This window comes from Neopsephotus bourkii, unplaced genomic scaffold (genome assembly GCF_033783945.1).
Source record: "Neopsephotus bourkii isolate Nb327-2 ecotype Australia unplaced genomic scaffold, CSIRO-AGI_Nbou_v1 NB_114, whole genome shotgun sequence".
In the NCBI taxonomy this organism is placed as follows: domain Eukaryota; kingdom Metazoa; phylum Chordata; class Aves; order Psittaciformes; family Psittacidae; genus Neopsephotus; species Neopsephotus bourkii.
In genome coordinates, this window is record NW_026900631.1 from 9,709 (window position 1) to 116,171 (window position 106,463).

A 106,463-nucleotide genomic window follows, 5' to 3' on the forward strand; every position below is an offset into this window, starting at 1 on the left:
TTGCCTTTCTTCCAGCCTCTCTTATTTATGTAGACTGAGCTTTCTTTGCAAAGGCCAGTGTTGTGTCACGCTGTGGGAATATGCAATACTTAGTAGGGTGGTACCCCAATGTACCATCGTAAATCAAATCAAATGCTGGACGCATAGGCACTTCAGATATTAACAGCAGAAGTAAAATTTAATATAGCTTGCCAGCATGTGGAAAGAATTTAAGGTCCAATTCAATGAAGTCAGTGTGATTTTGGCCTGAATCACCCATCTGCTCCCTATATTAAGTAGTATAACATTCTCTATATAAATAAAATAAATTCAATTTTGATGATGTTTGACATTTCTTACAGTGCTAAACTTTTTTGTCATTTGTCAACCTATATTTTTAGAGCTCTCTTGGACTGACTGCCAGGGCTCCATCTGGCAAAATTAGAAGTGTTCCTAACCCAAAGCATTTAAAAGGATTTCTCCTACATTAGTTAAAAAAAGAAAAATCGAATTAAAATGATTGCAGGTGATTGGAAAAAAAGATGGATTTTCATTTTCTTGTAACACACAATGAAACAGTAACTTAAAAAAACCTTTTTGCATTTACTATACCAGCTACCTACCCAGCCACCAATACCTTGTATGAGGTACCTGCATTCGGAGTGATTATATATTGAGCTTAATGCAGTATTTTAAAAGACTCTGTAAATTATTGTACTTTTTTTTGTTAAACTAATCACTGTATTACCCACACTATGTGATTGGAATCTGAAAAACACAACTTCTAAGGACAATACAGACAGCCAAGGTATCTAATACGTTAAATATAACTTTTTTTCCCTGCGTGAGGTGAATTTGAAGGAGTTGGTTTCAGATGCAAGTCCCACTCCCAGAAGATTCTGGTTTGTATACTGTATTCCTGAAGAAAACATACTAGCAACTTCAGAGCCACAAACAGATCTCTGTCTTCCTATATAAAGTCTTTCTTTCCTTGGATAATCAAAGCCGTGTCACCTCAAAGGCTCACTTCACATACAAGTCACAGTAAAGTCTTCCCTAGACCTTGAAAAGGCAGAAAGCTTGTCTGTCATGTGCCAAGCTACAGGTTATCACTGCCAGAACAGTTACCAAACACCCTTACCCAATGTGGTAAATAACCCAGCATGGGTTATCCATAAAGCTCTGCATCTTCTAAAGCCAGGACCATATCACTTCATGAAGGAAGCACTAGCCAGCACCTGTGGTAGGAACCTTACCCCAAGTGGGCAGCCTACAAGGGAACCACTACACTTAGCACTAGAGAAGAAACGCACACACCCAGATTCACTATGTGAGCCCAATGCAAGGGAGGACCTCAATGACAGCAAATCAGTTAATGGAAATTAGAGTATTCTAGACTCATCAGTTTCCCTTGGGACTTGGCAATCATCGGCAAGTCTTGGAGAGGTGTCTCAGTAGGATCTAATGATCCTTGTTAAAACTTCCTGGAATGGAACAGGATCCCAGCTCTCCACACTTCCTTCTAGCATTAAATTGTTTTGGTTTTTTTTCCTCTCATGAGTTTTCTGGGGATAGAGTAATGCATAGCCTTACCAACCTCCAACTGTCACTGGAACCAGCTCCTCTCTTCCACTCTCCAGGAGCTGTACTGGTTTGGATTAGAGAACCTCTGCATGAGTTGACATAGATGTGGCACACACTCAGTGCTAGATACTAGGTATTAACTATTTCAATAATGGCTCCTTGTCCAGCTAAGTGATTTGGAAAGAATAAAGCAGTTAGCAGGCAAACAATGGCAAAGTCACAAAGAGCAAATACACCAATGGTACTGTTCACTAGCCAAGTATGCTAGCCAAGTACTAGCTCATCTTAATCTTTTCTAGGAGTACAATCACAACTCCTTAATCTTTTCTAGGAGTATGTCACAACTCCTTATCTGCCCCATTTTTTTCCACTGTATCAACCTTTAAGTACATATCATAATGAAAATACAATAGTAATCTCTATCACTTACCTCAGCATTATAAAATCAGTTATTAATTTAAGCAGTCAAAAGGGGCTTCCTTATACAAAATGTAGTTATGGAAAACTGGCTTAGAAAAAAACCTCACTTTTGAGCTCATCAGCTCAAAATGTCCTGTGTTCCATAAACGTGTTGGCTGGGGACCTCCCCTAAGGCCCATGTCTCAAAGGCACAGCTGTGAATGACAGCTGATGTGCCAGGCACTACGTAAGCATTACATATTGCTTTAGCAAGGTCTGACTGCAGGTCAATTAAACTACCATAACATCTGCTTTTATTTCAGGAGGATTTATTGCTTAGCATGCTACACACATCCCTCACAGAAACTGTGCTGAAGCAGGTGCAGTGGTCAGGAAGAAAGTCGGACAACAGCAACAGCCCGGTTTATTTCTTATGCCTTTTAATTTCTTTGGATTGCCAGCACTGCAAGTCTTAGCTCTTTATAATTAATGGCCTCTATGGTGTTGAAAGTAAAACCTTGAATCATTTACAAACATTTAGAGAGAAACTGGCTCTGAGTTATGAGTCTTAAAAGAACTTAGTGAGTTTTATTTTGTGTTTAAGAAAGAATGCTACTCTTCTTAAGCTATGTAAAACTATTTTAGTCTTTTATATGGATTTCAACTTCTTACTCTATTCCAGTCACTGAGATATATAAGCACTAACATCACTGCTTCCAGGGAAACCAGAATGGTTTGCTGTACGATACTAATCTATGTCCCTTCAACATGGACATTACAACAGAAAAAGGCAGGCTGTTTCTCCAGTGATTCATAGCACACTGAGAACATGATACCACATCAGTCCATAAAATCTATCTTCTGTTATCTGTGTATTGTAAATCAACATAATCAGCATAACTAAAGGATTATATGAAGAGATATTTGTCATTAGGGTGCATAGCAATTATGCCATGCTACATAATTCCAGCTCTCAAATCCACTCTCCCTGAATGATGAGACCAGCAAGGGTTCCCACGACCAAACCATAGCTGTCATTTGACTAAACCCTGCAGTTACACAAACACGATGTCAGAAATCCAATGTCTTGGTTACGTGGTTTAGTTCAGGATTTTAACTACATCTTGGAACTTCCATGGGCAAGAAAACTCAGAGCACAATATTTTATGTATTTGAGGCTTTGAATTGACTTAATCTGGTACTACTGACAGTAACTCTAGAACATGTTTAACTATGCCTTTCTCCACAGCAGATTTACTTCTAATTTCCATACTTTGTGGGGGTAAAGTTCTGTGCTGCAAGGCCCAATTTTGTAACTCCTGATTTTATATGCATACATGTGTCATATACATGAATTACACTTCATGTCATCACTGAGAAGTAAATAATGTTAACTTACTATGTTTCCACCTATATTCTCTGGTATTTAACGGTAAAGACTATACAGGACCTGGCAGAAAGGGCAGTTTAAAATGTTTTACTGCACTATATACACAGATATTCAAAAATTACCCTTGACATCCAAAAGCTTTTCGTTAGATTTTGTTAGGCTAAATATTTGAAAGCAATTCCCCAAACATGCTACTGTGCAGAGCTGGTCTTTCAGACAATCAGGATTGTCTGAACACAGTCACAGTCCTGATGCTGGTTCAAGGCGCGCACAAGCCTGCCAGGACAGCAGTTAAATAAAGGTAAGTAATGTACTCTGAAAATGTGACAGTCTCAGCCAACCCCAAACATTATCAACCTCACAAGCCCTGGGGAAAAAGAAACTCTTCCTTTTCTGGGAGAGTTTCTTTGTCATGCTTTGTTTCTTGAGATGGTTTATAAGGAGAACTCAAACTCTAAGGCCCTGGGACAAAAACTAAATTAAGTAGAATTCATCTTATGTGTTACAAGCAAAATAAAACATTCAGGACAACATGAGGTTTTGCTACACGTAATGGCTTTATGAAATGTATAAATGTTACTGTTCTGTAAAATACATGTTTCATTCCAAAATGCAACTTGTAATTCATATTTATTCAGGATTTGCCTTTTTGGTGTTTTAAACTTCCTTTTCAAAAGAAAAACACAAGAGTCCCAAATTAAAGATTTATTATAGTGTTTTTATTAACAAACTTTCATTGGAAAGTTCTGGGCGCATTAACATAGGAGGCACATTGGCTTCGATGTTTGGCATTTGACAGTCAACAGAATTGCACTTCACTGTGATAGCCTTGCTACAGCAGTGGGGATTTTCACGGCAACCCTCATAGCGAGCCTCTCTCACTGACCTATTCAGCAGATGGTTTTTATCACTTTGGTCAGCCTTCAAAACCCGGTCATTCTGCAAAGAACACTGATCTATCTTGCTCTCAGCTTTCTTTTTTTGCTTTGACAGAGAGGCTTTCTTGCTTTCAACCCCGTTTGCTTCTGTACCACCCTTTTCATCACACTTGTCTGCCTGCTGACAGAATCCCTTTTGGTTATTTAATACACTGTTCTCACATTCAGAGCAACGCACTATCAGAGGTCCTGCTTTGTGGCAGACAAACTGTGAGGAGCTCATCACCTTTGGAACAATTCTAAGGTTCTCCTCTGGGTTTGGATGAGCTTGTGACTCTGTCCTATTTATTCTTTGATGTGCCTGAAACTGTTGCATGGACTGGAGGAAAAAGTTTTTAGGCAGAGAGCTCTGCGTCATCGTTCTTTTGAGCCTTCCTTGAAGGCAACTGCAGTGGAGGACATGCTGGACTGGATGCACATAACCTTCGGCAGCCTGCTGTAAAGCATTTATAGGAGCTATGGAGCTTTGTATCTGTACAGTTCCCTGTGACGGGGAACACTGGTAACAGAAGGCATCGCTTAACTGTTGGCATGAGTGTGGACTCCACTTCACTGCCACTTGCTTATATGCATCGGGACAGCTACACTGCCTGTTTTGAGAGAAAATTGGGCATATGGTGTGTTGGTCAATAGATGTCTGTAGCACAGCTGAACTAGCAACATTTTTTATGCTTTTGCTCACTTCACTATTATAGGTTGAATGCACAGGGATACATGAGTTTTGGGGCCTGCTGCTGAAGAGCTCAGAGCAGATATGAGTTTCTTCATAGGCCACTTTCTCTGCAGGGTTACAAATACCAGTTTGTGATGCCAGAGGCTCAAGCTCATAGTGCTCATGCTCCATTTCTGGCTTTTGACTTCTGGAGTCCAGCTGATACTTGCTAATGGGATGTGATTTATTTTGCCCTCTGCCTCCTTGGCCTCCCGAAAAGGTCTGAGAGAAGGCATTACACCGCAGTTTTTTTGGTAGTGGGATCTGGCCACAAGTGCCCTGGGGTCCAAGGCATCGGCACATGCACTGGAAGAAGAATGTTGCAAAAGCCCAACTAATGCACATTATAAGCATCATGAAAGTGCCAAGTTGCGTGTACGCCAGCACTGTAGAGGGCATCATCATTGCTCCAGCTACAAACGTAGTCAATGCAGCCATTGCAATAGCAGAACCCATACGGCTTAAAGAAAATATTACTTTTCCCTCTCGGTCAGGGTCAGGGGCTAAGCGATAAGCCACTCCATAATGAACAGCAAAGTCTACAGACAAGCCGACAGCCACTGAAATAGTGACAGATTCTAACACATTTAGCTCCCATCCAAGAAGAACCAGAGAACCTACAGTGACAAAAATAGTTCCAGCTATTGAAACTATTGCATAAAGGCTTATAATTACGTTCCAAGTTGTAAGAAGCATTACACTAAATGCAACAGCAACTGAAAGACCCATGGCAATCAGAGTACCATCAGAAAGACTGTCCTGAAGATCATAAAATTCGAGGTTACTCACAAACCAACCATTGCTAAGACCTTCTGGAGCAGAACTAAGCTCACTTGAAATCCACGAGTCCACCTCCTTGTAGAACTGATGCATTTTCTCATATGCCAGGGTGAAGAGGTAGGTGCTTTGGAACTCCAACACCACTGCCCTGATGGTGTCATTTAGGTCGAAACGAGGCCCTGGTGTTTTACTATCTAAGTGGTACCCTGTGCTTCTTTCTAGCTCCATTATAGCTCTCTTGATACATAATTCAAAAACTTCTTGTTTGTATGGAAAGCTCCAGTGGCTGCAGCACGGGTAAAGAGATGGCTCATCGCAGTCTTGATTTTCCATCCACTGCTTAAATGTTTCGATGAAGCAGCTTGTGAAGTCTTGTTCTTCAGTCTGATAGTAAAACGTTTGATTTCGTAACTTCTGACAGAAACGCAAAATCCAAACCTGTGAAGCTGGGCTAGCAATATTAAAACTGCTATCTAGTTGCAGCTTTCCTTTACTTTTAGGGTTTAAAGGGTCACCATTATCCTCAGGGGTGACACCCCAGATCACTGTTATTGGCATGTGAAGCTCTTCTCCATGGTGGACACGTTCAAACATAAAAAGCTTTTTGTATTCTGCATCGTATCGTTCAAATGGGTGAGAAGACCTAAAAACCTGAAACTCTGAGAGCTCCAGTGATGGCAATTTCATCTTTGGATTTACACACACGATATACGCTCCACCAATTGTTAAGGCAAGGAACCAGAAAAGCCAAATATATCGAAATCTGATGACAATGCATGGCAAAACTTTCTCAAAAAATATCCTAGATGCTTCTGAAACTGAAAAAATAATCTTGTGGAACATTTGGCACAACACTGTCCAGCAGTTTTTGTTGTTGTATACCCTCTGCTGAGGTTTCTTAAAGCAACTGAAAATATTGAGAAGGTATCGTTCATGTAATACAACTACAGCAGGTAGCCATGTAACCATCAGAACATAATTCACCAAAATAGCAGTGCCAGCATAAACACCAAAACACCTGATTGCTGTGATATTGCTGACATAATTAGCATAGAAGGCAGCAGCGGTAGTAAAACTTGTGACAAACATGGAAAGAGCAGCATGCTGCAATGTGATGCTCACTGTCTCAGAGGTTCCAGCATGAGGTTTATCAAATTTTGTGTAGTTCCAAACGTCACATAAGACAAAAGCATCATCTGCTCCAATCCCAACGAGAATAATCAATGCTGTGAGATTCATGAATGGGAAAAACTCAAAATTAAATACTACCCGATAGAGAAAGTAAGAAATAATCAAAGAACTAATTATTGCAAACATAGTCATCAGCGTAATAAACATGGACTTCGTGTATACACACATAACTAATAAAACAATTACAATGGCTATAGCAGGATACACAGTATCCATCAACAGGTAATCTTGAAACAACCTATGTTTTATTCCAAACTCAATCCCTGTGACGGTTGTTACACCATCGGAAGCGTTCCAGTTCTCAAAGTTATCTAGGTAAATGCTCATCATGCTTTCCCCTTTCTCAGTTGGAGAGAAGAGCATGCTGTATTTTAAAGCTGGTAAGACATAGTCAGCTGTCTTTGGGCTTAGAAAATCCTTGTCCACTAGGTAGTGAAGGATCTGGTAAACAGCGTTGTACTTGGTACATTTGCGAGGCACGTTTGTACACTTGAGTTGGTCCTTCCTTTTGGCATTCATATCCCAGCAGTCCGGCCCCAGGGTTCCGTTGTAGTAGTATTTGGCACATGTGCGAAGCAGCTTTAGGGTGTGAGAGACATCACGTTCTACTATTTTTTGACATGATGACCTGTTATTTAGAATAGCAATATAGTTGCCCAGTGTCCAGCTGGGACAGCACGAAGCAGCAGTGGCTCTCTGGCAGAGATCACCAAACTGGGAATGGGATCTGATCTGTATAAAGACAGGCAGGGCAAAAAAATCCAGTTTAAAGTAATAGTCTGAATTATTAGAAACATTCACCCGCCAAGCAAATAAAACATTCCAAAGTGATGAAAATTCACCTTATGGTCCTTTTGTGTTAACATTTCACATTCTTATCTCCACACACATTGGTTTTGATCAGTATCCTCTTACATGCAGCAGACTAAAGCAGCAGTAACTCAGTACACTTACTTGTCACAGCAGTGTAACATCGGCAGAAGCGTTAGGAATATTGTAATTCTTTTGTTTGAAGATGCACTGAGGTCTTGGGATTTTCCCCAAGATTGAAGACTATTAATTCTCCTTTATTATCTCATGTTATAAGACTGAAAATAAACAGCAATGAAGCTTCATTCTGCTTGGAATCATAGACTGAACTTCCTACGAGAGTCAGGACTTACTATCCGGAAAGACAAGATCTGACAACTTTATAACAACTTCCTCATCTGACTTCAGGCACCCCAAAATAATCCCTGCTGCACCAAGACAACACTCATGCCTTTGAATGCTGCATCCACCATGGGACAAAGTCCCATGAGTTGACTCCGGAGCAAAGTGGAGGAAGATGCAGCAGCAGCAAGGCCAGAGAAGTCTCAGGGACAAGTGCATGCAGGGAACAGAGCTGGGCCATGGGGGGACAACTGCTTGTTGTCAGCTCAGGGGACTGCCCAAAGCTCCTAGGAACCTGAGCCTTACAGAAATGACAGCAATTTTAACACTGTGGTTAAGGACTCTTCTTAGCTAAATGAGTGTTAATCCCTTATGTGGATAGTCTTATTTCACAGATCCAGTTGAAGCCAGCTTCAGCTGAATACTCCTGATTCAGCTGAAGCCAGCAGAGCATGACTTAAATAATCATAAGGCAAAACAGAAAGTATCTATAAAATCAAACTAAAACACTTAAGTAATAAGGTTAGGTCAAGAAAGTTTTCCCAAGCTGTGAAAACTCAATCTTGATAGGGCACAGGGAATAGAAGTCTTAAAAGCCAGAACTTTTGGCTTTTTATACATGACAAATTAGAATTAATCCTTCAAGTAGACGTGTGTAAAACTTCAGCCTTAATCAAGTTACATAGAATGAATACATATTAATACACTCACATTAATAAAGCCATGTGCTTAAGAGCTTACAGGAGTGGGCCCTGAAACCATTATCTATGCGTGTTTTAAATTTAGCTGGTTTAAAATATACCACTTTGGGGTTTTTTTTGTTTGCTTGGGATTGGTTTTTTGTTAGCAAAAGTGCAAATCCTTCATAATGCAGACAAAAAACCTGCATTTGGGGATTCTCATGGCCGTTCTAAAAGCTTTAATATGGACTTGAATTTTGTCACCTGGTTTCTGAACAATAACAAACTGGCATTCCAAAAACACAGGATAATTCACATTTGATTGTTTCCAGATAAAAACACTAACACATGCAAACTCAGGAAAAACTGAACAGCCTACTAAATAAAAGGAAGCACTGGAATAGCATATCTCTATTTTTCATGGCACATCTCCAGGTTAATCCTAGGAGGATATAATAGGCAAATTGGGAGGAAAGGGCTGTATCGTCTTTTCTATGTATTCAAGTTCAAGATGGGACAATGAGGTTTATATGCTGTTCTCCAAGACTTGCTGCAGGCCATAAACATTCACATTCATCAGTAAAGTAGCTGCTGCCAAAGATAAAGTAACATGAGCTGGCAGCTGGAAATTAGAAATTAAAATACAAAATTTAGCTCTGGATAGCTCATTAAAACACTATGTAAAATGCTAATATATTGTAGCACTGGGCTTTGTTGGTGATCCAAAGGAACTGAAAAGGCCATTTTGCTTTTGCCAGACTTGGCCTGCCACTGGCAACGTTTTCATTTATTTTGGATCCAGTAAGGAGACTAAGCTCTGCAACCTGTGCACATGCTGTATCTGTGGGCAGCTCTGCCCAAATGGATCCACACAGTGTGAATCACAAACAACACCAGTTTGGGGAAGCAGTCAGAGATCATTTACAGTCTTTGAAGTTTATAAAATAACTGTTTACAGTTTATAGGGAAAACATTCTACAATTAACAGGTGGGGAAAAAAAGGGCTCTTCTTATCCAAGTAGTAAAAAATTAGAACACTTCCTATAGCTATTTGGTATATAAAGTTTCCATGAAGATTATAGGACTACCATATGCTGAGCAGCTGCAGGATGGAGCCCCTAAATGTCAGTAAAACATACAGTTAAAGTAGTTACAAGCAGATGGGAATACAATTAACACACGTGGGATATACTGTTAGCTCATACTAAAGCAAATACTAGTCGGTGCTGAAATCCTGTTTATCATCAGAAAAATGCTAGAATTCTATAGTTTACATTTCCAGGAAATAGCTTCTGATCTTCCTGGCTTGGAATACAGAAAGCTTTGCCACTTACTTCAACAGAACAGGGTTCCTACACAGGCATGAATTTAACAACAAACATAACCACAGCCAGAAGAGACTGGAGTGTCACCCAAGTCATCAGCTTCTTCTGATAGCTGCAGTGCAAGTCAGCATTCTCTCTAGGACTGGCTTCAAAAGAGGGGCATATCACAGCACTTCAGAGTCATATGATCAATTCATGAGCTTAAAAAGAGTTAGAGGTGCTTAGGAATTGTTAGAAAGTGTGACAATTGTTTAAACATGGCACTGGTAAGTAACAACCATTTAAAAAACAAACTAATGAAAGACAATTCAGCCCTTTTCTATCCCTGAGTATCTAATTTTTATTATAAATTTACATACACAGAACTACAAGTGCAAAACTTAACCATATCCATTTACTTCGTCTACTAGCTAAAAATCAACACTGCTATCATGATGCACTGTCATTCCGCTCAGCTGAGATGTTCAATTACTACATTCTTAAGTCAATGACAGGAAAGATCCACAGAAACATTACGTGCAACAATCCCCTCTACAAATACGCACATAACTGTGGGTGTAGCTGAAGTAGCCAACACTTAATTTTCTGAAGTGTTCTTATTTCAAGGTAAGAGCTATTTTTACAGCTACAAGAAGCATGGGGCTTGGTTGGGTGTTTTTTCTGAAGTAGAATCATAGAATAGTCAGGGTTGGAAAGAACCTTAAGGTCACCTAGTTCCAACCTCTTGCCATGGGCAGGGACACCTCACACTAAACCATATCACCCAAGGCCTCGTCCAACCTGGCCTTGAACGCTGCCTGGGATGGAGCATTCACAACCTCCCTGGGCAACCTATTCCAGTGCCTCACCACCCTAACAGGAAAGGATTTCCTCCTTATATCCAATCTAAACTTTCCCTGTTTAAGTTTTAACCCATTACCCCTTGTCCTATCACTACAGTCCCTAATGAAGAGTCCCTCCCCAGCATCCCTATTCTTCCTCAGAAAATAATGTATTTCAAATGTACTTGAAAAAATACATCATTATCAAACTGGGCAAACAGGGAGGAAACCCCCCAGAATTCCTCAGGAGTAATGCATCCATTAAAAAGATGATTATTCAGAGGTAATTAACTATTATGTTATAGACAAGTATTTTAGTATTCATTGCTTTGCAGCAGTCTACAGAACCTGGGATTTACCTGCACCATCTATGTGACTAAACTTCTATGGTCAAATGCAGACATAACTCAATTTTTACCTTTGTAAAAGGTTATTCCCCACTGTATCTCCTGATTGAAGTGCCAATATGATTACCCCTAGTCCAGTTCATTCAAACTGAGCTGGGTTAGTTTAAATACTGTACTTTGCTCACCTGGCTCATTCTGACTGAAAGACATAAAGGATAAGCACATGAGCCATCCTTCCAGTGCAATAATCTCTGATGGGGAAATAAGGAACATTTCCTGAGCCTATGAGGACAAAAACCACTTACAGCAACAGGGGATCACAAAATGCCTGTGAGCAGACTGCCAAGGGAAATCTGTTACAGAATGTTTCACTATAGCTCAACATTTTAAGCAAGCAAATGCCAGCTGTTAGGGAAAACAGTTTGGGAATTCGCTATATTAATACAGTTGTCTAAAAGGGCAACAATGAACAAAACTAACAATGAAAACATTCAACATGAAATAAATGTGGTATAATATGAAGCTGTTTCTTTTTGTTTGGGAGGAGAAAGAAAAGCTGGAAATAATCAGATCATTATTAATAGAAGAAAATGACATTGCTTTATCTCCATGCAAAGTCACCAGTTCACACAAATTTATGGTTACTCAGCAACTCAAAGAAATTTATTCCAGCAAGTGATAAGCTTATATTTTATAAATACACCATCTGAATGCTTATTTTATTTTAACCTTTGCAGTTAACTTCCATCAGTTGAAACCAGACACTGATTTCAGTCAGAGTACTCAATTATCTTCTAACACATGTAAAAGAAGCTACGTCAGCTCAGAAGCTGGCTATTACAATAGTTATTTTGACTACACAAGGTACTGAGTACAAGGAAAGCCAAGAAAAATAATAACAGAGCCAGACAGACAAGGCCAAAATGTCTCCTTTAATTTTCTCAGCTTTAAAGAGAAAATTAATATTACCCTGAAAGTATCACTATCAACACATGATTAGCTGGGCTGCATTTCTAGCTACTATATCCATGTTCCTCTGATGTTCACCTTATAATCTATTCTCTTTCAACCTAAAGAAAAAGAAAATGCTTAGTGACCAGCTGGGTGTCAGAGAAAACCACATGTGCTATGAGGATGCAGCAAGAAAAGATGAATTATTTGCTGGGAAACAAGAACAAAATCCCATAGAGTAATACTCTAAGAGGGAACACACAGCAAAAGATAAGGCAGTTCTTCCTGCAACGCTCTTCCACCTATTCTGGTTGGAATGAGTAGCAAAAACAAATTCCCTTGTACAATTTGTTTTACAATTGAAAGTTGTTTAACTTTGTCTGCATGCTGACCGACCATTCAAAAAGGATGTGAACATTGTGAAGTCCTCTCATATGCTACCAGATGGCAACAGGCAGCGACACAAAGTTTCAAATATGTGATTCATATCTGCAAGTCAAACAAATGAAATGCCATCTTCACTTACCCTCAAGTTATCTACATTGCACATTGACTTAATTGCATTCAGATTCCATAAATTCTCTCCTTCTGTTGATGTAAACACCACTCGTGAATAGCGATCACCTGCAATTAACAGGATGGGGGGGTTACAGACTGTTTGGGTGTGCCTGGCATCAAAGACTGAGGCAAAATCCCACCATTCAAATGTCACAGACAAAAATCTTCATCAGGTCATGGGAATCCACCTCCTTTTCAAGACGAGCTATTTATCTGCAAGACTCAGTCCACATTAAAGTTTCAGTTTCGTTAACATGCTTATAGTAAATATTGCATCTTCAATTCTTTATATCACTTAGGAGCTCTATTCAAGCCAACCATCTTCTGAAATATGACAGACAAATAAAAATCAAATGATCTAATCAGCGAACTATGAAATTCTTGGCACAGCATAATGGCAGCACACAGATAATAGTAATCAAAGGCTGATTTAGTAAGTCATTTAGGAATATAAATAATAATTATAAAGCTGTTTCTACAAGAATGTTTTTGCTTTAGAAGCAAATGACTGCAGTGGAAGTTGTGATATCCTTGAGGCGATTTTAAAGAATTCTACAGTTTAGATACATACAGCTTAAATTACAAATTAAATCACATTTATTGGAAGACAGCTTTTAGGAAAGGAAATAATTACTTAGTGGCTCTGAAATCTTTATGAATAGCTAACAGGGGAAACATATATACAAACACAACTATGCAGTACTATGTAACACAATATGGTATTTTGAGTTAAGAAATATTATCATATTAATTACAATGTGCCCCAAAATACAAAAGGCTGATATTTTCCTACTGCTGTGAATGTGCAGAATTTTTGTCTTTCACAAGACTGTAATGAAGACCCAAGGGAAGCGCTTTATGATCTCTGGCCATGCTTTAGAATCAAGGAAACAGAAATCTATAGATCCTGGAGCAGGCAAAGACAGATACCAAGAAGGATAAAAATGGGTCAAGAGCAAATCAACTATTTTCCTTACATAAAGGACTGGCAAACTTTCCCATAGAACCACAACTCCTTCATGACTGCCACAACTGACACTATGCAGAAACTGTAGTGGAAAGAATGAGAGTGAGACTACACAGAAACAGTGGGCAGGAGAAAGAGGAGTTAATTCTGCGGCAGGTTGCAGTTAATGCTCAGTAAGAGTTTCAAGTACATTTCCTCTTCCTCACGTAAGATATGCTCAGCCTAATTTGGTTCTGCTCACAGGAGCAGAAATTAGGACCTTGCTCACATCCTCTCACTTAGATTTAAGACTATACTGTAATGGGAAAAAAAAAAGAAAACCAACACCACCATAAATCTGTTTTCCACCCTGGTTTTTACTGGTCCTTGCTCATTCAGATCAAGTAATATAAACAAGTAATTCCACAATTATGCTTTTGTGCTGTTATCAGTCCTCACATATTGGAACAGGAGCAAAAGAGCCCAGGTCATTATATGAATAAAGGCAAGATCTCCATCTGTTAATGCATGCTCTCTGCCAGAACAGGACTTATCAAAGTTTTGCAGCATGCCTTGGAAAAAGGCAATAATGACTTCTTTTTTTGTCCTCTAGTTTAACTTAGACAGCTTCATAAGCCCTCACCTAGTTTAAGGTGGTTTACTTTGTATTTATTTTTGGTTGTTTAAGGGTGTATTTTATTTGGGGGTTTTGTGCATTTTTAGGGCTTTGTTTGCTCTTTTTTTCCTAAACAAAATTCTGTGCAAGACATGACCTGGGGATGTCTTCTTATGTCTTTCCATATACAGAAAAAGTATTCTGATTTAGGTTTTTTATAAGTAAGTTAATAGCACAGATTTAACATGACTTCTTCCCTGGTGTGAATTAAGTGCTACCTCTGTAGTTGTATACAAACACCCCTTTTACAACGATCACATTACCAGTAACTAATAAATGAATCTTTATAGGAAATGGAACCACTTAAAGGAAGCATTTTCAGTTGTTTCCTAGGAAGAGCCAATAGAACACTGCATTTCAACCCCATTTTGCACTCAGAAAGAAGGTACTTGTGAATATGCTAAACATAAAATATTTTCCTAATAACATATACAACATACAGAAGAGTGCAGAAATCATTCAACTGATAGAAGTTTTTAGCCTGCCTTACATCCCTACTCCACTTACTGGGAATATCACAAAAAAATGTATCCTTGTGGAAGTTCCAGTCTGCTTGCCTCTTCTCTCTTTCATAGTGATCATCTGACCATCTGTCATCTTGATGACTGAGAAAAGAACAAATACTTTATTTACCTTACCTTAGCAAACGGATTATTAATAGAAAGAGAATGCAAACAAGTCAAACATCTCAATAGTTTTTATGTATGAGAAAATGTATTTTTACCAACATGTCTTTGGTATAAAACAACTGGAACATTCACTGCATTTTCTGTTTAAATTAGAGACTTCAAAGGAAGTACGATTGAGCTCAGTAGTGAAAATACCCATAATTCAAAGAGAAAACTAAATAATGCATTTTTTAAAGGGCTCACAATAGCACATATCTATTTCCATGTGAAAGGCTTTAAGAATTGTGGATTATCAGATTCAGTATTTATTGAAATCAGTGGCAGTATATATACTAATGTCAGAGGGTTCTTGAGCAAGTACTAAGTACACACCAAAACCCCCCAATAAAATAAAATACATTTTTAATACAAATTCTTACCTCTTAGCTTGTTCATCTGCATACTTAAAAGGATAGTTTGCAAGTGTTGCTTTGTATCCCGTGTTTTTCACCATATTGTTCCATGTGACCAATCTCTGTCCTATGGCCGTCCCTCTTGGCTCAAAACCCTATGAGAAGAGCATCACAAAATTCCATTAATACTTTTCATGCTTTAGCTCAAATGAGAAAGTGGAAACATAATCAAAGTGATGGATAGTTTTCATTATGAAGCATAGTTACTCCAGATGTCTACTTTTAAAGGTAAAATGCTTTCTGACAGGTCAGGAAAAATAATGACCAATCGTACAGTGACCAGGGATTAAGAATTCTTGCACGTACTGCTACTCTCCTTGAGAAGTAATGATGATTTACTCTATCAAATGTTCAACACTTAGCTTTCAGAGCAAGGGCATTCTGCAGAGTCCTTTTCTGTATCTCAATTAACAACCTTTAATGATTAAATATGATTAAAAGCACTCAAGTATGTCTTCTCTATTTCTCTAAGAATAAGACAAATCTTGAAGTAATTTTGAAAGTGACTGAAACAGTTTTAATAACTCTGCTGTTTTCAAGAAATATCCATTACATATGGATATGTACAGATATACCCCACTATAATGTAAGTAACAGTAACTTATAGGGACAGTGTATTTTGATTTGAGGATAATAATTAAATGCAGTATTTTCAATAAAAGTCCCAAAACCTACTCATGTAAGACAGCTTGTGAAAAGGAAGAAATGAGCACAGTATTTAATAGAATCTGATAAAAGTCACTTTGAGTCTTTTAATATGGATATCATTTCATCCTCATAAGGTACTCTGAATCCCCCTTTCCATAACAGATCCTGCCCCTCACTTTTTGAAACCTGATTTAAAATGTATTGTACTGTGTTGTGTTGTACATCAAAAACTGGGATGAATTCAGATTACTTAATTACAGCAGCTCTGTTGAAGGACATATGACCTCTCAGTAGCAAAATGCAGAAGGAATTTTAAACAGTGGATAACATCCCCCTGATGGCAACTGCATCTTCATATCACAGTGAGCTGTTCCAATGTCACGATTTAATACTTATTTTTTCAATTAGAAGAATTACAAGGCTCTTTAACAACTCATTTCTTTCATGGGTTCATTAGGCAGAACTTGCTTCTGCAAGCTTGCTACCAGTTGAATGTCTCCGGAAATTGATTCCCAAACAGATTCACAGTACAGGGAATCTTTTCAGGTGTATTAATGCCTAGTTACTTTCCTCAGTTTAAGAGCACTGTACTAATTGCTGTACTTGCATCTACTGCTTACTGCTAACATTGAAGAAATAGCAAACCAGAAAATACTTATTTGACAGTATAATTCATTAATATTTACCTACCAGCAATGGATCAGAGAAATCTGGAAGATCTGGAACTAATATTCCAACCAGTGCACACACCACTATTAACACAGTACACATGCCCAGGACCACCACGGGCCAGTCTGCTATCAGTGCAGCATAGCTACATGGAGAGGAACAGAGAAAGAGATGTTACACAACTAAAAGTTATACACAAGATTAATCCATGCCTGTCTAAAGAACCATGTTGAAATGTTGACCTGTTTTCTTTCCTATACTTCCAGGAAATTAAGCTAGTTATCATAAATGGATGGAAAGCATTTGGAAATAATTTGTTTCTACCCCTTTATTTTACTTAAGTAAGAAAACAAAAGAACACTCCAACACTTTCTATCAAGTCTCCCTAATGAAACTTTCTTTTGTTGTATAGGAAATCTTCTCATATCAGACTGGTCTTTTTCCCCACAGGAATTCTGGCCAAACATGTAGGCTTTATCCTAGATTTAGTTTCTGCTGCTACAGAGATGATTAGCTATGAGCTACTGAAACAGCTATTTCTGTTGTTTAGTGCATGTTCAGCATTTAAGACTGTCATAGCAATGACTTACATAAAATGCTTTTACATTAAAAAATGGAAAAAAAGGGCACATATGTGGAGTGAAAAATGTTTAAGACTAAACATACTTTTTTGTATGAATACTTTTTCCTTAACTTTATACTTAGCTTTTAGGATGGATATTATCCATGGTTGTGGATCACTAATTAAGTGTCTCTGTACACACTAAATATTGAGCAAAAAGATCTATACTCTTATTTCCTCCTCAACTCACATGCAGTGTAACATGACAGTTTATAGCAGAATGCTCCTTCACTTATTTCTACTGTCTCACAAGATTATGGTTATTTTCAGTTCAGAGCAACTCATCTACACACAGCTGAACTATTGGCTGTACAGCCATTTTCTGTCCCATTGCTAAGAAGGGAGGTAATGCCCAGATCCTCACTCTAGCAGCAGCTTCCCAGTTTTCCAACTGTAAAACAACGGCAGTGAGCCAGCTTGTTGCTGACTTGCCCTTGCATGTGGAAACAGGTATGTCTAGGGGTCCAAGAACAGCTTTAAGGAGCAAGGAAATGCAAAGAGCTGGGTGCACCTCAATTTCCCGTTAGGGTAAATGTGGAATAATTCTTATGTTCTCACACAAGAGGTTAATTAGCAAAAGCTTGAAAAGCAATCTGAAGTGTAAGTTTTTATTAAACTGAATCACAAAGGGGCAGCTTGCCAAATGAGCAATTGTACAAAGTAAAAGTGAAGGGAAGTAAATGACCTAATAGAACTTTCCTATTTATAGGACTAAATGTTTTCCTAAACACCAAGCTCGATGGACTAGCTATTACAGACATTTGCTCTGAAGTCATAAAAATTACACCCAAAATATTTATTTTCCTATTCATCACTTGTGCCAGATTTATCACTTTGACATGTTGCCTGCACACTTCCATTTTCAGCTAGGCAGACCTTACACTGGTTAAATTCTTCCCTCACTATGCCCTAGGTGAGGTGTTTAACGCGTTAACAAAACACAGACAGAAAACAGTTAAGTGCTTGTTTACACCTGCACATTTGTCCTATTTCTTGTACCACATACTGCAAAGCTGACCTGGGCTAGATCACCAAAAATGAGTAAATGTGGCACATTTTAATGTTACTTGTCTGAGCATCATTTGGTGCTGCTGAGGGGTCTGGCTCAAACCAAGTTGCCTACAGCCAGCCTCGATCCCAACCCACCATAAGTGGCAAAACAGATGGCAATGATTTTATTTTTCACCCATTAAAAAGCTATAAAATGAGTTTAGTTACTTTTTATTTTCTGTGCAAAGTAAGCCACTGCCCTGACTTGGGTTCTGTGTAAATGACCACTTGCCTGAAAATGTCTGAGTCCAAAGAAAAATGCTTAAATCACTTCCTCAGACAAGGAATCACATTCAAAAAGGGCATCCTTAGTGCTAAGCACTTTCCTAAATCAGGATAACACCTCCTGCTTTTTGATGCCTAATTAAAACTACAGTTGGGTAATAAACTGGACATACAGCTACACGAACACATTATTTTCCCTTTTTCCTTCAAACTGAATAATGAATTCTCAGTAACTATGACACTGACTGAAATCTTTTATTCCGTTTCATTGCTTTTAATCCAGTTGTTATAATATTACAGTAACACTATTTCAAGCTGCCTTGTACCATTAAAATGCACATAGTTTTCATTCGTTTCTTTCCTCCTGGTGTTTTTCACACACCTAGGAAAGGTTTGGTTTGGGTTTTTTTCTTTTTTCATGTTTTAAATAATTAAAAATGCTTAGGAGATACAGTAAGTAATTCAATCTATGGTTATCTCACCCATTTAACACCACTAAAAGACTAGTTTCAAGCAATTTGCCCCAGGGTGATCTAAGACCTCAGATACCATCTTCAAAAGGAGAAAGTAAAAAAAAGATAGTGTTTGCTTTCCCTCCCAGGAAGGAACAGCATAACACGTGGATAGTGTTAAACTTTTCAATTCAGTACTTACATGCAGAAATACCCAGGTTAAACCACTACCCAGTGTCATATAAAGAGACAGAAACATACTTTATATTGTGAAGTGATTGTTATGATCTACAGCTATTTGTATGACTGAATTCATATTAACAGACAGATTTATGTAACTCAAAACAGGTATTTAGCAAACAGGCCTGTTCCTTACTGAAAGCAAATCCTAGAGGTGGATTATGTTTCTAATGTATTTTCACTTGAAATGGTTTCCTAGTGGCACTAACAGCTTCAGCTAAGTTTCTATGACTCTGCCATTCTTCAGAGCATATACAGTCCGAGTTATTGCTCACGATTGCATGGGTTTCTGGCTTTAGGAAAGAGGAAACATCATTACACTGAAATCTTCTGACCTTTTCTGTCAGGTTGGTTTATCATTACTAATGACACAGCCAAGCTGCTTCTCAGAATAACCCCTAATCAGAAAGGTACTGAGTCACAGCGCTTTTATGCTTGTGCAGAAAGTGTACATGCACACAGAGAACAGTAGATTGTGATTAAAAATGTCATAAACTATTTGAAAACAAGGAACACTGAAATCAGCAGAGATTTTTAAAATCCTGTCACAGTATGGACAGGATTTTATGGAGACATGTAGTCTCTTTGGCGACCTCCTATGGTCCTATCCCTTCCTGCTCCCCCAGGAGTCACAAATGTGTGCTTAAGGGATGTTAAAAGCGCTTGTCGTCCCTGGCCCCCTCTTTCAGTGTTTATTTAGGGACCCCACTGCAGATCAAGTCTTCTAAATGTTGTTTGAACTTGCTGATGCTATCTGCCTCCACCATCTCCTGTGGCAGTCTCAGAAATACACTACCCACTGCATAAGGAAATACATTCTTCTTTTTAAAACTGGTTTATTCTGATTGTGTACTATTTTCCTTGAACATTCCTTATTCTTGCACTGTGTGTGGAGTAACAGCTTTGCTGTCAGCTCATTTATTGCCTTTATAATTCCAACCCCCCCACATGTGACAGTATTAGACCTCACCTTTTTGGTAACTTGAATGGTCTGGCTGGCCTGGAAAGAGGAAAAAAAGAGAGTAATTGAAAATGCATGAAATATACATGCACATGCCAAGTTAATTCTTCCCATACATGTATAAGCAAATAGATTATAAAAAACAGATACTTTAAGATGTGAATTATTTTAAATGGCATACACTCAGATTCAATTTAGCCTTTGTCCTCAAAAAGCTGGGAAGACAGTTGTTGGGAAGGGCTAACGTGATCAATAAAGCTGTGGGGACAATGCAGGTGCCTTCTCAATGTATCTTCTATGTGACAAAACAAATCTTCTCAGCACAATGTAAAACCTAGTTTACATAGAACTATCTAAAGTTAACTTCGACTAATCTGGATTACCCAAAAGGGGTAAAAATACCAAACACAACCATTCCCCATCCTCCCCTTTTTCCCATCAAACCCAAACTGCATTTCCCTCTGCTTCCTCCACCTGCAAAATATATTCAGTGCTGACCAAATGATGATGATTAAGTTCTTCAAAGTTCGGGAGGGTTAAAGGTCACACCTGCTATCAAACTGTTTTGTTTCGCAAAGCATGCATTAAAAAACCCTGTGTACACCCGGCTGAATTCCAGCAGTGTAACCAATCCCTTGCAGCTGTTGTGATGACTCTATTATACTGGTCAATAGGAAAAAGTTATCCCTGACAACTATACCTCCCCCCCCCCAAATTCTTTAGTTATGCTCTAAAATACAGAAATGCATGGCAAAACCGGATCTTTCCCACTTAATTAATGCTGCTGTATCTAATTTTTGAAGTATTACACTTTCTTTTAGCCAGTTTGAATAGCATCACTCCAAAAAAGTCTAGACAAGAACTAAAAACCATCCTCATCAGTTTTCATGAGAAAGAAATGGTGAATTCCATTATTTTGCTGGGACAAAAGCCAAGTTGATCCGTGTATTAAATTACCTCCATGCTTCATTCTCACAAGTTTGATAGCGGAAAGTGACAATCACAGTTGTTTGTGACAGGACTAGCACAACCAAGTTATTACATAAATTACAGTCACTGATTAAAATCTAATCTATGCTCCAAGGGGGGAGAAGGGAAGGGGGAAGGACAGGCTTTATTCTCCCACCATTTACTGCAAGTCTCAGCACCTATTTAACAGATTCTTTGCTTCATCCTGTCCTTCCGTAACAGAGTTTAGACTGAGCGTTGTACAATTAGGAACTACATAAAGAAAATGAAACAGATTGGTCAAAAAAACCGACGTTTCTCTACACGTACCTGGTTGTCCAGCATCTTTCTATGCAACATGGTGGAAAGTGGTGCTTTTACAAAGTGTTGTTATAACACCTGAAAGCTTACTGTAGGAAATAAGAATACCAGGAGGATGGACCAGGGCACTGGTTTGGACTGGACTACAACAGCTCTAATACTCACCACTCCAGCCTAAATAAGCACTTACAACCTCAGCATTTCTACCAGTATTTTGAACAACGAGGTAACAGAAAACATTTGTGCCTTTGTGTAAACACCAACTTGAATAGAGGCAGTTCACACATATAAAAAATTCCTATTGCTTTACATATTTTTCAGCCTCAGAAAGATGATGTGCTCTGGCTTCCTGAGGGAACACGCTGTGACCGTTCGGCCACATCCTGCCTTTAGGTTCTCAATGAAGCCAAAGTTTCCTTTCAGTTGCAGCACTGAAGGAGTTTTCTCATGAGAGTTGATAGATTGGCATGGGTGTAACAGGGGAGTTGAAAGCAAGTTTTACAACCTTCACATCACCTGGACATTAACATGGCACGAAGCCACGTTTCACTAACGTGTTCCTCAGCATGGGATCATTCCAAATGAATTTAACAGTTAATGATAAAAATTGTGGATGGCTTACTGCTTTTGCAGTGTATTTGTTTCATTAACCTAATGCATTTCAGGGGAATACAAAGCTGAATGTGTCAGAGAACAATACGACTTATCTAGATATTCCAAGACACTCTTTTGCAGTCTTCTTCACAAACGTTATTTGTGAGAAAGGTTAAGTATCCCTCTTCACCTTGCATTGCAAGGAATAAATGCTAGCTGCTTCCTCAGCAGGTGCAAGAAACCCTACAGAAGGTAGCCATGAAACAGGAAATTAGGAGAACAGGACATGTTTTGGAGCATATTTTGAAGATTTCTCTACCTGTGTTAGCAGCTACAAATAACGTGGAAGGTTGAAAGAGATACCAATATGATTTTGAATAGGAATATTCCTGCCTACACCAGCACTAACTTCTCTTTTAAGTCTGTTAAAAATATACTCCAAAACATTTGTACTAAGTTATCCAAAGAATACCTTCCTAAAACATTAGACATTCCTATTGTAACTCCTTATATTGCCCTGGCTAAATGTTTGATTTCTCATTTATTTCATTCTGCTTATGCAGATGTAGAGCCTGGAGCTCAGATGTAGAAGTACACTTCCTTTCATTTTCCCTGGAGGAACAACAAACCTGTTGAACTTTGGACTAAAATTACAGCCTCTGGGGTTACTGCCCTGATACAGGGCAGCATAGAGGCACTGCCTGGGACTGTTGTGCCCTGTTCTAAGGTGTAAGGAAATAACTAACAGCACCACAGAGAAATCTGACACTGCCATTGCAGGTGCTTCTCCTGAAAGGTGCCATCTGCCAGCTGGCACCAGCACTCGTTGAGGAAGTGCTGCTCTTTCTCATACCGTTGGTGTCACCAAGCAGTTTATTATGAACCTCCAGCTGACTGCACCACAGGCATCTCAAAAAGACGTGCACAACCCTTTGCAACCATGTTTCCTACTTTGTTGCAGGAACTGCTCTCAGATGAAAACATAATGCTGATAAACACCATCCCTTTGCAAATCCAGTTGAAATCCAGGCTCACTGACATTAGAACATGAACAGTGGAACCAGCTAGAACTGCGGGGCTCAAACCCAGGTGCGAGTGTAGCATGAAAAAGGTGACAGAAACTTGACGGAGTAGGAAAAACCCAATTTCCAAACAACCAGTCAGAGAAAACTAACTGGTAGGGTGGCGGGTCTCCTGCATTCGGCACTGAGCTGCACAAAATCTGAAAATCAGTGTATTTCTCACAGCTATTTATCACAAAGTAGTTGTCACGGGGCTGTAAAGCAATCACTAACAGTACTGCAGATAAAGCAGCAGCAGAAGCAATCATGGCAACTGCTCCAGCAAAACTGGGGACGGAGGAAATGCGAACTGCAGACATTGCAGACATTGCAGTAGACCTGTAACACCTTCAGTTTCTGGCAGCATGGACACTAGACAGTTGTGTATAATCTTAACTCTACTTTCCTCATGCAGATATTCATGAGAGGGGCGTATTATTTCTCTTGATACCGGTAACATTACATCCATAAAAAAAACAGAGCCTGTTTGTGAAATAGTTTACTTTTTAGGACATAGATGGTATCTTCTTTTTGAAGCACCGTGGATACCACAGGTGTCTAAACATACTGATAAAAAATAATATAGCAGAAAACCTTATTTTGCACTCTTCACTTACTCACTGGAGTAAAAAATGTTAAGTTACAATAAATACCTGTACTTACTGGAGAAGGGGGGAAATCAATATAAAGACTCCCCTGTCGAAGGATTATGAGGTGGTTAACCTCAATGCTTTACTTTGCCAGAGGGAAACTATTCCCTTTGTTGGTGGATCTGGTTACAAGAAGCGATAAAACATAGCTTTTTGTCATTATAACGCTCAAGGGTAAGCTATATCCCTGCAGCGTAGAATGGGATACGCATCATACTGTACGTCTTCCATTAGAACATACAATACAAACTAAATCCCTGTAGGAGGGAAATTCTCATGTTTTCAGAATGTCACCGACCCATAAGAACAGTTTGAATTGCTCTCAAATATCAAGCTAGCTTTTGCTGCTATATCAGATATAACACCTATGTACTTTATCGTTTTAACAATCACTGCAATCACTCAGACAAATCCAACAGATTAAGTTGCCAAAAAACCTTTTACAAGCCTCCCAATTTCTTTTTTTTGCTATGTGTAGTTTTCCTTGATTCTGATCATAAGCTCTCTAGATGTTTTTGAACATAGTGTTTATTCTAGTTGTCTGCACTCCCCTTTACTTATTTACATCTTTAAAGAACCAGACAACCTACAGCAGAAGGATGTTGTAAAGATGACAGAGAATTCAATTTCATAAGTTGCCTTTTTAAAGGTTTTATTGAAAGCAAGAAAAATGCAAAGAATTTTCTTGTCCTCTCCCACTTAAAATGTTAGGGAACAATCCAAAAGGAATTTTTTATCTCTAAATTATCAGGGTGATATAAACTGGGACTAACTGCTATTTCAACCCATTGCAAAGTGTGAAATCTCAATGTTGCAGCTTTGCTTAATGCTACATTTAGGAATTATTTCTGCTAAGACTATTCTTTGGCATAAAATTAAGCAAAATGAAAGTCTCTGTAGTAGAAAGATCAAAAATTCTAAATTGATATATATATTATAGATGTCAGTGCACATTTTTATAGTTGAGATATCAAGCTTTAGAAAGGTTCTTGTCTGCTTTTCTTGTGTTCTTACCTACCTCTTCAGTTCCACCTGAGGATCTGCTCTATATTCACAGCAAGTATGAGAAAATAACATTGCCTTTCTGCAAGGAAAACAATTATAAGGGAGTTGTTAACAATAAGAAAATCATTGTCCACGTGATTCTTGCTCTATCTGATTTAAATTTAGCATGAAAGTATATACTTTACTGACCTACAGCATGCACACTGGGTAAAACCAGAGTCCTTGAGCACCAGTGGCAAACTATATACTTAACTAAGCCAAGGTCTTGCTCACTTACTTTCTGCTCTGAAATCAATATTAAAAGAGATAGTCTTCAAATCTGCCAGTGACAGACTTCTGGCTTGTGCCAGCATACAACAGGATAATATGTTTCCATCAAGTCAACAGAAAAGGTGAATGCAATCGTATTGACATCCTATACACAGCTATTTTCATTTGGAAGTTATATCGATAAATTTAGTATCAGGGCTGGAAGGAAAGTCCATGAAAAGCAGCTAAGGATTTTGGGCTTGTCTAGTTTTGTACAGTCACAGAATGGTTTGGGTTGGAAGGGACCTTAAAGATCACATAGTTCCAACCCCCCAGTTTAGTTTGGAGACTGTGATTTCACTACAGCTCAGGAGCGTAAGTGGAAAGGAAGGTGCTGAGCTCCCTCCCTAGTATCCAGTGACAGAACACATAGGAATGGTTTAAAGCTGTGCCATGGGAGGTTTAGACTGGACATTAGTAAGCATTGCTTTTCTGAGAGAGTGGTCAAACACTGGAACAGGCTTCTTAGAAATCAAGTTGATGCCCTAAACCTATCAGTGTTCAAGAGGTAACTGGACAACACCCTTAACATACTTCAGCTTGGTCAACCCCAGATTGATAAGGCAGTTTGATTAGACAATAGGTCCCTTCCAACTGAACTAGTATTTTCTCTTCTATCCCAATATAATTCACTATATGCTAAAATTAAAACTTCTGTAAATTCATAATATACGAATGATGAAATGGAAATGCTCCTACAAACATCTTCAGAATTTGTTGGGTTTTTTCCCCACCTCTTCTTTTCCTCACTGCACCATATGGATGATTTACATGCAGGAGCCCAGGATTTACTTGCCAAGTCTTCAGTTTAAGGTACCCTAGAAAACAATTTTCCCAATACTGACTCCTAATGCCTTCTCTTTCACCATCAACAACTGCCTAAATATTATTAACTATGAGGAAAGCTCTTTTTCTCAAGAGCACCTACTTGGTTCACTTGTCTTGAAGGGGAAGTAAATAGTCTTCTTGGTGGGAAGTTTTGACAGCGTTATGTAGAAGCCAAGTAACATACACCCTACTTTTCTTGCATTCTTCTTTCCCTAAATATTTCTCCAATGAGTGTAGCCACTTTTAACACAGTTGTCAAATAAGAAAACTGCCATCACACACATTCAAATTGGATTGTCCCAGCTTTAAATGACAAAGTTTATACATAATATAAAGTGTATTCTTCTTCAAAAGGCTTAATTGAAGCAAAATATATATATATATACACCTTTAAGTTCTGAAGTACTAAGGGCAGGACTACTTATAGCACTGCTTGGCAAGTTGAACAAAAGTTCTGAACTACTCAAGACAATAAAAGAGGGTTAGTAAAATAACACCATGAATCATGATTTGAAAACAAGCCAACAGCTAATTTGGAGCAGACTAATATTATTTCAAGATCCTTTACAAGTCTAAAACTATCAGGCTTTTTTCTTTTCTTGGTAACTACAGTGAAATTAATAAATATGTTCTGGGATTTAAATGATGACTAGAGAAGTTCTCAGCATTTTTATTAGCAGAAAGTTCTTTCCTTAGAAACATTTTATTTCAAAGCTGTTTTATTACACTTCCCAGTTGAATGGAGCAACACAAGGTCATGGTCACATCTTGTATTTCTCTGACAGATAGGAAATTAACATGACCCAAGAAATCACAACATACACACCAGGAAACTTCCATCCCATGATACCAAAGAAAACGAAAGAGATGTACGAAAGTGCCTATTTCTATCAAGGTGTTTCTCCACAGAGGCTGAAATCCATGCTTTTATAGGCATTAATGATTGACATTGAGCACATGTAAGTTTTACTCTAGACTAGGGAGACTTCAGACTGTCATATATCACAATTCAAGTGGTACATGCTTCAGTCTTCCTTCCTGTGCAGATGTAAGAATTTGTGAATGTAAGTCACCAGGGGGTTCATTTTTGCTCCCAGAAAACCTCCTTTAACTCAAGGCCTTCTCTTGAAGCTAGAGTACAAGCCCTTCCAATTGCTCCGGATTATTTTACTATGTGGACAAACACTATTTTTTATCTTTTTTTACATATTTAAACTCTTAGAGCAAATGAAAATACAGTTACTTAAGCAATTTTGGTCTAAATTCAGCAGAGTGTTTCACTTCAAACATATCTTTTGGTGCTGAGCTGCTGTTCCAATGTCTGTGCATGCAGTCATTTAGAATGCCGTAATTTTTTAAATTATATAAACCAAGTGTATATTCAACACAATTAGAAGATTTAAAAGGATTTAGTCAGCAGCTGTACAAAGAAGGTTCTCTAGTTTATGCTGACACCGATGAAAAACTACATATATAATGCAACATCACCCTCTATACCTCAGATTGAATTTGTTGTGTTTGCTCAGTAAGCAAGCAAAAAAGGGAATATTTACTGAACATTTCAAGCTTTTCAGTGTTGTAGCTGAGGCGCTGAACAGGCACTGTAAGATTAAACAGACCATTAAACAGATGTAATAAAATCAAAACCATTAACTAAAGTTCATCCATTTGACTGAATGAACTAAACACCCTAAAAACTGCAAATGTAATGCAAGAATTTTGTGGAAAGGTATCCCATTAATATCACTGAAAGTACTGGAAAAGCCGAAGCAGTGATGCATGAGAGCTTTTCTAGTCCAGTACATTCAGCTCTTCATCATTTTATTAAAAATCAAAACCTAAGTTCCAAATAGACAGACCAAGCCTTCTGAAATATGACCAGGATTTGTACCTGTAACTTCCCTCACCTGTACTGTTAGTGGTACCATCTCATTTCTATTTCCATTGATAGTCAAGTCTTTAAGAGACTTCTTTACTCAGCAGATATCCAGGGCAGAAATCTCACAGCAACCTTAGTGCAGCAAAATTAATGCCAAATTGCTCAGGCACCCTCTCTGTATTTCCCTCTTGCACTGTATTTAGGGTTTGTTTTGGTTTGCACATCAATTATTGCTTACTAGGAGATGAAAACAACATTGAAATATCAGAAAGGAAGGATGAGTGATTTTGGAAGGAGCTAGAGACAGAGGTAACGACAGTAACTTACAAAGAGCCTTCCAAAGTTTACATCCCTCACTCTGCACTTTTCCCCCATCAAAAGGAAGACTGGAAACTTTTCATATTTCAAACCCCATCTAAGAGTGCTGAAACAGGTCACTGGCAACATTTAGTTCAGACATTTGATCTTTCTTCTCTAGTGTTGTCTTGTTTCACATTTGAACCTTATCACAACCTACTATTAAAAATGCAAGAGAACAACTACTCATAGGCAAAACACTCAAGCTGCCATCCTTTTGGCTGTTTTTGTATGAGAGGGGTTTTTAATAAATACATGTATATAAATGCTCAGTTTTAAGTAATCCCAAACCTCACACGGATCAGACCTTTTCAAGAAGGAACACAGTCCATGCTGGTTTTCCAGTCAATTTAAGTACAAAAGAAAGGAGGATGTTTCACCACTTCCTTCACATTATCAGCTTTAGCCCTTCTGAAGACTGTACTTCAAAGGCCCGGCAGATTGGTAGTTAAGTACTAGCTCTTCTGTTGTTCAAGAAAGGTGAGGGATGCAGGGCATGGGAAATCCATCTTCAAGCACACACAGTACCTGGACTTTGTAAGTGGCAGAGACTAAAGGTCAAAAGAGGGCCAGGCTGGTACTCAGCCACACTCAGACCAGAGTAGGAACCTTCCTTTTTTCATACTGCAAAACTGCTTGCTTCAAAGCAATCTGAAGTCTAGACAACTATTAATGCTTAATGGGAACAATTAAAAGCCTGCAAAGATCCCCTGGACTGCCTAGTGACTGAGGCTGGGTTTAAGTGCACTTAATATTTTGCTAGGCACATTATTTTTAATTTGGTCAGCCACTGAATTATAAATAGCATTTTTTATTTGTATTCTGGTCTCTGCACATCAGCCCTTTACTGTCAGCTCTGTGCAGGACTAATGGAAAGTGCAGTGTGGTGTTTGCACAGCAAACAATGCACAGTAATTACCATGGGAAGAGCAAATGATTTAATAAAACCAGGAGAAAATGCTAAAGGTATCACACTCAGGGATAACACACAAGACTAAAAGTAAAATGTAAGCAAGATGACTAAAAGTGAGAAAGCAGAGCTCTCATTACTGACTGCCATGAAGAATTATTTCCAGGAAACAAAAAGAACCAGTTCATTTGTTTGGTCACGGGGAGAGCTCTTCCTCCCCATCTGCACAACAGAGAATCCCACATTTGGGCTCAGATTGAGAAAGATGCACGAGAATGTTACACATTCCCTTTCCTTTTCTTAACTACATCAAAATCCCCAAGTATGACACCAGGCTGTTAATGCTGTGACACAAAAGGCACCATCCTGATTGTGATTACTTTGTGCCTCCAGCCCTGCTATTTTGGGAAGCTATTGGCTAAAGAATTCCTATTTTAGCAAGGAACATATAGCTTAAATGAGAATAGAGCCAGAATTTGTATTGTTTCCATACAAATCATCAACACGCAGGAACTCCTGATCTACAGCACGAACCAAGATACCTGCAATATTCTGAACACTGAATCATGGAACATCAAGTTGGAAGGGACGCCCGGGATCATCTGAACCAGCCTTGAAACCATAGTAACAGCTCTTGCCTTCTAGTGGCTCAAGGCTGATACCACGTTTCAGAAACAACCTTCAAAAATCTGACCTAAGCAGTTTGGGTTTTAAAGATACCTATTTTTAATCTTCCTAGAGGAAGGAGCAAGTCTCTTACTCATTTATAGCACAGTATATGCATGTGTTTCGTACAAAGGACATCAGCATACATTTCATATAAAACCCAAAGTATCTTTTAATGCATCAAATATAAAAGAAGCTAACAACTTTCAAAAGAAAATATGGAGACAGGTGGGAACGGCTTTGTTTAAAAAACTCTGCATAGTTCTTGTGGAGCTAATGTTGCTGAAATGAGAATATCTGAAAATATTACATACACGTGTATATGTATAATCAGCTCTGCAAGCCATGCAGAATGTACTAGATAACAGTTATCCTTTTCCTGGAATCAAGCAGGGAGCTGTTTCATAACAAAGTCTTGTTATTAGGATTGGTATTTGGCAAACATTCCCTTGCTTTTTGAAAAAAACAAGAGCTTTTTCTTTCTTACCGGTTCTAATCTTTATGCCAAGTAACTAGAAGGAAAATATAAAGAGACATCTATAATGTAAGAGGCAGCAATAACACTGCCTTCACAGCTTTTAATTTCTGAAGATCTCCTTTTTAAAGTATTAATTAAAGTGTAAGCATTCAAGACTATCTGCAATGCTGTTCAAACAGTGTGCGGCACAGAACTCTCTCTGAGATACAGCAGAACCCAGAATCCTAGAACTAGCAGATAAATCTGAAATGCCAAAACAGTTCAAAAGAAGGCTTAAATCTAACTGAAAGGAAGATGCGCAGTAAGTCTGGACATATTAATGCTTTACCAGACTCTACAGCACTAGGGGTTTTGCCTTGCTTAGAACAGAAATTGGTCTAGCAAGCAAAAACTTTGAATTCAGGAATTCAAACTATCAAAGCTTTAGGACATAAAACTTCCAAACGAGGCTGGTGGGGGATGAGGAACAATTCACATATATCCTGAAACCTTAAATTTTAGTCAAGCTAATAGTTTTGTGAGGCTTTAAACTGATTGTATTTCTGTGTTCTAGTTTGAGACGACTACATGATCATAGTGAGATTATTCTATCCCACATGTCCTTTTGTTCTGTCCTTTTTACCAAAGATCATTCCAGTGCTTTTCAGAACAGTTGTTTTTACTTATCTGCTTCAGCTAAAAGCATTAACAGCACAGTCTTGAAATGTAAATAATGGTAGGTGATACAGAGCAGGTCTCCTCTGAGCAAAGAGTATTTGTATGAATTTACCGGTTTGATATTGCAGCAGCACAAGCACCACAGGCGCTGGCAGTTCAGAGCAGCTTCCTTTTCAGCAGCAGCATCCACCAGTTCTTTCGCAGCTCCCTGACCTCTTTCTCCCCTATCTTTTGTTTCCCAGTCCATCGGTCTAAATTGTATCACCAAAGAGAGATCCCAAAAGAGCTGGCACCAAGATTAGTAAGGATACAAGTAGCTTTTAACTGGTGTTTTCCAATTTCACATACAAGTCTGAGAGAAGCAATGCAATTTGGTACCAGAGACAATAGCTATGCACAGCCCTGCTACCCCATGCTTCCCACAACCCTGAGATGACTTACTAAAAAGCTCTGCACATTCTTCCTCTTCTGAATGCACTTACATTATTATGCACAATGCACCATTTACATGCACACATGCCTATATAAAGAACAGATTTTGAAAAATGCCAGGAATGATTTTAAGAGTTTTCCGGTTTTACATTTCTTTACTGCAGTATTCAGTTCTGCTAAAATATGCAGCCCTTCATTACTTGTTTTATCCTCCTTTCATCCCACTAAACGTGCTGGTGAGCTGTGCAGTTTCACTCTTCCCTAGTGACTCCTAGCTTGGTGTTTCCAGTTGTCAAGCATCAGTCTTCATTCTTCTTGCACTTCTTCAGACTAACAGTCTTACTTGGTTCTCCTTTCTCATTTCTGATGTCTAACTGGTGAAGGTTGCTGATGAATATAGAAGCAGCGGGCAGCAAAGCAGGGGCAATAACTACCCACCTTTCAGTGCCTCTAAGCCCCACAGTTTTCTAGACATACATAAGTGCATTCAGACAAAAAGGGTTACTTCAGCATGAGTCCTCCAAAGGGACAGGGTGGAAAAATAATCTTCCAATAGTACCTGAAAAGAAGAACTAATCATGCCATGCTCCAAACAGGTAAGTTTAGAAACTGTTGTAAGAGAGCAAATCAAGTCCCTGGACAATTACATTCTGATATGGGGAGACAGCTGGAATTTCTCAAGAAGTATTTGTGTGGTTAAGATATTATGCCCACTAAAAAAAGAGGTATGAATATGCCTGAATGAACCATATCATTAATACGTGCACAAAGCAATAGAGAGAACTTTGCTCAAGATCTTCCAGCCTTACAAAATCATCTACAGATGAATCTACATCAGAATCATTACAACCAACAGCTGAGGTATTTTACCTACTTTTACAATAGAATTTCTTGCCACAATCACTTTGTAAACCACCGACCATTACAAATATTTTCTTTTGTGCTACAAAGCCCTTTTCACCAATCTAAAAAAGGTACCAGTTGCCCAGACGTCCAAGTTATGGTGTGGAGATGACAGTTGCATGTAATTTAGTTTAAACTTCAAAGCTGAACACATTGCAAAATTCCAGATCCAGCCAGCTTTAAGAGGACAGGACAAGTGTGGCATTATTTCAATCTGTCTTCTTTATATACTCCAATCTGCAATGATATACCAGAGCCACATTCCTTTAATATTAGGTCACTGAAAAACGTTAAGCCTTGGGCTTCAAAACCTGACAAAACCTGTCGTGCTGAAACAATTGGTTACCTGCCCAGAGCTGTAAGCATTAGCAATACAGTTTGCAGAAAGCATTCATCCTCCCCTCTATCTAATCACATCTCCCTCCCCCTTAAACTTACAACAACATTTGAATGCATTTTTTAAAAACAAAGAACCAAAATGAAAGCTAGTTTCACTACACATTGAACTTAATGTATCGTATGAGAACCTGCATTTTAAATAACCCTGTTAAAACATGCACATGCTAGAAAACTGGACGATTTCCAATTAGCCTCATAAGAAAAGTATCTGGAGAAGAAGCTGTTGTGCAGATTATAGGCTCAAAATGTAATAAAACTAGAGTGCGGAACAAAGATGATGTAAAAATATCACACCCTGAAGCGTTACTCTTCTGTCTATAGAAAGTTACCTGAGCATGCAAAGAATTAATACATATTTATCACCTACTTTCTTCAGCACTGCAAAGTACCAATGAGACAGTTTGCTTCTTCCTAAGCATGTATTAATCTACCTGCAAGGCTACATCCACTCACTCCCTGTTTTTATAATCTACCAACATGTCTCATTGACAGTGGCACCTCAGCATGACAAACTAGATTCACAATGCAATAGGACACCATTACATTAGAAATGCCTTGTATACTATCCAGAGAAAAAAAAGATGCCTTTGGTTCCATGCTGATTACATAAGTGATACAGTCAGATGCATGCATTGTCCCTTAGTGCAGCCATGGCCAGTTTAAGGAGTTGAAAGTCCAGCTTCCCCAACATGACATGGGACCCGAATCCTATTTAATACATATTTAGAGCTAAAAGAACAAGTAATGGCTACCAGAAGGTGGGTGGCTTTTAGAAGATGGACTCGTTTGATTTGCTGACCTATGAGCCATATTGCAAGTATCGTCTGACTGAGAAAATTCATGGCCTTATCTAGAAGCAAGTCCAGATATTAAACAGTAACCACTTGATAGGAATATGTACAGTATCCTAATGCCTACAGTTGAGTAACTAAGTACAGACGCTTTAAAGGTGAGACTGTATCCTCATTTTGACTGCTAACAGTAAGATGAACATTTATCATAAATCATTACTTAATTTCTGAACATTTATGTACAAATGCACACCGTGGTAAGGAATTGCAAGATGAAAAAAGGCGTCTTGGCTTAAGATCCCAATCACAGCAGTTCAAAGTCTTTGTATTCATGAAGTGCTATGGAAAACATTATTTTACCGTATCTGTTCTTTTTTTCTAGAGTAAGCACAGAAATCCAGATTCTGGATCATATTTGTTCCGTCCCTTAAGACTGCGGAATCCAGATGAAGTTTAACAGTCCTGCTGCACAGGGAATAAAACAGTGAAATCAGCGCGCCCATTCTGACAGTCTGAAAAGTATGACTGATTCTGTAATGGCTCAACATCCTGCATACTTTTGCATGCAAAATTATATGAGAGTTTTCATCTTTACTTAACATTTAAACAAGTATGGGGTGGAAAAAACATGTCTGATCATAAGCAGTTCCAGCAACTGCGAAGATTTTTTCCATTTTCTGGCAGAGGGAAGCTGATTTGCACATTGTATCATTATCCTTATTTTCATCTGCTTTCACCTCAAGGAAAAAGCTTTATTCACTTTGACTTTTTCCACATTACATATCTGTCCCAGACTGATACTCTCAGAAGTTTAAAATTAGTTCATACGTTTCATCAAGATAAAATGATTAGAACTGACTAAGATATACTCAGAGCTCCAAGGTTTCAGGCAAGGATGCAGATGTCGGCTGACAGGGAGAAGGGTAGATTTTATTACCCCCATGAAAATTCATCCAGTTTGGCCCAACAGCAACTCAGGAAAAAATAACCCTGCATAAAAGCTTAGAAGTGTCTTACTGCAACAGGGAATTTGGATTTTAAACATTGCCTCTTGAACTGGCCGCTTTTGCACAGGATCTGCTGGCTGTAGATTATGACTGTTGCTCCTTATAGCTAGGACTACAGTCACTGGAATGCCAAAGGCAGCAAACAGATAAAGAGTTCATATGAAGTGGATGATAGAAAGGATTTAAACCTGGAACAATCCCGAATTTCTCAATCTTAGCACAACTTTGAAGCTCAGCAGATACATACACTGAGAAGACGTGGAGACAACTCACTGAACCAGCTGACCTAACAAAGAAAAACCACCCTCATAAATAGAATTATTGGAAGTGTTTTTCAACACATCTTTCTGAGGAAGTATAAGGTTTGATTAGACTATGCAGAAATAGCAGTTGCACCAGAGTTTTCTTAGTTATCTCCGTATTGGTTTGTTTTAGACAATTATAGATGTACACTATGTCTTGTAGAAGAGTCACTGAGCTTCCACACTACCCCCAAGAAGAAAAAACATCCTCCCCCCGCCCCCCAAAAGAGCTGATACACTTCAGGACTATTCATGAGATCCAGCAAAACTGGTTCCCCAACCTGGTTTCTCCAGAAAAGAAAAAAGTTGGTAATATAGCACAGATTAACTTGAGAAAACACTGAGGAAGAAATTTGGTTCATCTTCTGTGTGTGTAAGAAAATGAAATAGTTCTGGAAAAGCTTACCCACACTGAGAACTAACAAATAAAACAGTCTGCTTACCTTATCCTGGCTACATGTTGCTGCACAGGCTGATGCTGAAAATGGTCAGGCCACTGATGGTGAAGGCAGAAGGATGGGGAGGGCTGAAGACAGCAGGCAGGCTGATATATGGGGGTGTGTTTTTGGCAAATAGATGCTGAATACTCAGTATGTGGCTGCATGCAGCATGAAGTCATAGGAGATGGTGCTGAGCTGCCAACCACCGAATGACATTCTTGCTTGTTATTATGGGTACTTAAAGAGTGATGGTATGGACAAGGGTGGCAGCACTGCGACAACATCTGCTGAGTTCTTTGGTTGTCTAAAGGCAGAAAAGATGGCTTGATTGTACCATTAAGTTGGAGGCAGCCATTTGGACTCGCTTTTGCTCTTGGTGTTTCCTTGGGTGGGAAATGTTGGGCCGTGACATCTCCATCAGAAGCTGCAACAATACCTGGGCCAGTAGTGTTTGACAAGATGCTGCCATTACTCAGAACCACTGAGTCACTGACGTTGCTCATAGCCATGCTCCCAGTTCTCAGTGGATACGCAGTGTTCCTGAGGAAACAAATAAAGCAAAGTTTACAGAGCTGTGGTGTTTTCAGATGCTTAGAAATAACTTCAGATTAAAGTGAGTAAAGCTGCTCTCTCATCTTCATCTTTCACAAGACAAGGAAATAGAAAGGAGTCATTCACACACTGCCAGGAATGTTTTGAAGGACTTTCATTTGTTTAACAAAGAGTTAAGAGTGAAGTTGCATAAATGCTCAGTGAATAAACCAAGGCATAAGTCAAACAGACACTTGACAGTCCCTGGGTCACAGCTAACAAGTAGTGACTGAGATGCTCGGGAGCAAGAGTAACAGCCTCTAGTTATGAAAACAGATTTTGGTATAACCTGTGTAACCATCCATACCTTGCACTGCAATTTGCCTGTGTGCTTTGAAAGCCAGCAGGAGACAGAACCACACAGTAGAGGTTTTTTAATAATCATTAATGTGCTCGTTTCAGTAAGCTCCCTTCCCATCTCAAATTTCTACTGAAAATGAGCCATATTTGTATTTTGGAAGGAATTACTTTATTTAAATAACTCAAGCCACTCCAGCAGACATGCCAGAATTTCAGGAGGGCGGACTACAGTTTCAGCAGAAGCTCAAAATGCATTGTTACAAACACTAAACACAGCCATGTTCTTCCCAAGCTTCAAAATAAGTAAACTCAGGATTCAACTAAGGCTGACTGAGAAACTCATGCTTCTGACTGACACCTATTCCAAAGGCAGTTAAGAAATGCACTGTGCTGTAAATAAAGGATATTAAAGATTTTCTTCCAAAGTCTTGTCTTTTTCAAGCAGAATGTAAATAAGTGAAAAACCAGTAACACTGGAAGGGTGACTGAGGAGCCTGGCTCAAAATCAGAACTCATCTGAAGGGCTTGCAGCAGGCAATTTCCCCCCTGTTAATTGGAATCATGTTTTAATAAATAAGTTGGAGATTATTATTTTGATAAATAACACGAAAGGTCAAACATCACGCTCAGATAGGAATTTACTTCCCAAGTTACATCGCAGGGAGAGGGAAGAGGAGAACGAACACTAATTATGTGCTATTTAGAAGAATAAATTAACTCTTGCTTTAAAAAGTCAGTTAATTACAACTGCTTTGGCTAACTTAATGTTACCTTTTTATCACTGAATTTAAGCAATTTAATTGCTTACTGAATTTAATCATCCCAAGCCCAAATTGCAAGGCTTGCATTGCAGACACCGAACTTCACAGAAAGACACAACATACAGATTAAAACAGGTAAGCGAGGAAGCTTCTAACTCATTTTCTTCCCTGATACCTTTGCTGAGTGCTCAGAGAGCTAAGCCTGCCCAGCTAGCTGAGCTATTTAATTACCTGAAGGCCAGTTCTGAGCAGAAAGTGCTTTGCAGAGTGGAATGCTGCCCCCAGCAGCCCCCACCTCTGAGCAGCATCTCTCCTAGACAAAGCTAAATCCTTCACTTCTAAAGTGAAGATTAATCCTCTGCTGTTTGTTCTAGATCATGTGCAGAGCCAGATGCCCTGGGAAATCACTTGCATTTAGATAACTGCTCAGAACAGGAGAATATGCTGCTCAACGACTGTATTCTTTCCAGCCTTCAATTCCACACATTCCTGCTGGGTACCCCCTACCCTGGCCCAAGCAAGTCAAGCCCATGGAGGACTCTCTGCTGAGTACAGAGAGTGAATTCAAGTGGCTGGCTAAACTTCACTTCGGTCTGAAGAGACACATTAGTTGTGTGAAATACCACTGTGTTTGAACAGGCTGTTCCCCTCTCACACTGTAGGCAGCTTCAAAGCCTGCTGGAGTGGACAGAGCAAGAGCTGGACATCGAGGCAGAGAAAGCTCCTCTTGAGGAATCTGGCAGCATTTTGGGAATTTCTGGCTGCTTGTTTCTGTATTTGGGATAGACTGCACAGTGATGCTGTTACATTCTGGTTTCTAAGTTAGTCTGACACATCTGTATCACTTGAAAATACTATACACTCAAAGTTACTGTCCCGCAGACTACTATTGTAACTGAAAACTAGGTAGGGAAATACTCCAAATACCTCACCCGCTTCAAGAAAGCAGATGCATCATCCTTTTGCTTTAAGCCCAGGACATCTGCAGCGTGCAGCCGTTGAGATAACAGGACATAATTTTTAGTAGCTGTTTCAAATCGGTTTATAAAGGAAACGACACATTTACATGCAAAGCACACATGTGCCAAACAGAGATGTAAGCACACAGAAGCTTGGCAATCCCAGCATAGACACAGAGGCTTGGGACCTTCAGTGCATCTGTGGCCCTCATGAACACCAAGACGGGAATTAGAACTTTTGTTCCAGCCAGCCTCCGTTTAATATGATCAAAGATAAAATGCAGTATTCCCAACAAATGCAATGTCTACCTACATGCCTTTTCAGTTTATTCAATGGAGTGTTCAGAAAGGTTCATCAGAAACTAGTAAATTAAAAGAAAAGCCAAGGATCATCATCATCCCTACCACAACATATAATTCTGCCTTTGCTCTCCTGTTGAACAAGGCTATTCATGAACAATTTCAAGCTACAAAAATATTAACAGATCAAGCTGATTCTTTCTTCCAAATCCTTGAGAAACTATTGAGTGCTGTCCATTTTCATGGAGTCTTTGAGCAAGGCAATGGAAGCACATGCTTATCTTGAAGTTCTTTCAATGCCATATTAAAGACAGACAAACTACTCCGCATACTTAAGGTAGCCATCCAATTCAGTATTTCATTCAGCCACCACTAAGAACTGGGATTCAAGCTAACTCTTTAGAATGAGTTGGGATGTACATTTGCGTTTGGTTTGGTAGCTTTCCTTTAAACAGATGCTAGATAGTTGACGTCACTTGACAAGTCTAATGTCATCTGAGTTTTGTTTCACTCACATTTGAGGGTGTTAAAAATTGAGTACTTGTGTCTCTCTACAACCAACTGCAATTCCATTGACAGCAAAACTTCACCTGTAGCTGTTACACCAAAATATGTTCTTAGGTTATAGCCTTACCTCTCTATTGTATTGTCTCCTCTGGCATAACTGTAGCCACTGGGAACTTACTAAGAGATGTACTAATGGCCCAAGGCAAGAGTTAACTGAGAATCCCTCCTCTAGAGGATGCACAAATAAGCTGGTTAAAATGCAACAAGTAAAAGCACAGATTTTAATAACACATGGATGTGGGGAATCAAAGAATTTGCTCCTCATGAAAAAACATGATGAAAAACATCTAAAAATAAGAATCTTTGAAAACACAGCCTTTGAGAATTCTGAATTCTTTCAGTGTTGACATTTATTTTTGCTGCATTCCTCAGACTGCGTTAGTATTTGCTGTTCTCCAACTGGGAACAGCAAACTCCCAATTGAGTGAGAGTTTTCAGGCTTATACCAATTTCTACCTGAAGGCTTTGAAGCAGTGGACAGGTATTCTGAATAATGAGGCTGTAAATAATACAGGGTTTAATATAGGCAGCCCTACTTAACAGAAGTTTAAAAACAATGAGAGTACTCACCTACATGTTTAATACATCACACTTAAGTAGCCACGTCTCTAGCTAGACACAAGGCATTTCAAACATTAACATCTATTTAGAAATGATGCCCGCTGGACTGCTAAGGAAACCAGAATCATCTTTAGTTACTTCATGCTTGTCAAGCGTAACTGCTAAGAATGCACTTTAGCCACACGGTTCAAAACAGCAGCTTGGAGAAGTGTAATATCTGGAAATTACCTTGGTCTGCAGAGGCAATGGTTTCATGGAGTAATCCCCCTATTGTTTGTAGGGCCAACAATGAACACGGCTTACCCAGCAGACATCTGCCATCCACTTCAGCAAATTAAGTAATGCTGTGCCACACTGAAACTATGTAGGATTTGGTGTTCCCCAACTAGCCTGTTCTTCTTAGACTTGGATTAAGTTCACCTGGTCCTCTCGCTGCAACTGAAAGATTAAAACCCCATTGGTTCAACAAATTCCATCTGGACTCATAAGGCCTGCAACTGCAACTCATTGAAGTGTGAATTCAAGAGGGAATGATGTAGTGGAAATTTAGTATAAACTAGCGTATTAGTACAGATAATCTATAGATCTTTGAAGATGACAGAGAACAGCTAACCGCTGAGGGGTCTGTTTACGATATAAGAAAGCAAACAAACAAAAATCTATACCTTGCACTAAACCAAACCTCAGCTGGTTATCAGACTTTACATTTACCATTTAATAGAGGACAAAACTCACATTTCATTTAAAATGCTATCCTAAAGCATCATGCCACTCAGCCAGCTGAACCAGCTCTCCAGACCTGTCATGGTTCTGAGATGAACATGATGTCTGAAGTAACAAAAGTCTTTTCATGTCAAAAGTTCATCTAAACCAGCTGGATTCTAAAAGTAGTGCATTCTTGAAATAAGCAACACTTAACAATCCCAGTGCTACCTATTAAGTCTCCTTCCAGATGAAATATTATAATGGCCTTGTAGTCCCTTAAGACGCTGAAGCTTTTCATTGTGGCAAATGGTCTCAGTGTGTAAACTCGGTTAAATCCTCTCTGGGCTGTTTGCTGTGCCAACCAGTGCACAGCCACTCTTAAGGAGGGTTTTCTCCTCCTTCACATCACCGAAATTCTTTGCATCTTTGCTATTTCTCAGTGCTCGCAGGAGTAGCAGGTGGTGCCTGGTGGTTGATACTGGGTTTTATGGGAGACGTCTAGTTATCTATCACTGCAATGGTCAAACAGCTTTTTCATGTTTTATGGTTGTTGAGCTCCATTTTGGCTCTCAGCTAGGCATTTTTCAAATTCTCTAGCTCTTACCCCTATGTGTTCATATGCGGTGCTTGGTTTCTCTCAATAGCCGGGTTCTTGCTTTTCCATCTCAGCTCTTAACAACTGGGTCTTCCCTGAAAAGCTTTCACTACACAAAATACAGTCACCTACCAGAACAAGCCTCCCCTGCCCTTTCCATTTCTTTTTCAGGTATTACAGTGTGTTTTAAATATGTGTATTTCACCTCCAGGAAGATTCTAGAATTCTTACTTCATCAGCACACAAGTTTACCTGATATTAATTATTATTAATGCAGCCATTTTGCTTTGAGGACTGCTGAAATGTAGCTTCTGTTTTTGAGAAATGCCACTAAGGTCAGTTTATTTTCTGCACAGTCCATAAATACTCATTTTCCCAACTGATGTCACCCTATTAACTAGCAGATTTTCAGCAGTCTAAGTACTTGCACCACACACTAGTAGTTAGGAGACAATTAAGAAGCAGAAGAGGTTTGCAGAAGAGGAATTTCCCCCCCTCCTTCATTTTGTACCAAGAGTTTCAAGAGGTGTTGCAGCCCCTCTATCCTTCTGAGCAGCCTCAGAACTTGAGCAGCTGCCCCATCCTGCACCCCAGACAACATGAGTTCATTTCCTGTGTCGCAGGCTTGCTGGGGAATTGCAGTTCCTGTGAGAGGGAGTTTCCACATGTCACCATGCCAGGACCACAGCTCACGCTGCAGACGGGCACCAGCGCTGCCAAAAACTGGCACATGAACTGACCTACCAGCAGCAGCTGTGAGGTGAGGGAGCCGGGAAAGACTGAGAAGGGTGGGGAAAACAGAACGTCAGAAATAGATTTTGCTTTGCTTTTAAGCTAAAGTTGCTTCTGGCACAACCAGTAAAACAACAGCAGACCATTTGCAGGGCTTTGACTAAAGAAATCAATAGCAGTGCTTTAACTACAAAGTCTTTTCAAAGTCAGAATTGCCAGTAAGTAATTAAACTATAGATAGAAGCAACAACAAGGAGCCCTGAAAATCCTCTTCCGGAAGTTTTGTACCAGCCTAAAATACTATGAAAAGGCATCTCTATACGTGGGCAAAATGGAAAGGAAAAAAAAGAACAAAAAGAGCATCAAATACTCTGAATGAGATACAGCTACAGCAGAAATGATTGGAACAAAACATACTACAAGAAATAACATGCATGTCTCTTTGGAGCAGGTATATCTCGGCACAGTTTAAGAGCATGGAAAGCTGTTAAAAAACACCCCAAACATTTCTTACAACTGTGACTGTCATCACACTAAATCTTATTTACACAACTTGCTGCCTTTCCATTACCATATGAAAGGCATTTAAGTCTCTGTAATTGCAAATATTCGGGTCCAAAATAGCCCTAATCCTGCTCACACGGGGGGGGGGGGGGGGGGGGGACACGACACCAAAATATGTCTCTTACTGGATGTAAAAGGAGTTATTCGTATTAAAAGTTCCACAGACCTTGACTTCATCACGCTGCGGGATTAACATCTGAAGTATTACAGTTGTAGAGGGACACACAAGCACTTCTTGAGGACACAGCTCCAGCTATACCCACTATCATCCTGGCCATATCAGCCTTATCAAAGAGGTTAAGAAACCTCTGGACCATCTGTTTAGAATCAGATTTCTGTTTTCTGTCCAAATCCAAACGCTACATTTGAACCTCTTTAAAGAACCTGTTACTGATAATTGCACTTTTTTCTTCGCATTTTAATAGAGCCATAACCATTTTGCAACTACTGTATCTTAAACAAGCAAAGCTCTTGGTGGGAACGCGGGCGCACATCAGGCAGCTCACACCTAGCTGGTAAGCAGAGCGTTCTTCACCTTGAGCTACAGAAGACACAGCAGAGCAGTTTACACGAGCAGCCCAACAATCATTTTCTTCGAAAGCTAAACATGCCATAACTGATTTTTTTTCCCTCCCGCTTCATGTCCCATGTAGGTTTTACGTCTCCCGTCTGCTGAGCCAAAAGATAAACTTAATACACCACTTGAATAATAGCACATCTGTTGAAATAGCTGGCTTGGCACCCCGGGGGGTGTTTTTCTTTCTCACCAGGCTCTTCAGCGCTAGGAGGGTCCTGCGCTAAGCTCTCCGGCATTTCTACCCAGCTGCAGTCTTTTACAAGCCCAGGACCCTCCTTGCATTACAAAGTAACATTTCAGTGTACATAAATCGAAGGTACACAACAGTGTTAAACCTCCGCGCTAACGCTCGCTGAAAGCCCGAGCTGCTGCAGCTGTAACCTAAAGCACAGCACGGGAGCGCACGGCCAGATTTGAGATGATCCAACACAACGAACCTAGCTCTCCACGCTTACCAGAGATGATCAGCTCGAGGGAGAAAGCAGCCCCCTCCTCATCCAGGTATCCCCACTCACTGACGGGGGGGGAGCTGCCCGCTCTTCCCGCAGCCACCGGCAGCCGCGCTCGCTTCGCCGCTTGCCCAACTCCGGCGCCGAGCGGGGAGCGCTGAGCTGAGCCCAGCCGAGCCGAGCCGAGCCGAAACAAGCCGAGCCCGCCTCTCCCCGCGGCAGGTCAGGGAGCTGGCAGCGCCCCGCCGACTCCTCCCCACTGATGCGGGAGCCCCGGGGCGCTCCCCGCCCTCGGTTCCAGCCCTCTTTGATCCGCTCGGGTTGAGGCTGATGTGGAGATGAGCGCCGCGCTCTGCCCGCGCCCCCTGCCACTCACCATGCCCCTGCTTCACCGCGCATCCTTGGGCGGAAAGCGCAAGCAAGCGGCAGCACCTCGCCACCAGCGCTTGTGAAATACAAAGGGCTGAGGAAGGCGGGACACTGAAAACAGCACCAAGTGTCATTTAGAGCGTTCAAACTCACCTCGGGCCTCATTAGTTCCTGGCAACGTCTTGTCCCCCAGCCCCAACCTCTTACTTCATCCTTTGGTTATCAGGCATTTCTTACAGAATGCCTCTGATACTCCAACAGCAACACAGAAAATTAGTTGACACAAATAGGCTTTTCCCCCACCAGGTTTTCAGATATTTGTACCTTACATGCCTTTTATTGAGCTTCCTTCACACTCAAGCACTTGAGAACCTGGTAGTCCCAAAGTAAACATATCCATACACTCCTCAGATGCATCTTCCTAAAGGCTTTATACACACAAACTGAATTACTACACGCAAAAAGCTGAAAACTGCCTGGTCACTTACAAGGCAAAATGAAACAAGAGATTGCTGAAGTCTGGGGATATGTGAACCCTCAATAATAGGACCCCAGAAATAAAGCGACAGGTTGAGTTTTGGAAGAGCTCAGTGTTAAGGTGGAGAACGCTGTCCTCACTCTGCTCACAAAGCTGTATTATGAGGAACTTATAAAACTATTAGCAGGGGAAATGCTACAAGCTGCTTTCAGCCTGCCTCTGCCAGGGTATGCTCAAAGGAACTGCTAAAGGAACACGCTCACAAGCTTCGTGCTCTGGGAGCCGACTCCTGTTTTCTTCCTCAGCTCTGCGTATGCAAACCTCAGAACTGGCATCTTCCTGGGGCACATCTTATAAACCAGATCTGAAGCAGCTCATAACCCACCTGGGACTAGCTTTTCAGAAGAGCTCTCTTTCCCCTCTGCTAAAACACACAGCTCTGATTTCAGGGTCAGGATGAACTTGTAGCAAAAGGAATCTCTCATCTACATGCATCCTTACTCCTTGTAAAGCAAAAAAAGTCTTACCAAAGGGAACTCTGTTTCCCTTGGCGTGACCTTAGAATTATTCATCCTGACTCTGGTCTAAGTTTTTACACACAGCAGCTCTTCCTGCTTACTGGATCTGGTCTCTAACAGGTGGTGAAGGACTGTGCTGCTTCTCCACATCTAAGGGGAAACATTATTATACCACTGTTCCCTGCCTTTCCCACTTAGCTTCAACTGGAAAATGTCACTTTTCCAGGCATCAGCTGCCCTGTCTCCACCTCCCACATACCATCGGCATCCTCCCTAGAACAACATTTTTCTAACACTGATAGGCTCTCTAACAGAAACCTTGCTTTCCATCCCACAGTTCTTACACAAGAAACTCACATACATTCACTGAACAAACAGCAATACTACAAAGCAGATAACGTTCAACCATAACTCAAAATGGAAGCAGGACTACATTTTGATACTCGCTTTCCGAACAGCTGAAACACAGAATAAGCCCCGAAGTGTCACAACAATAATCTCAAAGCTACTTTTCCAAAGACACAAACTCTACATATATCTGAAAAACCTATCTACTAATAAAAGTACTTGTTAAATCTGTAAATGTGCCTGTGTAACAGGTACTGCATCACTTCTATTTACTGACCACCTCAAAGAGGTGACAAGAGGCATATATCTCACTGCTTTGATCCCTAGGAGGAAAAGGGCTAGCAAAATCTAAAGGATTAGAGTCTATTAAAGATCTCAGGTTATATGCACTGCCCAAAATAGTATTTCTCTATTTTAGCACATTAACTTACTGGATAATAGTAAAATGAATGTATGATATAAAATCATAGGTTATGCTTAATAAAATGACTCCTGTGCAAATTTTATAATGTATCATGTATTTGCATTATAGATTTGTGTGAATTATTGCCTTTCAGTATCTAAGGGACAGTCTCAGCACTGCGAGTGCTGAGAAACCACTTCCCCATGCTAGCGTCTGTCCTCTCAGTCCAGTGTCCCCCTGGCACACTCCCGGTTTGGACACCCCCTTCATTCAACTTTGAATGTTGCTACTTATCCCACTGTTTATCTCCAGCAATATCAGTCAAATACTGACTTCTTTATTTGTAACTGATCAGGAAATAGGACTGAGCACTGCAGCACATGGAGCACAGGTACAGGAACAAGGGGAAGGTGGAAACAAATGGAAGAATTTAGGCTGATTCAAGGCAGATCAGGACGTCAAATCATCTGTAGAAGCCTCAAAAAGATAGTTAACACTCTGCTCTGTCTACCACCTGGAAATGCACATGTGCAGAGAATCTGCACAACAGCTGCGTTACTAATTCAGCCTTGGCTTAAGTCAATACAATCCCTGATCCACCAAAAAGTTCCACCTACCTTGGGATCTAGCAATGCATTTTCCAAGAGACAGTATTTCTATCATAAAGAAAACAAACTCTCAAAGCTTCACTAGGCATTAAAGAGGAAATGAGCAGAATAAAATTTGACCACTGTGAAGATTAATTATTACTTTTAGGTTTCAGTGATTACTTAAAAGTTTGTGATTTGAACTTCAAAGCCTTGAAGAGAGACATGCTACTCTGGGCAAAAGTACTCTGCATGCTCTGATCAAAGAGGAATCCTTTGAACTTAGAGAAACGGGCAAAGCATCTTTTATCAACTTCTGACAATAAGCAGCTTTTTAACTGAGATTTTAAAATATTTTTCATAGTATACTTAATAAAACCAAGTAGTAGTAAAAATACTAATATAGCTCACAGAATTCTATAACACAATCCTTAGGGGGGAACCCAAAACACCTGTTATAGAATCATAGAGTACAATAACTAAGTCAGATATCCAAGTAAATCAGTTTGTGTAATATTGTCATGGTTTAAGAAGATGAGACCAAAAAACTGAAGCTTATATTCATATTTACAAAGCACAGCTGACATACTCTGTTGTAGTGTATGAAGTCTGACTATTCTCTTTCTTTAAGCAAGGTATCAAGAAATGCAGTTCTTGGCCATGATCCATTCATTAGCCTTTCCTAAACTGGAGTTACCCCAAGCCATGCTATCAAGAGCCAACCACTTCTGCAAACTTTGGCTGCCCATCTTCAAGAGCTGCTCCCAAGCTACCACCCTTCCAATTACATCAGCGTAATGTTCTCTGAGCCGTTTCTTGGCTCGGACTCTTGGAGCTTAACATGATGTTAATCACAGATTCTTCTTGTCACAGCAGTGTCTTTTAAGAAGAAAGAGAGATTTAGAAGAAGCTGAAGGACTCTGACAGTGTTGGACACTAATAGGAGAGCTGGTGACAGGTTTGGGTGCTCTAGGACATTGATGCTGAAGTACTATTCAAGTGCTCAGGGGAAAAGCGCAGAGGCTTTTGAAACCCTTGAAGGCCAGTCAGGGTACCAGAGGTGCTGCAGAAGTTCTGCTGAACTGTAATGCAATGGGGAGCATGAGGGAATATGGACTATAAGTAAAGAGCTAATGAGAGGTTAAAATGACAGAATGAGTTCTGTACATGGCACGTTTTATAGCTACATTGAATTTTTATTACAATTCCTATCCACCTACAGAATTTCCTGACTGGTGGTTTTTCCTTGGATGCAATATTCTCTACTGCATCTTAGCTGCTAGAGTGCCATACTCACAGTAGGAAATTTACCAAATGACATGTAAAACAAATAATGCAGTAGGAGAAACATGGTAAGGACCAACCACTTATTTACTGCTTTTTGCACTACAGTGTACTTTTGTGCTGCACTTCAGGTAATACTGAGATAGTGGCAGCTACTTTAATTATTCAGGGGCACACAGGGCCCATAGTGGGATCCTCCAGATTCTAGCAGTACATGGGACATGCCAGGAGCACAGTATTGAGGAAGCTCATTAGACTGACTCAGTTTGATCCATCAGAGATTGCTAAGTCTAGACCACCACTGACTGTGTCACACCTGATAATTCTTCAAGAGATAGCCAAGTGCCTCTATGGTGCTCTTGGGTCCAGAAATACTTGTTTCTACTCATACAGACTTTATCACAAAATCTTTCCTAGCGGATAGCCTCAAGAAATGCTGAGAGTTAAGTCTGCAGTGAGGCTGAAAAAAGCTTTAAGCCTTACAGAGCAGTCTCCTCCAGCACTAGTAAGAGGGGAAATGTTAAGACACAATTGCTGATCATGCTCTATTTGGAGTTTTTTAGATAAACAGAGGACTCCTGGCATGCAATTGGGAAATTTTAACTCTCCATGCTACATTCAATAAAACAGATACCAACATATTCTTTTAATATTCTGGAAACTGGATGTTTAAGGTCATGTCATCTTAAATATCACTGAAAGTCAAAGCACAGAAATCAATTTTGGAGGGCAAAGAGGGTCTTTTATTGTCCATGAAGTGCCTAGAACAATGGCCTCTCAGTCCCAAGTGCAATTAAAGAGCAAGTTCACTATGATATTGCAAACAACTACATCAGGATTCTAAACTTCTTCCTTTATTGATTGTTTAAAAAGCTCTAAGTACAATAGTGATATTTTCCAGTCTTCTCCCCCAACTGAAGAGACACACTCCAGCAGTATTTGTCTAAGTTTTTTCACTGAGGTTTAAACCAGGTCATGTGAGGGTTGAGTTGTATGAAATATAAGACCATCTTGGTTTACCTACTTACACAACAGAAATACTAACATCAATTTAATGATTTCTTTTCAGTGAAGATCTGACAGAGTCAACTTTTATTTTCCACGTTTCCAAAGCACATGTATTCTGAATTGAAATACGTATCTTGAGGCTCCATAGTAACTCAAGTCCCATATAAGACTCAAAAAGCTATTAAGTTTAATAAAAATCTCCCACATTGGAAGCAATTATTTACATTGCTAAAATAAAAAGTTACGTATTCATCATGAAAACCAGAGAAAATCCAGATGTGATACTCTGCTAAATAATATGGAAAGTTAAGATGGTTTTATTAGCATCTAAACCAGTTTTCAGATATTAATATGAAGAAAACTTGTTAAAAGTAAAAATAAACGTGGAAGCAGAATTGAAGATCTCTACTTCTGATTTAGCCACAGCTCACGATGTTCTGAAGGAACATTTAATAGCTTGTCTTCAGTTGTAGCAGTTTTATTCTTCTCCAAACCCAGCGCTCCAATAAGTTACATTAAAATGCAGCTGCATAAACATGTTTACACACAGTTACATTTTCTCATTCACATTCCTTTCTCACAGGTGTACCTTTTCCACTATGAATTAACTACACTTAAGTATATCTTATGTAAGCGCACACATGTATAATGTCACTTGTAAAATAGTCCAGACTGACCAGAGGGAAAAACTAACAGAATGCTTTATCTGAGCGTAAAATAAACAAGTGACATAAAAACCAGTAATTCCATCACTTGCACAACACCAGCACTTAAATTACAACCACCATCCTGACGTTACAGTGAACACAACTATTGCAGTCTATTTTTCTTCCAAGTAAAGGAGAAATGCACATTGACATAGGAACAACTATATTAACTTGTCTGTAATCAAACAGTAAAGAATGGCATTACTCCCATCATCTGGAGGAGTTCATATAGCAACAGTCCAGAAAACACGACTACCACTGTTTATTTCAAACAGAGAAGCAAAGAAAAAGTCAGTTTTTCAGATTCATATTCACAGCTCAAGAACAAAGTCTTGAAATGTAAGAGATTCTTTGAAAACACTAAGTTATCAATAACTTTTAAGGTAGGGACCATTGTTTTGCACCTCATTTCAGGGAAATTAATAATGTAACATCAATGTTTATTGCAACTGTGTAAATATTGCCATATAGTATGTTTGCAATATAAACAGTTATGTGCAAAATAAACATTTATGTTGCACGCATCAGGAAACCATTCATTTTGTTGTTCATTTCATTCATGTTCACAGCGAAGAAAGCAGAAGGCTTTTGCTAGTCTTTTAAGAGCAAATTAAGCAATAACTGTAGTTCTGAGGCATTTGTTCTACCTATTGCAAGTTCAGCCTTCAACCTAGTGCGATTCCTTTGGCTTAGTAAAAGTAACAGGAGAAAGCCCCCTAGCAGCTGCTTCATTATTCATTTTCCTAAAGGATTTTCAAAATTAACTGCTTTAAACCTTCAAATAATGCATTAAAGAGCTTCCCCCCTTTTGTGCACAACTCATACCACACCTTCACATTTCCTCGTTAGGAAAGTGAAATAAGCACCAAAGCTAATCTTTTTTTTTCTTCAGAAAAAGAAAGATCTAAGTGTTTGGAGTAAACAAGCAATGCTAGAGCCCACAGAAGAGCTCTTATTTGGTGTGAGCTTTCCTGACACTCTAAGGAGGGCCTGACGGACAAGGCAAGAGAAAATGCTATTTGAGCCCAAACTCAATGTTTGCTCACTAGGCTGCCTGCCTGCCAGAGGGTTACCCAAACACAGCTCCTGCAATGGGAAGTCAATCTTTTCTAGCTGTCTCTTAGCAAACAGATGCGAGCTTGGGAATTTCTCATACATTCAGATAAACCGAGAACCAGACCTTTCAGAGCACCAACCTCCATGGCCTTAGAAGACAGCAGATTTCTCTGGACCTTCTGATTTCACACTGTTTAGACTAAACTACAGTTATTGCCTCTCATAAGCAAGTCACATCATTTCCAAAGTTCTTTGCTAAAGTAAGCTTGATAAGTGTCTGGTTTATGTGCTAGTCTAAGTCAAAAACCTTGAGACAAGTCTAAGCTATTAAACACCTACGCAGCATTCCCATCATGTTTGGTTTTGGTGTTTAACACTATCACTACCCTTTTTGTATTATGCCTACAGATACTGAAGTGTATTTTCTCAAAAACCTGATTTGGCATTTTCTGCCACACACTTCTGAGCTATATTCTCGTTAGTACCAAACTGCAGCTCTATACCTTCCTGATCAGTTCTCAAATTAAAACAACCTTTGGAAAAGCAGATACAGAAACTGCATTACAGTTGTATTACAAACCTAGATATAGTATTTCTCTGCATGACGTCCATTTAACAAACCAAAGTTTTATATTGAAGATGTCCAGTATTGACCAAATGTCTAAGACTGTGTACTTGAAGGCGCTTCAAATGCGATGGTACCACTTGAGATTTACATTCAGTAAGTACAGTTGGATAGCTACTTAAAGATCAAATTCAAGACCAGACCTCAATCAGATTACTTCTGTTATAGTCTGTAATGTATGTAGCAAATTCAGTCAGACAATAATTTTTTTTTCCTATCACTACAGCCTACCTATTTTGTATGTCCCATACATGCTGTTTCTAGGAGATTTGTTGGAACATGACTTCGTTCTCTACTGGTCACGTGAACTGTAGTATCAGGTAACCCTCTTCACATAAAATTAAGGAATCTGAAGAGGCTCATGTGCTTGTAATGTATTTAGGAGTACAGTTTCTTTCCATACACAGGATTTGTGGATCACGAAGCATTCCAGGACTCTGAAGCAGCAGGACTGATACCAGTCTGCACAGGAAACCAGGCTATGGGAACTGAGAGAACACTAGTCACTTTAGGTCATTACAGAGTAAAACCATGAAGATACTTTTTCATATCCTGGCAAAATGAGTGCCTGGGTAGATGCCAGCAGCACCCCAGCTGCAGAGTTAGCACCAGTAAACCACCTCTGTATCAGGGACAGGCATAAAGCAGCTGCAGAAGGCTTCTGGCAGCCCTGAGGCTGCAGCAGCTGCACAGCCATTCCATGGCTGGGAGAAAGGTTTGGTCCCTTTGCAATTCCCTCCCTTCCAGCTCACTTAATTGGGCCATGTACCTGTTCCAGGGCATGGGCGCTGCTAATTTCAATAAAGCTAAGAAATCGCTTTACTACCAGGCCATTGAACCTTTATGGCAGTGTTCAGATATTAAAAGCTGAATATTCTTTTTACTATTTTAAATCTTATTTAACAGAACAGCCTTGTTTAGTCTACAGTATTTAACAGTCACCAGCCAAATACTACTTTAATGAGCAATGCACACATAAGATACTGACCTTCCCAGCAAGAACTTGCAGCCCAATCTGCTATTGAAAGCAAAAAGCATCCACAGATAGATTGTTCTGTTTGTCAGAAGATATTCATCCTTGCATATGCCATTTCCAAAACAACTTTGATGTAAATCTACCAGCAAAAAAATCTTCCCCAAAGAGTTTGCTGTAGAGACAAAGATAAGGCAAAAATAAGCTAACCTTGAGGAAAGCATCCCAATCAATTTTGGATGACTGGCTCTTCATGCTTGCATGATGTATCTGCTACACTTTTTTCCTCACAGTGAACAAAAAAGTATACCATGGATCTGGTGACAATACTCAAAGCCAAATGCATACAAGGTTATTGCTAGGCACTAGAAAAGACTAATATCCACCACTGCTCTTCCTGCCTTTCCCGTACAACTGAGTGAGAGATGTGGGGCAGGAGCAGCAATAGCAGTATTTGTGCATGGTGTGTGGAAACTGGTGACCCTCAGCTCCTTGGTTACTAGCATATTACAAGCCAGAAGTGAGAGCAAGCTGCGCATTTCAAGGGGAAGGGGGCAGGGAAGAAGGAAGAGAAAGGAACCTGGAATGCTTGGCCGAGGTCAGAGGACAAGGAATTTCAAAGCTAGGCGATAATTTTAAGAGGCAAGTGTGTTGTCACGCGAACATGTGCTAAAACGCTCACCCACACACTTCCTCCTCATACATTAGTTTTAATCCCAATAAAATTTCCCAACTTCAGCTCACCACATACCTGCACAAGCTTGTTTGCTGGCTGAAGGATGGCCACCATAACAGGCAAGAATAACCAGCAGGCATGTGGAGATGTGCTTCCTTTAGAGGCACTGATGACTTCACCCTGTTTAGGAGAGTGTATGTGCATAATGTGTATATTATAACATACTGTAAAAGCAATAGGCTTTAGAGTTGATGCTAGCACAAAGTAGAAAGTTATTAAAAATGTGCTTAAGAAAAAAACATACTACACAGAATGTAACTAAAAATGTAAACTGCAAATCAAAGGGATAAGCATGATGCATAATCTCTTGGTGCAAGTTTACTATAAAAGAAGTTATTGCTGAGCTAGTTTAGAATTCTCACGAAATACCCAAAGCAGAAACAAAGGGCTGTGTTTGAAATGCTTACAAACTGAAATGCCAGTCCCCTACATACAGGAACTTCTTTCATTAGGACAAGATGGAGAAGAACTCGGTGATTAGCATTCTAATTCAATACTAAAACATAGCGGGGTACAATTGGTAAAGCCATTGAAGGCACTTTCCCAGGTTTCTTGCTTTGTTGGTGAATGACTGCACTTCTTTCAGAGCTAAACAAGTCAATACTTCCACAATGCCATTATCTTTTATGACTTTCTTCACAAGTACTGCATTACTAACCTACTTGCACGGCTACTGGAAAGACTGAGCAGAGCCATCAATACTGTTCAGTCAGAGCATGACTGGAACAGCGATGCTCCTTGTGCACAGAGCACATCTAAAACATACAGCCACCATGGGCTAGCTTGCAAGGTGCGGGTAAACACATGAGCAACAGCAAACAAAGCTGTACTCCATTCAAATGACATGGGAGAAATGTGGCTGCCTTCAGATGGAGGGAAAGCAAGGAAAACCGTGCTGTGTAATACCGCATTCTGCACAGTACTTAGCAAAGCCTCCTGACTTCAAATATAAAAGAACAGCCAGGTCCTGTTAAATTTACTACTCACCCCCCCTTGCATTTAAAGATGGAAAGAAATACTTCCCTCAGGAAAGGGGGGCCCAGCTCATAATTTCTGGATTAAACCCATTACTGTTAGCTACAGAATGAAATTATTAGTGACAGGTTCACTGAATTACCCCTTTACAGAGGTCACTAGAGCTTCCTAGAAACCTAAAACTGCCATTGTAAATTTAGCTAATAATAAGTGAGTTTTTTAAACCATCACAATTAGAGGTAAACACAATAAAGAACCTGGTTTAATACCCTAAATTTAGTCAGGCACTAAAGTACAATTCATTTGCATTTTCTTCACTTCAAAGTTATAAACTGAGCAGCACACGACTGCTGGCATGCATCACTATTGCATCAACCTTTTATATGCACAGATGTGGATGGAGAATTTCTATTGACTTTCAATATGCTCATTTCTCTTAAAACTGTAACACAAACCAAGAATTATTTCTGGCAAGTACATAAACCCTAGCTGGATGAGCGCATTTAAACTAAGATCAACCAGAGGCTTAAAATACGATTAAATAGAAGCTTTCACCATGCAAAATTCTGATATGAAATTAACCAATTTCACGAATATCAAGGATCTGGGGAAAAGAAAAACAAACCAAACCACCACCAAACAAGAAACTACATGCACAAAAATCTTACTTTCGTTCCACGCTTATTACTGTCATTTTAAAGCTTCACTCAATTATTTACAAAGAACCTTAGACAGAAATTGCTTAAGCCACTACTTTATAGGCTATGTTTAGTTCTGTTTAAGCTTCCAAAACTGCTAATAAACTCTTGTACTGTTTAATGTAAAATACACAGTCCTCGAAGTACAGCCTGTGTTTCCCCCCTCCCAGGTAAGTGACCTCATCACTGCATTACAAAGTCCTGTTTCTCTTGCTTGTGCTTTCCCTCACTCTGGTCCTGTAAAGTTTGTGTTCCTAGTTGTACAACAGATGCCCTTGATCCCAATACAGTGAACAGTTGAGCAGTTAAGAGACCACTGCTTGGTGAAAAACCTGAGCTTGAAATCCTTCAGACGGATTTCAGCATAAAATCCAAGTCTTCCTTTCTTCAGAGTTATCAACTGTCCAGCAATTACATGAAAGTATTGCAAGGCATTTGTAGATGCTTCTTCACTGCTATTGCAGAGGCACTAGGACACTGGGACATGCAAAACCTGTGCTGGGCATAGCCTCTGCTCTGTAACACCCAGTACACCTTGCTGCTTGGACTGGAGCAAGGAGCTTTGGCCAGGCTTTCTCCACTCCTCCCCATGCATCCAGGGCCTTCATGCCTGTTATCCCTCCTTAAGCTCTGATCTACTTTGTCAGATGTTACTTTGAGAACTTGTCAGATGCTGCTTTAAGAACTTGTCAGATGCTACTTTAAGAACTTCTACAAGTAATGACTCTCTACCCTAGCTAAAAACATTTTGAAATCTCTATTTTTAAACAGGGTAAAATAAACACCTTTAATTCTGCTGGTTCATAAGGAACAGACTGGTAAAATGGTGCTATTGCCAAATTACTGGGGGAGAAATGGAACATCCCACAAAATGGTCTTGATGAATCTTCCATGGGTGGCACTGGTCAAAACTGAGCCATGTTCAGTAGTACTGTACCGTACTGTACTGTAGTACTGTACCTACCAAAGTTCTCATAGTCCCACAAGCCTTAAATAGATTTAAGCTGTGCTCTGTTATGATTTATTTTACCAGTAACAGACAATGATGTAAAACGCTGTAAAAAAAGTGCTTGATTTATCAACTGCGAGATTCAGTATCACCTTTTGTGCTGGGCACATCTGCTTCAGAACAATGCTGGCAAACACCTCTTCTCTGCTGTGCCAGCTCCCGTATCACTGTGCTACAGAGTAAGACTGCATTGTTCAGTTACCTCTGAACTGGGTTTACCTCTTCAGATATGTAAGGTTGAATAGATAATCTTATTGAAATAAGATTTTATTTGAATTGTTTGAATTTGCAGAGTACTCTCAGTAAGAGTAAGTGAAGAGGGGACAGGCACTTAAATACTGAAGTGTTTGTCACCCCACAAATGAAACTCCAAGATAACTAATATTCACATAGGTGGGTAACCAAAATACTGAGAAATTCACCAGAAAACTCAGGCACTGAAGTGCTGGAGTGGTCTAAATTATCTCAAATACTCTTACCCTATATTTCACTCATACATTTCACTATAGTTCATATGTTCTGTGGGTCCCTTTGCAGCAACTGTTACCTAAATCTGAAGTTTCTGCCAGGCTGTGAGACACTAGGTGATCTGGAATCCAAACTGCATCAAGGGCTGTGCTGAATTACCTACCATCTGGAAACCATAAAAATCAAAATTATATGAAGGGTAACAAAAAAACCCCCACCACTATTAAAACATGATGGGGATGGTAAAGTTTGACAGCCTTCCAATAGAACTAACTGGAAACTTGCCTTTTCAGATGACCCATAGAGCAAGCTGAGAGTGAGCCGAGAGCCCTGAGGCATCAGATAAGGCTACCCAGCAGGGTCTCCTACCTGTGAAGGTAAATGCCGTGGAGAGAAACTATTTCCTTCTACAATGGAATGCAGAATTTGGGGGTTTAACTTTTAAATGGGATTAAAAAGAAAAAATCAACTTTCAAAACACTGAAATTCATTGCAAAAGCACAGCTCCCTTTCTTCAGTCAACTCTATATGGTTTCTCTCTGAAGAACAAAGCACTGTTCAAAATGAAGTTAAAGGATTATTTGGAGATATCTTGCATAAACACAAGCCAAGTATCAGCTTAAATTACTATAATGGTCTTTAGATAGGCTCATAAGTCACACGGCAAATTTTGGCAGAAACTACTTCAGTCTTTGGAACATCCACACTTAGGTATTTGAACATAGTGCCAAAAAATCTCCCAAATATAAGTGAAATCCATGAGGAAAACTGGTTTTAATATCCGAAGAGTTACTCAACCTGAACTGAATTTATCAAGATAAAGAATACATTTTCCTTACTATTCTGAGGACAGACACATCTTTTTCTGCTCAATATCTAACAGCTGTTGCAAACAACAGATGCTGGAAGTTCTCCAAGAGATTCTACAAAAGAATCTTTTATGGAGTAAACTATATAGCAACCTATACACCAGCATTTCTATAATGAAATCAATTTCTATGCCATGGTCTTAATTTTGGTTTACTTTACATATGCATCCAACCTGGAGCCTCTAACCTTTACATTCAAGACGTTCTCATACCAGCAGTAGTCTTCCGTAAAAAGACTTGTTCCCTTCACAGTGCTAATCTTTGCTCAGTGAAATACCAGTTCCTGCAACCTGTCATAAACTGACTGAACAACATAGTCCAGTCTGGCAGAATAAGCAAAACACCTAAACAAGAACTAAAAAGGCCACCTTCGCAAAACTGAGACTTCTTGTCTGTGAAACTGGGTAATTTATTCTACATCAAACAGTTCTGCTTATTCCTTAATCCAAAAACGAAATTGGAACCTTTGACCAAATCACTAAAAAGCTTTTATTTTTCTTTCCACTCACCAGTTTAAGCCAAACATGTCTCTGTATTGGATCCCAAACTTTTAATTTCCTTCTACCTCTGCTATTGTTATGCCAGCACTTCTAAATATTTACCCTTCCCAGATTCCCAACATGGAAGGAGCCAGGGTTCTTTTGTAGTGCAGATGATTTGCACAGACCCCAAGTAGTGGAGAAATTCTCACGCTTTCACGGGAGGGAACTGGATTTAGGGGACACTTTGGTCATGACAGGGTAAAGTAATCTTTAATAAATTTAAATTGAAGGGGCTTTCTAACACAGAGAGATTATGCACATACCCTCCTCATGCACAATGATAAACATTAAAGGTATTAATAAACATTCCTTAGGAAACAGCAGATCTACATTTGTCATAAAGCACAGATGTGATTAAATTGCATCTCTATCTGGAAGCTTTTAGCACTAAGCTGTTGAAAAGCTATTTCACTGTATATGCCACTTCAGTTTATCTTCCAAAAAATTAGACTGCCATTATAGATAAGGAATCAGTAAAAGCTTAATCAAAAAACCTAAGGAAAGACGAACAAAATGCAAGCATTAAGCAACATGAAAAAGGGAATTAAGTGCTGGTTTTATGGCTAGTGAATGTTCTGGAGTCTCCACAGGGAGAACTTAGCCACTAATATGTAGCAAAGGGAAAAACCAGCTTGGTCTTTGCTGGCATCACATGCATTCAGCAAAGTATCAACAAGATAAATGCTCCATATACTATTTATTTATCAAATCAACCACATAGTCTAAGAAGCCACAGTAAATTTAAAGGAAATGCAAACACAGAAGATACTGTGGAGTGATCCGAGACAAAAGCAGTTTTCCTTTTCTTCTTTGTTTTGTAAGCACAGACTGAGTTCAAATTCTCCTACTTAACAGAAATCTGTTGCTAAGGCATTTATTCCTCCTATTGCACCAGAACAGCCAGAAGGCCAATTAAAACCTGCTAAAGCCATTGATCATGCTATCTCTAGCTGAAGCTGTGAAGAAAAGTATCATTATAGTAGTCTTTATTTTAAAGTTGTCAAATTATGTACTCTAACTAGAAGGAAATCCTTCCAGAAAAATCTTTTTGAGCACTGAGCCTCTTTTGTTATCAAAGCAAACATTCCTTTGTGTGTATACTTCATCTGATAAAACGGGATTTCCCCCTTCTGGCTGCTGAAAACTTGGGGGATAAGAATCTGAATGAGATCATCATCCCCATATATTGCAGAATTCTGTAAGAATCTGTACAAGTGTATGTAGTAATTGACAGAGGAATATAATGCAACTTCAAATAAGAACAGTTTTCTGCACAGTGGGGATGCACAGCTCCTCATTATCCAACTTGGAACGCTACACAGGGAAAGCAGAAAAAAAAAAAAAAAAAGAAAGCAGAGACTGCCAAAATCTGCTTTTCAGTCTAAGATAGAAATAGAATTACAAATAGTTCATAATTCCTATAAAAACAGGAAAAAAAATAATTCAAAAGGTTTGGTTGTTACTACCAAACCCATTACACACAGCTTTGCCAGTCTATCAGTAACTCTTTATGCTCCAGTTACACCACCATTTCTCTGTCTTTTATATGGACTTTTGCTTCTTTCTTATCTTCTGACTCAATTTTGGTATTTATCTCCTCTTTTACTGATTTTTCTTAATTACAAAATGTTCTGAATCAGCAGAACCAGAAACCCAGAAGATTAATTTCCAGAAGCAGCAGTCTAGATAGGAAAGGAGAAATGTCAGCCTCTGTCCTGTAGGCAGTCTTGCTGTGTGAAATACCTATCAGCATAAACACTATTCATCACTGCAAGTTTAGATGTGCAGGACAGTTTTAACATATAACCAAGAGGTTTCTGTGGGCACACAGGTTCTACAGACTCCATTAACCCAGTTTCACCTTTTAACCATTGCACTGACCTGCACATCTGCACCTCCCACAACCCTCAAGTGTCAGGCACCATAAAGATGAGTTTTCCAATTCAGGCTGACATTATTTCAAAGCTATTTATCTCCTAAGGGAAACAGCTGGAAAACAAAATCAGAAATTTTGTTCATGAGATTAGCGAGAAACTGTAATATTCAGAGTTGTCATTAATTTGTTTTTACAGACTGACTTCACCAAGGAAATATTTCAGAAAACCCTTTTTAAATGATTCTTACTGGTAATTAACAATACAGTTGCACTTCAGCCAACTACCTTAAAGTCTCAAAAGACCACTGAACAAGCACCAGCTATTTAGCACCAAAGCCCCTATCTTTACAAAAGAAAACACTAAAAAACCGCGCTAGAACTTTAAACCCCTGGAAAATAACTGTGGATACTGACAAGTTGTAGGCACTTCTTTTCCTTTAACTTCTTTTTGTATCTATAAAAGCTGCTTTAAAAGTTGCAAGAAGGAAAAAGAATTTGAAAAAGAACAATTCTTTTACCATTTAAAACTCTTAGCTGAACAGTTAGAGGCCTATCCTACATGCTTCCTGAAGGGATGAGGGCATATTACCCAACCCCATCTGCAATGGGATCTGTGGTAAGTCAAGAGCATCAGAATTCTAAACAACTAATATTAATGAAACACTTCAAATGCTCTCTCTTCTGATTATCTAAACCCCGCATGTATCATTAAACCAGCTTACAAAACAGGTAAGCCAAGGTGTGCTGTATGAATTCGGAATTGCCACATACTCTAACATGTTTCTACCAGTATTTAAGAAACTATTTTATAAGCTTGACTTCATATTCTTTTAACTAGAAGTAGTGAGAAACAAAAAGGAGAATAAACCTTAATACCATCAACAGCCATACTACACATACTGTATATAATAGAGTGGGTGGCATGTTTCCTGTGGCCTGTTTCTGGGATGTAAATACAACACGTTGGTTACTATGCATTTGCCTGAAGTCAGAAATTAAGACATTGTTAGTATCTTGAAGTACAATGACAGAAAAGTGAAAGAAAACTAGCAGGAAAAGCAAAATCAGATATGGACTCTCAATTTACCTAGTTCATGAGCAAGCTATAGAAGGTAGTTGTTCTTATCAAAACTGTACGAAGAAAAAAACCCGTGCTTCCTAATGGCATTACTGTATTTTGACATTTTTCTAAGCTGTTAATGAAACCAATACTAACCAGCTATAATGAATATGACAACTTTTCAGGGTTATAATGGGACTAGTATTTTTAGGCTTAACAGAAACCAAACAATGGAAAATATTTCCAAATATAAGTTTTATCACTACAATCACATAATCATAGAATGGTTTAGGTTGGAAGGGACCTTAAATATCATCTATTTCCAACCCCCTGCTATGGGCAAAGACACCTTCCACTAGAGCAGGTTGCTCCAAGCCCCGTCTAACCTGGCCTTGAACACTGCCAGGGATGGGGCAGCCACAGCTTCTCTGGGCACCCTGTGCCAGTGCCTCAGCACCCTCACAGGGAAGAATTTCTGCCTAATGAGTGATCTAAATCTCCTCTCTTCCAGATGCCCCAGGTAACACAGTTGCTGGCTTCAGAACTAGTAATTACCAGAAAGCTTTAAAAAGCTGAAAGAAGTCTGACCTTTCCATAATCTCTTAACTGCAGTCACAAAAGGTTAAACACTACTGGAGACTGGGTCAAACTTTTTCAAAAACATTTTGTTCTACCAAATTCTGTGTTTTCCCATTTATCTGGTTTAAAAGATATACTTTAACCAAATCTGACTTAAAAGCAAAGAAGTAAGGCAGCTAGTTATGATGGAAAACTATAGTAGTGCCAAAGTCACGTGGATGTGCATCAAAGAAATATGTTGCTAACAGTGAACAGCATCCTTAAGCTACAAAAGAAGTTCTAAAGAACAGCCAAGGTTCATTTGCACAGTAAAGAACAGTCTTAAAATAGGAAAAAAAATACATATATTTAGTTAGTTAGCAGTTCTGTATATAAGTAACATCCAGAACAGGCCACAGATACAAGCTGTTCCAAACAGTTAAATGCCTGATATTCTCATGAATCTTTCCCTCTCCAACACAGACTGTGTTACGTCAACTCTGAAGAGCAGAAGCAAAATGGAACAGGAGCAGAAAGGTACCTAAAAAGAGGTGATAGCCCAGCTCTAGGCAGAATGATGCCACTCTGAAAGGTGCTGTGTAAGGAGAAAAGCAATTTGAAATAGCTTTTTGAGTTTCTCATCAAAGTAAGATTTTGGTGATGCTGAAAATAATTCTGAAAGGGAAACTGAAAAAAAACCAAACAATCAACTCCAAATTAGATTAAAAAAAAGAGAATGCATTCACCAAAAAAAGATACAAATACTTATTGCATTTTTCTTCCATCCATCACCACAACACATGACACTACGTCCAGATTTCCTACAATCTAAATTTTAATCAATGCTTTAATTGTCATTAGCAGTTAGAAAAGATGGCACCTTCTGGTCATGGCTTAGTCACTTTGAACACAAATGAGCTGACAACTGTAACAGCAGCATTCCTAGTACAGAATGACTTAAAACCATGAATTCCCTGAGCCCGCACAAAGAAACCCTTTCCTTCCTTACCCAGCCAGTGTGACTCATGAGAAACAGCTGACTGAATGCAGAATGAAGTCTCCACTGGAAACCAGGCTCATGTGTTTGATTTGATGTACTTCAGGCAAGTGAAAAACTTCATTATAACACTCCAAACAGGTTTCCAGGAACAGCGGCACACTGCATTAGGGGGTAAAGGAAGAGGAGTTGTCAGTTGCAGCAGCATCAGAAAGAAAAACAGGAACATATTTCCTGGGGTTTTTAAAATTGCACTTCAAGAGCTATAGTTACTAATAGCTGCTCCAAGCTGTAAAAACTGCAACCTCAGAGGGCAGAAGTCAAAGCAACCCTGCTGATTTTCCCCGGATTACTCACACAATTAATAAGATCATTTGGGAGGCAGCCTTGAGGTTATCAGAAATCTCTCCTCATATGCCCACAGTAAACTTTTGCAGCATTTCTGTTTACAGCTCTTTAATGAACTGCAGCACTGAAGCAGAAATCCTCCTGCCTGCTAGCAGGTCGTGCTGGAATTCAGCTTGGGTATCTACATGTGTCATGTTTGCAGTAGCAAAGTTAGGAAAACATGAAGCAGATAAGTCTTTAGTCATTTTTCAATACACAGTTCTAAAGTATCTGCATAAAAAAGTATTCACCACTAAAGAAATAAATTGCAAAGCTTATATACCAATATTATTGCTGATAATATAAACAAATTTCCTAATCATTCATGATGTAATCAAACAGAACATTGCCTTGACATGCCACAGAAAGTGCTCCTTTTTAAACTACTTTGTAAAGCAACAGCTACAGAAACATAGCATGGTTAGGGTTGGAAAGGACCTTAAGATCATCCAGTTCCAACCCCCTACCATGGTCAGGAACACCTTGCACAAGACCATGCCACCCAAGGTTCTGTCCAGCCTGGCCCTGAGCACTGCCAGGGATGGAGCATTCACCACTTCTTTGGGCAGCCTGTGCCGGTGCCTCACCGCCCTCACAGTAAACAACTTCTTCCTTATATCCAATCTAAACTTCCCTTGTTTAAGTTTTAACCTGTTACCCCCTGGATTATTGCTATAGTCCCTAATGGAAGAGTCTCTCTCTCCAGCATGCCTATAGGCCCCCTTCACATACTGGAAGCTCCTACAGGGTCTCCACGCAGTCTTCTCTTCTCCAGGCTGAACAACCCCAACTTTCTCAGCCTGTCTTCATACAGGAGATAGAAACAGTCCAAACAATGAAAGTTCCATAGCTGAAGTGAGCCCTGCTATTTTCACATGCTTCAACACACGAAAAATCCTAAATCTCAGTGTAACTGAATGGAGGCTATGCTACAGGTTCTTGTCAAGGAAGGAATCATAGAGTTTTAGCTACAGTGATGTCTTTACTACATTATGTATAGGGTTTTAGCCCAACCACTGCCACTATTTGCGCACAAGTATGCCGTCAGATTCTGAGCACCTGATTTGATGAAGTCCCCCACATTACTACCTATGCAGAACAAAACAGACACCAATTTGGAGACCACCTCTCTGCATCAAACATGTGGCTTGACAGCCAGGAGCTCAGACATCGCTGTGAATTTGTGATGGAAAGTCAGCAGGAGACAACCAGAACTGGGATGCCAACTACAGCACAGTCTTTCAACATGGCCACAAGAGTAAGTAGAACTAGGTAGACATCAGTCAGATAAAAATGAAAATACTCATGACAAAGCAGAATCTCAACTTGCTCTTAATGTGAGGGGCTCAGACAACCAACCAGTATTGATGGAAGTGTGCATTAGGAAGTGTTATGCATTTGAAAGTAAATCTGTTTTTTTGGCCTTTTGTACAAATGTACTGAGAAGGAAAGGACTTGAAGAGGGTGAACTGGCCAAAGAACCAGAGTAACATTACAGAAGAGCAGAGAGACCAAACATCATCATCAGGCTTAAGCCACGACATCTGGCAAAGATATAGGCTGGGAATAGTAATAATAAAATACCCCAAACTTACTGCCCTCCTTAAAAGAAAAGCCAAAAAGAGGCAAAATTCCCCAAAGCAGCCTGTCATACATAAGAAGTTGACTTAACTTTGTTATCAACTTGAGAGAAATCACAGTATTTGTTGAGGGATTTTGCTAGTTTAATCTGTGCAATCACTGGAGATTTAAGATTATCAGACATTCACTGTCACAGCTTGGAAGAATGTTTTGCAATATCTAACTTCACACATCCCAGGCAATCCAAAATGGATTTCAAAGAAGCAGAAAAAGTAAGGGTCTTTAGCCAGTTACATCTGTTTTCCCTGAAAAATGTATAAGCAGAACAAATCCAGCATATTAAGAGACAGGGGCAGCACAGAGATACATGCAAATACACTTAACTTCTGAAATAGAAAGTCTTAATAGGCAGTGGGGTTGTGTGTATCAACTGCTGTACACGGAAGTTCACAGTTAACATGGCAAACTTACTGACCATCTCAACATGCAAAACCTGTGCCTGTTTTTTTCCATGTTAGAAACAGCCTTAAAACACTGAAATATCCTAATTCATGAATCTCCCCATAGGACATGCAGTTTTAAGAAACCCCATGACGTCGCTACAGTCTGCTATCTAGGTACTGCTGATTCACTAGTCACATGCATGTGTTGCAAAGACTGCTGTCACATGCAACATTCTGCATCCAAGTGCAGCATTTTGTTTGTGCTGGCATGAAGTTCTGCCCAGTCTTGACTGATCATGCTTTTTGCACAGGAAAAGCTGAAGACGAGTTTTAGAAATTCCTTTGTCAAGATAGATTCTTCCCCCCCCCCTTCCCCTTTTCCAACCAATTTTGGGGAACAAAGGGGGGGGGAGGAAGAGAAACAAAGCTATTAATAAATCTGAGAACAGAGAAACATGGGCACATACAAGTCAAATTAACAGTTAACTACACAATTTGTCCCCAGAACTTTAAGAACAAAAGGTATCTGTTGCTTCCCCTGTAGCGCTACACCAAGCTAGGAGAGGTTCATATCCTGCCCTGGAAGAGACCCATTGATTTCAGTCCAATCCTCACAGCAGCTCTTGGCCCCATTCTTCTAACATGTTCTCTCTGTCACTGGTAGCATGAACTGAATTTGCCATCTGAAAAGGCTGGCAACAGCAGTTTGCCTGCCTGCAGAACACTGCTGCCTTCAGCTACCTTTAGCTGTTCAGTACAGCTGTTCTTCTATCTGTATACTGCTTTATAAGTTTGAGCAGCAAAGTGTCAGCTGGAACACCTAGCTAATGGGACAGATGTATGCTGGCTCGTGATATCAAGGCAGTAAAGATGAAGCTGATGAGTAGCTGGTTGTAAGTCACGTAGGTTATGAAAGAAAACCACTCTCTTGGAGAAGTCACTTAAAGCAGTAAGATGCAAGGGTAACTTCCATTACCTGGAAATGACAGTCACAGCAATTGTCTCATCTGTCAACCTTGAAAAAACAGACAAAAAGATCTTAAACTATGAAAAGCAGGGTCTGTCCTGGAGATACAGGGACTGGCATCATGGAAGCACAAGGTAGAAATGGGTTTTTTCCTATTCCAAAAGCCTTATGGCTGGAAGCATCTGGAGGCATCTGTCAGCTTTATTACAGGGGGTTTTGTTGGCTTTAAGTGCTTTTGAGCACTATGTGCCTAGGAATAGCATAACTTCTCTCTGAGAGTTTGGGGTTGTAGTAATTTTCTTCACATATTTCGTTAATTATTCACCCAAACCAGTCATATCAATAGAGTTTCAGTTGAGAACTTCCACACTCTTCTGCTAGTTTTGAGCCAGCCACAGAGCTACAAGTATAACTTCTACCTACTGTTATCCATGGAGTCCAACTACTATTAGCCCATCCATCTGTACAAGTCTTTGACATTTCCCTGCAATCCCCTCTACAAACAGAGTTTATAATGATTTTAGTACTACTTTATTGCTAACTCTCCCTTAGTTTGTTAGAAACAGCTAAAATCTAACTTCTGCATTGCCTGGTTGATGACTTGCCAGAATTAGGTTCAACTTCGGAGTTTTAGACCAAGATGTAATTTTTACATAACGAGATTATTAGGAATTATCAACATTCTCTCCAAAAACGTAACTGGTTTGTATTTATTATTTCATTTACAGTGTATTTAAGGAACAATTTTCAAGTCTCATAAACAACAAAGTGAAAGAGAACAGCATTTACCCTCTGTATTTAAGTGTAGACATTACCAAAAAAATACAGCAGTTATCAACAAGTAGCTATTTAAATCTTTAAAATTCTGAGTATTAAAACAAGAAGAAAATTAAAGTGGCTTTTTCACTTGAAAACAAGGATTGAGAATTTATAACAGACCAAAATACTAAATATATTGCATGTGGAATGATTCAGAAAGCAACTATACAGCTTGGAGATTAGGAGTAAGGGATGAGGCTCTCTAATATGCCCTAGTTGATAGCCAGCTTCAGGCAGCATCCACTAAAAAAAATAAAGTTATCAGACAACTTTTTCCCTGCTCATGTAAATCAAATGGATGGCTTCATTTCAGAACTGACAGCCTCAATGAGTCAAGAATTTGGAGGCACATGGGAGCCTCTTTCCATTGCACTAAAGCATCCAGGGCTTATATATTTTTTATTAATAGAAGCCTCATTTCTCCAGTGTAAAATGCTTTTACTCAGCAGAAACCTCAGGAGCAGTGAGAAGGGAGCAGACTTGCCTCTAAAAATGGCCTGCAGTTATTTCAGCATACCTTGAAGATTACCACCAGGTCGGAAGACTCCCGAGCATATCCCAAAGCCTCTACTACACATTTTGTGCTGGGTGCAGAAAGCCGTATGAATAAGCAGTGTGAGGAACTGTACCTGTCATGCTGACCTTGCCAACTACATGAATATAAACCACTTTACACTCAGTACCCAAAATGAACTTAAATCTGTATAAGGTAAGTAATGAAAAGGCATGTGTGCAAGCCGATAGCAGATTTCTCATACATTTAAAACCCAGTTTATGTCAGGAATATGGTCTCAAGTTTGCATGTTCATTAGGTAGAAAATTAACTAGCACAAACTATTTGCGCTCATTTGCAAAGATGACATTTCTGCAAAGGATACTTAGAGAAAGAGATCAGAACAAAGTTGCTCATTGTCAGGATCAGAATATCATGCTACTTAATGCTTTCTGAATTAAGAAAAATTTGGTTTCATATAATAAAGTTTGGATGAAAGCTAATAAGCAAGACCTGGACTCAAAATAGAGTCTGAACTGATGAGCCTCACAAGAGAAGGAAGGAATCTCAGTGTAAATTTCTATGTGGAGCTGTGCTTGGAATTTCAAAATGGTAATTAAGTATAGACCGCTTCAAAGGGGGACATGTCTATACTGATCACTGGAACTGGAGGGTTGCAGAAGGGGAAAGGCAGTACTTCAAACAGCATTTGAATAAAATATGGATTTTTTTTTAAAGCTGTACTCTACAAGAAACATAACAGCAGACTGACAGAATATTTGAGCAGGTCTGCTTTGCTTTTGTTTTCCAGTTAACATGATTTATGCCCATATACAAATACTTCTTTCAAGCAGAATTTAGCTGTTAGCTCCAAATACCTTAACATAATCAAAATGGTTTTAAACATTAGTTATGCCACGGTTCCTAATCCTTCTTGCAAACTGTAAATCCAGTTTTGTGTTCTCTCTAGGTGACCTGAACTTGTTCTGTTTGAATTCAGAAGCATCTAATCTCCCCTGAAGCTCACATCATACATGATACTGCCTTTGTTGATACATGTGTGCCAACATCTCAGCTTCTTTCCTCTATCCACTGATTTTCCACTTGCAAACTCCAAGCTTTTGTAGACAACCAAGAGAAAACACTGCTCTGTGCCACATATGTATTACATTGCCTGGATTGCCCTGAACATTGATTATTTCTAATACTCTTCTTTCACTGACTCCCTCAAAAGATTTCCAAGCCAAAACTCCTATCCACAAAAGCTGTCAATGCATTAATTTCATCCAGTTTGTCTGGTGCAGGCGGGAGACTTACACCATTCCTTCCCTTTAATGTGCAAGCACAAGTGAAACAAGTGTTTAATCACATTATCAGAGAAAAGAATTGGTGACTGGGCTTCAAGTTACCTGATGTTGTAAAACAGTAGCTAACACATTTTTGGCAAAAAGGAGTTAGTTATTATAGAAGATCCAGGTTGTTTTAGAAGGAAAGGGAACATTCACATGTCTTTAACATAAAAATAAATTCCTACTTTTCAGGTTGTTGTTTTCAGGGGTTTTTAATAAGCCTGCAATTCTGAATTTATAATTGACTATATCCCAATGCCCAAACAGATACATTTGCATTCAAAATACATCCTGTGGACTGGTGTGCATGGACTCAGTGAACTGAAACTTTTCCTGAGATGGTATCAGCCAGTTGCACCTAAGATGCACTGTCAGAACTGGGAGTACCTGACAAAAGCCTTGGCTCCCTCTCTGGAGACCTAGGCAGAAGGCAGTATTTCACTTGCAAGATAGAACACACATAAAACAAAGTAACAGACCTGTCTTTTACAACAGAAAGTGATTTTGACAGATGACCAAATAGGTCACACCTTCAAATAACCACCACAAGATTCAGAGTGAGGTTCTTTTGTTTGTTTTTAAAATGCAAATATACACACTCTTTTACAGTCATAATTCATTCAATGAGCTTCAGAGAAAATATGCCCTATTCTGCTGATTTGCAAACTGACAACACACGCTAGCATTATGCACACCACAATAAAAAGAGCGTGCTGCCTGCTCAGATGAACATCTCTTCCTGCACATGTACGCATATGGAAGCAGCTGCTGCCACTAAATACCTTGTGAAGCTGAAACACATCCGAGAAACTCTGCTCCATTCCCCAGGCAGGATATGCTCTTGTGGACTGCAAAGCTGGATGGGGTACAAAGTAAATGCAAGTAGTGAGGTGGCTTGAAATCTCCACACCCCAGCCTGTAAGTAGCTATGGAAAGATACTCATACAGCTTTGGGAAATTAAAGGACTAATACAAACATCACCTTCTCTAACTGGTAAGCTAAGCAGCAACACTAAGTGCACACTTTGATTTCACAGCACAGCACAAGCAAACACTGGGCTTCTTGCACTAAGCCATTAAAACATACAATTTGCCCACCAGGCTGCTGTAGGAGTAGGCAAAAAAAAGTAGTGTCTGCAATGCTGGCTTATACTGAAAAAACAAGGAGGTGGAAGGATGAGGTAATGGAAAGAGGGAAAGCAGTTTATCACTCCACTCACTCTCCCCTTTAGTAGAGGGCTTTGAGCACGCAGGAACAGCAGAGGACTATGTTCCTACTCATGACCTTGCTTTGAAAAAGTACAGTACAAAGTCCTGAAAAGTAACAGAGAAGCCGGGTGGAGGCAGGAATCCGGCATTCCAGCACTCCCACTCCCAGCTTCAAGGCAGACCGATTGCTGTTTCACAGCCTGATCTGCTCTACCTTCCATGAACCAAGAATGCTTAAGAAATTTTAACTCAAATCTCTGCTTAATGTCTCAGGTTAAAATCTTGTTTCTGGAATCTTTAATGTCATCAGTGACAGTAACAGACCATTGAAAGGGAATGTTTAATAAGAAAAAGAAAACCAAGAACCTCCTTGCTCCAGAAGATAAGCCAGAATTCCTTTTTCTTGGGCATTTTAGAGACAGTTTAGTTTGTTTTCTGTGTTTTTAGAAAGGTGTGAGTCTATAATAAAGGGAATCACATGTAAATCAGTACAGATATTACACAGTGCTGGTCGGCCTGGTGAACTGAAGCTGCGTGGAGACCTCAGAGCAGCTTCCAGTACCTGAAGGGGGGCCTACAAGGATTCCAGAGAGGGACTTTTCATCAGGGATTGTAACAATAGCACAAGGGATAAAGGGATAATAACTTAAACAGGGGAAGTTCAAGTTAGATATAAGGAGGAAGTTCTTCACTTGTGAGGGTGGTGAGGCACTCGAACAGGTTGCTCAAAGAAGTGGTGAATGCTCCATCCCTGGCAGTGTTCAAGGCCAGGTCTAGTGTGAGGCATCCCTCCCTATGGCAGGGTATTCAACTAGATGATCTTCAGGTCCTTTCCAACCTGAACCATTTTATGATTTATCAAGTCATGAGAAACTATTAGCAACTGTACTAATGCATACTTATTTATGGATTAGAAAAGGCATGGCTGCTTTCTGTAGCTCATGAAATCATCTCTCCTGTAGAAATTGGCTACAATAATATTCACTGCTGTATATATTGCTGTATATATTATAAGTGTAGGTATTTACATTTCTCTGACTGAAATATAAGGAGGATTGTGCTTAATCAATCCCCAAGATAAGGGATTTCTCAATCTTCATAAACAACAAAATACCTGAGTCTTCAAAAAGAAGTATGACTGCTACAAGATGGATAACTCTATGGGGAATGTTATCTCTGTAAGTTATTTAAGTTCATAACTATGACAGGGGGTTTTATCATTCGAGTGAAGTTTCACATTTGGAGCCCATGCTATATTTTTAAGTTTCATCATTACTGTAAAGCAAGTAAGGTTGTAGAGCTGATTCATGTTGGACACTACCTTCCCTGTTATAGTACTGCCTTGTGATTAAATGATTACATCTGCCATAGCAGACACAAAGAACACACAGCATATCAACACAAATGGGTACAGACAGGCAGTCTCTCTATGCCAGTACTTGATACCCTAACAGTAAAAGAAGGGTTTTTTCCCCTCACATTTAAATGGAATTTCTTGTATTTTAATTGGTGCCCAATGCCTCTTGTCCTCTCACTGGACTGGGATGCAAACAGCAAGAGAGCCAGAAATGACGTCTGCTATTCAGAAGGAGCTGCAAAACACAGTAAGCTGTCAGACCAGGGAGAGAAAAGATTGCTCTAATCGGAGGTACTACTGTACTGTATTGTTTTCTTTGGAAATGTAGAAGGTAAGTATTTCTAGTCTGCAATTCAGTCACTGTCCCTTTAAAGATGTTAACTGGGTACTGTGATCACAGGAAGCAGGAAAGCACATACATGCAAGTCTTATTTGCATGTTTTACGCCGTGCTCTGTCACCTAAAAACCCCATACGTTTTCCATTTCTCCAGAGAAACCCTGCCAGTTATCTTCACTTACACAGCTGTGGTTTGCCTTTCAAAGGAAAAAAGGTTTAATGCTAAATTTCAACTAAGCGTTCCTACAGCCATCTCCAGACTTCACTCCATTACTTACCCAAGTAACAAAGCAAATAGAAGAAGGAAAAAACACAAACAAGACGTGAAATCAACAATTCCATGAATCACAGGGAAATTGCTTTGTTTCCAAGGACTTGATCAATTGTTTAAATTAGGCACAGATATAAAGGCACACCCTCCCCTACAGAGAAGGACCTCATCCATCACAGCCTCTACTCAACTTCCATCCCATCCAAGGGCATCCAGTAGGTTTTCACCTCTGCAGTACAGTGCATACACATTTGCACCTGTGTTTTAAATCATTTAATTGTTCTACCTGCTTTTTAACAGATCAGATATGACAATTATTAAAAAGAAAAATAAGACAATAATCAAAAGATTCAGTAAAAAAATAATTTGCTTCCTCGCCTTTTAAATACAATTAATTCAACTATTCTGCTTCCAGTTCTTTAGAGATACTAATGGCTCATTTGGTCAGCTCTTATTTAGAGAGTCAACTACCATACTTGTAAAATGCATCTTTAATGCAACAGCCATCTGAGACGTCTTCATTGTCATTCTCCATTGATTCCTCAGGTCCTTCTCTCAAAGGAAAGTTCTTGTCAGTGTTGCAGCATCTTTCCCTAAGCTCGTGCTTTTATTCTTTCTGCCAGCATTCAAGAAACCAATTCCCACTCACGGAATTTCTATCTAACCTTCATGCCAACTCTCCCTAGTAAAACACTCTTGTCATTCTGACTGTAAGACTTCCCTTGAAGGCACAGGGAGAGGAGGGAACATCTATATCAAAAGACAATGAAGTTGCTGAAATGACATTCACTGCAAAGAAAAGGAGTGCACCATACTATATGGAGAATTGCTGCACAGAGAAGTTAGAATTGGGAATTTCAATCCTCATTGTCTCAAAGAGTTAAGAAGTCTCACACGAATGTTAGAAGTCTCATATGAGACTTGCATGTTATACTCCCACCTTACAGTTTTCCCCTCAGCTGCCTGCTTCTTATGTGTTTGCATACAGCACCTTTAATTTCTTCCCCACACCTCGTGCCCTATAAGCAAGATGCAGCTGGATGAAGCCACCAAGCACTTGGCATGTGGAAACCACAAAGCAGAGGGAAGAGAGCAAAGCCTTATTACAGCCAGATGATACTGCTCTTACTGGAGCTCCATGCTCAGGAGTCTCATTAGAAAGAATACTGTTCCCAGTTGCAATGTAACAGTGGAGAGTAATACAACAGAAGTAAAGCAAGTTGTCTGATAGTGATAAGAGAACCTTCAATAAAAATCTAAACTGGGCATCATCAGATCTTTGAAATCCATCAGCCTTTAGGAATTTACTGCCACATGATGCTAAACAGGGAATACAGTGAGATTTAGAGCACTGCAAATTTTTATGGTTGACAAGAACATTTAGCAGCTCATAATATTAACACCAATAGAAAGACTATTGGAAGAGAGATAAAAATCTGATGTTTAAGACATTAAGCTTTTCATGTCTCTGGTTCAAACCATAACAAATAACTTCACCCTCTCTAAGGTGGTAAAATTCCTTATTATAAGATCCCTGCCCCATCAGCTCTGGTACTCTTCAACCCCTGAACTTAGCTGATTCTACTGGCAAAGATCACAAACACATTCTGACACAAAGGTAGGCCTGACATGCTAGGGCTGGTGCAGAGACAAGGCTATCACACTGGCTTAGCTGTAGTGTGTAACCTCACCCCCAGCACAGGAAGCATTTAGCTGGCATGCTAAAACATTTGTCTTAATACTGTCTTTGAAAATGACTAGCACTGACTAGGTCCTTAACAATGCCAACAGCTAAACTTATCCATGGTGAGCTATTAAGCTGAGGCTGCCCAGGAAACAGATTCTCCCAACTACCTATCACAGCACTTTTCACAGATCCTGAATTTTCTAGCAGTAGCTGATGTGAGATGACACAGTAAAGCAGCCAGACTACAAGTCAAATTCAACCCAGCCATTTCTATAGTTTTAATGCCCTCTCTACTGAGGACAGAACTTACTTTCTGTTCCTACTTCTCCCTAGACCTCATAGAAGGGTTTGGGTTGGAAGGGACCTTAAAGCTCATCCAGTTCCAACCCCCCTGCCATGGGCAGAGACACCTTCCACCAGACCAGGTTGTTCCAAGCCCCATCCAACCTGGCCTTGAACACTGCCAGGGATGGTGCAGCCACAGCTTCTCTGGGCACCCTATGCCAGCCCCTCAGCACCCTCACAGGGAAGAATTTCTTCCTAACGTCTAATCTCAATCCCCCCTAAATCAGCTTAAACCCATTCCCCCTTGTCCTGTTCCTGCAGACCCTTGTCAATAGCCCCTCTCCAGATCTCTTCTCATACCCTTTAGGCAGTGGAAGCTGCTCTAAGGTCTTCCCGGAGCCTTCTCTTCTCCAGGCTGAACAAGCCTAGCTCTCTCAGCCTGTCTCCAGAGCGGAGGTGGCTTCAGCCCTTGCAGCATCTTCATGGCCTCCTCTGGACTTTCTTGAGCAGGTCCACATTCCTCTTGTGTTGGGCACCCCAGAGCAGAACACAGTATCCTATATACTTCATTTTTCCTAAACTTGCCTTTTCTCCAGCTTTTTAATGGTGCACTCTCTTCCTGCTTATTCTGTTCCTCTGCACTTGCAAGACCATTGTTCCTCTTATATATGCCCAGCATTCTGACAGGCCTTGTTAAATTAAGGACCTGACTTCTTTCAGCCTGCTCATTACTATTAATTCTTAGTACTCTGCCATCTCTATCTCATCTCTACTCAAGCTACCAGAATATGAAATCAAAGTAGTGAATAAATTGGTACAGCAAAGGGGTACTGGACAGCTCTGTCCTATACTAATAAGCCTTCCCATGCCCTAAGATAGATCTGATGTTTCTTTTCATGTTAGTATCATTACTAATTTAATATGTACTTTCAGTATCAAGATTATGGTGCTACCAACATACAGTTAGAGCTACCAAAAATCTTCAGCTCAGGAAAGGTATCTGCAGTTTAAACAAGGAGAGAGTAAAAATCTTCATCTCTATTATGATTTTGTGGTCAGATAACTATTACATGGCCTAGGAAAAAAGGAATTTAAATATGTTATTGGATTTCTAACCTGTAGCTAAAGGTACCAAAGTAAACATGCAGCTGCAGCTATTTATTTCTTTTGCTACAAGTGTTAGTTCTCCTTAGCCCAAATCCCTGTCAATTTTTAGTCGCCCAAATGAAGTAATCTGGTCTTTTTCCAGTTGCCACTTAACCCCAAATCACCTATAAGGGATTAAAAAAAAAATAATTCAAAATACAAACACCAAACCCTACAATTACTCTGATAACCACCACTGTTGCACTCATGTACCCAGGCCAAGCAGTGACCACAAGAATCCAGCTTGGACATGATGAAAGCCTGGATATCCAGCCCTTGGCTCCCCAACTGACCCCTGATCTCCCAGAAGGTTTCAACAACTTCAGCAAGTTTTCCATAGTACATTATTGTGACTCCAGCACAATGCAGAATAAGCATTCCTCATCTTACAGCACTTCAACAGCCTCCAGCTTCACTCATGAATGTAAAGCTACAGATTGATAGTTTATTTGTCAAAGCCCAAGTCCCTGTGCTAGTTTTTATCAGATTTCATTGCCAGCATCTCCCAAGTCCAACTCAAATAGTTTCCCCAAAAAGTATTTTTTTTTAATTAGGTCTTTAAAGCAACATATAACTTCTTTCCCTTAGAAGCAGGATCACTTTTTGTGCAAGTTTAGGATACTAAAAACCCATCTAAAAAGCACACCAATTCCTTGAGTGGTATATTCTTTATTAATACAAGTTTTAAAGCTCAAAATAAGTGAAACAGCTCTTTAACAAAGCAGCAAATCGCAGCACAGCATGAATACTGTTGCTGTCCCCTTTTAGCTGATAATTTGATTTTACTGTAACTACCTTTCACTGCTGCTCTCCTCTCAAAGCTTTCCCATTTCGTAACACTCTGGAAACCCAACATCTTGCTTTGCAACAGCCTCGAGAGCCTGGCCTATGGCCAACTTGCAACTGATACTACAGTTCAAATACCTTCCCAGCAAAGTTGCACAAACTTCAAAATACTCTGGGCTCAGTCATTAAAATGTTTTTGTTTCAGTTACAGCACTAATGAAAACCAAATGTCTACATTTATTTTAGTTAGCTTAATGGTCCAGGGACTTTAATTTAAGAGAAAGGTCTGAACCAAGCCTCATTTACCCAACCAAACAGATTGGCAGTACAACATTATTCAGAGATATAGGTAATACTTTAAAGGGATTTCATTATATGAGTGTTTCGGCCACAGATTCAATTAAAGAGGTCCAATTAATTGCCTCAATTTGATCCTTCTTCTCTAAAGTCCTCAATTATAGCACACCCAAGCCTATGCACTTTTAGCTGCAAGTTTACAAGGTTCAGTTTGCAAACTGATTTAACACAAAATTAATGCTACACTACAGGATAAGCTACTGCAAACTGGATAGTTTTACTGCCCAGATCAGGTACACAACAGCAGATCCCGCCTGAAGTTTAAGGCCTCACAACGTGTGTGCTTGTAAAAGATTTCACTGTGTTATGCAAGTGTATCTCTCAGTGAAGACATATCATACATTCAGCGAACATAGGAATATTCTGGGTGGGAACTGTAGCATACTAAATGAAACGCTTCATACAAAGCTGTCTTTCAGCTAAGAGTCATGACATTCTGCTCCTGGTTTAATCCATACCCTCTACAATTAAGCCAGCAAATTCTCTGCTGGTTTTGTACAGGCTTAGCAATCTATAATGAACTGATGTTTCAGCAACATTTTACCCCTAAATTCATTTTTAGAATGCTTTGTGCATACTTCTCCACAGCAAAGAATATCAGAGTTCTGCTAAAACATAATAAATACAGGCTGACACAAATATCTACATTTTCAATGACAACATTGTTGACCATAGTCTGTATCTCAAGATATTTGGAGTATGCACCACCTGTTTCCAACCAGTATTCAAACTGTTCAACTGCACCATTCATAGCAGCTGGTAAAAAGTCTAAAATATCAGGGAAAAGAAATAAAAGGTTAACAACAGCTCTGCAGGATTGAGACAAGCCAGAATCTTGCTTAATATGAGTCATTATAATACAGCCAATGCTCTAATAATGTGTATTTGCACTCCTCAGCATTCCCTTTAAGAACATTATAACTCAAAAGTTATCAGTTTCTGTCTGCATGAATGCCAGTATCTGTAACAAGTATTCCTAGGACAGGAGAGCAAGCAAGTTCTGTGCACGTCTTGTGCACACTTCAGAAATCCATAGCAAAAGCTTCCCAAGTACTCATCCCCAACATGTATATTCATACTAATCAGCCAGGAACATAGAAAACGGAGCAATTTACCTGCTTGAGAGGCAACACCAAGCACACAAATGCCAACTCAAAATGAAAAGTTGAGATTCAGTCACTTAAAATAATTTATTCCCTAAAATATTTAAAAGCCTGATATATAGCAAGAAATGCAAGGTTATAAAGCATTGATCACCCAGGGGGTAGGCTTTATAACATCAATTCTAAAAACATTGCCATTTCATTGGAAAGTGTCAAGTTTACTTACGAGCACTGACATTCCTGCCATGCTTTCAGAAGTATGTAAACCTCTCCCTGTGTAGAAATCCTTCTTTCCAGCATCTCAAGACATAGAAAAGGTAACTTTTCATACCTTTATTTTAGAGTTTCATGAAAACATCACACATTTACAGTCATTCGATCAATTTTGCTATTTAAGAGGTTTCTTCTACAGAAATTAGAGGAGAATTCTGGTACTAAATAGCTGATAAATGTTTTTTCTGTTAATCCCTGAAGGAATAATACAGGAAAAAATGACCCTGCAAACTACCACACTGAAGTTTCACAAAAAAACACCCAACATAAAAGGCATTAAAGGCCTTGGTCACAACTTTGAGGTTTATAGAAGATTGACATCACATCAAGAGAACCAGAAGCAAAGAATTCTTTCTCTAAGTTTCAGCTAAACTATCTTAAAAGCAACAGCAAACATGATTAAACAGTTCAGGTATTTAAATGTGAATGAAGAAGTATGACAATAATAATTTCTTATTCCTGTTTCTGTTGTAAGTCCACACATCTGCTCTTCAGCACTTTTAAGAAAGAATCAAAACTTTACGTTTATCCCCGTAAAGGAAAGAACTATATAAGAGAGAAAAGACTGAGCAGTATGAATTCAACCACACCCTTCAAGAAACTAACTATAAAAATACCATTTCTCAGTATGAATTTTCTCAAACCTGGCAGCCTTACACAACAGTCACATACAGAGCTCTGGCCAGAAAAGAGGCCCTCTTTTGATATTTCAAAGACAAGAATGCCTTCACTTATTAAACTGAGCCTACCTACACATCTTAATTCATCCTAGGCATCCAGCACAGAAGATTAATAAAGAGCATGTGGATCAAACAAGCAATACCCCCAGAGATCAAGAATAACAAAGCTCTGCAGCAACACTGGAAAGAAATTCCCTTTATCATGTGCTGTTTGCACCAAGCAGCACAGAAGTGCAAATTGTGAACTCTCAGAAGACTCCCACATCCATCTGCACACAAGGAGAAGTTCTAAGTTTCAATTCTAACCTATGGTTTGAGGCAAACTCCTCATAAATGAACCTACTAAACAGTAACACACATTCTTTCCTCTCTCAAATAAAAATAATCACATTGAAAGCGGATTATGGAGAAACAACAATACTGAAGAATTAAAAGTTTCATAAATTAGAATATTAAGACTGATTTTTATGGCTCACAGAACAAGCTTAAGAGCAAGGTGGCCACTCAGTATTAACACACTCAAGAGGAGCAGTCCCTTGAATAAGGACTTTTGGAACAAGGGAACATTCTGAGGTGTGATGTCCACATGATCCCTTCCCCTTTTCCCTCCCGACACTTTAACATTGAGGCGATTTCTCCTTGTGCATTAGGGGTTAATCAAAAAACATTTAACAGGGATTGCTCCATGAATATTTACAACCTTAATGTCAGTCTTGGAAGCTAGCTGTTGAGTCAGGCCAAGAGGATTGATGGAAAATGAGGTAATCCAGCAGATGCATATAGCGCTTTGGGCTGCCTTTCCCTGTCACCAACCCAAGTGACTTTTCTGCCTACAGCAGAATTTCCAAGTATAGAAAACAAAGAGGCTTTTACCTAGAAATCTACCTGGAAAGTAGGCTTGAACTACCATAAATACAGACCAACCCAGAAGCTTTTGGTCACTGGTGATTACCAGCAGAGAAGCTGTTTGGTATTGTTAGGAAAACCCCTGGTATAATGAAATAAGCACAGACTGCAAAAAGGCATTCATCCCTGGCCAGCGGCATTTATACCATCCTGCTCAATTTGTGGTATATAGACTATATTAGAGCCAGCAAGAGGAGCCATCTCAGGCCTCAAAACCAAAAGCTAGAAATATGTGTTTCTCAGTGATTCCAGTAACGATTCTCACAACTCCATTTAATCCCAGACATGTGACAGTAGCTTCTTTAAATCCATGCCCGCTTTCTTCCCAAAGACATTGAACTTATGTCAAAGACTAAAGCTTGCCTCACTGTTCCGCAAGATAAAGGTTCCCTCCATAACACACTCATGACTGCATGTTTGGCTATGAAGAACCACCCAACTAAACTAAACAGGTTCAGCAAGTGCAGGATGTGTGCTTCAGATTCTGAATGGAAAAATCAAGATGTTTAGTGGTGGTGGCTGCTAAGTGGTATTTATCTTCCGTGAATCATTCAAGATATTTTGCACTACATCTAGCAAAGCAATGAAAGAGCCCTTCTATTACATAGGCATAGTTTGTAATACATTATAGATTAAATATAGAAGAAACCCCTTTGTAGAGACATTTCAGGTTTGTGAAACACAAGGCATAAGACTATCACACTTTTGACAAAATACCTTTAATAAACTTTACATGTGAGAACTTTAAAACAAGTTTGACAGTAGAGCTAGTATGGGAAGTGACTGGTTGACAGCACTGTGCTACACAAGATATTCAGAGAGAAGATCATTCAGAAAGAAGTCTCTTCCCTGCTCAAGAAACCTGCCTTTGATTATGAAGTGGGAGGGGACAGAGACATTGTGGCTGTGGAGTTCTAGGAGTAAGTTGATCTCAGCATGTACATAAGGCTTAGTTTTACCAAGAAAACTGCTAATTGTTTCTGTTGACCCATCAGAAGTGCTCACCTATCTTTTATGGAGTTGCTTCTTTTAACAGGCATTTTCCTTCCTTACTCATCCTTCTCTTTCCACATGAGGATATTCACCTTTTCATTCTTTTCCATTATGTTGCCTCTTGACTTTTGGCTTATTTGACAAAAAAAACTAACCATGTGTCCTGCAGCAGTTGTTTGCCTTGTCCGTTAGGACTGCACAGTTTAGAACAAGACAGATAGGGTTCATTTTCTTCAGCTGTCAAACATGCCTGCTCATGCTTCTTCCAGTGTGCCCTGGGAAAAGAGTAAGTTAATGTTTGACTTCTTGCTTTAGTTGTATACTTTTTCTAGTGGTTACTTAACAGCAGTCAGGTGTGCTGTGCAGATAGTTCACATGAGCTTGAAAGTCAGCAGTCCATATCTCTGAATCAAGATTTGAGAGGTCACATAAACATATTCATCTTTGTAATCCTTAGTTTGGAAGAGAAGTAAATGGGTTAGGGTTAGTTAGTTAGAAAGGAGCAAAGCAGATGGTTCAGAAGGCAGAGAACTGACAGAAACATACTTCAAGTGTTGTTTTCATGCAAGTAATCTAGTAATCTCTCCTGGGCATTCGATCTATGCATGCAGAAGTTTTATGGTTTAATTTCAATTTCCTTGTTATGATAGCTCTTAGCCAGCTGAAATTCACTATCCTCTTTTCCCAGCTCATGAGAAGTCAAGGATCTTTCCTTGCTTCATGAAGAAGCATGAAATGTAGCAGGTTTTGCGGTGGCAGTGCTGTATTCCTCAATTCCCGGGTCCTGCAATAATGCATGTACATTATCTACTTATTTGAATGCTGACTGACAGGACTCCAAAGTACTGTAGGGCACACAGAATCAGCAGGGTCATTTTAATGCCGAGGAGGAAAACAACAGCAACGTGAACAACCAACAAGCTAGCATAAGGATATACCCATGAACATCTCTGCATTAATTCATTCCAAAGTGACTTTAATCCATTTTGAAAGCAGAATTTACATCCACTGGCCAGTTAACTCCCAGTGAGTACAGCATCATTTAGATGCAGAACATTCATTTGAACATAGCTAGTATGAACCTTCTCTACCTCATTCCTCTGTAAACAAACATTAAGAACCTGACATATCCATGGCAACTTATGCTGTGGAAACGAGAATTCAACATAACCTTCTAAAAATTAAGCCAGATCTTTAACCAAGAATTCACTGAAAGAACTATAAACCCTGCGGGGTGACACTGAATAGTAAATTTCAATGCAGACGTCAGTGGAGGCCTCACTTCAAACCCACACCTGCAGGAAGAAGCCTGCAGGGATTTCAGGCTGATGCTACCAGTTAGAAAAGGTATTTCATTGCCCTAAAGACACCCCAAACCCTTTCACTCTTCAACAGTGCTGGTTTGTGGGACCAGAATGACATCACAGTAGTGCGGCCCCCAGCCTCTTAAGGAACTTAAAACAGAAATCCATCGGCTAGTTGTGTTGCCATAACAATGCTGAAAGCCAAATCAGTTTACACTGATGAAGTCTCATTTAGAGGAGCTACTTGGGATTCCAATAGAATTCAATCTCTGCAAGCTTTCTGAACTCTTAGAAATCACAAGCAGAGCCAAACAACTACACCAGCCACCTGAAATCTTTAGGGAAGGAGCTATCTTCAGTAGTAGAAGGGAAGAAGAAAAAAAAGGCAAAAGAAGAAAACAAGAGGCTGCATTTTCCATATACACAAACCAGGGAAAATATGACAGTAAATTCTACTGTGATCAGTATTTTTAACCTGCCAACATTTTAAATGGTTGCTCTTTACCCTGAAGATACTGTACAAGAAGTCCAACACAACCTAAAAATCCATGAATTTAAACCTTGGGCTAACATACTAACTTTTAATGCAGAAAGATATATATCTGAGAATTTTTATCTCTGTAGCTAAAGACAAAAAAATACTCCTTACAGCATTACATTCTGTGCGTGGAAAAGAGGGCCAGGAATTCAACATGCCCTTCAGCAAATCATTAATTCAACACCGTATCTAAGATTCAGATGCTGGCAGTTCTGTCTTCCAGGCCCAAATTCCTGCTACCAGACTACACTGCCTCTTCCTCATGCATCTTAATCACCAGGTTTAAGAGCATGCAAGATAAAGGCTGGTATCTGCTCATGCGGGAACGTTTGATTTTATATCTTCATTCTAACTTGGAGTCATGAGCAAAGCAGTCTCAAATCTCAGAATGTGATCTGAAATTTACCATGGTGTTGAAGAACCTGATTTCTCCTTTGTCCCCAAAGCAATTTAAATGAAGCTGTGAAAGAAAGATGATTCTGAATTCATAGCCACCAGTATACACTCAATGTATATCAACTGGAAGATGTTTACAGTCATGAAATGAAAATGAGCCAGAAGGTATATAAAGGTATTTCTCCCTTCTGCACTGCAGTATTACTTCCCTCTGAAGAGCAGGGAGTGGAAATGAGTACAGATGTGCAATGCTGATAGCAAGACTCATTAGCACAAAATGAGAAGGTGATTAACATAGGCCCAATGCTATTAACCACTTTGATACCTTTTTAATTTGTATGCCCCTGCTTTCTACAAACCCTTCTAGGATTTTTCTAATATTCTAATGGCTGGAAAGGAGCTCCATAAATCACGTAATACTGCCTCTAAGGACTTCAGGAGAAAAGCACAGTCTAGACACAGTTAATCTGTGCCTCGTATGGCATTCTAAAAATGGAAATATCACAGTCTTACCAAGCAATCTGTTCCAGTGGTTCACAGTTTTAATCCAGTACCCATTTACACCATCTTTGTCGCAATTTAAGCAAGTTACCAGTGATTCTGTAAGAGTGGCTAGAGCTAAAAACTCTCTCCTCTCTGTCTCACCTGAAGTCAACTCTTCTTTCTCCCTGTAATCTTCTGCTCTTTAAGGCAAACAGTTCTAAATCTTTCTATGAATAAAATAATCACTTTCTTCTGGACTCTCTCTCAAAGTACTTGCAGCAATTCCTATCCTGGTACCATCTGCTGCTAATATTACATGGCCTTAACCTTTCACTTAAGTCAAAATAATTGACAGAACCCTGGGGAGTCCATTCAAACCAGGCATCCTCTAATCTGACAGTGATTGACAAAAGTGTTTAAAGTTTTTTTCACCAACTTTATGTGTTTAGAGGAATAATTCCTTGCTTTTCATACAGGCAGAGTCATTATAATAGCTCATTAAACTAGGAACGTATTTATTTCTCCCAAATAAAACTGGATATCATATCATGTAAGGAGATTGGACTGCTTGTGAATTTCAATTTGAGAAAACCCACATTTATGCTTATTTAACACCTTTCTACTTGAATAGCTTACAAACAGTTTGTATTGGTTGCAATGTTTTTGCATGTGGTCTCTAGTGGTTCTTTTCCACCTGCCCCCTTAGACACAGTTACTGGTTTGGCTTCTTCCCCTCTTTTAAGAGCTTTATCTGTTTACACAAAAGCTGATAACAGTTCTGAGTTAAGGAACCAGGTGAAGCAAAATAACCTGCTTCTCAAATTAGCACTTTTATAAGTGTTCTTCATTATTTTCCTTATCTAAAGAAAGTCCCTACACTTCTTTTTCTGGGGTCAGCTATAATTGCAGCTTATCCCGCAGTAAAGATAAATCTGAGGCAACAAGTGCACTAAACAGTTTTCTCCGAACTGTGTTACATTTCTTTACTCAGTAGCAAGCCAACCCCTTACTCTTCTTATCACCATACATAAACTCTTCTAGAAGTACAGAATCTTAATTGTAGTAGGCATAAAAGGATGCTTTTAGTATCAAACGCGAATGAACAGAGAGAGGAAGAGCTGAGCCTGTAGAAAAACCTCTTGAGACAGAAACACTAATGTGAACAGCTTGCTGTACAGTATAACACCTTTGTATCCTGCATTGCTACTACTTACCCATATTTGCCTTCTAATCTTTATTCTACAATTGTTTAACATAACTTTGTCTCAGTGACATAAGTTTTGTCTCAGTGTAAATCATAACCAAATTTACAGAAAGAAAGCCATCCCTTAATGAAAGTGTGAAGCCAGGAATGTTAACTATTTTCCTCAGAAAAGGTTTATCCAAATCTTGTCCCAAAAGGTTGCAACCAAATGACTTCTTCCAATATTTTCACCACTCAGCTCTTTCATTAGTTGTCTGCACCCTAATTTACTAAACATTCAATAGCCCCTTTTGGTAAACTTGGGAAGCTAGCCTAAGCAAGTAGTTTTCTGCTGGCATAGCACTTTGTGTAGTCTTATGCCCTGAACTCATAAGCAGTATTAAGTTCTGATTCCTATTTCCCAACAAGTGCCGTCACCCTCACCTAGAGCACTACCCACAGTAAGAGCACAGCTGCTGCATGTGGCAGGCACATCTAACTAAACTACTTGATACCATTAATTACAGACAGCCTCTCAGGAAGCCGGTATATACAAGTCTAAGTCCACCAAAAGAAGGTAACTCAGAAAGGAAACTAGGCCGTGAAACAAAGCTGCTGCACCAGTTCCCACCACCCCCACCTGCCATTCTCCATGCCATAACCACAAGCGCTTGTTTTGGTCCACGTTTTACTACACTAAACAGTATATTGATAGAAGATGACCCAGAAGCAGCTCACACATAAGAGATAACTACCAAATATTTACTTTGTTCAATCACTTACGGCATTTCTGTTCCCTACTCTGCCCGTCATTCTGCTTAGAGCTGTAACACAATGGAGAAAACGCAAACATGAACACAAGTTTCCAGTAAAAGAAAAAAGATACCATAGAACATCCTCTTAACAGGGTTGTCAAAAGAGCTGGCATTAAGCCCTGAAGAGCAACACAGTAATCATTTTGGGATATCATTCAGACCACTGTTACCAGTTTACTTAACTTGGAACCTCTGATACTAAGGCAGTGACCACCAGACCCCTTCCTGCAAGGGGAGGGAAATACTGAAAGGTCAAGTAGACAAGAGAGAGCTCTGCTAATTACTGTTGGACCTTAAAAGCAGGAAGAAGCTTCAGTGTCTCCTAATCCCATTATTACAGCTCCAGTTTGTGGGTTTGACAGATTTAGCAGCCTAAGTTCTAAATGCAGCAAGGAACTCTGAACAGTATTCAAATTGACTTTGGGGTTAGAGGAAAAGATGCCAATTTAAGAAAAACCAAAGACATGTTTGGCACAAGCAAACGGATGCTAGTTTCTCCTGCCTAGATAGTAAATAAATAGAAATTCATATACTTCTGAAAGTCAGTAACTTCTTTATTGTATATGTTACTGATAAATCCATGGCAAAGATTAGTTAGAGCTTTGCAAAGATTTTGAAAACCTAAGAAGAGAGGGATAAGCCTCCCCTAATCCATCCACCATCACACATCAGTGATCAAAATCTTTTTGCAAAAGAAATCATATTAAAACCCCTCCATTCCCCCAGAAAGCTGTTTGGGTTGTAGAACTCAACCATATCCAAGGCAATAACAAACAGCCATGTGACCCTCTCGTGGAAAGGCCATGGAAAGAAAATAAATCTGTCTGGAGTTTGTGTTGGCCAAGGCAAATCAATATACTTAGTCATAACTCACCAGCACCACTTACAAAGCAAGTAATTGTTTTCCCACTAATGCCATCTCTACCAGTTTTTAACAGAGAACAAGTTGCCAAAGCACTGGGTTTGCAGCAAATCTTAAACTGGCTTTACTTAACATCACATGAAGCAGAGAAAAACTTTACTGATGCAACAGTTCAGCAGCTACATGATAAGAAAAAGCCAGTTATGGTTCACAGTCAATCACAACACTGCTTTCTTCAGCTGTCTTCATGTATAAACATTACTACCCAATGACACATTTACAGATATTACACTCCAAACCCCTTGATACAAATCTTATTCCTTTTGTAAAGTTTCATTGGCAAAGAAAACCCATGACGACTAATTCATGCCCCAAAAATTTCTAGCACTATTCAGGATATTAGACTTTATTGTCTCAGAAGTGAGTTCTAAACTATGTTAATGATCTTATTTTTAGTTTTAATAATGATTTGGGGTTTAATTCCATTATGTTTTTATAAAGGTACCAGCATGACATACATTTCACATGATTTAACTTCAAAGGGATCAGATTAAGTTACTGAATTCTTGCAATACCTACTCCAGTTTTTTTATGGTATTAAAGAAGCTATCAACAATAAGTGAGAACATATGTTTAAGACTAGGGTAAAGTTTATTCCAAGAGGCAAAAATTCCCTTCAGCTTTATAGAGTTATTTTGAAGAGCATACGTATTAAAGAAAGTATTTTAGCTTACTTACATATTCAAACTCTGTGGCACACCACTCTGGAATTTTCTAAGCCCAAAACATCATAACTGCAGCAATCTTTAATTAATTACTTAGTTCTCAAAATCCCCCTCTTCCTTCCTCCAACAAAAAGATATCTCCACATCACCCAGTGTTTTATGCAACTTCAACAACTGCTGCCCAACAAGGGTGTTTCAATATTTGGTACTTTTACCTTTAGAAATGGATCCATCCTCTCTGCTCTGTTATGGAGCATACTAAACCTTTCTGTTTACTTTCAGCAAACAGAAAGGGCAGAAAATTCCTCAGAAAGGCTTTTAAGTTCACATCAAGCCTAGAAGAACCTTCAGTCCAAGTCTCGAGGTATCAAGCACCTACTGTGTGCTTATTACAACTAATAGGAAAATTCAAAACTCTGAAGATCACAAATGAGGCCTAGCACATAAAAGGAACCAGGCTCCCAATCCCCCAGTTTTAATTTCAGTGCTACCCTGAAGCACAAGTGTAATCTGAGCTGTATCATTCCACTTGCATTCCAGGTAGAATGGATTTTGTGTTTACAAAATGTGTCTTCTCAAACCTCACTACTGATGGTCCATCCTGTGTATAAATGTTTAATCACGAAAGGCAGCCTGAACACGTACCAGTGGCAAACGCATCTTCCCTAAGCTAAAACATAGAAAAATCCTTATCCATTTTAAAGCAGTCTTAAAGAGATGTACCTTGAAAGAACCAGTTTCTTAAGTTAGTCATTTTAACGTCTAAAATACTTTTAAGGTATACTCATTGATCAGACAGGTCCAAGTTACAGGAAGATGATGCTGCTGTACTTACTCAAACTTGAAACAATGCTCATCCATACTCTCTTCAAGCATTAGGAAAAACAACAAATGTGATGCTTCAAAAAAGCAAGCCACAAGCACGATATTAGCTGTGGTAACAAACCTTACTGCCTTTGAGACTTACTCCTTGGTACAGATCCAACAGGCATGTCTTATCACATGCAAGGATGGCAATGGCATAGAGAAATACCAGGAAGTCTAAAACAAGGCTGTTTACAGTCCTTGACCAACCTTGGTTAAATAAAGGCAGAAGATAAGGAATTAAAGCTCTAGGGGAGGCAGAGATTCTGGACAACCCAGGAATAACAATAGTTTAGCTCCTAAACACTATGGCTCTGCACAAGAAAGCAATACTGCTGAGCATGCAGGCTTCACCCAGGAAAAATAAACTGGTTTCAGATGCCAAGGCAAGCATTTTCTCCTATTAAAGAACTTCCCATTTTATCTGCATGTCAAGTTCATTAACAGAGAGAGACTATATAAGACTCAAACACAGAATCCATCTGCTAATAGTTATGGCTTAAATTAGTAATTTTTATAAATTTGTGCTCTATAGCACGAGTTATGTTATAGTACAAGACAGCACAAGAGGTTTTTTTATCATCCTGCATTTGTCTGTTCCTACAAAAACAATGCTACCAATTAGGATACAGAGCAAGATCATTCTTCAGAGACTTGAGCACAGAAAGCTAACGTTATTTCAAGTCATATGTTGACTATACCAACACACCAGAAAGCAAGTTTTTCACCTCTCCCACATAGGATAAAGATAGGGGGTAGGAACAAAACCAGGGAGTGCAGAAGTGTGTTTAATTCACAGCTTCTGTAGGCTGAGCATTCTGTGACCACCACTCCAGGTTCTGCACCACTGACGACAATAAGCATGTCACTTTACCATGTCCCACATGAGGCTACCTGCACCTCTCACTCTGGGCTACATTTCTTAAGCTGTCTCCATACCACAAGTCCCCCAGTTCCCTACCTCAGCACTCAGGTTTTCCCCTCCCAGGGACAGGCTACAAATGGTCCTATACTCATTTCCATCCAACAAATAAAAAAACAACCAAAACACCTTTCACATTTATAAAACTGCTTCACACACCACTCAGGGTTTCCCAGCCAAGGAATCCTTGCTGTTATTGGAGCTTTCACCAACTCAGCTGGACTGTGCTCTTTGCTGCCCAGACCATTTCTCAAAAGCTCCTGACTTACTGGATTTGCTGTTTCAAAAATTACATGCGGGAGGGGGGAAAAAATCACCTTTTTGACTACTACAAGCCTCAAAAATCAGAATTCATATGGAAAACTCATGTGGCTGATCTATTAAAGCCAAGCCACATGCAACAGCAGCATTGATGTATCACACCTCAAGAAGAGATCCCCTTAAAAGGGTAAGTTACTGTAACAGGGATCTCATTTGTACAATAAAGCTAAAAAGTATATTGCTTTCAACAAAATACTCATCTGTTAATAGTTATTTGTATTAAAAACTTCAGGGTCAGACAAGCAATAGTTACGGATTTAGACTAGTTTAGCATTAGCCTCATTGAAAGCACGATTTAGAGGCTACAGCCTACTCTTACACCAAAATGAAAGCAACCTGCTTTCTTAGGGCAGAAAAGCAACCTGCATTTTTTCCTTTTAATATAAGAACATTTTCACACCTTCCAATACTGTTTAATTTTTGCTGCACTTCACACCAAAGCCCAGATGACTTTGTAAAAACCATTCACAGGAAGTCACACTAAACTCATAAATACCATATGGTCACTGAACAAGAAAATAGCCAAAGCAAATGAATGTCATTGATCACTTTCAAGAGAGATAGTTGTAGGCTTGCTAATTATTTGAGGTGCTTATTATGGATTTCAAAGTTTGGAAGTAATTCTATACTTCTATTCTAGCCAGTAAATCAATCATCTCTGTTAAAGGCTTAGAGTAAAAGTAAAGCTTATTGCTCAAATCTATGGTCAACATATGAGAAACATTACTATGAAAGCCATTCAGAAAGCCTCCTCATGGGAAAGGGTAACATTATGAGAACTAAGTGTTTTCACATGTTCTTTTACCTTTGTTCTTTTATAGTCTTATTTTTCACCTCTTCTACGGCAAGATTTTTTTTGGAGACTACTAATCTGAATTCCATCTCTTTCTTCTTAAGGCCCCTTAGGACTGCTCTCCCCCATCAATGTCTTTTGTTCCTGCTACAGTAATTCTCCAATCAGTCAAAAATAGTTTCACATGGCATTCTCCAACAGAGTTGGAATCTGCAGTGGTAGCAGATTTGGAAAGAAGTGAGAAGGAAAGAATTTGAAGGGGGAAACCCCTCCATTCTCAGCAGTGTTGTAAGCTTGTCTGCTGAAAAATGGAGAACAAGCTTTATCCTGCAGTCGTAACATTAGTAAGCAAGAGAAGGCTTCAAACTGAAGCTAAGGTGCTGCTCTACACACAGGAAATCCCAGACACCAACACTGTTCTCTCCCAGGTTCCATGAAGGCAAAAAGTCACAGCTGCTGCCCTATGTATTGCAAATAACCTTAACTCTGCTACAACAAGTTCAAAAGCAGGGTAAAAAAAAAAATAATTTGCAATGACTGGGGCTTCCATTTATTCCCTACATACAGACAATGCCCTCCAAAAGGGGCAAAAATCCCTCCTTCTCAAGTTATGCTACAAAGTCTCAAACCCTAACAGAGTCTTCCATATTTTGCACCAGTAAACTATCCAGTCCCAATTTCAACATCCGTCTGCTTTTAACTGACGTACACATTTAAGCTTCTAATGTCACAGTAACTGTGTCCTCAACCCAGGCTATTATATTACTACAGGATATTACTCACTTTGCTGTAAAGGACAAAATAAATCTTTCTGCAGAATCTGATTTTCCTTTCTATTTAATGACTTCAAATATATCTCATACTACAATCATGGTGTAGTTCAAGCATTCTATGCCTGAACACTAGAATATTAGTGTCAAAGGCTGTTGTGTTTTGTTACTGCAAGCTTAACCTTTAAAAATCACTACTTATGCAAAAAAAAGAAAAAAAAAAAAAAGACCCTGGATGCTTGTCTGCCTCTTTAATTTATACCTCGGTTCACTTGTACATTCAGCATCCCAATACTAGCTGCAGTTTCTGGGAGCTACTGAAAAACTGAAAAAGCACAAGTAATTTATTTTACATTCATGGTAAAATAAATAGAACTTGTCAACATTATAAACACTGTAACATACTGTGAATGTTTATAAGCATTGCTGTTTGAGTCAACAATTTAGTGATTACAAACACAAATATCTGCCACAAGAGTCTACAAATGCCCATGTTTTAAGTGTTTATATTTTCCCAATACTCATTTCCCCACTACAAACATTTTCACACCCCCTTGTATGTTTCACACTGTATCTCTTCCACTTCCATCACTTCAGGCTGCTCGCTTCAGACTCTTACCCTCTGCCCCATCAGGAAATCCCATCTTCTTCCCAGTCTTTATCTGTCCCAGCTGCTATCTTGCACCTTTATTCCCATGCAATTCCACCAGACAGCACTTCTAAAGCTGAGCACGTTTGTAAGCCCACTGACAATCTGGATGCCTTATCCTAAGTTACAGGTTTAGAGTCTATAACAAGCTGCTTGCAATTCTGATCAGACCACTTTTGTTCATTTAAGACACTCATACACTACAGACACACTTTGACTAACTACAGGTTTTCATCCCTCCCTTGAAAAGAGCTGGCTCTCATTTGCTGACATACAACATGAACTACCAACCATTCTGCAAAACCCTGTTTTTCACTCTTATCCAGAAGCTGAGAACACAGACGGAGTGCCCTACTGCCTTCCTCACAGAAGTGTTTCCAATTAAACTACTAATACCCTCTCCTCTTCTACTGGGAAAAGGATGGGAAGAGACCACCAGGTGAGCTATCCTTCACAGGGGGTCTGGAAGCAGGCACAGTGACAAGTGGCTGCAAGGCTGCAGATGCCATCACTAGAAACACAGGAACTGGTTATTTGCACTGAATCCAGAAACTAAAAGTTTGTACACTACTCATCACAGACATACCTCTGGACAGACCTCTGCCTTAAGGGTCTCACCAATGCACCTCCAGTGCTTGCCCATCATCACTGGAAGCAAGGCTTCAGCAGCTATCAGAGTACTGGCTTGTGCAGACAGAAGTCGGGAGTTAACCATACCTTAATTTGTTGAGACAAAGGGTGCCACAAGTACGACTGCCTGTGAGCCTTATGTTCTCACAATCTTTGCTCTTAACAGTTAAACTAGGCAACTACAAGCAGTGTATTCCTGAACAAAGACCAAAAGCCAACGAAAGGCTGGTCATGATTCAGAACTAAAAAAGTTGAGTATCTGAACACCTTTTGTAAGAAACAAACAAAAAAAGGCCCCAGCTCCCACTGAGATAAACACAAAAATCAAAAGTGGAGGTAAATAATTATTTTTTTACGTATTTTACATAATGTTTTAAAACAAAGCTCAGAGGACACACGGGCATCGCCGGCTGCCCAGCGGCTGAGAGGCACCGTGACCGGCCGCACATCTCCGCCCCAACGAGAGCTCATCCCTCCACCGCGGAGAGGACGCCAGAATCCCGCGGGTCCGCACCCTCGGGAGCGCTACCCGAGACGACGGGATTTCTCTCCTATGCCACAGCCACCTCCTCCCCGACCTGCTCCAAAGCGCAGGAGGGAGGGGGCCCCACCTGCCCTGTGGGGCTGCAGGCGGCGAGGAGCAGTCCCGGCGTGAGCCCGGCGGGGGAGAGGCGGGAGGACAGCCCGCTGTGCTGAGGGGCCCGGCTGCCCGCCGGAGCCGGCTGCGGCTGACGCGGCCGGTACCGCCCTCCCGCCGCGGGGGCCGCACACCTCAGCGGCGGAGCGCGGAGAGACCGCCCCGGCGGGCTCCTCTCACCTCACGACTTGGGGCGGGCGTGGAAAGCCGCTGTCCCGCCCGGCGGTGCGTACCTGACGGCTGCTGCCGGCGGCGCGGCCCCGGAGGCGGCTGCCCGTTGTTGTGGCCCGGGTGGCGGCAGGAAGCGAGCAGCCCCCGCGACGGCGGCGTCTCCACCGTGGCGCAGTTACCATGGGACGGACGCCCTCTCCCTCCGGAAGTCACCGCCGGGAGGGCGGGGAGCGTGAGGCGGGGAGAGAAGCCATCTTGAGTGCGGCGAGCGGCGCCTGACTTCCGCCATCTTGAGCGTGGCGCGGCCGCGGGACTCCGCGGGTTTGTCCCTGTCAGTCCTTGTCCTCCCCGGGGCAGGGTTCATCCCTGGGCTGTGTACCAGTATGCTCCGGAGGTGCTGCGAATGGAGGTTGTCTAAAACTCACCGAAGAACGGCAGCCCAAACACACAGTTTCAAAGGTATCTAAACAGAGGAAAAGTCGTATCTGGGGTTGAAATGATTCTCTTGTGTGAGAAAATTACAGTACGGAAAAGTGGAATGGGCGTAATGCTACCAGTGGAAAATATGTGGGGTTTTTACCTGGAAGAATTAAGTAAACTCCACATGGCTCACTCAGCAGCCGTCCTGTAGCTTGAGGTGGCCATAGAGGATCTGTGGCACCACAGTGAGACAGGGAGCATGGTGGAAGGAGAGCAGCATAATGGCAGCCCAGTTTGGGTCCTCTGCCTCCCCATGGTTCCAGCAGCCAGGGCAACCTTGATCATAAAAAGAAATGTTAATATTGTATATAAAATTACATATACAAAAAATTATATCTGGGTGGGTAAATCCAGTGCTGAAATTCTAGGAAAACCTTGCTACGGCCATAACTGCGTCATATGCTTTAGCTTTTAATTACATGACTGTATACCATCTTGTCCCAAAGGACCTGTGCCTCATTAGTGCACAGAATGGGCAGAAATATGGTTGTGTTGTTACTCAGAGATGTGATTTCCTCACCTTTGAGCACTTGCTTTTGCTGTTAGGATAAAAGTACAACTTTAAAAACTAGAATAAAACACTGGGTAATCTGCAGTGATCCCTTTCACAAGCCAAACTGTCACACTGTCATACCATTGCAAGGGTAATTCGCTCTGTAGCACATGAAACACTGACAAGTCAGGCTATTGATAGTTTGAAAGTCAGAGCCTGCAGCCTGAGTCAGAGACCAGCCCCCCCCCTTCCTCCTCGTTCTTCCTCTAGGGTTCACTTGGCATGGTTTTTATTAAAGGCTTGCTTTAATCTTGAGTTCTGGCTCAGACCTCATCCTAAATGCTAGTGGCATGTCTCCTGTATCAGCACAGGAGTTTGCGTTTGGTCAGGCAGGGGTAGGATCAGAGCATGAAGTGCTGTGAAGTTGATGTTTTTAACTCCGCCAAGTCTGGCACTAGAGACACGCTCTGGGAGCACAGTGGTGAATGGGAAAGAGCACATGAACTTTGTAGGAGGTTTCCCTTCTACAAAGCAGCATAAGCAAGCGTTAGAGGAGAAGCTCCAGCCCCTCTGGCTGCAGAGGGACTTTGCCGCCAGGCCTTGTTGCTTTATATCATGTTCTGCCACCTCATTTCTAATTGTGCCGATTTCTTCTATAGGCTCAAGCAACTACTGAGTCATGTAATATAGATTCTGTAATTCCTGTGAAACTTCCTGGTGTTTTTTTCCCACAAAATACATCTTCGTATATCATTTATGTATCATGTACATACATATCACCACCAGAAATGTAAAGTCCCTGCGTAGCCACGCCACAGCTCCTGTCTTCCAGTGCCATCTAGTGCTCTCGGGTGGAAGAGATGCTGTAACTGATGGAATTCTTCGCCATCAGGTCGATTCGATATAGAATCATAGAATAGTTAGGGTTGGAAAGGGCATAATTAACACCTTTTGGAATTGATAGATGACACTGATAGAAAGTATATTTGTTAATACAATAGTTCTTTATAAAAAAACCCCTAGATATACAGCAGTTCATATTTTCATTTTATAGCATTAAATTCCAACACAGATCTCTCATGTTATAGAATCATAGAATACTTTCGGTTTGAAAGCACCTTAAAATCATCCCGTTCCAACCCTCTGCCATGGTCAGGGATGCCTCACACTAGAACCTGTTGCCCACGATGCTGGGGCAACATTGAAATCAACATCACTCACAAATGAAACATATACATATATATATCTCTCAGTGATTTACTTCTGGATATGTTGTTCCCTGCAACTAATTAGATTGCCTCAGAAAGTAGGGGTCACCAAAAAATAAATAAGTTTTTTAATAGTACTGAAATAATTTATCACCTTGCTTCGTTTTCACTCTGCCCAAAAGCAGAAGCCATCCAGGTCAGAGTCCAGTCGAAGTTCCACTTGCAAAGTAAAACTGCAAGGCTTGGAGCAACAGATCGTTCAGTCCAACTACAAAAAGGAGCAAGGTCACTTTTGAAACAAGAGACCAAAAATGGGGGATTATCCAGAGAAAATCTGCCTTCAGTTTCTTATCTTTTCTCCCTTGATGCCTGTCTTTGCAGTAACTTCTAGTTCTTATTCTCATTCCCAGTCCACGATCCGCAATTAAATAGCTTATAACCATCGAAACACCCTTGTCTGTCTGTTACTACTTCAAAGTAGTAAACTTAAGAGACAAACATGAGTGTCTTCTAAAATCTCCCTATATTACTGTGAAGAAAGTGTTTAGTGCTAGTACAAATAATTCCCCCTTGATGATCTGAGATTCTAATTTAACATACAAATACTGAGCAGCAAATGCAATAAAACGAATATGGATACTGAATTTTATGCAATGGCTTTGTATGTACTCAGGTGCTTCGACATTTAACAAACTTTATCCTCCTTACCTGGTCATGGAAATTGGAAAGTCACTATTCTCTGAATTAGTCCATCTCAAAAGGGAACAAAGCAAGCTGCTCAGCTGCTTTCATTCCAGGGAAATTTTAATTTAATTAGAGCAATTTCAGCTCACACTTCTGGCAGCTGTGTTTATCACACTTGCTTCAAAGGATAGGAATTGGCATTGACTGACATTAGCATCAAAGCTCATTTTTTCACCCGCCCACATCCTACCAGCGCTTCTGAGTTTGCCTGTTTATTTATCACTGTAATAACACCACAGTAAATAAGATTTCATTTCAGAGCATAAATGGTTTTTGTCAAAGCATTTAGCACAGACTTCTTCTAATGTCACCGTAGAGCCCCTCATTGCAGGTTTGATAAAAAAACAGCTAGCTCTTCTTCAGAAGAGATGTTTTAAATGTTGAACAAGGACATAGATAGGAACCAGAATTTCTTTTTCTTTCTTTTTTGTCAACAACTAGGAAATATGTGTCTTTCCGCAGGGAGGGGAAGTGCTGGAAACTACCTGTCATCCCTCACGATGCAGAAGACTGCCTGAGTCCAAAGCCAGATGGTCAGGGGGGGTTTGACCTTGGGGGTTTGGGGAAACCATGTGGTACTGAAGACACAGCTCTCTGTTTCACAGCTGGTTTGTCCTTCCCACCTCATATACAGGCATGAGTACTGCCCGTTAAGGAGCGTACAACTTTCTATCACCCTTCGTGAAGTAAAAGTAGTTCCTTGCTGTTAAAAAACACCTTTTATTTCATAGTTTTGCAGCATCTGGCAAAACAGGACTTGATCTAGACTTGGAACTGATGGAACACAGGAATGAGGTAGACAGATCATATCTCAGTAGCCTCTTTTTGAGGCACATATAGAACCTGTGACACAAAAAACCAGGCACCAGAGGCATTGGCTACAAGGGATCAGCTGCCTACATTGCAACCTAACCCTAACCCTAACCCTAACCCTACTAACCCTAACCCCTACCCTAACCCTAACCCCTACACTAACCCTAACCCCTAACACTAACACTAACCCTACTAACCCAAACCCTAACCATTACCCTAACCCTAACCCCTAACCCTAACCATAACCCTAACCCCTAACCCTAACCATCCACTAACCCTAACCCTACCAACCCTAACCCTACTAACCCTAACCCTAAAAAAAACCCTACTAACCCTAACCCCAACCCCCTAAACCTAACCCTAAAGCTCGACTAACCCTAAACATAAACCTAAACCTAACCCTAACCCTGACCCTAACCCTAACTCTAAAGCTCTACTAACCCAAACCCTAACCCTAACACCTAATCCAAACCATAACCATAAAGCTCTACTAATCCTAACCCCTAACTGTAACCCTAACCCTAACCCTCACCCTAGCCCTAACCCTACTAACCCTAACCCTAACCCTACTACCCCTAACCCTAAACATAACCCTAACCCTAAACCTACAAACCCTAACCCTAACCCATAAACCTAACACTACCCCTAACTCTAATCCTAACCCTAACACAATTAACCCTAACCCTAACCCTAAACCTAACCCTAGTTCTACTAACCCTAACCCTAACCCCTAACTCTAACCCTAACCATAACCCTAACCCTACTAACCCTAACCTTAACCCTACTAACCCTAACCTTAACCCTAAACCTACCAACCCTAAACATAATCTTAACCCTAACCCATAATCTTAAATCCTAACCGTAACCCTAACCCTAACCCTAAACCTCTTAACCCTAACCCTAAACCTAACCCTAGTTCTACTAACCCCAACCCTAACCCTAACTCTCTACTATCCCTAATCCTAACCCTAAACCCTAACCCTAAACCTAACCTTAACCCTAACCCTAAACCCTAACCGTAACACTAACCTAACCCTAACATTACCCTAATAAACCTAACCCTAAACCTAACCCTAACCCTAATCCTAATCCTAACGCCGAATGCTACCCCTAACCCTAACATAACCTTAACACTAACCCTAACCCCAACCCAAACCCTACCCTATACTAACCCTAACCCTAACCCCTAACCCCAACCCCTAACCCTAACATTGACCCTAACCCCTAAAACTAAACCTAACCCTACCCTAACCCTAACCCCTAACCCTAACCCTAACCCTAAACCCTAACCCTAACCCTAAACCTAACCCTACCGTAACCCTAACCCCTAACACTAACCCTAACCCTAAACCCCAACCGTAACCCTAACCTAACCCTAACCCTAACCCAACCATAACGCTAACCCTAACCCTCTACTAACCCTAACCCTAACCCCTAACCCATAACCCTAACACTAACGCCAACCCTAACCCTACTAACCATAAGCCTAACCCTAACCCTAAGCCTAAACTAACCCTAACCCTAAGCCTAACCCTAACCCCTAACCCTAACCCCTAACGCGTAACCCTAACACTAACCCTAACCCTAACCCTACTAACCATAAGCCTAACCCTAACCCTAAGCCTAACCTAACTCTAACCCTAAGCCTAACCCTAACCCCAAAACCTAACCCTAACCCAACCCTAACCCCTAACCCTAACCCGAACCCTAACCCAACCCTAACGATAATCCTAACCTAAACATAACCCTAACCCTAACCCTAACCCTAAACCTAACCCCTAAATGTAACCCAAACCCTAACCCTAAACCCTAAACCCTAACCCTAACCCTAATCCCTAACCCTAACCATAACCCTAAACACTAAACCCTAACCCTAACCCTAAACCCTAAACATAACCCTAAGCCTAACCTTACTAACCCTAACCCTAACTCTAACCCTAACACTAACCCTAACCCTACTAACCCTAAGCCTAACCCTGACCCTGATCCTGACCCTGACCCTGACACTAACCCTAACCCTAACCCTAACTCTAGCCCTAACCCTAACCTAACCCTAACCCCTAACCCTAACTCCTAACCCCTAACCCCTTACCCTAACCCTAGCCCTGGGGTGACAGAGAGAAGCCGTTAGGGTGTGCCCCCATGGGCTTACTCGATACTTATCATCAGTAGTTTGCATAGACTCATGATTGTTCATGGGTGACAAAATACAAGTAAGAGCAGCTCTGCAAGCAAAGGGACGGTGTGGGCATTTTCTGCCTTGTGGTGAAACACCAAAACTGGTGATAGAAATGATTGATCCAGTATTCTCCCCTAGACAGTGTTATCAGCATTGGCCATAGCTGAAAGAAAAAGATCAGAGCCCTCACTTAAAGACATAATTCAGAAGGTGAACAAAGAACATCACAGCTATAAGTTGTCTCTCCAGTAGGCATATGATTCTGAAGTCAAATTTCAAAAACCAAGGAAAACAGACAAGAGAATGACTCATGGGAATAAATTTCACTGCTTTCACCACAGCATTAGTTTATCAAATCCTGGGGCTTAATAGGCAGCAGAATTCTCATCAAACAACAGTTTTGTATAATGGAAATCATTTATGTTTTGGTATTTTATCCGGTGCATAGAAGCCTGTGGAGTGTGCCATCTTAGCTGGAACATTTATTGATGCTGACCACAGGTTTATACAGGAGGAGTTGAAAGGTGAAGAATTCAACTCTCCAGTGATGAAATTAGGAAGAAACAGAAATGCCAATGAAATGGGACACTCGGCAGCCTGTGAGAAAGTGATGGAAAATTCACAGCTTTCAATCACCTACAGCACTTGTTATGCAGAAACAGGCTGAGCTCCCAGTTTTGCTTGGAGGTTATGTCACTTCCAATCTTCGCTGTGAGACTCAAGCATGGTTTCTAGTGGCAATTTGCATGTAGATGAATGAAACATCTGCTTTCAGTGATTGTATTTCTGAAAGTTGGTTTTCACTAGTTGAGAAAGAAAACAGCTTTTTTGGGGGGGAATATTACTCTTGTAGAAAATCCTCATGCTCTCAACCATTTCAATCAGTCTAAACTTTTTCTTTTCAAAAGGAAAATAAAATTAGGGTATCACACACAACAGAGCAGCCCTGATTGCATTTTCAACTGACAGCCCAGCAACTGGAAAACTAACTTTGTTCCATTTAGCCATCCAGAAACCACACAGGCCCATGCAAAACCAGATTTTGGACATGCTTTTTCTCAACTGACATGAAACTCTTAGGGAAAAGCATAATTTAGACATCTCTTCAAAAGTATTGTCCAGAAAACTTGCATTGCATTGTACTCTCCATAATCCGTTCTTCCAGATGTTCTTCTCTCTTTCTTCATTTGTACAAGTAATCGAAGGATTGCAACAAAGAGTAGCTTAGGACAATACTCAATACCTCATAAGGAGATTACTGAAGCAGAGTAACAACTAGGGTAAATAGATTCTTCTTTTATTAGCTTGGTTGATCTATAAAGCCAGTTTACCTTCTTATGAATACCAACTGACACTTTGCAAGACTATTTAGAAATACCAGGATATTCCGCTATAATTCTTCCCCAAGCAGTAAGTTTTCCATATTCAGAAGTGACCAGCTAATAACAGATCCATCAGAAAATGAGAGCTTCAGTTAAATGGGAACCAGACGACAGAAGCTCCAACTATCTCCTTAGCTCAAATAAAGCAGAAGATGCGTTAAAGGCCATGTTCTTCCTCACAAAACTCCTTTTTCTCTTCAGTGATTTTGTTTCTTATTCTCCAGTGAGCATTAAAATCCTGCTGTGCTGGGCAAAGGGAGGAGATGTGTTACACCGTGGCCTGGCAGCAGTTCATTCATAGCCTTAAATTACTTTAATCAGAGATATATTGGAACAGCAACATTCACTATTTAGTAGTTGAGGTATTTTGGATCACAATCTGAAACTTCATTAACATTTGCAAAAGCACTTTGGGAGAAACCCACTGTATCCTTAACTGATCTGTCTTCAACTCCCTAAGGTAGCTTTTTAAACTATAAGAGTCCATGTCATTTCTCTCGGAGGTCTCTCCACCATCTCCATGGTCCTGAAGACAACACAGTTAAACGTGTTGGATAAAAGTCAACTAATTTAGGTTATCTTCTGTTAGGAGCACTTAAAAAATCATAGTTGTCCCAGTGTTTCTAGTTACCTTGAGCATAGAGGCTCCATCACATACGGCTGATTTATGGCTGTAGCTTATGTGGTGAAGTAATAACAAGATATTTGCAATACCAGAAGCCACAAAACACAGTTCAAATAAATCCTGAAAAGCAACAGTGTGGAAACACCATCCGTAAATCTGCTGTTATGTTTTAGAAATGGAACAGTTTTGCTGTAGCAGCAGAAAGCTATGAGAAGTCAGTGTTAGAGCTGGACGGGTGAGCTGCATTCACCTCTGGCTCATCTTTCAAGCAGGGTCCCAACTGCAAAGCCTCCTGTGCTATCCTTTTCCTCTCTTGCTCCCTCCCCTATGCAAACATGACAAAATGCTATTAAATAGGTTTATGCATTAAAAAAAATCAAATTTAAGACTGTTAAAGAGAAGTAAAAATAGCATTTGATGAGCAAGAATCAAGTAGAAGAGCTCGGAATATGCTGCCAGGGCTGCACTACCATTTTTATGTATCCCTTCTTAAAGTCACTTTAAAGAACAAACTGGCACAAGCTGGTACTTCAGGCCTTCAGGGAAGTTGTGTTGTGCCTAAATTGCAAGAGCTCATGCCTGATTAATCCCTAAAGTTAAAATTCTGCGTAAAACTAACTAATTAGATCTTGAAATACAAGTTTAGACAGTTTCAACAACTTTTGTGGTCCCTTCACTTATAGGCATCCCTCAGCAATGCGAAGTGAACTTAAAACGAGTTTGCAGTGTTCTAGCCTCACATTTAAACAAATCCCATCTTTTCTGTAGAGTTTTATTACTAGAAAAACTCAACTTCCCCACAGTTTTCATTTGTCCTTAGTTACAAATTTCACCTGGTTGATATCTCTGCAGGGTTTCCTCAAGGGCACACCTTTCATCGGCTAAATGTCCAGTATAATAACCATTGTCACCTCCATCTATAACCAGTCTTTCTGCATAACAAAGCAGGGCAGATTATTTTCTTCTTGGCAGGAATTAGTAAGGGATGATTGGAGTTACATTACACTGTTCAGCTGGATCGCCCAACAGCCAACAACACTAATAAAACCAGGAGTGCTGCAACAGAGCAATGCACTTTAGAGACCTTCAGTGAGTTGGTGACAGAAAAACACCTTTTAAGTATAAGCCTAGACCAACATTGATTGCTGGTTCTGCTACTGAACTGACAGAAGTCACCAATCTGGCCATGCACCCACATCGCTTTTGCCATGCACCTCCCCCTCATCAGTTTGGGGAGTAAAACTCCTAAGGTTGTCTTGACTTCTTGGTTGTTCACTTTCAAATATCATTTACAGTCAAAATCCAGCTTAAATGTGGCAACTTCACAATGCACAGTCCAGGAGGACTGGTGTGTGTAATAGGACACATAAACTAACAATCATACACGAAGCTTTACTAAAGCTTTCAAATAGCTTTAAGTAAAACAGTAAATGAAGTATTTACAGATCCAAATTTGGGTCCATTTGGTAGATTTTTCAGGGCTGAAATCAGCTTTTAACATCCTCTGTGGCATAAAGCATAATAGCAGAATTTAAATAAAGCTTGATGAAGGACATCCTCCCCATTCTCCTAAGCAAGATACAGATCTTATTTAGCTGGTTCTGTGTCCTGTTGTATTCCTCTTCTGTATATTTGTATCTGGGTTGGTTGAGTCCAAAAAACATGGCAACTATCCTTGCAAGGGATTCACAAACTGAAAAAAACCAAAAGGCTAGTAATAACTGGGACATCCTCCTTCTACGAAAGGGCTTTTTGCAACAGGCATTTTACAGGATGGCAGAAAACTCTGTGGAGCAATCCTCTGTATGAACACAAAGAATCAGCCGAGGAGATGACATAAGGCACAATCCACTTAGTGAAAATCTTCTCCTTGCTTGAGAAACCTCCTTCATAATCCAGCATTTCTGGGATAGCCACGTCTCCCATCCTTCATTTTCTGTACAAAACATTTCTCCCAGACTATGCTTCAGTTACACAAATTCATCTGTTTACTTCATTACGTCACCTCACTACTACCTCAGAACATCCACTTCCAACTCCTTAGGTACACCTGGTTTGCTCTGTGTAGGGGTTGAGAAATGGAACTGGCATCTTTCACATTTTAGGAGGTTGTGAGGAAAATTAACTGATTGCAACTGCTTACAGGCCCCACCTTTCCAGATGCAGCACTGCCCTGCTTATGGCAAGCTGACAGACATCACCTGGAATAAACCTCAACCCACACAATTCTTTCGGCTTTCTCAGACAATGTTTTTGCAGCAGTTATTGCTTCGACCCCTTTTCTTTATGGCCTCACTTCCTGTCCCTCGGCTAGTTCTTCCTGCTTCACCGGTCCTTACACCCTCCTGCTTGTGCAGCATGTTCTCTCTAGTTACGCTAGTCCAATCTCAGGTGCTTTTCATAAAACCCTAACAGATCTAGCTGGAAAATCAACTTGCTGCCCACTAATTAATATAACAGACTGTAGGTCACACTGATTGCAATACATTAATAGTTTCCAATAGTGTCAGTGACCTTTATTTTCAATTGCTCATAATCTGTTGTTAGTACTGAAGTATTTTGTCCCAAGTGGGGAAGAAAAAGACTTCCAAATGCTCGAAAACATAGATAGGAGTAACATTTTTTCTGTAGTCCATGTTAAAACAATTCTTTGTTGTCTTCACTGCTCTAAATCATAGAGGAACTAGAACCTTTCGGAGTCTTGAGATAAAAAGGTGGTCACTGGTTCAGCTTCTGCTGTACATCTGAACATTTGCCCATGACCCAAATATACAAGTCCAAAGTTAGGACACGTGCTTTGGAGGTTTCTTCATTAAATTTTTTCATTAAATGCCCTATTTATGTTGAATAATTGAAAAGGGATGGTATACACTGTGCTCATGTATCATTTTCCCCCTGTAAGTACCCCTCTTATTAGTTGGAGAAAGAGGACTTTGGAGCACTGCCTGTGGAGCTGGCCAGGATTGCAGGGCAAGAAAAGCTGTTACCTGTAGGACCCCATCCTCAGTCATGGAGAGCTTGGAATATGTGAATGAGGAGTGTCTGAGGAATGAGAAGGAACAAAAGATGGGTTTACAACAAATGCAGCTGAAGGGTGACAGAGCTCGACACCACGGCAGCCCCTGCCCTACAGCTCCCATAGGATCCCTGTGTGAATCCTGGCAGCTCATAGCTGCATGATGGGTGCTTGCTGGGCTCTGGTTCCAAACACTTGCCATCCTTTGGCCCGAGTGTTGACCATTCAGTCTCTACAGATGCATACAATAGGAACACTGCCCACAGCGTAGCATGCTAAGTGGCCCGTGATGTTTCTAGCTGGATACTCTAAGTTAGTTGTCTGCTGACATTCTTGACTCTTGTCTTTATTCTGTAAAAAATGACATTGCAGAGCATGCAAATATTCATCTATCAGCTCTCCTCAAGAACCCAGGGGATGAACAAGTCCCCATTCTGTACTACATTCCCATGTTGCACAGCAAATAAAGGAAAGACTTCACAGATATATAAAATACACTTTTCAGTGTATTGAATGAGTAAATATTCCATGTGTATGAGTAAATATTCCATGTGAATGAGTAAACAGTCCATGTGTAAAGTCCTCTAGAAAAGTGGTGCATGACCTTGTAATTAAAGCCTGTCATGCTGCATAAGGACAGGGGACTGAATTAAGCTTTCATGGAGCTATTCATACTTTTTTGCTTAACTGATTTTGCCATCATAAGTTGCTTTTTGATGTCTAACTGCAATGTAATAGTTTTTATTTATAATCAATACATCACAGAGTACTAAATAAAAATTAACCTAAGCATCTGACATAATGATATATATGGAGATGTGATGTTTCTGTGATGTTTTACACCACTGGCAGGAAAAAGTACACCATGGATGGAATAGCATCAAGTAGCTTCATGTTCTTCAAAATCAGAAAGGTCAGTCATGGCTCTGATCTTTCTTAGGAAACTAATTCCTATTTCACTCTCAGCACAGGGGGAAAAACTGAGCAGGGCTCTGCCTTGGACATTTATACTTAGTATCTTCATCAGTGACTGTGTTGGTGCAATACATGTAGCTGCAAATATATTTTTGCAAACAGCTAAGAGTATCATAGAAAATAGGAATAAATTCAAAAGAATTTCTATAAAACAAATAGAATCATAGAATAGTTAGGGTTGGAAAGGACCTTAAGATCATCTAGTTCCAACCCCCCTGCCAGGATGTAAGGAAATCTGCCCTTAGACAAGATGGGAAACAGCTGCTTAGGTAGCAGAGCTGTACTACTCTGTCTCAGTGAGGCCCAGCTGGAGGCTTCTGTTCAGTTTTGGCCATGACAGCATTTGAAAAGCATGTGGAGAAATGAGAGAAAATCCAGAGGACAGCAATAAGAATAAGTAAATAGCTCAAGGACTAAGACTAAGGCAGAAAGATGCAAAGGGGTGGTGGTGTTTAGTCTACAGATGAAAAAGCTAAGGGGAGGCATAGCAACAGTCAAGTACATGAAAAGGTCATGAAAGACAAAAGGATAGTTTGTCAATAGGGTATGAGAGGAACTTGAAATATAGACAGCATAGTCTGTATGAAATAAAGAAAACTCTATTAGTGAAAGGATTCAGGAACATTACAATCACTACCTGGGATGCTGATGCAGTTGCCATTACAAAATGGTCCATTCTCAATTAGCACCATCCTATTCTGATTCTTCTGCAAGTGCTCTCTGCCACACTGGTCTAACTGTGAAGGTTGCACAAAATTCATAACATACCCAATATACTACACCCTGGTTGTTACTGACCTGTGTGATAATCAGGTTTTTCTGCTGCTTTCAAATTGCTCTTTTACTAGCACTAAGGCTGGCTCTAGGTATTCAAAACCAAAGGGAGATGCCCTGGAACAAAGCAGCTGCTGGGACACAAGGCAAGAGATTGTTCGAGTTTGCCAGTGTTCCCATGGACTTGGCAGTGACCTTTATGGCAAGGTAGTTGCTCACCTGGTCTCAGAGCATGCATGGGCTTCTAGATGTCCCCATGTAAGTAATGACAAAGATGTCCTTTTCAGCATAACCTGATTAAATAATGTACCTTGTTACAGCTCTTCCCATTGTAAAGCTGCAATACCGCTCCTGGGTGCATACTGTTTGTGCTCTGCAGCCATCCAAAGGGCTGCTGCCTAAACCAGCTTCATGCTGTTGACCAGAAACCATAAACTTGCAACAAAATATAAACTCTGCTGACCCTTAGTGGTAATAACTTCACTATGTACTATGGGATTTTATTGTTTTCTTTATAAATTCAAGAGTGCTCTTGTCCTGGTGCTGTTATGCACTGTATTATAGTTTTGCAGGGGGGAGGAAAGGTATTGACTAACCTGCTGAGGGCAAAAACTAGGTAAGTACTGTCAGCAGAGAAGAGGATTTGGGTTTCACAAAGATGACACCTGACCTTAAGATTTGCAGCAATTCAGCAGAGCAAGTGCAATCTTAGATCTAGGAGCTACCAAAATCGACATTGTAAAGTGAAGGTGAGTCATTCATTGGGACAGAAAGATTGAAGGCATGCAGCAAAATGATTAGAGACCACTACATGGCTCTAACAGACAGATGCGATCCTTGGAGACACTAAGAGGTGCATCTCTGGTTCTGACAGGGAAGAATCAACACAGTCTGCTAGTGAGGCTTCATCTAGAATATTAGACACAAGTTTGGCTCTGAGAGACAGATAACAGGAACTTGAATATGCAAGTAATACCACAGGGTTATCGGGGAACTGAAACCCTCTTTTATGAGAGGCACTTAAAGATTAACAGGAGCTGCCACAAAGGTGACTGGGTAAACACACTGAAAAAGAAGGATACCCCCTTAGCCAGAGTCCTGAGACATCCCTGAGAAGCTCAGTGGACACCTCCAGGATGAGGAGTAGTTGGCTGGACAGAAGAAACGCTGACTGGTGCAGGACAAAGAAATTGTGATCATGAACTGACCTTCCAGGAAAGCAGGAGTCAGCAACAGCTGTTCTGGGAACTGATATCCTGTGTCCATTTAAATATCGACACAAAAAAAGTACAGTAACTCACTCATTACCTACCTAAAATGAGCTCCCCTGCAGGAGATCTCCCAGACAGACTGCAGTCAGATCACGCTAAACGCTACAAAACACAGACCAGAATGACAGCTTTTCACCCCAATGGTTCATGTTTCCGTTATAAGCCAACTGACAGTAAACAGATGTTCACCACCATGGCAGAAGACAAGCAGAAGACAAGACAACCCTTAGGCTGACTCCACAGCTCTCAAACGCACAGGCCCATCTCACAAGCTCCTGACACTCCTCAGGCCACCCCAGCAGCAGCAGTGGCTCTCTGCCAGTCAGTCCCACTGAACCACTGGCCTCTGCCAGGATGTCAGTAGCTCTGTCCTAACTGGCATTCAGTTGCCTGAAGATTCCACATGCTGCAACAGGAATGAACAGCCATCCCATCACTTGTCTTCATTTGAACTTCCAGACTACTGTGTGTTTTACAGCTCTGCCTCTACATTACCTGTTTATTAAACAATCAACAGACCACATTTGATATCCCTGTGCTTCTTCAAGCTGTTTCTTCACAGAAAACTTAATCTAGGTTTTCTAAAATGCTCACTGCTAGGATGTCTGATGAGGTGGAAAGTTGAGCTGCGCCAAGAGAGAATCTCCTTTTGTGTGTATGTTTATACACCAGCTGCCTGTGAGAACTAAGGCAAAACCATAAGGTTTGCTGTGGTTTTAGAAAGGCAAGTCATTTAAGACAGAAAGCCTGTGCTGTCAGAGGAGTTCCCACACCCCACACACAGCTAAAGAGTGCAAGAATGCCAGCTTGCATCAATCTCAGGAAAAAGTGCTGTAAGATTTGTGATTGAGTTAGAAATCTGAGCAACACCATCAGCCCAGATGACATGAATGTGCTAGTCACAGAAGTGTGAGACAGACAACTTATCTAGGCTCCCCATCAGCTTTGCTCTGCCTGAACTCACAGTTTAGAGAAAAAATCCTGCAGACTTTTCCTCCAACAGGGTAACAACACTGAGCCTTGCATTTTCCAAAGCTACCGATAACAAATGAGCATAGGACTTGCTACTCAGAATCTGTTTTCACCTTCAGAAAGCCAAACCTCATTTTGTTACGGCTTCAACAGAAAACTTGCAAACACAAACCAAAGCAAGCCATGTGCAGACATCTATATACAATCTGTAAAGGCAGTTATAAAACTGGTTTGAAGTGTCCACTCATCCTCTTTATCCCAGTAAGCATCATTGGTGGTTATTTCACTTCTTACTCAAATGCACAAGAAAATAAGGAAAGCAATAAAGCACAAGTATTCTAGGGTTTCTTCCCTGTCACTTAGAAAGTGACGGCATAAAAAGCAGCCTGCAAGGGAGTAGAAAAAGCCCACAATAAGACAGATAGGTCTTTTTCAAGGAGTTGGTCAGCTTCCTTAAGTCTGAAGTGTTCCAAGGAACTCATCAGCTGTTTTCAAACCAACATGAGGCAAATTGTGGGTCTTCAGGAGTTCCCAACAGACACCAGTGACTTTGTGTGAATTGGTAACCTGTTTCAGAGTAAATCTGTTTCAGCAGAGACTGCTGCTGCTAAGATTACTGTCTTTATGGAGGACAGAAAAACAAGAATCCAGCCCAGCAGCTACATGTTAAATCATGAACCTTCTAAAGATGCTTGGTTGGCTCCATGGTTGAAGGGATGAGTCCGGCGTCAGGAAAAAACCTCTGTGAATTAGAAACACTTTAGTTTCTAAGCTGGTGAGGAAAACTCGTCAGAAAGTTGCTATCCAGGGCACTGTCAGATTCCCAATGCTATGCTCAAATGGTCCAGTTTTCACATCCCCATAACATGATTTGAAATTATCAAAATGAAGGAAAAGATAGTTTTAGACAGCCAAACTA

At 40.1% G+C, this 106,463-nt stretch overlaps 1 protein-coding gene across 6 annotated transcripts; it reads right to left on the reverse strand.

Moving 5' to 3' along the window:
- Window positions 1-4,049: 4,049 nt before the first annotated feature.
- On the reverse strand, window positions 4,050-90,806 carry DISP1 (dispatched RND transporter family member 1). 6 transcript variants are annotated; one of them, XM_061364941.1, is made up of 9 exons: window positions 90,675-90,806; window positions 35,318-35,854; window positions 24,970-25,035; window positions 20,387-20,416; window positions 16,849-16,972; window positions 15,478-15,605; window positions 14,937-15,034; window positions 12,776-12,873; window positions 4,050-7,705 (listed from the first exon to the last, which is right to left on the reverse strand). In XM_061364941.1, exons 2-9 carry the CDS (start codon window positions 35,821-35,823, stop codon window positions 4,061-4,063), a joined length of 4,695 nt encoding a protein of 1,564 aa, XP_061220925.1. In that variant the 5' UTR covers window positions 35,824-35,854; window positions 90,675-90,806; the 3' UTR covers window positions 4,050-4,060. The 6 variants fall into 6 exon arrangements, with proteins under 6 accessions (XP_061220925.1, XP_061220897.1, XP_061220924.1 ...); XM_061364913.1 differs by lacking the exon at window positions 90,675-90,806 and adding an exon at window positions 90,622-90,639; XM_061364940.1 differs by lacking the exon at window positions 90,675-90,806 and adding an exon at window positions 42,982-43,139.
- Between the last annotated feature and the right edge of the window lie 15,657 nt (window positions 90,807-106,463).

What these genes read in the sequence shown, in the direction of transcription:
- DISP1 (XM_061364941.1), bottom strand. Translation starts at nt 35,823, where the DNA reads ATGGCTATGAGCAACGTCAGTGACTCAGTGGTTCTGAGTAATGGCAGC. An exon ending in GCAGATGAACAAGCTAAGAG is followed by an intron (nt 15,035 to 15,477) that starts GTAAGAATTTGT and finishes TTCTTTTCTCAG; the next exon opens with TCATCAAGATGACAGATGGT. An exon ending in ATTTTTTTGTGATATTCCCA is followed by an intron (nt 12,874 to 14,936) that starts GTAAGTGGAGTA and finishes TGTTAATTGCAG; the next exon opens with GTGATCGCTATTCACGAGTG.